The 144,179-nt window shown below is 38.3% G+C and overlaps 8 protein-coding genes across 16 annotated transcripts in view; 3 read left to right on the plus strand and 5 right to left on the minus strand.

The window, feature by feature from the left end:
- Nucleotides 1-858, plus strand: part of LOC113644783 (opsin-5-like) — a 6,069-nt gene extending 5,211 nt beyond the window's left edge. The window contains exon 4 of the mRNA XM_027149889.2: nt 1-858. This exon is cut by the window's left edge and continues 901 nt beyond it. The gene's annotated coding sequence lies outside the window, so the exon portion shown is untranslated.
- A 1,966-nt stretch (nt 859-2,824) lies between these two features.
- mmut (methylmalonyl CoA mutase) lies at nt 2,825-21,704 on the minus strand. Its single transcript, XM_027149764.2, has 13 exons — nt 21,552-21,704; nt 20,523-20,962; nt 18,743-19,110; nt 18,303-18,460; nt 13,856-14,027; nt 12,348-12,596; nt 11,354-11,465; nt 8,671-8,786; nt 6,920-7,035; nt 5,900-6,031; nt 5,435-5,582; nt 3,963-4,130; nt 2,825-2,982 (listed from the first exon to the last, which is right to left on the minus strand). The coding sequence occupies exons 2-13, from the start codon at nt 20,932-20,934 to the stop codon at nt 2,854-2,856; spliced, it is 2,280 nt and encodes a 759-aa protein (XP_027005565.2). The 5' UTR covers nt 20,935-20,962; nt 21,552-21,704; the 3' UTR covers nt 2,825-2,853.
- A 1,590-nt stretch (nt 21,705-23,294) lies between these two features.
- fkbp1b (FKBP prolyl isomerase 1B) lies at nt 23,295-33,693 on the minus strand. Of its 2 annotated transcripts, XM_027148834.2 has the most exons (4): nt 33,537-33,693; nt 30,214-30,261; nt 24,081-24,193; nt 23,295-23,993 (listed from the first exon to the last, which is right to left on the minus strand). In XM_027148834.2, exons 1-4 carry the CDS (start codon nt 33,571-33,573, stop codon nt 23,865-23,867), a joined length of 327 nt encoding a protein of 108 aa, XP_027004635.1. In that variant the 5' UTR covers nt 33,574-33,693; the 3' UTR covers nt 23,295-23,864. The 2 variants fall into 2 exon arrangements, with proteins under 2 accessions (XP_027004635.1, XP_027004636.1); XM_027148835.2 differs by lacking the exon at nt 30,214-30,261 and having other exon boundaries at nt 33,537-33,691.
- A 994-nt stretch (nt 33,694-34,687) lies between these two features.
- On the plus strand, nt 34,688-42,955 carry LOC113644363 (WD repeat and coiled coil containing). 2 transcript variants are annotated; one of them, XM_027149141.2, is made up of 4 exons: nt 34,688-34,790; nt 35,256-37,120; nt 41,020-41,140; nt 42,437-42,955. In XM_027149141.2, exons 2-4 carry the CDS (start codon nt 35,267-35,269, stop codon nt 42,607-42,609), a joined length of 2,148 nt encoding a protein of 715 aa, XP_027004942.1. In that variant the 5' UTR covers nt 34,688-34,790; nt 35,256-35,266; the 3' UTR covers nt 42,610-42,955. The 2 variants fall into 2 exon arrangements, with proteins under 2 accessions (XP_027004942.1, XP_027004943.1); XM_027149142.2 differs by having other exon boundaries at nt 41,026-41,140.
- Nucleotides 42,956-43,192: 237 nt separating this feature from the next.
- mfsd2b (major facilitator superfamily domain containing 2B) lies at nt 43,193-62,736 on the minus strand. Its single transcript, XM_027149143.2, has 16 exons — nt 62,620-62,736; nt 62,208-62,316; nt 61,730-61,837; nt 56,650-56,775; nt 56,277-56,401; nt 53,285-53,408; nt 51,120-51,198; nt 50,460-50,638; nt 47,954-48,044; nt 46,919-47,040; nt 46,553-46,636; nt 45,939-46,022; nt 45,024-45,133; nt 43,964-44,107; nt 43,627-43,803; nt 43,193-43,538 (listed from the first exon to the last, which is right to left on the minus strand). Exons 3-16 carry the CDS (start codon nt 61,817-61,819, stop codon nt 43,487-43,489), a joined length of 1,587 nt encoding a protein of 528 aa, XP_027004944.2. The 5' UTR covers nt 61,820-61,837; nt 62,208-62,316; nt 62,620-62,736; the 3' UTR covers nt 43,193-43,486.
- Nucleotides 62,737-62,937: 201 nt separating this feature from the next.
- Nucleotides 62,938-67,054, minus strand: ubxn2a (UBX domain protein 2A). 2 transcript variants are annotated; one of them, XM_027149148.2, is made up of 7 exons: nt 66,907-67,054; nt 66,092-66,154; nt 65,849-65,937; nt 65,597-65,706; nt 65,340-65,477; nt 64,043-64,204; nt 62,938-63,802 (listed from the first exon to the last, which is right to left on the minus strand). In XM_027149148.2, exons 2-7 carry the CDS (start codon nt 66,099-66,101, stop codon nt 63,619-63,621), a joined length of 693 nt encoding a protein of 230 aa, XP_027004949.1. In that variant the 5' UTR covers nt 66,102-66,154; nt 66,907-67,054; the 3' UTR covers nt 62,938-63,618. The 2 variants fall into 2 exon arrangements, with proteins under 2 accessions (XP_027004949.1, XP_027004945.1); XM_027149144.2 differs by having other exon boundaries at nt 65,849-65,979.
- A 2,178-nt stretch (nt 67,055-69,232) lies between these two features.
- atad2b (ATPase family AAA domain containing 2B) lies at nt 69,233-126,809 on the plus strand. 5 transcript variants are annotated; one of them, XM_027149135.2, is made up of 29 exons: nt 69,233-69,487; nt 70,905-71,062; nt 71,527-71,558; nt 71,717-71,864; nt 72,566-72,662; nt 72,796-72,934; nt 73,611-73,757; nt 73,857-73,932; nt 74,189-74,290; nt 74,385-74,496; nt 74,875-74,990; nt 75,090-75,264; nt 75,476-75,564; nt 75,655-75,814; nt 75,979-76,069; nt 76,254-76,565; nt 77,399-77,543; nt 79,130-79,316; nt 81,058-81,243; nt 89,571-89,706; nt 91,821-92,014; nt 92,179-92,338; nt 95,315-95,437; nt 96,283-96,405; nt 103,568-103,645; nt 111,729-112,307; nt 112,930-113,060; nt 120,531-120,659; nt 123,377-126,809. In XM_027149135.2, exons 1-29 carry the CDS (start codon nt 69,380-69,382, stop codon nt 123,416-123,418), a joined length of 4,275 nt encoding a protein of 1,424 aa, XP_027004936.2. In that variant the 5' UTR covers nt 69,233-69,379; the 3' UTR covers nt 123,419-126,809. The 5 variants fall into 5 exon arrangements, with proteins under 5 accessions (XP_027004936.2, XP_027004937.2, XP_027004938.2 ...); XM_027149136.2 differs by having other exon boundaries at nt 70,908-71,062; XM_027149137.2 differs by lacking the exon at nt 103,568-103,645 and having other exon boundaries at nt 96,283-96,420.
- Nucleotides 126,810-127,063: 254 nt separating this feature from the next.
- Nucleotides 127,064-144,179, minus strand: part of LOC113644362 (kelch-like protein 29) — a 177,633-nt gene continuing 160,517 nt past the window's right edge. For both annotated transcript variants that reach the window (XM_027149140.2, XM_047801872.1), the window contains 3 exons: nt 132,998-133,191; nt 129,055-129,199; nt 127,064-128,170 (listed from right to left, as the gene is read on the minus strand). In XM_027149140.2, coding sequence (XP_027004941.1) covers nt 127,987-128,170; nt 129,055-129,199; nt 132,998-133,191 — 523 coding nt within the window. In that variant the 3' untranslated portion in view covers nt 127,064-127,986. The remainder of the gene's footprint in view (nt 128,171-129,054; nt 129,200-132,997; nt 133,192-144,179) is intronic.

Genomic DNA, 144,179 nt, shown 5'->3' on the forward strand with positions numbered 1-144,179 from the left:
ATGTTATAAATGTGAGTACATGTTGTACTTTGACCAAACACTACTTGGATTCATGTCATTTTGTAATTCTTTTAACATGGTTTACTTTGACAGAGCAGGAAATAAGCTGTAATTCAACACATAAGTATATGTAGAAAGATACGTACACGTATATGCACATAAGTATATGTAAAAACATACATACATGCATAATTGTTGCTTGCAGTTATTGTGTTTACAATGTGAAAAGTCTTTAGCTTACCTGTTAAGCGAATGCGTCCACTTTGTTATTGTCAGTATGCTCACCAATTTAATTTCATTAAATTGGATTGTTATGCAGGTTACATAAAACATTTACTAATCTCTAATCTATAACAAAACAGCAAAATTAGCTAGACATACAATATATATAAAATGTGTTCTTAGCATTGTATTAAATTGTTTTTACATTGTTAGTGCTGTGTGAAAATGATACAAAAGGAAATATTTTCAGGTCAAAAAATTATTCCTGGCTTTAGCATACTTTGTTGGAACAGTTTTTGCAAGATATTGAACATATTCTGCTTGATGCATCATCAGGAATGCTATTTGATAGACAGTAATTAAAGTGGTCTAAATAACAGGCTACATAAAATAACCACTGTGAATTATAAAAGAATTAGATTTCAGAATTAAATTGAAGTTCATCCCTTTCTATAACAGCCATACAAATTGCTTGGATAATAATGAATAAATTGACTATCCCCCTCCAGTGATGCAATAATTGCGAAATTATTATTGATTGCAGCAAACAATGCTAAAGGAGGGCAGCACAGTGTTCCTCCATTCTGTGTAAATACATCATTTAGATATACAATTAGCTTTCTTTGTTCTTTGTTGTCTCTTGTTTCTTTCTTTTTATTTTATTCTATTGTAAATGAAAGCTGTGGGTAAAATGTATGCATTAGATGAAAAGTGGAAATATGAAAATTATTTACAGCACATTATGTATAATCCCACCTTCCATTCTAGCAGCTGATGACATTTCTGGCATCACCACAAGCTACTGCAGACATTATTTGACCAGTTATTTATGTATGTTAGATAAGCCCATGCAATGGCATTGTATAAACTCAAAGTGCTTTTTTAAAACTGCTAATTACTGTACAAGCATAAACGCCAGTCATGAACTATTCAGTACCCTTCACAGCAAACTGCTGTAAACACCTTGTTCTTAACACCTGCTGTCCACATAATTGGTTCATCTTTGAAATTTAACCACTCTTAAGGTTAAAGCAATCTAATCACTCTGAAGGTTAGATCAATCTAATCACTCTGAAGGTAAAAGCAATTTTCTAGCATTCGTTTACCAGCATAAAGAAAAGAATGACAATCAAACAGCCCTATTGACTGTTTCTCATGCAGCAACATGCCACTTCTTCCTCCCATATACTAAGCGTAATAATTACTGTTTCTGGGACCTTTATCTACTCAACAGACATTCTACAAATGTTAAATGTAACTACAGATGGATCAATAGTAAGAGAAATCCGGATAAAAGGTATTCAATGTATTGATTTTTTCCACATGGAATTAAGATTAGAGGCAAGACCCAAGCCCTTTTAGGTGGCTTAAAATCTTATAATGTGTATCGTCAGCATCTTGGACTGGAAGGACCCAATTACCAAATGTTAACAGAAAGTTCTGCTCAGGAATACTGCTCTCTCTTTCTTCAATCAGTCCTTCATTTCCACCCATTTCCTCAGTGTTATGTAGCAATTTGGAAAAATAAGGCTGGCTGGCTTCACATGCCTTAGTGAAAGCATGTGTTAACCTTTGACCTTGCTGGTCGCTAGCTGTATTGTGACGGCGGAGAGCTACGTGTTTGGTGGAAATTGGCCATATGTGACAAAATTGGGGAGAAAATTGAGAGAAAATGAATGGCAGAAAAAAGGGAGAAAATGAGACGGCATATAATCTATTCAGTGGGTTCAGCTCGAGTGCAGTAAGTCATTAAAAAGGGGACCTATTACATACTAAGAAATGCTCAAATGCATAAAAACATTTTTAAGATTCTTCTTTTCGCTCAAGATGTTGCTGCTAATAGCAATTATTATGAAAGCATTTGTGCTCGGTTGAAAGAGAATGTCAAACAGAAGCATTTTCAGTACTTTCATAATTTGACACTGAAAAAAAAAAAAGAACATACAGAAGTTAGGAAAGGAAGCAGTCATGAAGTTTGATTGCACTTCTCAAAGTGAACCCTTTAGTTCCACTCTTCAGTTTATTACTGAGTTTATAAAAGGGAAGTCAGATCGCTATCTATCGCTATCCAAGAGATCTTTATGTGCACATCATTTTCATTTACAGGCAGAGGCAGGACAAACTCAGCAGTATCCATAAGGCACTGTTGGAAAACCAAACTCACTGAACATAGAAAGCAAAGTAACACTTGAAAGCTTCATTATTATACAGAACTATTTAATATATCCTTTTATAAATATAGCCATTTAACAAGGATAGTGATGAAATAGTACAATTCAGTGCCAACTGAATGCATTCAATTAATCTTGGACATACTACAGAAGTCATAAATGAGGTTTATGAGCAAATTGAAAAAAAAAAAAACATAAATCAATCAAAAGCAATGTGACCTAAGCATTAACCTCCACCATAAATCATGAAGCGGCACAGTTGAATGAATGGTGGCTTTTATGATCGCTTCCTAATGATTATTCTAAAGATAGAATCCAGGACATTTTAAATAATCACACTACTAGTGGAGATATATTTTTACTGTAATCTCTCAAGTAAAGTAAAACTGGAACATGAAACAGTGACAGAATAATGGAATCAAACACCATCATAAGTGCACAGGGTTTTATTCAGCTTCAGTTACATAGCTTGGCGATTATTCTCCAGACTCTTCTCTATGCTGTCGATGACCTCCACTGCGGCTTGTGGGATTCTGGTCCCGGGACCAAAAATACAGCAAACACCACTCGAGTATAGAAACTCGTAGTCCTGCATAGGATGCAAATATGGAGTTATTCGTTTAAAATTAAACAGGATTAATTCTAAGTATTCAATTCCTACAGACACAGTAGAAGACGTTATGGAACTGTACTTCTGTATAATACTTGTTCTGCCATGTCAGTTTACCCTGGAACTATATGTATAAAGAATAGTAAAACAATGCATGACTTCACACTGAAAATCTTTCAATAAAACTTATAAACTTATCCATATTAAGGTACTTTAAAACATATAATCGGATGTTTAAAGAAACAGTAAGAACTATGATACGTAAAGTTTAAGACTTATTTAATCACACCACAGGCGTTGTTTGCTGTGATAATCAAGGTCATTTATAAACAAAAAGCTGAGCAATTATTAGCTAACATTTGTCTTCCGTCACAGACTGGTTTATTTATATAGTTATAAAGGTCATGAACATAATGCTTACTAATTAGCTATGGAGCACTAGAAAAAGCACCATAAATCTCATATACAGTGGAATTCAAAGTCAATAAGAATTGTTTTTCCAAGTTCTTGGATAAAAAGGCACTCTGTTTGCATCAATGTCATCTGCCTCAGTTACAACTTAGCTTGAGTAGGTACAACTTATTATTTAAATATAAAACATGACTTGTATCGCAAATATCTATTACTGCTGAACAAGACTGATTTAGTATTTATCACTAAGACTCCAAGATAACTTAAACAAACGTTTCTCAAGAACTATATGTTTCTATTGTTGTCTTTAGATTTATTCCATGTGTATCAAAATGCTAGCTAATATAGCTAGATTAGCTATCCTGTATAAACTGGGACAACATACACAAATGACTGTTTACTGTTCCTGCTTAGCACCTTGATATAAGCTATTTGCAGTCAGATTTCATTTATTTACAGTTACTCTCCAACTAGAACTGAATTATTATAATAGGGGCAGTAATAATACATCATTTTGGTAGTAGTTTATACATACAGACATGTTTTACCTGTGGGGGAATGACTCCACCGCAAATGACCAGGATATCCGGTCGGTTTAGACCGCGCAGCTCCTTAATAAGCTCGGGAACTAGGGTCTTGTGTCCGGCTGCCAGCGTGCTGATACCGACACAATGAACGTCTGCATCGACAGCCTGCTGAGCCACCTCTTGTGGTGTCTGTCATAGTGAAAGTGACAGAAGACAGTGAGGCAGGACACAGAGATTTTGAGTGACCTTTATACACCCACGGACAGGATGAGCAAATGAAGCTCAATCTCTGATGGTGCAGATGTTAAGAAAGCGACACACACACTCAGAGACACACACACACACACACCCACACACACAGAGACTCACACAGCGACACACACAGCGACACACACACACAGGGACACACACACACACACAGGGACACACACAGAGACACACACAGAGACACACACACACACACACACAGCGACACACACACACACAGCGACACACACACACACAGCGACTCACTAGTGAATATAAAAGGTCTGTTTTCAGCAGTGATCACTTTAGCCCAAATTGAATCAGCCATTAAAGGCTGTCTGAATGCAGCAGAGAGTTTGCTATAGAGTTTTAAAATCTTGCAATTCAGTTATGGTTTACATGATTATTGTATTTGGTGAAGCTTTGGACATTAATCAGGCCTGTCCAAGTCCACATATCAGACTCCACTGCTCTAGATAATGCAGCATTCAGCCTTTATGGCAAGCTACGTTTAAATATTTATTAAACCTCACGTAACAAAAGCAGCAGTTTATGAAGAACAGCCTACTTTATTACATGGCCTGGTGAATTTATTGTTGAACACAGATGTATCAAATCTACATCTATATATATATATATATATATATATATATATATATATATATATATATATATATATATATATATATATATATATATATATATCTCAAACAATTCTATATACATTACTGCTAAACGCTAGAATAGTATTATTAACATGACTTTATGTTAGCTGTTAACATTTATTTAACACAAGGACTATCTGAACATGGCTGAAAAAATAGAATTAATTCCTGGGGGAAAGTGCCAGATTATGAGACACACACAGCACACAAATCCACAGTCTTTATACTAATACTTATCACCAGGAAGATTGATCAATATTACATCACTGAGTCTGTTTATTTCTCTTTTTTTGCAATATATTAACCAGCCATTCTTAATGTTTACAAATGGAGTTCTTCTTTTTTTTTTTTTAACCTTTACACAGGACCCCATTGGGAAACACATCCAACATATCAAAAATCTGTGCATAGGGCTGTCACAAAGCTTAAAGATCACAGTCTTAGAAATCACCTTAAAAATAAAGATTTATCTTTGATTATTATTATATATAAAAATAATAATCAGCAATTAAACTGAAGAATTGTCATTTACAGTAGATCAACCTAGAAATCTTTTACAGATTTTGCAGATTTGTGGCTCACCTGAAAAAGTGGTCCGATGTCCACATCAAAGCCCAAATCGGCAAATCCCGTGGCGATGACCTTTGCACCTCTGTCATGTCCATCCTGTCCCATTTTGGCAACCAGCAGACGTGGATTTCTGCCTTCATGCTTCTTGAACTGCACGACCCTGAAACATAAAACACAAGAGGATGAAAGACAGCACTCTCTCTCTCTCTCTCTCACACACACACACACACACAAACACACACACACACACACACACACACACACACACACATTCTGGGAGAGGATTAGGAAAAGATTTTTTTTTTTTTTTTTTTACTCAAGTGGTCAAGCAGTGCATTTATAGCCCAAAAAAAACAACAATGGTAAAACCCATTAGGCCTGAGATTAAGAACACTTTAAAGCTGCCTGATGGTTCAGTTCTGAGGGATGAAAGAGTAGAGAATTACATGAATATAATGAAAATCTTCAGCATCTTACCGTCTGTGTACGTTGGTGATCTCCTCATGCTCACCGAACTCGCTGCGGTACGCTCCACTCACCATGCGTGTGCTGGCCTTGTGCTCCCCGAAAACGGCTTTCATGGCATCCGTGATCTCACCCACAGAACACCTGAATGAAAAAACAAACCACTTCATCTGTGTGTAATCACAGTCAATCAGAAAGCTACAATACATTTAGTAGACTATGGTGTGCTACCTAATAACCCCAGCATTACATCTTAAAAGTTGACCTCAACATATTTATTACACAGCTTTGAAGAAAAAAAAAGCTATGTAGGATCTTCTACAACATCTTCTAGGACATTCTACCAATAAAAAAAAAGTAATCTTAAATAATCTTTAATCCAATCTGCTAGTGAAACTGGGAAGCCTTTTGAGATAACTGATTTAACATCCACTTTAAACTCTCCAAGTCAGAGAGCTAACTATTCTAACATGACAGTTCTCAGGCTGTTCTTTACCTCCTCTAATAATCTGTGTGTTTAGATAAAAGTTTAAAGCCACTTGTACACTCAGCTCAAAGTTAAAAAAAAAATGAACACAGTACAACATGTAGTGAAATGATTTTTCGACTGTCTGTTTGAAAAAAAAAAACCAACACTAGAAATAAACAATACTTAGGAAGTAAGAACAAACACTTATACTATGTGTAAAAACTATGCAAATTAGCTGCTTATTTATTGTTTGTAAATTCACTCGCATTTAGATCAGCTCAACATTAACTTCACTTTTTTTTTTAATAAACAAAAATCCCCTTTTTTAGGTTTAATTTACTACTATCTCCTATTTATTGTTACTTTTACCTCACATAAGTATGCAAAATTGTATATTTGTAAGTAATTAAAAAAAAAAGTAAAACATTTCAAAAGCTTAAAATCCTTAGAGTTTAGTCCAGTATGTAAAACACTCTTTAGTGGTCTATTGTAAAAGGTCTTTATTATAAACACGGCTGCCCTACAGCATCACTTGAAGAGCTTATTTAAAGAGCCTGACCCACCTTGCCCTAGCAGCCTCCACAGCCAGATGCAGAAGATTTCCCTCCCTGGTTTGAGCACATTGCTTTATAGCAGCTAGGCACCTTTCTGCCACCTCGCCATCTCGGCTCTCCCTCACCTTTAAAAGAAGCACATAGCATTTCGTGTCAATGTAGTTATAACATATAACCCTGCTCCCGCTGGGCCTGCTAGCATTTAACTAGCCCTCGAGCAACAAATCTTAGAGAATCACAAAGAATATGTCAAATCTAATAGAAGACGTCGTAAAGTCGTCCATTCCAAACTTGCCAATCCATGATCCATCTCCATGAAGCTTGCTTTGTGCACAGAAACACTGTCATGCTGGATCATGTTTGTGCATCTTAGTTCAATTGAAGTGAAATCTTAATGTTATATCATACAAAGACATCCTATATAAAATGTGTGCTTCCAAAAGTGTATAAACAGTAAGGGGGAAAAACATATGGAATACATAGAAGTGATGCACAGGAGGTGTCCACATACATTTGACCATGTACTGAGTCTCGTCCTTCTGGCTTTATTTTTTGAAACATTTGAAACAATCTAAAGGCCAACAAGTAATGCAATTTTAAAGGTTTTTTTTGGACACGTACGAAGTGAAATGTTTCTTTGAGTTTCTTTGTATTTGGTACGTTCTTTTTTTTTCTTTTTTTTTGCTTTACTGACTCCAAAAATCTTTATGATCCATTTCAGAACAAATGAATCCTGTGTCGTCTAAACACATGCTTCTGTCAAAGAGACCGGACTTGAGGAAAATCTGACTTTTTGTACACATCATTTAAATATGGTTCATTTCAATACATACTCAACTGATTAATAGCTTACAATTAAAAATGGATCTAGTAATAGTGCAGAATCTTATTAAATATTCTGCATTAACTTTATTTGTTGAAATTTGTCAAAACTCCAAAACGTTCAGATTATTTTCAATTTTTAAATGGAAAAAGATCTCCAGACTTTTAGTGTGTTTTAATGAAACAAGCCTACAACGGACAACAAGGCTATTCAATATCATTTCAGGAAAATTTGTTGCATGCAAGAAGGTAGATTTATTGTTTTTACTCGCCACAATCGCTTCAGTCACCTCAGGCTTGCTCATTGGGAATTAATTCAAAAATGTAATAAGTTTTGTAAAACTTTTGTATAATATTAATCTTTGTATAATATTAAACTTATGTTCTGCAAAGCTGCTTTGAGACAATGTCCATTGTTAAAAGTGCTAAACAAATAAATTTGAATTGAATTGAAAACTGTACTCAGTATAAGACAAAAGTTTATTAAATTATTAAGTAATTAAATGGTTAAACTACACTTTTTCACACAGGGCCATGTGGGTTTGGATTTTGTTTTCCCTTAATAATAAAAACCTTCATTTAAAAACTGCATGTTGTGTTTACTTGTGTTACTTTGACTAATATTTATTAAAAAAAAATCAGGAAGGGGCAAATACTTTTTTACACCACTGTATACACACACAAATTGCATTATGCTCAGTCACATGCCTCACACACAAAATGTGCAGAACATAATGACTGTCTATGTTAAAATGAAGTCTAATTTTCTCTAATGTCAGGCTGTTTTGTAAAAGCACCTTTAATGGCTTCAGAGTGAACTGTAATCAAACACCATTACAGATACATCATAATGGTTATTTATAGCTGCTCCTTTCAGAGTTTTTAGTCCTTTAGTACACATTCTTTATATTCATAATGCCCAAAGAAAGTGAACTAACCTTCTGGAGTTTCTCAATCTGTTTTTGCCGCACAACAGTGTTATCGATGGCCAGAACCTCCACTGTCTCTTCGTTCTCCAGACGATATTTGTTGACCCCCACGATGACCTCAGAGCCTGCATGAGGAATAAACAAGGAGTTTAGCTATACATCACATTACACCAAAAAAAATAAATAATAAATACAGAAATATAGCAACTGAGTGTTTAGGATCCTTATCTGTAGATCTGACCTACAGCACAAAGCATTAAAAACACTCTAGCGTGTTTTGGAGACTTCCCAAAAATCTTAAAGTCTTAAAGTCCTAAGAAAAGAACAGCCAGTAAATTCAGGCATGACAGTGCTGAAAATGTGGGTCCAGGATGTTTATCACAACAACAGCACCACAGAGTGCTGTATACTTCTACGTTAATTCAAGTCAATTTGCTTGTATAGCAGTTTTAACAGAGGACATTGTCTCAAAGCAGCTTGACAGAATATAAAATGTTGATGTTCTACCTAGTGGTTAAGGTGTTGGATTACCGATTGGAAGGTTGTTGTGTGAACCCCAGGTCTACCAATCTCCTACTGTTGGGCCCCTGAGCAAGACTCTTAACCCTCAATCGCTCGGTTTTATAAAATGATATCAAATGGTCGTCTGCCAAATGTCGTAAATGTAAATTAAAAAATGTAACAAAAATTTCAAGGTTTAATATTAATAAGCACTAATGAGCAAGTTTGATGCGACAAGGCAGATTTTTTTATCTATGTAATCTACATTTATCCACATACCTTTAACATAAACTGTACATAAGCATCAGAGTCTCCTCAGTTTTTTAATACATATTTGTTAAGACCAGTAAAAAAACAGCATGTAAATGGAGCTTTATACTGGCTTTGGATCACTAATTCACCAGCCAGTGTATGTGTTACACACTGTGGATACTCAATACTAAATTTACCAAAGAATCAAGAATATGATTGTATATAAAGAATAGAAATGGGCTACTGCTTTATTACACCCAATTTTATTATTTAGAAAAGCAAAATGTGTGAAAAAGAGTGAAATAGTGATTTGTGATCTGTTATGACACTGAAGAGGCGTCTCAGGGTCAGCAACAGGTGATTACAGGGTTTTTCCTACATTGAAAATTTTTTGGCGCCCGCCAAAACGCTTTTTTGTCCAGCCAAAGCCTGATTTGATCTGTAATATATTTTCGTGAGTGAAGCAGGCTACTGACGGAGTGACGGAGAGAACGAGCACCAGCGAAGACCAATTTTGACCAATTACCAAGCTGGCCGTGTGGTGGAAGGAAAAGAGCAATCGGGTTGGTACAATAATAAACAGACAACCAATAACAATACAACAAAATAGTCCAACACTTCATGCTTGTTTCATTTACTGTGCTGTACAATGTTAAACACATTTATTTACAGTAATGTACTGTAATAGTGGTGCTAAAGAAACACACACGCTCGTCTACAAACAAAATTGAAACCAAAATCCTAGCTACGCTATACTTCTCTCGCAAACTTAAGAACAGGGGATGGCACCCACTCCTGACCCAAGTGATTATTTATGATTGAAATTAATATGGAAATTAGAACATGAGTGATACAACCATCCTTGCACCGACTGCTTCATACTCCATGTAGAAATCATCACAGGCCTCAGGTAGTGAACTGAACCCTTGCTGCGCTCACAGACCCACTGCCCAGGGGTAACACAAACCACTTGTCAAAATGATTATTATCAAACTGAAACACCTTAGAGAATGTGTGAACATGAAAGCAGGAAGCACATGAGGTCCTGAAAAACCCTGACAGATACAGAGTTTGGAGATCAAGGGCTGGACAGGACCAAATAGGGCTTCACCTAAAATCTTGTTGGATATACAGAAATATCTGCAATTTGCAATAAGCAGCAGTTGGTAGCAACTGGCAGCCATTGGTTTGTAATGATTTAAACAGAGTTTAAGGGTCCTTGCATTAAAATCGTTATTAAAGGAGCGAACTGATGAACATTTTTCCTGAGAGTAGTTATTTATTTATTTATTTATTTATTTATTGTTTCCTGAGATAATTCTTCTTCAGATTATGTGTCCTGTTATTACTCATGATAACTGAATAGACCTGGAAGGTTTATTAATAAATGCAGGTTGATTATTAAACATTAACCATAATTATTATAATTATTAATAATAATGTTTTTTTTTCTCTGCGTTCCCAAAGAACTATTAGCTCCTTACTACACTGCCATTACATTAAAACAGCACAAAGGGTCTCGAATTGTGCAGTTCAGCTGCTGTGCCCCTTTGTGCTATAATGTAAACACTAATCATTCTTGAAATCCTGAGAAGAGCATCTTATTACACATCTTATTAAACTCAGTAGTGCTTTTCAAGCTAATACAGATGGGGGGGAAAAACATGATTTTACGATCTGGCATAAACGGAGTATAAGAATCACAGCCTATGCACATAATGTGAAAATTAGCTTAAAGAAACATGTAGCAGCAAGAAAATTAAAATATACAGTAAATAGTGCATGTAAACCTCTAAAACCTGTGCTTTCTAATATGCAGCATAAAGAATGCACTTTTCCCTTCCATTTAGCTACTCTAAAATAAAAAATGATGATGTTTCTGCTCTCATTCAACGCTTTTACATAAATAATCGAACTCCCCCCTTGTGTATGTTTTTACCTGAATCGATACGAGCTTGTCTGCGTGCAGCACACTCCTCGATTCGGAGCTTCGGGATTCCCTCGGCCACTGCTCGAGCCATTCCTCCCATATCTTCAATTTCACTGATGAACTGAGCAAAGAGAAAAAACAAGCCAAAGATTGTACAGACTGCACAGCATTGTTTTAGTCTCTTGCTCAGACAACAAAAACCAAAACCTGAAACTCATTGTGCCAAACTGCATCCATTTTCTTTTACCGCAACATCTACCGTATTTATTGTGCCTCATATTGCATTTCATCCAATATGTAAACCCAGTAAGCAGGTAAGAAATAAAGAACATTAAAATGTTCACTTGCTTTGTCTGCAATAATACAAAATAACATTACTTAATACAAAAGTTAACTCCAAAAAGATTGACCCCCTTAAGTTAATGCGTAAATATTACTTTAGTAGGTAAACATAAGATGCAACGATTTAAAGTTCCACTCAACCAGTTGGAGATAATAGTTACCTTTCCTCTAACAAAAAGAAATCTCACACAAGCTTCTTTGTCCCCAAATTAACACAGAAGTGGTTGTAGGGTGCCAAAATGAATGCTTTCACCAACCGACTTGGCTTCGAGATGTTTACCCTGGTGAAAACCTGTAGCATGAATTTAAAAGCACATTCCACACCTACAAATATAATAGAGGTTGAATTGTACTCCAAGATCTTTAGGCATGGCCAGGAAAAGTCATGCTGTTATCTTCCCTAGATACTTCACCAAATATAAATGATAGGAGCATCACTCACATTGAAAGCATTAATTTATGGAAGAAAACAATCACAATTAAAGGGCTATGTGATCTTGTAAGGAGAAAAAAAAAAGCATCCCTACATGCCTATGCTGAAGATATCTGCCTCTACATGTGTTATTCATTTATGGGTGCCAATAATTTTGGAGTTGACTGCACATTATCATACTTTGTAACAGTGTTAAAAGTGCTTCTGAGTCTTTTCTTTCTTTCTAACCTTGAGAGCTGAATTGTACATGTCATTTGTAAGTGTCTCCATCATGTAGGAGCCTCCCCAGGGGTCAGCCACTTTCGGGATGCCGGACTCCTCCTGGATGATGATCTGGGTGTTGCGGGCGATACGAGCGCTCTTCACCGTGGGCAATCCCAGCGCCTCATCAAAAGAGTTAGTGTGCAGAGATTGTGTACCTCCAAACACTGCAGCCATGGCCTCAATCACTGTACGGATCACGTTGTTGTAGGGGTCCTTAAGAGACATCACATTAAACAGTGGAACTTTAGCTTTGGTCTGTGAGACTGAGACAAGACTGAGCTCCTGACCTTTGGGCATTCATTTCTTAATTTTATATAGATAGAAGCCTTTATATGTCAATTATATATTACAGCACAGTGAAATTCTTTCTTCGCATATCCTAACTTTGGATGTTGGTGTCTGAGCACAGGGTCAGACATGATACAGCACTCTAGAGCAGGGAGGGTTAAGGGCCTTCCTCAAGGGCCCAACAGTGGCAGCTTGGCAGTGCTGAGGCTTGAACCCTGATTCTCCGATCACCAACTCAGAACCTTAAACGCTTGAGCCACCACACGACTATTAGGAATTAGAAAGTGTGCTGTGAATACAAATCGATAAGGCACTAGCTATGGTGTTGCTTATGTTATCTTGGAAGACCCATCTATCCATGTTTTGTACCATGTACCTACACAGTGTCAAGGGAAACCTGGAGTCGATCCCAGGGGACTCTGGGCACAAGGCGGAAGACATGCCAATTCATCACAGGGCACACACACACACGCACACACACACACACACACACAAACTACAGATGATTTAGAGATGCCGATCAACCTACAATGCCTGTCTTTGAAGATGGGGAGGAAACCGTAGGTACCAAGAGGAAACCTCTGAAACATAGCATGAACACGGGGCAAATGCAGGAATCAAAACCCCAAACCAGGCAGTTTGAGGCAAATTTGCTAAAGACAAAGTCACCATCCCTCAGCCAGAGGGATATTCAGTGCTGTTTATTTTGACCAAACTGAAGTGCATTGAGTTAATAGGTCTGTCAGAAGAAATGACACAGTTTAAACATTATACTTTTAGAACTTTCATAACATCTATGGGCAAAAACACATTCTAATGATCAAGATCTTTTGACTCCAGTGTTTGGGAATCTCTACTATTGATGTTAAACCCTATGTAGGGAGCATATAGAGTATAGTTACTCTGGGAAGTTATGGGAAGTTATTAGAGATTGCAGCTTTAACAGAAATAAATATTACTGTATGAAGAACAAAAAAAACTTGGACATAGATTATGAAGTGGATTTCAGGTAACATGACAAATGTAGACTGTAACGTAACAACAGTAACAGGAGAACATTGCTGTGATTGATCACAAGCTTTGGCTGTATTTATCTAAAGTATGACGTCGCCTCTTCTGTGGCAATCACACTAGGAATAAAATGGACATGACAAAGGAATTAAACAGCTTTTCTGGTTACAGACCTGCTCAGTCAGAGACCATCCTGATGTCTGACAGTGAGTCCTTAAAAGCAGAGACTTCGAGTTCTTAGGCTGGAACTTTTCTTTAATCAGCGTAGCCCAGAGGCGACGTGCAGCTCTCATCTTGGCGATCTCCATGTAAAAGTTCATACCGATACCCCAGAAGAAAGACAACCTGGGAGACACAGAAAATGGGGTCAAAACACTTGCTGAATATCATTAGAGAAATTGGGATCTAAGCTTAGATTAGAAACTGAGTAAGGTTACATATTTTCAAATCTTTAAAATCTGTATTCATGTATGAAAAAATAGCTAACATATATATGATTTTAAAGGTGTACAATTCTAATAAAATAATCATCCTACAAAGTCTGTAGTGCCAAGACAGTTAAAAGTCTGTAGTGCCATCTGGTGGTGCCAGTGCTGCCTTACAGAACTGTGAAATCTGCTTCAAATGAATTCTGTTTTATAGAATATGTACATTTTATCAAAGCAGCTTTACAGAAATATATAAATTTATTATGTGAACTGATCAATTTATCTATAATGAGCATGCAATAGGTGACTGTGGCAAGAAAAAGCTCCCTCAGACGATATGAGGAAGAAACCTCGAGAGGATTCAGAAAGAAACCGACAGCGTCGTTATCAATCATTTACCTTCTATTATTGTGACACTATACGCTCAAAAAGTGTGCTTATGTAACCAGGAAATTCATTCAGGTCAAAGCATGAAGTGTATTTTGATGTTGCAGCACAAATCAGTGGACAACGAACACCACACATAAAGGGGACAACATAAAAGCCACCCGATAATATAAAGTGAAATCTTTTATTTATGTTGTGGTTGCTCAAATGATGATGATAAAACACACACACACAGACACACACAGACACACACAGACACACACAGACAAACATACAGACACACACAGACAGACAGACACAGACACACAGAGACAGACAGACAGACACACACAGACAGACAGACACAGACAGACAGACAGACACACAGACAGACAGACATACAGACACACAGACAGACATACAGACACACACACACAGACAGACAGACATACAGACACACACACACAGACAGACAGACAGACACACACAGACAGACAGACAGACATACAGACACACACACACAGACAGACAGACATACAGACACACACACACAGACAGACAGACAGACAGACATACAGACACACACACACAGACAGACAAACATACAGACACACACACACAGACAGACAGACAGACAGACAGACAGACAGACATACAGACACACACACACAGACAGACAGACATACAGACACACACACACAGACAGACAGACATACAGACACACACACAGACAGACAGACACACAGACAGACAGACAGACAGACATACAGACACACACAGACAGACAGACAGACATACATACAGACACACACACACAGACAGACAGACAGACAGACATACAGACACACACAGAGACAGACATACAGACACACACACACAGAGACAGACATACAGACACACACACAGACAGACAGACATACAGACACACACACACAGACAGACAGACAGACATACAGACACACACACACAGACAGACAGACAGACATACAGACACACACACACAGACAGACAGACATACAGACACACACACACAGACATACAGACATACAGACACACACAGACACACACAGACAGACAGACATACAGACACACACAGACAGACAGACATACAGACACACAGACAGACACACACAGACAGACAGACATACAGACACACACACACAGACAGACAGACAGACACACACAGACAGACAGACATACAGACACACACACACAGACAGACAGACATACAGACACACACACACAGACAGACAGACAGACATACAGACACACACACACAGACAGACAGACATACAGACACACACACACAGACAGACACACAGACAGACAGACAGACAGACATACAGACACACACACAGACAGACAGACATACAGACACACACACACAGACAGACAGACATACAGACACACACACAGACAGACAGACACACAGACAGACAGACAGACAGACATACAGACACACACAGACAGACAGACAGACAGACATACAGACACACACAGAGACAGACATACAGACACACACACACAGAGACAGACATACAGACACACACACACAGACAGACAGACATACAGACACACACACAGACAGACAGACAGACAGACAGACAGACATACAGACACACACACAGACAGACAGACAGACATACAGACACACACAGAGACAGACATACAGACACACACACACAGAGACAGACATACAGACACACACACACACAGACAGGCAGACATACAGACACACACAGAGACAGACATACAGACACACACACACAGAGACAGACATACAGACACACACACACAGAGACAGACATACAGACACACACACACAGAGACAGACATACAGACACACACACAGAGACAGACATACAGACACACACACACAGACAGACAGACAGACATACAGACATACAGACACACACAGACAGACATACAGACATACAGACACACACAGACAGACATACAGACATACACACACAGACAGACAGACAGACATACAGACACACACAGACAGACATACAGACATACAGACACACACAGACAGACATACAGACATACACACACACACAGACAGACATACAGATACACACAGACAGACAGACATACAGATACACACAGACAGACAGACAGACATACAGACACACACAGACAGACATACAGACATACAGACACACACAGACATACAGACACACACAGACAGACATACAGACATACAGACACACACAGACAGACATACAGACATACAGACACACACAGACAGACATACAGACACACACATGCACAGACAGATAGACAGAAACACAAACCCACAGACACACACAGACAGACACACATAAACCCACAGACACACACAAACACACAGACACACACACACACACAGACAGAGACACACACATGTACAGACAGACAGACACACAAACCCACAAACACACACAAACCCACAGACACACACAAACCCACAGACACACACAAACCCACAGACACACAGACACACACAAACCCACAGACACACACAAACCCACAGACACACACAAACAGACAGACACACAGACACACACAAACCCACAGACACACACAAACCCACAGACACACACAAACAGACAGACACACACAAACAGACAGACACACACAAACCCACAGACACACACAAACTCACAGACACACACAAACAGACAGACACACAGACACACACAAACAGACAGACACACAGACACACACAAACAAACAGACACACAGACACACACACACAGACAGACACACAGACACACACAAACAGACAGACACACAGACACACACACAGACAGACACACACAGACAGACATACAGACATACACAGACAGACACACACAGACAGATAGACAGACACACACAAACACACAGACACACACAAACAGACAGAGACAGAGACACACACATGCACAGACAGACAGACACACAAACCCACAGACACACACAAACCCACAGACACACACAAACCCACAGACACACACAAACCCACAGACACACACAAACAGACAGACACACACAAACCCACAGACACACACAAACAGACAGACACACAGACACACACAAACAGACAGACACACAGACACACACACAGACACACACACAGACAGACACACAGACAGACACACAGACAGACACACAGACAGACACAGAGACAGACACAGAGACAGACAGACACACAAACCCACAGACACACACAGACAGACATACAGACACACACAGACAGACACACACAGACAGACAGACACACACACACACAGACACACACATGCACAGATAGATAGTCAGACACACAAACCCACAGACACTCACAAACCCACAGACACACACAAACAGACAGACACACACACACAGACAGACACACACACACACAGACACACACATGCACAGACAGATAGACAGACACACACAAACACACAGACACACAGACAGAGACACACACATGCACAGACAGACAGACACACAAACCCACAGACACACACAAACCCACATACACACACACACACACAGACAGACAGACACACAGACAGAGACACAGACATGCACAGACAGACAGACACACAAACCCACAGACACACAGACAGAGACACAGACAGAGACACACACATGCACAGACAGACAGACACACACATGCACAGACACACACAAACAGACAGACACACAAACCCACAGACACACACAAACACACAGACACATCATGAATATCCAGTACAAGTTCTGCTTAAATATGAAATGAAACTATTCGAATGCTTTGAAAGATGCAGTGTGTGAAAGAGAATTTTTAACACAACACGTCAGATGCACTGAGCCAAAAGTGACAGCTGACCTGGGTGCAAATTCATCGATGGTGAGACCTGCCTTCAAACCAGTTCTGCAGTACTCCAGCCCATTAGCAATGGTGTAGGCCAGCTCCAGGACAGCATCAGCCCCAGCCTCTTGTAAATGATAGCCACTGATTGAGATGGAGTTAAACTTGGGCATGTTCTGACACCGAGGAAAAAGCCATAAATGTCAGTATCATCTAATCATGTAACATGAACTATTATTATTTCTTTTTTACTATAAATGTATTACTTATTACAATAAATATTATGTTTCTAAATTATGCTTCAGATGTTTAGAGGTAAATTTGATTTATATGTATATATAGTAATATATATGAATTTTGAGCTTCTTAGCCTTTTTCTACGAGTAATTAATGTGAAATGATCACTTTTCTGGATCTATAAAGAGATTCTGTCGAATAATTAAAGGTGATCGACATACCTTTGAAGTGTAGGCAAATATGTCTGCGATGGCGTGCATGGAGGGCTCCGGCGGAAAGATGTACGTATTTCGGACCATGAACTCTTTGAGGATGTCGTTCTGGATGGTGCCGGTGAGTTTGGCTTTGTCTACTCCTTGCTCCTCTCCCGTCACTACGAACATGGCCAGGATGGGAATCACTGCGCCGTTCATGGTCATGGACACGGACATCTTCTCCAGAGGAATTCCGTCAAACAGCATCTTCATGTCCTCTACTGTGTCGATGGCTACGCCGGCCATGCCCACGTCTCCGTGCACTCTGGGATTGTCTGAATCGTAGCCTCTGTGCGTGGGGAGGTCAAAGGCTACAGACAGGCCTTGCTGTCCCGCTGCGAGAAAGGGGCAGAGTGTAGACAGACCAGAAAATCTATTTAATGAATGATGGTTCCACAGGGTCAAATACATATATATACAGTATATCACTACATCTGTAGCGAACTAAATAGGAGCACGATCCTAATAAAGCAGGTATTGTATAATTAGTACTAAAGCGTGTCAGAATGAAAACCTACTTTTTTTTATTTTGCATTGTTTGTTGCAAACGAGTGTCACAAACGTGTGTTGTTTTTTTCTCCATCTCCATTTCATTTAATGTGAGTGTTTAAGTGATGCTGAAGACTCACATTAAAAATGTGAAAACACAAAAAAATTATTTTCTCTGTCTGTCTTTTTCTCTAATTTATCTCACACATCGAATGTTTTCTTCGGACTATCTCTTTTACTTCAGGTTAAAAGTATCTGCATGTATCCTCACCTTAAAAACAATGCACCTCAAAGCAATGTTAAAGAGATTTTAAACTGAGTACTTCATTCAATTCTAGAATAATTTCAATCATTTTGCTTCCATGTTTTAGTGTTTTTCACGTAATCGCATGGTCACTTGAGCCCTGAATGATGCTAGTCCTGGATCTCCTGCATGCATTCTGTACTGATTTATTCAAAATCATGTTTAAATATCTAATCATTTTTAATGCTGGAAAAGAGAAGCCTCTTGCATCCATGTCTTGTACAGTAAACTGGCCACAAAGTTTCACCATATGTTAAGCTGCAGTCTGTTTGGTCACACACACGTCTGTGCACTTGTTCCAGATTTTAACAAACGTTTTGTTACCGTTCACTTGTCAAGGAAAGTTAATCACACTACATCACATCTTTATAAATTAGTCCAGAGATTTAACTGAAACATTAGAGGGTAAGCGAGTTAGTCTTTGTGTGTCTGCTACAAAACAAATCTGCAGATGTTTGTATGCACGGCCTGGCAGGAGGACATCTTATTTTAACATGAAAAAGTCCCAGACTCTACAGTGACCCTCAAATTCTGACTTGTGAGATTGCTGTGTAAATGTGAACAGATTTGACCATATTAACAAAAGCTCTAAAGTAACAATACTTGATGCACAATACTGTTATTTGCACTTCCATGCACTCTCACACTTTATGTACATAACTGATCTGTTACATATTCTATATTCATATGTAATACTCATTCTGTCTATATTGTATCACATCGTCTGTATTATCTTGTCTGTTTTTGTCTTGTATAGTCCAAGCTAAATGTATAGTTTAGTTTTATTTACGTCTGTACTTTTGAGAGTCACCAACAGCTGAAACTAAATCCCTTGTGTGTGTAAATGCACTTGTCCAATAAACCTGATTCTCATTAAAGTGCACAGAGGTTTGTTAATAAAGTAGCAGATGAGGGTTACCGAATCAGAAAAACTTTATAAACAGAAATTTCTACCTTTGATATTGTCCCTGTAAAACTTGTTGCTCTCCTCCACTGTGCTGAAGCCAGCATACTGTCTAATAGTCCATGGTCTGTATGTGTACATGGTAGGGTAAGGCCCCCTGGAGAAGGGAAATACACCCGGAAGCTCATCTGGAACGGTCGCCGTGTCAGCCGGAGTATACACAGGTTTGATGGAGATGCCCTCCGGAGTGTGCCAGATCAAATCTTCTGGGTTTTTCCCTTTCAGCTGTTTCTTAGCCAGAGAGGCCCAAGCCTCATGAAGCTCCACATCACCTTTGTGTGATGTGGATGTGTGAAAGAGCCTGGAGTGGCACGGATGATCCAGCACCGCAGGCGCAGAGCCGCACACGGCCAGCAGACGCTTAGCCGCCAGAGAGGCGCATGTTTTTCCTGCAGTCAGCATGCTGTGTGCTTAGTCACGCATGACACACCTGAGGATGACAGTGAAAGTGGTCCAACTATTAGTTAAATGTCTATATTTAATACAGATGTGGTGTTTTTAAGTCAGTTTAGTTTCAGTGAAGTGTTGAGAACCAGTTAGATGTAAAAGACTGAACTGACTTAAAGGTGCTGACATTGTTTCAGGCATAACGAAAGGTAATAATCACGTAGATTTTAGAACTGCACACACAGGTGAACACCAAATGCATACAATGACCGAATCTAACACATCTGTCCAGCTCATAAACAGATGTTCTGCCAGATGTGTGCAGCATACAGATGTAATTAAGGTAGAATAAAAAAAGAAGAGGCACAAAGCTAAGCACTGGTCATGATGCAGGTCACACACTGGTGTGTTGTTATGATTACACAGTAGTGAGATGTTTTATTACGTTTATATATAGAACACAGCTGATTCGGGTGATACAGGTAGAAGCTCACACACCACTAATCACCACTCATCATGACAATATTGTATACATTATACCTCTTATACACAGTGCTGACTGATTAACAGAAAACAGACTACAGTGTTTAAAAAAGCAGGTAATAATAAGACGAATAATTATGTTAGCTGACCTTGTGTACGTATGTTGTGTTCCAAGCAGATAGGCGGTAGCTAAGTCGTTCAGCCAATCAAATTTAACAACAACTCATCACGGACCAATCAGAAACGTCACAACGAAACGGCCCACTATTGATTCGCCCAATCACAGACGATTTTCAACGACACTCACCCGGGTGTGCAACATAAATTGATACCCGCGAATTTGGTGCTGCTTAATATACGTTCCGGTATAATTAGTTCCGTAGGTTCGCACAGAGCCACAAGATGGCGTTTTATAGCACAGAGGAGACAAACGGGGTCTAATGTGTACCGTTGGTTTATTGTGACACACACACACACACACACACACACACACACACACACACACACACACACACACACACACACACACACACACACACACACACACACACATAGTGTTGTAATGTAACGGAGTACAAATTTCACGTATCTGTACTTTACTTCGCTATTTAAATTTATGTCAACTTTCACTTTTACTCCACTACGTTTCCTACTTTTACTCCGTTATATTTCCCCTAAGCATCTTCGTTACTCGTTACTGCAAAATAAAATCAGAAGAAATGTGTGCAACTGCAATAAGGGAGGTTTGGCGAATCACTGCTCCTATAGAGTGTCACTGCACGTCCGCACGCTCTACGGAGAAGCACAGGTACGAGCAGCGTGCACGCGCAGTCAGAGCTGGAGGCATTTGTCTATAACGTTAGTAGGCGGAAAGCCGCAAAGACGGCAACCAAAAGCAGTGAAATGTCACTATTCTTATTAGAGGTGATAGCAAAAACAAAATATTAATGCAAACAATCCATTCAATACTAAATAAAAATAACATTTATTGATTTGGTTTTTGTCTTGTGAATATTTTTATATTAGTGACTGCATTCAGTGGACACACTGTTTATAGAGAATGCACACATACATGAACTGATTTGATTCAAGACTGGCATCATTACATCATGCATAACATTTTGGTGTCCACTTTTGCCATTTTAAATAATACCATAACTTTTGGCTTACTATGTAGTCATATAATATATAATATAAAAGGGGCGGTTTTAGGGGATAAAACCCCTAATGATGAAACCCTAGAACCGCCCCTGCTCTTATGCCTACCGAAAATCACTGAAATTTTACTTTTTACTTTTACTTCAAATACTTAAGCACATTAAATATCAGAAAATGACTTTTGATACTTAAGTACAGTAAATATCAGATACTTTAAGACTTTTACTTGAGTAATATTCTGAAAGGTGACTTTTACTTCTACCAAAGTCTTTTTCTAGTATGATACTTGTACTTTTACTCAAGTATTGCTTTCTAATACTTTATACAACACTGCACACACATACATACACACAAACAGACACACACACATACTGTACACACACATACATACACACAAACAGACACACACACATACTGTACACACACACACACACACACACACACACACACACACACACACACACACACACACACACACACACACACACACACACACACATAAACCCTAATATGAAACCCTAATATTGTTGAGACATATCATGAACCTGATGAACTTAAAGGAAACTCACATGTAGAACTTGGACAGATGCAACACAGACAGTAACCTGAGCTCAGGATCAAACCTGAGACCCTGGAGCTGTTAGCAGACAAGCTCTAGCAGTCTCATTACACAAAATGTAACAAGAAGTTTTAAAAATTACACGATTAAGGGGAAAAAAGACTTGCTTCAAAGATTTCCAAATATTATTATATTTATTAAGATTCATTTGATAAAATATTCAGAGAAGCCAAAGCACTCCATGGTACAGTGTTCAGTTTGTTCCAGGCATAGGCAAGGGTGTGTGAACTCCTATTATTCTTGCAGCGAGGGATACATATCAAATATTACTAAGTACAGAAACGTGTTTATTGTTTCATATGCATTTAGCTGGACATAGTTATATCAAAAAGTGGCAATGCAGACTGTGGTTTTTAATGCCCCTTAATATACAGAAGAGCAGAGCTTTCACTTCTATTACACTATTCCATTCTTCCACTTTAAATACAGTAAGGCAGAAGTTTCGAGTCAAATCAAAACATTATGCCGATTTAATAACTCTATGAAAATGTATATGACATTGCTTATAAGCAAACTAGATTTGTAGTGTTGCACATGTTTAAAAGGAGCTAGGTCAAATATGCAGCACATCGCAGACGACGAAGACGAGAATATTCCGAGTGTGTAGTTTGAGACCCTAAATTCACAGGAAGCATTTCCATGGTGGGGCAGATTGTTAGAGTTTCTTCCTTCTGAAGAGGAGGATTTACTCCAGCTTGAGCAGCTCCACATCAAATATGAGTGTGGCATTAGGAGGGATGACCCCAGGGTGCCCTGTGGCTCCATATGCCATATCTGGAGTGCAGGTGATCTTCGCCCGCTGGCCTAGGCTCATCTGTGAACGAGGTCAGAGGTCAATACAGAACGTCGAACGTCATTTATTTGGAACACCAAAGTAATGAGTAAAGATATTTTGCATTACCTGTGCAACACCTTCCTCCCAGCCTTTGATGACTTCCTGTCGGCCGATTTTAAATTTAAAGGGCTTGTTTCTGTCTCGCGAGGAGTCAAACTTTTTACCGTTCTGTAGCATTCCTGCAGATATGCAATAGAATAATTAGTGATAAATTTCACACATCACAAAATACAATGTCAATAGCATTCTATGTATTATTTACATTAAAAAAATGATCAAAATAAGGTTATTTGTAAAAACACAGTAGAAAAAAATTAATCTCTGAGAGTCTTATAAACAAAGTTGGGGATTTCACAAAAAACAGAACGGCACTAGTGAACTTTTAGGTTTCCTATTATGATAGCAAATATTTCCTTTAGGATTACATGAAACTACGGTTATTCATCATCGTTTGCTTAATGCACATTTGTCCTTAAAGCTATTCCTCTAGACGTTTCTCTGTAACCTTGAGACAAACACAGGGCACAGAAGCACAGTGTATGAAAAGAGCTGCGTCTTTTGTTCCCTTAAGAGTCTTACTCGAGAACAATGCTCATTTCCTCATATAGCCAAAATCCATTCATTTTTAGAGGTAAAATAAGAAACACATTTCACCACAGAATACTGCTTTTCCCAGTTGCTTTTACCCCCTATGTAAAGTGCATGAAACAAACTGACTAAAGATAACATGCCCTAAGCATGTCAGAAAATGACTAAAACACAAAGAATGAGCCAAAAACACCCGGCTGGCACAAAGAGACTACAGTAACATTGTCTGCTTATCTAAACCTCTAGTGGATTTCCATCTCTCATGATCCAAATGAAAAGAAAAAAGGATTGTAGAATGTGAAACCATGGCCTAATTCCGGAGATTATTTTTATTGGTTTTATGTGGGCCAGCTTGTCCCGGCATCTATATCACAAGGAACAGAACAGAGAGGATGAAAAGTTCACACAAAATACTGTAGACACATTCAGATCTTGGGTTTCTGCTTGGTTTGGGTAAGTAGCAGAATAACAGAGAACATGGAGGGAGGAAACCACCAAAATCACCCTAGCTGAGGATTAAACTATACCCAGAGGAAAACCCTACATTATCAATGCTATTTTGTGTATTTGTCTTGTAGTGTTTCGCATTGTCATTGGCAGCCTGGTGAAACCTTTCAATTGGTAATCCAACACCTTAACCACTATGCTACAACATCCCTTATATATATATATACACACAGTACTGTGCAAAAGTTTTATGCAGGTGTGAAAAAATGCTGTAAACAAAGAATGCTTTCAGAAATATAGATAATGAGTGTTTATTTCTGTCAATTTACAAAATGCAAAGTGAGCAAACAAAAGAAAAATCTAAATCAAATCAATATTTGGTGTTACTACCTTTTGCCTTCAAACCAGCATGAAGTGATGGCACGGCCCCCACAGAGCCCTGATCTCAACATCATCCAGTGTGTCTGGGATTACATGAAGAGACAGAAGGATGTGAGAAAGCCGACATCCACAGAAGATCTGTGGTTAGTTGTCCAAGATGTTTGGAACAACCTACTAGCCGAGTTCCTTCAAAAACTGTGTGCATGTGTACCTAGAAGAATTGCTGCTGTTTTAAAGACAAAGGGTGGTCACAGCAAATATTGAGTTGATTTAGATTTCTCTTTTGTTCATTCACTGCATTTTGTTATAATAAATGTTTAACACTTCCATTTTTGAAAGCATTCTTTATTCACAGCATTTATGCACACCTGTCTAAAACCTTTGCACAGTACTGTATATATATGGTTGTGTATATATATATATATATATATATATATATATATATATATATATATATATATATATATACGTATATACGTATATATGGTTAATATATATGGTTGAGATGGCAATAAAAGTTCCTTGACTTGACACAGGAACAACATGCAAACCCCAATTGCACAGGTCTGAAAATCCTTTAAAAAAGATTCATGAAAGAAATTTGCAACATGCAGAAACTCAACAAACCTTAAAACTACAACCGTTAAAATGTGGCTTTTTCATTTTTATTCAGAGAGACTGCATACAAGAAGAAGCCTCCAAACCCACGCTAATGCATAGTGATGGATCATTAATGTTTGACTGGCACTCAGAGGATTTCACACCCCAAAATATTAGACAAATGGCTACTCTGTCTTTGTAGAGAGGGGGATAATGGTGGCAATTTGAACCATGTAAGTACTCTGCATAGGGCTTTGGAGTGGCTGAGAAATAGACACATTGGATAACACAGTAAAGAGCTCCTGTAATATGACTAAATTGCAGCGAACCCAAATTGTTCTGCTGTTCTGCAGAAACTTAGTGAAGCGCCTTGTACAGTACTGCTTCTACTCTTTCACTCTATACTTAGAAAGATCTAGTGCTTCTAGGAAGACCACTTTGCCAAGATAGCTTCATACAGTCTGAGCAACTGAATAAGTCAGCAGCTGATTATAATGCGTGATAACCATCTGTTCATCTCTCATTAAAATAAATGACGCTACAATATCGTCCTCTCGAGCTGAAGCGGCAAGATACGGCTGATCCTCAAAGGCTACTTGAGAACCACGTACAGGTTTAGTTACTAAAATCTTCATCACACATGAGACAGCTTTGTGACCCAAAGCTACTCCTATTCCTACAACCAAAATGCGCACTTTAAAGCTCCCAGGCGTGGTCTTTTCTTACTGTAGAAAACGTGTGGCCTCTCTTTACGCTACACCTCCAGAGCCACTTGAGCTTTGAGAGATAGCACTGTGGCGCTATTTTTACTCCTGTTTACAGTATCTGTCCAGCAGAGCCAGCAGCCGGTCTCCACAAACCATGAAACCAGATCAGCACACAAGCTGTAAGACTAAATATACGACTAAAACTGACCAAAAATCAGTCAAGAGCAAAGCCTGAATGTACCTGTAAAAATAAAATGCAAAAATCAAGTGTAATTATATTAGGACTGTGAAGAGAATGACAATATACTCACAGATAAAAAAAAAAAAGATAGAAGAAAATGTATAAAATCAGGGAAGAAAATTATATAAAATTTAATTATACAGGAAACATAGGCTTGTCTACTCGCTGTAATTACCGGTGATGTATTTGGTTCCTACAGCACTAACAAAGTTCCCTTAGAATACAAGATATCCAGACACAGAGACATCATGCAAATAAAAAGGCTGCATGGAGTCTGTGCATTCTTAGTAATAATAATAGAGCTGACAGGCCCACAAGAGCGCTGATGATTTCCTGAGCTCCCAAAATAAAGCACAGCAAGTCTGGGCTAATTGATTTGTTCTGCCTGGCCTGGTTAGGGAACTGGAGACGTGCACTGGGGCTGTCAAGGCCAAGGACGAAATTAGGAAGTGGCTAAAGATAAAAAATAAAAAAAAAACATCCTGCTTTACTTGGCTCAAAAATGCCTGGGGTGAAAAGTTTAGAGCGCTAAAAAGCAAATTTACAGCTTTGATATTTCTTTGTGAATCTTGCCAACATCTCCCAAGATGCATAGCATGAAGTTTGTGGACCGTAGCATTTTTAAACCACAAACTCATAATCACATACTCATCAGAGATGAACCTCTCTATGTTGGGGTTCAGGGAACATAAACGAGACACTCCCTAAGAATTCTGTACTAACTCTCCATTAAATGAATGCACTCTTTTTGTTCAGGAGTAGATATTATGTATTATTTCAGAATATGCAAAAGATTTTCAGAGAAACTAAAGGGCAGGTTTCCTTTAATATATCCTGGGGTTCAAATTAATAATGATGACAGCATGGTGCAGGAGTATCAGAGAGAGATTTCAGTCTGGTTTCAGTCTTAGTCCTCACCCAATAGGGTCACAGCTACAGTGCAGACCTCCACATGGCGATATAGAACTGCATGACTGCATCACCAAGGCATGCCACAGTGATGTATATAAATGCAGACGGGGTCACTTTCTGACTGATGCTGGTTGCAAAATGCAGGCGATGATAGAAAAGGAAAGTAGCTTTGTTGCAAATAACTAAGGCTATAAACTGAAAGTTGTCTCTGCAGCTAAATTCTGGCTAAAACAAAAAAAATAATAATAAAATTGTATTTTTGGACCTGAAAACATTAATCTATTGCCCCAAACAATACAAAATGTTTAACTGTAAAAATGGCTGCATGATAAAATACCAGTATAGAGAGATATATACATAGTTTTTGTAACGAGTCTGTCTGTGTTTTCCCTTGTGTCTGTCTGTTGTCATTCCCTGATGTTAATTGTTGTCATTCCCTGATGTTAATTGTTGTCATTCCCTGATGTTAATTGTTGTCATTCCCTGATGTTAATTGTTGTCGTCGTCCCCACCTATTTGTTACCACGGACATTTAATTGCATTCAATCTCTTCCCCAGGTGTTTTGTCTTAGTCCTTGTCTGTCTCCATCTTGTGATTGGTTCTCATTCACTATATGTACTCTGTTTTTGTTCACTTCCCGGTGGTGAGTCGTTGTTTAGTATGGTCTCGGTCTCGCCTGCTTGTTCATTGTTTGTTTCCTGTTTTTGCATATTAAAATAGTAACTGCACATGGATCCGCATTCGCCTGTGTCAATCCGTGACAGTTTTCATGGTCTTACTTATCTAGTTATTTATTTACTAGCAGTTCCTCTTAGTCAATGTGTTGATGTCTTTCAATGGAATTGTAATCATTTTTGTTGTAAGAGTAGCCAGATATTAATAACTTTAAATCTTTACTTATGATTTTGATATGTGCAAAAGAGAAATATATATTTCTGTTCTGGAAAACCTTTAGTGTTCATGATTAATGTAGGAGAAATCAGTCAGTATGAAGAGTTTTTCCCAGTCCAGCAGACATACAGTATCATGTAGTCAATGTTTGTTGCTAGAGTTTCTTGTCCATCATTTGTTGCCAATTTCTGTGGCTGTAATACGAGTAAAACAATAAAAGTAAGTAAGCCTCCTTTTGTGTCTCAACTGAAAAGTGTTCGCAAACAGAGAACAGACTCTGAGTGGGAGGGATGGCATACGCTCTCGTCTCTCAATCACAGTGACACTAGCCATGGGGGTTTATAAGCTCATACCCAGAAGAAGGGGGTGAAGGGGGTGGGTAGCAAATTCATCTAAGTGTGTTAAAGTCACACCTCCGTACCAAAAAGATGTGAATGGAGGAAGCACATGACAGCTTTCGCCTTCCTGGTTTATTAGCTGCCCTATGATTGTGAGGCCTAACTGGTGGGTGAGAATTGGGCAAGTTTAGTTTATAAGAAAGCAAAAAACAGGAACAGGACTGGTCAGAAAACTGACAGGGTGGACTAGCTAAAATAAAAACCCTTGGTGAGATCCCTCATGAGCATAAATCCATTCCAGAATGTAACACTTTTCTTAGTCACTGTATAATCCATAATGTTTTTGTCATCGTTATTCATCGTTCATTATTATTCTAATAGTTGCAGTTGTGTCAAAATTGAAGTGTTCATGTACGTGATCATCGGTAACAGTTAAGATTCTGTACTAGTGATTGTGAGGTGTGACTACAGATCTCAGGACTGTCAAAAGTCAGTATCTATCTAACCTCAAGACCTTTTGTACCCCCAAGACCTGTTGTACCTCAAGACCTCTTGTATAGCAAAGACTTGGTGTAGCTCAAAAACTCTTCTACATCCAAGACCTCTTGTACCCCAAGACCTGTTGTATCATCGTTCTGTTTTCATTACTTCAGGAAAAATGCACCATAAAACTGTTCAAATCTCAACACATTTGAAGCTTCTGAACAATACAGCATCTGCTCTGCATGAAATTGTATTCAGGATACAATATGTTTATATTGTGCGTTAAACGTGCCTGCCATTTTATACTTTCTCATGGTTCATGAAAGGATTAATCTTTCAGTACAAATTAATTACTGACCAGATTGTTTGCTTGGAGGAAAAAAAACAATAGCGACTGAGGAAAAGCTTGGTAGAGTGTGATAACAAAATAACTGCAGCTTATTGCAGAGTTATCAAACAAATGCATTTAGACACACAAGGGGAGAAAGACGCTAAGCAAACTGAGCTAAAAAGTTATCAACATCCTGTTTCCTGTCTGTGTAACCTGGGTGTCCAGGAGTTAAGACTCACAGAAACATGGAAATTCCAAAAGCAATGGGGAAAAAATTACCTATATAATGCACTACACATGTCTGTCCCTTCTTTGGAAAGGTTCTCCCTGTAGAGAAAAGGAAAAGTGAATAAAAGTGTGAGTAAACTGCACAGGTAATTAATGACATATTAACATTACAGTCTTATGTTTCCTGTGGATAGGTTCATCGAAACAAAGGCCATATCAACAGCATAGCACAGTACAGTAACGATACATATTACAGTCTGGACATGTAAACGTAAGTATGCATGCATATTGCTGGTAAATATCAAATGTACTGCCACCTGGTTACTCTGTGGGACTGAGAGGCATTCATGCTGCATGACTGCAGGCTTCAGGGAGGAGGGGGCAGGATTTGTGAGATAAGATTTCAGTCCAGAGCATGCTGAAGCAACCAGCTTGATAGTAAATGAGATATTACCAGCTTGAGATTGTCCTCCATGACGTCCCATGATTCTTTTATACCACTTTGCTATTTTCCTATTAACGTCATGCGCATTACAATTTAACTACTAGAAATGTTCACATTCTTGGCACAGGGATATACATTTTTTTCCAGGCCAACAAACACACACAGTATCAAGTAGCCAGTGCTTGTTGGCAGAGTTCTTTGCCCATCAATTCCTGTGACTGGACAACTTCCACCAGATGCAATAAAAGAAAGCCTCTTAAGTGGAACAACTGAAAACCGTTCACAAAAAAGCTCAAACTCTGAGTGGGAGGGATGGCATACGCTCTCGTCTCTCAATCACAGTGACACAAGCCATGGGTGTCTATGAGCTCATGCATGTGGAAGGTGGGTTGCACGTTCCTCTGAGTGTGTTGATGTGGCTGGAGGAAGCACATTAAAGCTTTCAACCTCCTGGAAGGGAAATAGAATTTTTTTATGTTCTTGGCCCAGTGATATGATGAAATAAAGTTTATTTTTTATCTAATACTAAAAGTGCCAATCTTAATTGTTTTTAAAAGCAATTCTCTCTTCTTCACCCAACCAAATTATTAGAAGTCACATATCCAAAAAGTATAATGTTGTATTATATGATTATCATCAGATTTTCAATAGGGTTTTCAATATCATCATACAATAGGGTTTTCATACCCCTTTACTTTCTACTCATTTATTACATGACAGCTTTCCTTCATAAGGAATCACATCTATGTTTTTTATCTACAGAAGAGACTCCATAATAAAGAAAAAACTATTACATTCACATAAGAATTCAGACCCATTCCTATGACACTTGAAATTGAGCACAGATGCTTTCAGATTTTGTTCATCATCCTTGAAATACATATAGAACATATAAAGTTATAAAAGCTAAATAAAAGCTAACTAAAGAAACACATCTGACAGTGCATGTCAGAACAAAAAACTAAACTAATTCAATATTCGTAGCAACGTAAAACGTAAAAAAGCAAAATAATTATCTGTAGCTTTGGTGGTCTGGAAGAACAAAGTGAGTCCGTCATTCCAAAGTTAAAGATACCTTGAAACTTAAAGGAAGAGGAAGGACGCTTTGTTCAGGTAGGTGACCAAGAACCTGAAGGTGACTTTGATGCATCACCAGAGGTCCTGTGTGGAGATGAGAAAATCTGCCAGAAGGACAATCATCTCTGGCGTCTCTGACCAGACAGCAGTGGTTCCTCATTAAAAGGCACAGAATGTCACACTTTAACTTTACCAAAAGTGACTTAAAATACTCTCAGACCATAAGAAACAAGACTGAGCAGCCTGACTGACTAGCAAGGAGACTAAGGAAGAGCCAGCCAATTCCATTTTTGCACTGAAGTGTAGTGGTAGCTCCATATCCAAACTGACTGAGCTTCACATGTTCTGTAAAAAAGAATCGGGAAAAGATTCCCATATCTAGGTTTAACATTGTACCTAATAAGTCTGTAAATACTGCCGAAGTACTACATATTGGGAAAAAGGTAATAAAATAAGGACTATTTTCTATATACATTGTATACAATGTACGCTGACAAATTTGAGGGAGTCAACTCAAACCGATTCAGTGTTTCATGGACATTGGGGTAGAATATTTCATGGTAGAGTTGGAGACAATTGCTGTGTAAAATGTTGGTCCAGGATCTCTTTTTATCAGTGTGTATGTTAATAACAAGTAATTGTGTTTTTTTTTTTTTATTTTGTGTGCAATTTCAATATCCAAGCTCTGTCAGCTGATACCTGGTGCTGATGAACTACTGACATGATTGAAAAATTCTGCAAAACTTTGTTTCGGACAAATGTTGGAAAAATCAAGGTCGTGATAATGGTGTGATTTAAGTGAAAGTGAACGCTGGGCAAACTTTGACTATGTGCTACAGCACGTGTCAGCAAACATCACATACATTCACAACTCACAACAACTTAAAAAACAGCTCATTCTGACTGCCTACCAAGTTGGTCAAATTGGTAGACTACATTTACCAGACGGTAGATTATTTAACTGGCTCTGCTGACCTTCTGCCAGCTTGTAGCTAGTGAGACCGAACTGAGTTTCAGTGGATAATATAAGTCCTCCTGGGTTAAACTGGACATCTAAGATGAGCTTAAATTGTGGGAGAAAAACTGTTCAGGACAGAAGGTACTCCACGATCAGGCTTGTGAAATTGTGCCGCAGTGTCAGGTATCAGTTCAGAATATTGCTAGTGTCAAATTATAGTGATGTAACTGAGAGCAACAAGTGTTCGATTTGGAAAGGGAGCAGTGTGAAAAGGATCTGTTACATTCGTGCGTTAGATTCAGACACACTGTAAAAAAAAACAAATAAGTAAGTAAGTAAATAAATAAACCTCATCCGTTACAGTCAGACTCTTGTGTAACTGCATGGCTGAGGATTATCCTGCTCTCTAGCTCTCAGACCAGCAGGAGCCATAAAATGTCATTACATTACAACAGCATCATGTTTCTGCTTCAGTTATCTACCCATTATAATCCTTACAATCAAGCCAATTCAGTGAGAAACGGAAAAACGTTAGTAGATAAGAGAAGAGGAATTGCAGCAGTCTTTGGTTTCTATTTATTGTTGGTGTGCCTTGTGTTAATTCTCTGGCTAGACTGAGCAAAGCCACTGTCCTGCCCTGTAACCCAATCCATGCTGTTATAAGACTCATCATTCATTCATTCATTCAGTCATTCAGGCGTTAAAGCTTAGATTTAACTGTAAGTGATCTATAGAATAAAGAAGAGAGAGAGCACTAATGTAATGTGTGTTAGGCTGTTACTGTAGGGAGCTGTAGGGGATCAGGGGGAAGGCTGTGTGCTGTGTGCTGTGCTCGCTGCAGGGCGTCCAAAATAGATCCAAAATAACGGATGTGATTATTATAAAGTCACTTACCGTCGCCTGGAGATATCGTCTCAACTTCTACACCCATGTCGATATGCCGTGCCTGTCTGACGGTAAATGACCAGCAGAGAAGAACAGATATGCTGCTGACTGCTGGCTGCTGGTGGCTGTGATGATGAGGGACACAGTGTGGAGCTGCACTCCGACCACTAGGGGGCAGCACCGCGGTGAAAAAGCAGCCTGCGCCCCTCTCCTGATACTACTACTACTACTAATAATAATAACAATAATAATAACAATAATAATAATAATAATAATAATAATAATAATAAAACTATTATTATTATTATTGTTGTTATTATTATTAGTATTATTATTACTACTACTACTACTACTACTACTACTACTACTAATAATAATAATAATAATAATAATAATAATAACAACGATAATAGTAATAATAATGACTATTATCGTTGTTATTATTATTATTATTATTATTATTATTATTATTATTATTATTATTATTATTATTATTATTATTCAAATCAAAATCAAATCAAATTTTATTTGTCACATACACATACAGTGAAATGCTTTTTCACCTGTCCGGTATAAGAATAAAGAATATAAACAATTATAAAAAAGCAAAAAATAAAATGAGAATAAAATAATAAGAAAGTATAAACTATATAAAAAACTATGTAAGAAAACTATATAAAATATGAAATATATTGAGAATATGAAGAAATAATGTATATACATTACATAAATATACATATACATAAATGTGTATGATTTTTAAAGATTGTCCTTAAAGTGACCAGGTGCAGTATGGTGTGTAAATAGTGTATAAAGTGGCACTGTGCTGTGCAAGTCCAGAGTTATTATTATTGTTGTTGTTGTTGTTGTTGTTGTTGTTGTTATGCAATCATATTATTATTATTATGTAATTATAGTATTATTATTATTATTATTATTATTATTATTATTATTATTATAAGAAGAAAATGAAGAAGAAGAAGAAGAAGAAGAAGAAGAAGAAGAAGAGTAGTTGTAGTATAATTAGATCTGAAACTGAAATTTCTGTCATCAGATGAACCTTGTAACAAAACAAAAGTAAAGGTATAGACATTAAGCAGCTTGTTACACAGTAAAATGTAAACAGTCGATCATGTGGAAAAAACTCAAATACCCACAATGCTTTGCTCTTACGTTTTTCCGTTTGTCCAACCCATTAAATATGTCCGAGTGGAGACATAACCCAAACAAAAAACCGGTGGTTTTTAAGTCAACAACAAGATGGTATGTTTTAATTCTATCATACACAGCCGCTGTTTTATAACTTGTATATTGTATGTATAATGTTAGAATTTGAATGAACATTAACTTCTAATAGCGTAGTTGTTTGCACACGTGTTTGTCATCAAGGCAACAGAGTAAACACGTGTTTTGTTTTTGTTGCTGTGCAAATTTACAGCAGTTTAAAGCCTACAATTAGAAAAACACAAAAATGATCCATTTACAATAGTGTAATCTTCCTCCAAACTAGTCATCTTCAGGGGTCATGTCAGATTAATCAGGTCCTCCTTGAGCAGGATTATAGGGATTTCACAAGACTAGGGCAAGAGGCTTTAAGTGAGTTTACACCAAGCACAACCTTGCTGAGACCTCATTCAGTACTATCTTGAATAAGTAGACATTTTGACACATCTGAACCTTTTGTTTATCATAATTGATTATAATTTTCAAAATCTGTTCATCTGACAGACCAAACAAACATGGAATTAGGGAAAGCTAAACTTCTGAGGACTGGACTCAATACTTTGCACCAAGCCATTCATCCAGTCCATGGGATAGCTTGGACAGATGGGAGACAGGTTTGCCTCACTTCACTCTACTATGTTGCTGGTGAGCCTAAATTTGGTGACACTAATGTAATTGGACAATTTGAACATGTCTTTGGACTTATCTGGGGACCTCTGTGTTGTTCGGGCACTCCAGCTCTGCTCGCAGTGCAGCACAAGAAGCATGTGACTGTGTGGCAGCTTCAGCTGAGTGCCCTCGAGCAGAACAAGCTGCTGTGCACACAGACATGTGAAATGAGTGAACCTTTCCCGCTGCTGTCTCAGGGCTGTGTGTGGCACCCTAGGCAAGACATCCTGGCTGTTTTGACCAAGCGGGATGCCTCTGTTTTGTTCTCTGTGAGAGTAGATAATCGCCGCGTGAAGGCAGACATCCACGGCAGTGGTCTGATCCACTGTGCATGCTGGACTAAAGACGGAACTAGGCTGGTGGTTGCCATTGGCAGCGCTCTTCACTCCTATATATGGAATGACATCCAGAAAAGTCTGGTTGCATGTACGTTTTGCCCTGTTTTTGATGTTGGCGGCTGTATCTGTGCCATTGAGTCTACTGATGATGCCCAAGTGGCTGTAACAACAGAACTGCCTCTAGATAAAATCTGTGGGCTTAATGCAGGTATTGCCTTTGACTTGTCAAATGAATCAAAGCCATTGTCTACTCATCAGCCTTCTGCTGTTATGTCGGAGGAAGATGTTTGCTCAGAATCCAGGAGAAAGTCTTTTGACTCAGACCGTTCGCTACCTTTAGCGTTCATTTCATCCTGTGGCCCCACTGACCTTACGCACATTCTGTCAAAACACAGAAAGTCAGACCCTAGTCCTTTGATTCACTTGAGGCGGCGAGATCATTTGACAGGATCAGGTCAAGACTCATCACATTTGATTTTAGTCAGGTACGAGCGAAAGGTTACGACCACCAGGAAAGTAAGCATTCCTGGCATTCTGGTCCCTGATATCATGGCCTTTGACCCACAAGGAAACACAGTTGCAGTTGCATCCAATACCTGCAACATGGTGTTGGTCTATTCTATCATGGCATCCTCCATGCCCAATGTTCAACAGATACACCTACAGAAGAATGAAAAACCTAAAGGCTTATGCTTTCTTAGCAGCAAGCAGATCCTAGTCATGCTCGGCCGACAGAGGAGCAGTGACCCAGCTTTCCTTCCGTCTTACAACACAGACAAGTACGTCGTCAGGCTCGTTGTCCGGGAGCTGGTGTTTGATGAGGACACAGCGTCCCCTGTTGTCCAGAAGCCCGAGTCTCCAAGTGACCTCCAGGAGCTTAGGCGTCATTCGGAAGCCTACGCTAAAGATTTTGCTTTGAAGGACCTTGTTCTTCCAGGAGGATCTGTAATCCTGTCATCAAATGTCAGGAAGAAGCTAATTGAGGAAGTGTCTAGTTCAGATGTGAGCTCAACTGACTTCTCAGACAGAGCCACTTCCAGCACGTCCTCCATCACTGTGGAAAACTACGATATGGATCATCTCAATCGCATGCCCACGCTAGCAACAGCCACTCGACCGTCTTCCCCTCGATACACAGCATCAGAAAAACTGCTGTCGGATTCTCCTCTGCTGAAGAACAGCTGTCATGGAAAAGAGAACAACTCCGAGCAACTCGCACACAACATGGAGAGGATATTTGGCCGATTTGCAGAGGTGCAGCAGTGCCTCTCAGAAATAAAAGACTTCACCCAGAATGGAAAAAAGCTCATGAGCAGCTACCCACCAGTTCGTGAACCACAGTATGTCCATGTCACGTGTCAGGTATGTGTCACTTCCATAACATTTATGTCTTATTTAACAATAACAATGTTGCTGTTTTTGTGTTCAGCTAAGAAAGCTTTATCGTGTGCATATGAACATTTATACATCAGGCTGAAAAGTTCACAGACTTGTCTCCTGAATATGACTTTTTGTCATTTTTCAGGGGCTTGAATATATTTTAGAAACAAAACATTTTGACTGTCACTTCCACAGATTGGTGCTCTGTGAATATGCATTACCAATTAAAATATCTGAAGATGTTTATTGAGGCATTTCACCTATTTGTGTGGTACGAAGTAGCTTACTAAACGAACAAGCCACCTTTCTACTGTACCTGTTACTGTGTTACGTGAATTAAAATGTAGAATTATAGATTTCGTCTTGGTGCTTAGTTTGTGTCATAACGTCTTCAGATATCATGAGATATTTTGGTCATATCATCCAAGCTTGCCTGAAAATGTTCTCGAACCCAAATAAGCCATATCAGAGGAGTTACTGCTCAGCTCCTGAAATGTTTCAGTTTTCCAGGTTATTGATATCAAAGCAATCAATTCAAACAACAGTTTTATATTTACACACTGTTAGAGTGGCCTTGCACTTCTTTCTGTGTCTAGATTCAAGTTATATTGATTCGAATACGTTGACGTTTAGAGGACTATTCAGAAACGCATTATAGATCGAATTAATCTGATCTAAGCTGTCAGTTTATTAGGAACCACAATCTCTAATTAGGATCTAATTACAAGCCAAGAATCAGTACTAATACAGGTTTATGTAGTAAGAGATGTACCAGCTCCCGTGACCTTCAGTCACTGAGTCTGATTCCTCTTAAGGTTTCTTCCTCTTCCATCTAACAGAGTTTTTCCTTGCATTGTCGCCTCAGTTTTCCTCATTAGGGATAAATATAAATGCATTTAAATATAAGTCTAATATTAATCTTGAACTTTTTTTTACTTATACTGTTCTTTAAAGCTGCTTTGAGACAACGTCCAATGTTAAAAGCGCTATACAAATAAAAGTGAATTGAATCGAACGTTATATTACAGTACAATGATAAATGCCAACTTGAAGGATTTAGGGACGTGAACTAAAGATAATTAAGGGTTAAAAATATTAAGAAGAGGTTCAGCAGCTGTATGTAACACTTGTTTCAGTACTTCAGTTGGAATGGGATCTAACACACATGTGGTTGATGTAGCTAGAGTAATAAGTTTATCTAGCTCCTCATGTCCTGTACAAAGCACTGTAGTTGTGAGTGTAGAGCTGACACTGGGTCACAAGATGCTGTCAACTATTTTGTTCCTGATACTTTCACAGGGCTCTCAAGTGTCACGCATTGAGAGTGACAGTCACGCATTTGGGTCTTTTATCACGCTCTCCCACCACACATCGTATTTCTCACGCAGAAAAACTTTTTGACTATTTATCATATATTTAATAAGCCGCAGTGCTCAAAATGTATCAGTCCGCACCGCTGTCTCTATGGAACCGGGCAGGAACCAAGCGCATCTCAGTTCTTATTCGAGCCTGACACTTATGAGCCAATCAAAAAATAAGAGGCTACACAATAGCCAATCAGAAAATAGCACTATTGTATATGGGTAAGATTTAAAGCAACAAATAATGAAAAATAAAAAACATTCATTAGAGAGGATATTTTCGATGGTCGGTTTGAACAAAACCTCAGCGCGAAACAGCTTGTCTCTGTACGGGACATTGTCCTCAATCATGACCCTAAAAATGGCTGGGCTTGAGCTGAACTGTTTTATATGGGAGCAACATTACAAATGTCAAAGGAGTCCAAAAAGGCAACAAACACTTACAATAAACACCAGTCTCTCTCTCTCTCTCTCTCTCTCTCTCTCTCTCTCTCTCTCTCTCTCTCTCTCTCTCTCTCTCTCTAAATAAAAACCTGGGATAGTGTTGGCTAATTTCTCTGAGTTTGCTCAGGTGATCATCTCTAGCAGCTTTTAGAACCTGTGTATAGCTGGACATACTGTCCGTGTATGCAATTTTAAAAACCTTCAATTTTCTTATTCTTCACTTTCGCTCGAGGTTACGGGTTGTTCTCTTGAAGGTGTGAATATGATTATTATACCACAGTGGCGTATGGAGCGGCACGGTGTCTAACGTGCTAGTGAAGATAGTCATAATGGCTGTTAGACATTTCATCTAGATTGTTTGCGTTTAAGGGTATAGTAAGAAGTCTGTCTTTAGTGGTCGGAATAATAGTTCACCCGAGTCGATAATGTGGTGAGACACGATTCATCTCTTCTACAGGTAGTGTGTACAGTATGAGGTAATGGTCTGTGATCACTTGAGGTATGATCTCTATATCCCTGACATCTACTGTCTGATATTATTATATTACATTGTACTTTCTGAAATTAAAAAAAAATAAACTAAAGCTTTATGGAAAACAAACAAACAAAAAAGAAGTAATTATCTTTAACTAATTATTGTGGTTAACACTTTCCAGTAAAAATGCAAGGTAATGTGTGTTAATGTGAACAACACACACTAATTTGATTATTGTAATAGTATTTCGGTCATGTTTAACATTGTATAAATAGCATATCTAACGTATCTTGTCTCAGTCGGTTATGGCTATATACACAACATACAACACATAACATAACATACAACACATAACACATAACATACAACACATAACACACAACATACAACACATAACACATAACACATAACATACAACACATAACACACAACATACAACACATAACACACAACATACAACACATAACATAACATACAACACATAACACATAACATACAACACATAACACACAACATACAACACATAACACACAACATACAACACATAACACACAACATACAACACATAACATAACATACAACACATAACACATAACATACAACACATAACACATAACATACAACACATAACACACAACATACAACACATAACACACAACATACAACACATAACATAACATACAACACATAACACACAACATACAACACATAACACACAACATACAACACATAACACACAACATACAACACATAACATAACACATAACATACAACACATAACATAACATACAACACATAACATAACATACAACACATAACACACAACTATAATCATTTAAATATATAGTTTTGAATGTAAAAAAGCAAGAAGAAACCAGAGAACTTTGAGGAAACCCATACGAACATTGTGGAGAACATGCACAGGAACTCAGCAAGTTCAATAAGCAGAGCTCAGGAGTGATACGAGACAGATTGGTGACAGGCGATGCAGCAAACATGTCCTTTGTTAAACATATAAAACTTACTGTTTTTTAAACTTACTAACTTACTGCACACCAATAAATAAAATATCACACGTGTTCTACTGTGTGAGTCTTTAGTCAGGTTACTCTTACAAACATGAACTGTGTATATATATATATATATTAGTTCAAATACCAGGCTTTTAATTGGTCCGTTAAGATGAGATATTTTTATTGGCTACAGAAACAACAAATTGTAATTTAAAAAATAATGAAATAAATTACTTAGCTTAACTTATAACTAAGTACAAGTCAAATTACAGACTTAAAAATATACTCATAAAAGTACAAATACCCCAAAAATGTACTTAATTACAGTAACGTGAGTAGTTGTAATTCCTTACCTCCACCACTGACAACGAATTCTAGTAAGGTCAAGCTGGATTATTTTGCTTTATATCACCTTATGCATAGTAATAATGTAAATAAAGCTAGCTCACCATTCTTAGGCACTGTGTATAATACTCAGTAGTATAACAGGACAAATATATGGCCTCTTTACTCTCAGCCTCTGTCTATAACTTGTACACAGGCAACATAAAGAAATCAACAGTGAAGCATTTTTCTGCCCCTTGCCAGATGCAGCTGTCGGAGAACGTGTACACAGATGAAAGGAGACCGGTGCTGTTATGTGAAGGAAGACTCTGTCTCCGAGTCCTGCAGGAGCTCTTCAACCTGACTGTTATGGAGATGATGCATGGTATGTTCTTGTAATCTCAGATACCAAGCCCTGAACTCTACTATGCATTCTATAAAATAAAGCCAATAAATATCAGATAACTGCCAATTATTTACTTAGACCGCTTACATTCATTCATTCATTTTCTACCGCTTTATCCGAGCTTCTCTGGTCACGGGGAGCCTGTGCCTATCTCAGGCGTCATCGGGCATCAAGGCAGGATACACCCTGGATGGAGTGCCAACCCATCTCAGGGCACACACACTTTCATTCACTCACACACTCACACACTACGGACAATTTTTCAGAGACGCCAATCAACCTACCATGCATGTCTTTGGACCTGGGGATGCAACCGGAGTACCCGGAGGAAACCCCCGAGGCACGGGGAGAACATGCAAACTCCACACACACAAGGCGGAGGCGGGAATCGAACCCCCAACCCTGGAGGTGTGAGGCGAACGTGCTAACCACTAAGCCACCGTGCCTCCTTAGAACGCTTACATGAGTTGAAAATCATAAATATATGTACACTTCACTTTGAAATACAAGTACAGAGAAATATTATACAGGTAAATATTATACTCTATTGTCTCTTGTATACAGTTTTTACAACTACAGTACAGTAGCATTGCAGTCTCACAGCTCTGGGGTCCTGGGTGCAATCCTGAACTGGGGTTTCTATCTCTGTGGAGTTTCTCTGGGTTCTTGGGTTTCCTCCTACTGGCCAAAAAACTTAGGTCGGTGTGTTGGCTAATGTAAATTGGCAAATGGGTGTATGTATAGTAAGTGTGAGCGAGAGTGGACGAGTGTGAATGTGAGTGTGTGTATGAGATGTGAGTGTGTGTATATGCATGAGCTTGTGTGTGTGAATTGTGCCTTGAGGGGACTTGCATCCTATCCAGAGTAAACTCTCCTGTCGTGCACTCTGTTAGTGGGATAGGTTCTGACCAGGATACAGCAAACACTGAGTGTCAGAGAGTCAGTAAGTTTTCAGGTACTTAATTGGCTGTGACAAAAATAGATAACAGATTATGGGCTTTGAGCAGATTTAAGGTTCAAGTCCAGTTATAGCCTCCCTTGTGAAGTGTACACTTCGTAGGCCATCCTGTCCATCTGACCCGTGTCTGCAGTTTATAGGGTAGAGTTAGTAGATTATTGTTATAGTAGAGAATTATTACATTGTTAAATTGTTTTTTGTTTGTTTGTTTGTTTTTGTTTATCTGTGTGTTCTGTACAAACATTTGTGAAAAAGTGGCTCATTTAGAATATTTTGGTGAAATATTTTTATGACCCGCTGTGTCTGTATTTATTCAGGGCCACTGTGGATTGTCTTGGTGGCCGACGCAGACGGATTTGTACCACTCACCTTCAAACACCAGGAGGAGCTCATGATACGGAGTGCGAAGAGGAAGTTTTCCTTCAAGTCTGCCAGCGCCAGTGGGAGTAATGATCAACCTCTTGAAAAATCAGCAAATATAGAACAGTGATTTCGTGCGCTGTAGCCTTTCCGGTCCACACACTCCCCAAGCCATCACAATGAAAAGACAATGCCTCATAATGAGTGTTTACAGGCCACTAGTGGCTTTGTTCTAGATAAATGAAGACCAACTCTATTTTTATACATCATAGTGCCTGCTTTTATGTTCTAATATTTATTGTTGGTGTAAAGAAATGTCATGCATCTTGGGACAAAATGGATTGTTAACAAAAAACGTTGTTTTGAATTATAATGATTTATCCACGTAGTACATCAGTTGTAATGAGTTAGATGTATGTAATAAGAGCTGTTTGTTTGCCCCTCAATATAAATATATCTTCTCAAGTGAGACAAGATGTAATGAGTGTGTATTGTGTCAAAGAATATCTTTTACTGTAACTTTGGAAATGTATAATAGTCAGGTTACAATTAAAGTTAATGTAAAAGTTTACATTTAATATTACAAACTCCAGATATGTCCTGTAAACTTTGACCAGTTTCTGACAAAAGAAATGAAAATGAAATATAAGGTATTTTTTAATTAGACTATTTATTATTTATTCACTTATTTGAACTTGAGGTATATTGAACTAATAAAGTGTTTTATAATATAGCGTTAAGTCATGTAACAGCACCAATATATTGCTTTCAATGAAATTCAATTCAAATAATTAAATCATTTCCATTTGTAACAAAAAGGAAGAAAAAATACATACATACATACATTCATAATATAAATTAGGTAGATATTGAATACAATGCAATACAGATGATATCATAAAATAAAATGAAATGTTAACTTTACTATATTTAACACAGTGTAATGTACACTAACACATCTCATCCCAAGGCCAAGCTGGAATCTGAATCTGTGATGTGTAAAGGATCTATACACTGTTCAAGTCTTCTCTGAGGCAGCTGCAATTTACAGTCTGGTTTCTAAAAAAGACAAAAAGCGAAGTTAGTTGGAGCAGTTAGATTGATGGGGTCATTAAAAAAGGATAAAACTATGAGATGTGGAAGTTACCTTAGATCCTCCAGAGCCAGTTTGTTTCTCTGTCTCACGTCTTCGTTGATGGGGTATAGCAGGAGGATGACGAGGCCTGTGATGATAAAGGCCACGGGGGCAATGCCAATCAGGAGTTTCAGAGTGTACACTACTGCTTTGGGTTGCATACATGCTCCTGTGTTATAGCCTGCAAATCTATAGCATGGACAAAACAATAATTACTAAACGGAACAAATAAGAGAAAGACGTTAGGACTAAAATTCTACTCTAATGGATACAGCCACTTATTATAAAACTATTGCATAATTACAGAGGAGACAAAGATAAATTATATGTGTGCCTTGATGAAACTCACTCTAAACAGAGAGTGGACACTCCCAGAGAGATCCCTGCCGCAAACTTGGTGAAGAAAACATAGAAGGAGTAGAAGATCGCCTCGTGGCCCTTCGAGTTGCGGTTTGCCAGTCTGAAGTCATCCAGGACGTCTGGCAGCATTGACCTGAACACAAACCCTGGTCCATCATTTCACAAGTAAGACATGCAGTGTCATCAGTAAAGCTCATTTCTTTTAATAAGGGATCTTTAAAAAAGATAAACATACATTGCTGGATGTTTTTTTAAGAGAACTCATCAGGCAAAAGAGAAACACTTGAACCAAAAATAAAAATGTTCCAAACGTAGCCAGTGATTAAGTTGACTGTAAAGTAATTAGGTATAGACGATGGAGTAGCGGTAGCAGCGATGTATTAGATCGATCGTAAACAATAGGGGTTTCTTTTTGCTGTATTTTTCATTCATGCACATGACATACAGCCATCGTGCTGCACTCACTATACATGATACACTATACAGTCTATAACATGGATGCACACAATGAACACTTATTCATTTCGCTGCAAGTTGTACACTGTATACAGCTGTATAGAACAAATAAAATCCTGAATATCAATTCTACTGTATCATTATTTATTTAATACAGCTCCTATGGGCAGTCAGAAAAATATAACTAACTTGGATTTGATTTTCTGAATTTAAACTGTCCCTTATGGACAAAAAACTAAAAATGAATATATGTCTGTCTGTCTGTCTGTCTGTCTGTCTGTCTTATATGGTGGCCTAGTGGTTAAGGTGTTGGACTACTGATCTGAAAGTCATGAGTTCAAATCCCAGGGCCACCAAGCTGCCACTGCTGGGCCCCTGAGCATGGCCCTTAACTCTAAATTGCTTGTTTGTGTGTATGAGATAAATGTAAGTGACTCTGGATAAAGGTGTTTGCCATAAATGGAAATAAAATGGAATGTCTGTCAATAGCCAAACAGGAAAAATGCTGTCTATCTATCTGATAAATAGCCTAATAATCTGTCTATCAAATAGTGCCTAGCCCAATAGTCTGTCTGTTGAAAAGAACTACTCACCAGGGTAAAAGTAGCGAGGCAGCTACACTCAGTCCAGAAGACACAGCTACCACATAAGCCACTATCAGGTTTGGAACGAATGCCAGCATCACAGTGAAGGGAATAATCCACTGCACACAAACACCATCAAACTGAATCACACTATATGATACACATTTGGTTAAAATACTACAGTAACTGTACTCTGTATCTTTACTTAGTTACAAAGTTATAATCACAGGATAAAATAAAATAAATAAATAAATAAGACTCAGCCATCAAAGCTAAATTTAAGTTTCTTGTTAAACAGCTATGACTGGCTACCTAGCAGACTAGCTAGCTAGTTGTATTTTAATTTAAGTCCAGTCTCTCTGGATATTTTCGACCACTGAATATACATGTAACAAAATCCCACAGTTACACCATTGTGAATGAATGTGTATTATTTAATAGCAGTGCAGATTTAACCCTTGCATGGTGTTCGTATTTTTGTTACACAGCCAGTGTTCGTGGGTCTGCTGGACACACTGCATTTTGGGGTTTTTAATTTAACACAATCCAAAATTTTATGTTAAAATACTCTACAGATGTTTACTTCATTCCAATTACAAGCAATATAAACAGCATATATGATTAATATTTGCCCTTTACCTTTATTACATCACATTTTTTAATTAAAGTGCTACTCGTTTTTTGTTGTTTTTTAATAAACTGTAATAAAATAAAAAATAAAAAAAAAACCTCAAATTTAATCAAGTTATGAGTGGGGAAAAAATCAACAAATTTACAAGGAAGCAGAGTTTTTCAAAACATTGATGTTTATGAATATGGGTCCCATAGACCCGAACACCATACAAGGGTTAATATATAATGTAGTATGTGTTGATAAAAGATGTATTGTCCATAGGTTAAAGGAGGTGAAAGAGTAAGAGTTACCGTAATTCCACAGAACGCTGCTGTCTTCTTGCCAAACCTCTGTAGGAACCACTGCCAGAACGGGATGCTCAAGGCTGCAGACATCTGTATGTGGGGAAAAGAGATTTCTTAAAACAATATATAAGAGCTGTTTGGAGTGAAGAACATGAAAGATAAAGCAACAAAACTCACACAACTGCAAAGAAAAGGGTACCTCGATTGTGAGAAAGTTTATTATCTAGTTTCTAATTTTTTTTACAAGATAATTAAAATTCGATTATTTGATTTGTTTTTAGACTTTATTCAAGCTTGAAATTTTCTTATTCTCTTGCCATTCATTTTGCTTCTTTGTAAAATAAATAAATGCTCAAAATTTGAAAGAGTATCTGACAATAGAACAACAATCAATAAGTCTAGAAACAGGTTTAATATAATCACATGATATTTAGTCATGATATCACATTATTTAGAACAATGACATAATAATGCAGATTTATATTAATTTGTTCATATTTATAAGATATTTAGACTTTGCTAAGATATTATTTTTGCTGTGAAAATATCCGATGTCAATTATACTTAATAGTTATCATTTTTAAACGTTTTTGGCATGAATGGGTGTCCTGTGAACTCACCAGTATTGTTAGAACCATATTTTGGAAGTGGTCCCGAAGATCCACTGCGTATGTGCAGAACAGCACAAAGTTGCTCTGGATCAGCTTCAGAATAACAACAGTCAACAACATAAATAAAAACACAACTTAGTTTTGTTCTACCTAAATGATTTGAAATCTGCGCTAGCGGTTGCTGTGTGATGAAGCTAATCTGCTGGAGCTATGATTTCATTTACTGCAATATTTCAGCCATGAGAAGAATGTATGAAGGAAGAGTACTAGAGGGTATAATACAGCATGTCTCAGGGCAACTCTGCAAAGATATCATCCCCAGTTACTCACCCTCTCTCTTAAGTAATGAAGAAATATTAAATGTAAGCTCTTTACCTGTATGGCTACAGATATGAAGAGGAAAGCTGCTGTGAGGGAGAGATATGGCCCATGTCTCATCACCAGCACAAAGCCCTTATGAAAGGGAATTGGTTTCTCTGTCTTTAGTGCATAAGGATCTAAAATGATAAATAGTAAAAAATTAAAAAAAAACCTAAGCCATACAAACATGATCATGAATGATACATTATACAGCCAAATGTTTGTATACACTTAACCATCAGATCCATATCCTGTTCTAGGAAATCTTTGGTGCTTGGATGTACAGGCAATTTGACATCTACAGCAACCTCACTAAACTATAGGTTTCTATTAATCGCATACTTATGCACTATTCTATGCCAGTTTTATAGTATAAATAGTGTGAGTCATGGGTCCACACTGGAAATTCAAAAAGTACCAAGATGATGCACTTATTCAACCAAAAACAATGAGTGCTATTCACCGTATTTTGCTAAAGATAACAGTGTCACTTTAATTGTATCTGACATGATTTGCCTTCATCTGGGAAATGGCTTATATTCCTGTTTAGTTAAAAACAAATCATTATACCTTAGTTTTTCACATGAGATGATACTAATAGTTTAAGTGCATAGGGTGTAGTTGTCATGGATGGCTTGGATTATTCCAGATATTCCATCACAGATTTGTTTATGTCTTGTTCTATGTGTCTTTGTTTTTGTTTTTTGTGTGTTTCCCCTCGCCTGATCCTTATCCTGATCCTTATCCTGATCCTTATGATATGTTTTTCTAATTAACTCCACCATTTATACCAGTTGTCTTGCGTGTATTGTTTTGCCGATTCCTTGTATTTTTGTGCCTCTTTTGTTCCTGGTATCCTGTTTTTGTATAGTTGTTGCTTAGTAGAATCATAGAGAACTTGGTGTTGTACAGTATAAGAAGAAAAAAAAAACCTATTGCAATAATAAACATTTATCATCTTTAAACAGTCTACCAGTAGTGCATGGTAGCACTGACAACACCTCAATACAATATAATAAAGTGGTCAAATATATGTAACTCCACACTCACCATCTCTCTCTTTAACTCCCAGAAACATCACAACCATACAGATAAGAAAGAGTGCCCCGATCACCCCGGCAGCAATCATGTAGACTTCTTTCTGCAAAAACACAAACAAATAAATGGTACTTTCTGTCATCTTCTGTCAACTTACAGTAACAGTGGATCAGGTGTTATTATAATTAAGAGGTGGAAATACACCCTGAATGGGACACAAACACTTTCCCTTACTCATTCACAACCAGCAGGTCACCTACGAGCATGTTTTGGGGTGTGAGGAAACCGCAGAAACCCAGAGAAAACCCATTTGGACACATTAAAAACATGCAAAACTCCAAACAGATAGTAACCTGAGCTCATGGTTGAACTAGGGATGTTGAAGTTCTGAGGAGACAAAGTGCCACAATGGCACTTCCAAAATACTTTAAGTTAAAGCTAAGGAATAAATGCTAAAATGCTAAACTAAAACTTCTTTTTAACACAAGGCATTTCTTCCCCCCAGATCTTGAAATATCAAAGGAAACACTCATTGGTATTGGCTCAAGTGGTTAAGGCCTTGGGTTGTTGATCAGAAGATCAGGGTTCAATCCCCAGCACTGCCAAGCTGAGCAAGGCCTCTAACCCTCTCTACTCCTGGGGTTCCGTGTCATCGCTGACCATATGCTCTGGATATATATTAGAATTTCACTGTGCTTTAATGTATATGTGACAATAATAAAGTTTTCTTCATAGAAAGTTTTATCATAGTGCATTAGTGCATAATAGTTATGTTAATTTTGTAACGTTTTGTTAATCTTCTACTGAAAAGGCATTTGTCAAGGCAAAATGTGTTCATTCAGCTAACACACATACAGTATGCAGAACAGCAGACTGCAAGTGTTTTTTTTTTTTTAATGACCCAGTAGGTAGAAGAAAAAGAAAATGGTGTTAAATGCAGCAATAGTTAAACATCTAATATGCATTTTGCTGAGTAATTTTTCCTGCTAAATATTTATTGTAAATCTAATCATTTCTCAATAATATGCATTACTCTGAGGTTTTTATTCAGTGCTTTTGAAAATGAATAATTCTATTAAATCCTGTTCTGAAGGAGATGCGAATTAAGACAAATTCTAGACATGACAGCATGATGTATGGCCTGGTAAAATAAGCAGTAACACCAAAAATGAAAAAAAAAAGTCTTCCATTTAAACAGGAACTGTTCTGTGCTAAACAAATCTATCTAACTTGTTTGCTCTTTTTCCAGGCACAGCAGCAAAGCACTTCATTACCAATCCAGATCAAACAGTGGCCAGATTTGGAGGAGTTTGGAAGACGCACCCAAACAGCACACCACCCTCAGCCTGAGGAATGTGGCACAGCTAACCACTTTGGCAACATTTTCGAATACAAAAATTTCACCCAGACCTCTTTGAATAGCTGTGGCTCCTCGTGATGATGCATGATGGGTTTTATCCCTAAAACCAGAAGCGGTTTGTTGGTCCACACTCACTTCCGTATGACTGACTCTGTCTATGGAAGTGGGTGACATTCTGCTGTAAATATACATCAGCCACTAACACACTCATGCTTGTTTGCTCTGGGGTCACTGGTGAGCCTCGTGTTTACAGCTGCAAGCCTCTAATAGAGTGTAGGTATATGACTAGACAGTGAGCCCTTGACAGTCATAGAATGTATATCCACCCTAAGCATCCTGAGGTTAATTAGCATTAGTCATCTTCCATAGAGTTCAAGATTTTGTAATGAAAGTATGAGATTTTTAGTTAAAATAGTCATGTTGGCCAATTTTCTTTTTCTTTTTTTTTTTTTTACATTTTCCTACATGACCCACAATGCAGTCTGACTTTATGTAAGTAAAGACACCAATGGCAGCAGTGCTTTAATCCTTCAATCTGTCCATCTGTCCATCTCTCCATCTGTCCATCCATCCATCCATCCATCCATCCATCCATCCATCCATTTTCTGTGCCGCTTATCCTTCACAGGGTCATAGGGAGTCTTTGTGTGCCCTGTGATGGGTTGGCACCCATCACGCATGCTCATACTCTATGGACAATTTAAAGATAATAATCCATCTTCAACATATGTTTTTGGAATGGTGATGAAACTTGAGCACCTGGAGGAAACCTCTAAAGCAAAAGGAGACCATGTAAACTCCCATGCACGCATGAGGTAGAGGAGATGCAAGGCAACCATGCTAACCATTACACATCATGCCCCCCCCCCCCCCCATTGGTTTACTCTTCTACACTTCTTGTGGTGTCTACTGAACATCACGGGAAAACAGGATGATAACATCAACACGGCAGACAGCTACTGTATTATTATCATGTAAAATTATCACACAAAAAAACATACATACATACATACATTCATCCATCCAGCTACATTAAACTGTTAAAAAGCTACATAAGTAAAAGTAGAATAATCTGTAAATATAAAAAATACTGTATATATGATATATTGTATATTCCCATAAGAGTGTATTTAATGTTGCTGTGTCTATTTTACATACTGCATGTGACAAGTCCTGGGACAGCACCAGACTTCGAATGACTTCCGTTCCACTGCTGTTTCCCAGAAGACCAGCTGACAGGTTGTTATGAGGGCAGTGCTTTAGGGTATGTGCACTCGCTACAATCTGGCCCTGGATGGCTGCACCGACCAGCGTCCCCAACACCTCCATTGTCATACCTGCAGCAGGGACACACAGGGATTAATCCTCTACTGTGAATTGTATTGTGCTGCCACACAGAAAAGGGTGGAAAGCTAATGATCAAGTTATCTTCATCTGTTATGGTTAATTTTTTTGCATTGCATTGTATTTGGATTTGACTGTTATTTATAAGATCTCTTGTGTACAACATGTGCAAAATGATTTTATGGTACATCATACAGATAACGTATTGAGACCAGAGTATTTTAACTCAGTTGTTAGTGACTATAATGTAGCATTAGTAACTATCCTTACAAAAATTATAAACCGGCATGTGAAACTTTTTTTTAAATGTTAAACTTTCTTATATTTAATATAAGATCATATCATAGCTGTCATTATACTTTCAAAGAAAGTTTTTTTGGGTATTTTGTTACTGTTGCATTGACCATCAGATATTCTGATAATGACATGTAAACTTCATCAAAAATAACTTGTGTTGTTAAATGATAGACTTACGATATGCTGTAGCCGAGTCTCTTTCCTGCTGGTCTGTGCTCAGAAACATGGTCAGTGCTGAGTAAGGCACATGGAAACACTACACAAAAAAAGAGAAACCAACAGAGAGAAATTATTTATTACTGAGCCATACTGGATCAGAAAAGAAAAGGATCTTAAAGAATTTACAGTGAGCATGCATTTTATGGTCAAAGGGTAGATCACTATGGAAAACGAATAGATAAGAACAGTAGAAGAATGAAATATAAGATAAATGTCGTTTCTAATAGTAATAATAACAGTAAAACATATGACTTAACGAGCATACGGTTTAATTATAGAAAGCTAAGCTCTGTTAGACGAAGGCAAGTTAAAAAAAAAAAGAAAAGAAAAGAGAGAACATAAATGTCATTAAACATTAACTATTCAAATACTGGCCATGGATCAACATTAAATTTTTAATGTGATCTAAAAACCCTTTTTTGTTGTTTTATTGTTGATTTTTCTTGAATGACATTTGAAAAAGCCCAAAGGTAGAGAAATTTCAACATGGCCTGTGAACTAGTGATAAAGAAAATAGTGGTAAAGACTAGACTGTGTTTTCTTACAGAGTTCAGTTGAAAGAGCTGTACCTGTTAATTCATTAATTTTGCTGTTACATCATAAGTCTGAAAACTCAACATTTATAAATTATCTTAACTTATATCTTATACCATATTTGTAATGAGTTTTTCCCCCAAGCCATCAGAGTCATCAGTTCCCAGAGACTGACAACAAAAGCTCGTAAACAATTTCATTTTTTTAATGCTGCTACAAATTGCCGTCCTTGATGTTTACACCTGTAGCATCTTTACCTGCACTTTACTCAGCTGCAAAACAGTATATTGTTTTTGTGCTGCTCTGTGTACAACATTTGCAGACATGCACATTACGTAGAACAGTGAAAAGTGTTAATGTACTCTCTCTTTGTGTGTGTGTGTGTGTGTGTGTGTGTGTGTGTGTGTGTGTGTGTGTGTGTGTGTGTGTGTGTGTGTGTGTGTGTGTGTGTGTGTGTGTGTGTGTGTGTGCATCTCTTATGCTTTGTAATTTGCATTAAAAAAATCAAGTCAGCACTGTGGTGCACCAGTGGACCAAACATCTACTAAAATAAACCTCTCTAAAGACCCAGCCCAGCCCAGCCTTTGTTCTATTACAGAAACCAATGTCATTTGGCTAGGAAACAACAAGGTTTTTCATTTACAATGCTAATTTGGACACATTTGGAGCTGTTGTTTGGTTCAAAAGCAAACAGTCTGATTAAAAATAATGGAGTAATTAAAGGTGGGTGTGTTACAAAGACTGGGTTCACTGCCAGTGATAGTGGACACACCTGCTGGTTCTCAGCCTTGCACTTAAAGACAATGGAACATGCTAAAAGAGGAAACCAGCGTTTACCCTCTCTGGTGGTTTTTGGCTCCCCCTACCATGTACTTATCAAGGAGTTAAAATGACTTGTCATTATAGCGTGGGTTTGTGGAGCGGCTTCCCCATGTCAGTATATGCTGGTGTAATTGACTGAAAGCAAATTTGGCAAAGGACACAAACAAAAAAATTACAAAAATAAAAACTACTAACATCAAAGTGACGGACTTAGACAGCAGCAAACCCACTCTATATAAGTTCTAGTTTCATTATGGGTAGATTTGTGACGACCTATGGATTTTTATTTCTCATTTGTAAAAAAACATTTCCTAAATAAATTTCCACCAATCATTATGTGTTCAAATATTTGGTGTCTAAAGTTGCTTTTATCACCAGAGCTAAAGGTGAAGCTTTATTCATAAAATTCAGAGTGAACTGTATTTTCATCCATATAATCTGTGTGTAATACTACTACTACTACTACTACTACTACTACTACTACTACTAATAATAATAATAATAATAATAATAATAATAATAATAATAATAATGCCCAATATGACAAAGAATATGTAACTCTCCATCAACATTGTGCTTTACTTTCAGGTATCAGTAGCATCTCTGTTTGAAATGTCCGGCCATTCTTTGCCAAACAAAGACAGAAAAAGTTCTATAATTATGTGTAATCATAATATTAATTGTGCAATATAATAATATTCATTGTGGGATGCTGTGAGATATTAACTGCAGTGTGATTCTAACTCACATCAGAAGACAAAACTTACTGTGATGAGAGTTTGGTAGAGGCAGTAGAAGCCCAGATACCAGATGTACCTTTGGTTGGTGAAAGGAGGAACAAACCACAAGTAGAAGTAGGACACTATGGTAAATGGTGTGCAGGCCACCATCCTAAGGAAAAAAAGAAACATTATTAAAGAATCCAGAAACAAGTTATGCTTAATTTTGCAAAATGGCTTTAGAAATGATTAAATATAAATATCATATCTGAGTTCTATAAAGCAATAGGAACATTCATTCATTCATTCATTCATTCATTCATTTTCTACCGCTTATCCTATTTAACTTCTTGGGTCACGGGGAGCCTGTACCAATCTCAGAAGTCATCGGGCATAAAGGCAGGATACACCCTAGACGGAGTGCCAACCCATTGCAGGGCACATACACTCTCTCATTCACTCATGCAATCACACACTATGGACAATTTTCCAGGGATGCCAATCAACCTACCATGCATGTGGACCGGTGCAGGAAACCGGAGTACCCGGAGGAAACCCCTGAGGCACGGGGAGAACATGCAAACTCCACACACACAAGGCGGAGGTGCAAAAGGAACATAAAATCTAAATATTTGTCTAAATAAATCTAATCGTTTTGGTTATTGCAGATGTCCTGTACACTAGCGACATTGCAAATAAGTCATTTGTCATGAATGCTGATCTGTTTATACATGCAAGAAATGTAGTTTGTGTGGTGTTTGTTCAGATTCTTCTGTACACTATAGTAATCCTGTAAGCCACAGCATCTTAGCCACATGTGCATTTGTTCAGCACTGTAATCATTTTGGCCAAAATGGATTCGGCTGCATTTCAGTCTTTTCATATCTTACTGAAAAACAGAAGGCTCAATCATCTCAGCACAATATCGAAAGTAAGCAACTCAATGATGTTTGTGCTTTTTTCATATCCACATAATATGGAAAGCCTTTCACAGGAACCGATGCCTTTATGATCCCTGGTAATGAAATACACTTTACCTCAGTAGAGTTCATTGACCTCTTCCACACATACAGGTTATTTATTGATAAACTGTAGGCAAACAGCTATAGCTAAAAATAGAAAGACAGGGACAATGAAATGTGTCCAATGTGGCTGAAGAATGGCCAATTCTAGCTCAGTCCAGACCTCTGATTTGCAGTGTGAGCTAACACTCTTACTCACCCGTGATTGTTTTTCCCATAAAGGACCAACAGTACAGAGTCAGGGAGGGGAATTGGGGAGTGGGGGGTTGGATGACTGGATGGTTCTGAATGTTGTGCAAAGATGGCTAATGATGAGTTGGCCTAGAAATGTCCACTCTAAGTGAAAAGACACACCTACATTGGCAGGATCACTGACCCACAAACACCCACACCACTCAAACACACATAGGTATCTGCAAGCACAGCTAGAGTATGTTTCTAGAAATCAGTGGGTCTGCCATACTGTCTGATCATACTGGATTTCTTTTGGGTGAGAGGGTGGGTAGTAGCTAATGTTGTCATTTTTAATGAAAGACCTGCTGTGTAATTAAAAACGCTTGTTAAACTTGTTAAAGTTTTAAGAACATCGTGAAGTATGAGATGAGATGATAGACATCTGTAATAAAAGAGCTGTCTAGACATAGCCCATATTAAAACATATCTGTTTTCACTGAGGATTGATCAAGATTTCAAAGAAACCATCATGCTTACTGTGAGATAACATAGCCTGTAATGAAAGAACGAGCTCAGTTTCATTTCCCAGGCTGAAAGTTGTAGTTTGATGTTCAGTTGAGTTTAATTTAAAGTTTCCTTGCACTGCAGACATGTAGGATTTTTGTTTCATCTTATTCCCACCCACTGAACAATTCTGCCTGATCCTGCCTATTGCATTTATTTCTATTTCAACCCACTGAGCATATTTTCAGCAATATATAAATTATATTCTAAACTACAGCAACACTGACCATTGGTTAAAACAGACCCTGAAGGCAAATAAATATATGCAGTCATGTTACACAGCCCCTCATGAGCGTGTACCACACTTAATACGCTCTCATGTTAACGCATGGCGTTTCTCATTTCATATGTGTCTACCCATTACCACCCTCATAGACTAAATACAGACTGCTTCAAAAATTTTTCTCTCTTGGGCTCCCAGTCCCAATGCACACCACCTGGGACTTACAAGTGTATTTATCTGATTACTCTGTGCCTTAGAGAAGGATCCCTACAGAATCTGTAGTGTTAAACAAAGCATTTAAGAGTGAAATGTCCGAAGGCTTATCTGCTCAGGGGGTCTGAGGTCCCAGTTGGGCAAGGCTGTCACATTCCACCAATGGACAAAACTTCCTTTCAGACACTTTGATGCCATCTTAGTTATATGGAAGTGATATGGGAACTTCCTTACAGGAATAGCAATTGGGACCAAGAGATCAGTGTCAAATAATGAACCAGCCGGGGAATCCTACATAGAGTATGATTCTCGAAAATAAAAGACACTACATGAGCAAAAGTATGTGAACACCAGATTTTCACACCCATATGTGTTTGTCGGACAGTCGCCTTTTTGCTCTTATAACAGCCTCCACATTTAATGTTGGAGTATGGCTTTGGGAATTTTTTCCTGATTCATCCACAAAAGCTTTAGTGAGTTCAGGCAATGAGGATGGGTGAAAATGCTTAATGCAATGTCAGCATTGCAGTTCATCCCAGAAGCATTCAGTGGGGTTGAGGTCAGGATACTGTCCAGGCCTTTTGAGGTCTTCCACACCAACCATGTGTTCTTGGAGCTAACTTTGTGCACAGGGACATTGTCATGCTGGAACACAGCCTTAGATTCAGTGAAGGAAAATCTTAATGCTACAGCAATCATAGAAGTTATTGTCAACTGTGTGCTTCCAACAGTTTAGGAAAGAGCCACAAATGGATGTAATATTCAGGTGCCTGTATATGTTTGACTATATAGTGTATACTCTGCTAGTGTATATGCTGATCTTGTTGGAGAATCTTTTACTTACCATGGCATGAGTCGGCCAATTTTTGTCCATTTGCTTTTAGTGATGAAGAATCCCACAACAGGATCAGTAACTGCACCCCAAGCTTTACCAATGAACAGCACCAGGGAGGCCTGAAATGGGTTTATCTGAGGAAAAGAAGAACACACACGTAAATGCCACTTATTTCTAAGTTCATGAGGCAACAGGAACATTTGGGGGGTCAGAACATCAGAGTCTTAAAAATCTGAGCAGTAACCGAGCTGTTCCAGATATTTTTAGATTTTACATGATAGAAACTTTAATCAAATCTGTTGCATTAGTGATAAGATCATTTGTTAGAGTCACTTCCTTTCTATAATGGTGGAACACATTAATACATTCATGTACACGTTACCTGTGCAACGTCTAGCAGAAATATCTGTAAGAAAAAAGCAGTTGCACTTCCTGCAACTTGATTAGGTGCTCCTCCAATAGCGAAACACAGTTTGCTGCAGACGGACAGCTTCTGTTCCAGATGAGTCTGTAAACACACAAACAGCAAGGCCATAAAATCATTTATTCATAAATGCACAAATATTAATGTTGCAGCATGTAAACTTTATGGATTTGTTTGCTGGATCAGGATCATACCGGATGAGATATATTTTCAAGTCTTATTGGTTTTTAAAGTTGCATAAACATGTCAAATATAAAATAACATATTTACAGTACTTAGTTATGCTTGGCAAAAACTGGAAAAAGAGCATCCTGAGAGAGAGAGAGAGAGAGAGAGAGAGAGAGAGAGAGAGAGAGAGAGAGAGAGAGAGAGAGAGAGAGAGAGAGTAGATAGATAGATAGATAGATAGATAGATAGATAGATAGATAGATAGATAGATAGATAGATAGATAGATAGACAGACAGACAGACAGCAGACAGACAGACAGACAGACAGACAGACAGACAGATAGATAGATAGATAGATAGATAGATAGATAGATAGATAGATAGATAGATAGATAGATAGATAGATAGATAGATAGATAGTAAGTAGACTTTGTGGACACCTCACTTCTGTGTCCATATGTAACCACTTCTCCAAACTGTTGCCACAAATTTGACAGCACACAATTGTATAGAATGTCTTTGTACTCAGTAACATGAAAGTCTCCCTTCAACAGAACTAAGAGACCTAAACCTTTTCAAGCATGACAGTGCCACTGTGCAAAGGACGAGGCCCATGAAGACATGGTTTGCCAAAAACAGAAGAACCTCACAGAACCTTGACCTCAACCCCACTGAACATCTTTGGGATAAAATACAACACAGACTGTTTCCCACACTTCCTCACCTGACATCAGTGCCTGATCTCACTAACGCTCTTGTAGCTGAATGAACACAAAATCCTAAAGCCATGCTAAAAATCGAGTTGAAAACCTTAAGAAGAGTAGATATAGATGTGATGGCCTGCTGTCCACAAACATTTAGCCATAAAAAAGATCTATTTGTTATAATAACACTGGAACTTTCAGAATTAAAAGACAGTCCTGTAGCTGCAGAATAGGCTTCAGTTGTTTTTAATAAACTTCCACAGGTTATAATTGCATTCACATGTAGGAATGATAAAACAGTCTGCTGATATCAGAGCCCCATCTGTTTTATATTCTACAGTCTGATCTCTAAGTTGCCAGTGTGTGATTACTGAACTTATTTGTTGAACTAGTCTTTATAGTGGCTTAATCTCTGGTTAAAAGGTCAACGACCTCTGAAACTCATTACCGAAGCTCTTGGGTGATACGTATAACATATGGCTCTCTAATGTGGTCACTACACACACAATCCCACTACTCACATTTTTCCAGTGCATGGCTGGGATGGGCTTTTCATCAGCCAAAAACGTTTATACTAGCAAGAGTTTAAAATACCTGTCAATCAAAGAGTGTCACTTCCCTCAGTACAAAGCGCCTGGGGTTTGACTGTGTGTGGGTGTGTGGGTGTGTGTTGCTGTGTGTAAGTGGTTTTTCTCACTGGCATTCATTCTTACACCTTGTCTCTGAATGTCTTCGGATGGGAAAAAAAAGTGTGTTTATAAGGGTGGATATGTGTACGTGACTATTGGATGTGATCTCTGGTAACACACTAAAGTACCATTGGTTTGGTGTTAACCACAGCTGGGAGAACCTTATATTTATTACTGTCTCCTTCTGATCCTGTAGACAGTCAGACAGCACATGAGAGAGCTGAAAATACTCCAGCAGCCAAGGACATCCTACACCCTGTATTTGCACGTTTCACCCAACTCCTTCATCTACTCGGTCGAAGCCGCTTTTTGGCTGTCGCCATGCACGCTTTCTCTCTCCAGGGCTGTGCCTGAAACAGGCAACAACAAAACAACCACAGAGGCCAAAGCCAACAGGCCTTCAAAAGATACTATAATTAACTGGTTGATATTTTCACGTTTCCTCTCTAGTTTTCTACATCTTGAAAAAGCGAATGTCTTTAAGAAGCACAATTACCAGGAAGTTGCTATGTAATTATTCAAAAGTAAGGCGAGTCTGACAAGAAAATCAAATCAAGAATAAAATCAAGTGACTTTAAACTTTAAGCTATTTCCTGAGTCCAGACCTTACATCTCTACTTTTATTGTATAACACGAAGCTGTGAAGAAACCCTGATACTAAACTTCATTTTTACTCTCTGATACTTCCGGTATTTTGAATAAATAAGAAGCGACACTAGTTTATAGAGCTTAGTAATTAATCCATTTCATAGGGGCAAAATTATATTTAAATAATACGACGTGTGGAACGTTCACTTTAAACCAAAAAAGCTGCTTTCTACAGCATAGAGCAAACATTAAACTTTCTCACAGACATAAACAGGAAATTATTCTGTTTAGGCTCAACATATCTGATTACCTCATAGATAGTACACACTACAATCATGGGTACAGGAGAAAAGGGAAAGCCAAGCAGATTTTTAGTTAAACAAGTTAAAAATGTTGAAAAAGAAAGAAAGAAATAAGGCACATAGCACTATTAAAACCTCAAGTATGATTTGTAAGAAGGTATTGATTATTATTATTATTATTATTATTATTATTATTATTATTATTAATAATAATAATAATAATAATAATAATAATAATAATAATAATAATAATATGACTCTGTAGTGCTGACTGCAATAAAATCACACGTTTTTCTTGTGATTTGTTCAGTGTAATATGTTAAGCAGTCCTTTTTCCATAATAGCATTCATCACTTTAAGATTGGCAGCTTATTCTGCTTTTTTAACATAACCAGCTGTGATTTCAGTCCCAAATCCAAGAGAAAGTAAAAAAAAAGGTGGTGTGGGAGTTGTTGTTTTTAGCTGTATGTAAGTTGGAGCAGGAACTAACATTTCTCACAGATGTTCCACAGCATTAAATGTAAATGGTTAAAAAAAACTTTAACGAATTGGTAATAACTGGCACAGTGGTATAAGAAAAAAGGTAGATGTTTATTTTCCTGTCACAGCATACCTATCTTATTTCATTCCTTATGTAATTCATCTACCATCAGCACTTTTATTTCTTTATTTGTTGGCTTGCCAGTTGCTTAATATTGGCATGCTGCTAGTCACATAACTGGTTGCACCACAGGCGACATGGCTTGTCATGAAAACATCTGTTGACTATAGAGGGATATGTCAGCTGTTTGGTTTGACAGCACTACATAACACTTTAGATCTCCTTGTATACTCAAACAGTTTAATATATTCATTTGCCTTGCTGTACAGTAGGTTTAATCTGTAAACAGAAAACCAGTTCTAAGAAATCAATTTAATTACACAAAATCCATTTTGCCCTTTGCTCTGCACCCCCTAGCTGAGTTCTAAGCAGATTGTGTGTGGCACACAGACTGGGATGACATAATACAAGGGTGAAGGATTTATAACTGCTGGGATTTAGTAATGTTATTTTTTTTCTTCAGTGTACAAGCAGATTGAATTTTCCATGAGTTATCACAGAACGCCCTTGATGGCACACTGAATTAGTGCACAACTGTTTTGATTTTTTTTTCTGAATTAGATACATGTTTTTTGTGCTGATATTCAATACTGAAAGACGTAGCACTGGTGCATGCAAAAACATTCTCTGGATATAATTATTTATGTGTGTTTTATCATGCAAATAACTTTATTCTTTAGAACACCAACCTGAAGTACATGAGGGAAGTCAGGAGAACAGAACACGATTGATTTGACAATATTGCAGTTCAGTAAAGCATCACTTACAGCCCTGTTCACACATTGCCTTTTACACCAGTCCCAGAGATTTACACTTTCAGCATAATTCAATTTCTCACTTGTATCCTCTATCATGGATGTCTGCTTTTGGTCTATATTTAAACACAAAGGATATCTGTGTCTCATGTGACAAGAGCTGTGAGAACAAGAGATGCATTAGTGCTTTTTCTCCCATATATTATTGACACACACCACACACAACTAGCATTTCACTGTGGCTACTCAATAAGATGGCCACTCAAAGGGACAGTAGCATAGAAATGTTGACTGCTATTTCACTTGGCAGCTTATTTAGCATCACACGGTTTAGCGGTTTTACTCCACATCTGACGCTGGGAGATCTTGCTGGTGCAATACGGTTATGCGTTGCCTTTACTTCTAAAATAACATAAACGGTTCATTTGGACGTAAATTACTATGTTGTATTTTTAGAGATTACTGCTGTTACTTGCCATTTGAGCAGTTCCCATGGTGGAAACAGTTTTTTTATTGCCTAAGAGGAGAGATTTTGATCTGATAACACTTGCAATTTAGAAATTTGACAGTCTATGGATTTCTGTGGTCAAATAGATGTTAGAATGTAGCTAGCATTCAGGATAAATATGTGCCTTCCACCCTCTGAACTGGAGACTGAAAACTGAGCAATTCAATAGATATAGTGCGAGCCTATATTATTTGCTGGAATGAACGTATAGCATAGCAGACAGAATACACATTTTTGTTTAGTGGTAGTTTTTAGAAGCTAAACTTTCAGGCTATTAATTAGCACCTGACTGGTATAATCATGACGCTGAACATGGCAAACATGCAGTTTGCACATGGTTGAGATTGCTGACTTAACTCATACTTTGTAATACACTTGGAGATATTCTTTTAAACTAGATAGCACTTGCTTAAGAATGTCATTCATATTTTTTGTTTAACCACAAAGCATCTCGTTCCAGCTTGAGGCCATGCTGTGCTGAAAACGCATCAATAAGCACTGCAAGCATTCCCTTCACTCATTAAAACGTATCATTCACCAAGCCATCAAAATCCACCTGAGAATCATAACATAAGAAAAATCATATCTTTAGAATCTCGAGCTTATTTCCTGTCTTGAACTCAGAGGACACTGAATGATATCACAGTTTTTAATTAGAAAAAGTAACAAATCGACTTTATCTAAAATTGAATCAGCTCATCTTCAGTTTTAACAGAATCCTACCTGTGCTGAGACCTTGGTGAAAACAGGCTTGAGATTCTTCATCACTGATTTGTCACCTGAGCTGGCTGGTGTCTTCCTCCCTTTAGTCATGACTATGAGAGTGACAGGCTGAGAGACAACAAAGTGTCATTGGTTGTGTTTACATTTTGCTCCCGTGGCCAGAAAACCAAAAACATATTCACACTCACTGAACATTGCATAATAGTAATAAATTCCCTCATGTAGTCTATCTCAACATTTAAACCATAGATTTTACAGTTTTAAAACTCAGGACTTTTTGCATATTTCAGAAATCAGCAAACAGCAAGCGAATACATGCGTAGAGTACCAAGGTAATTCTAAGTGCCAAGGTCATTGTTAGTTAAAAATCATTACACTTACGTATCATTTGTTACCTAATTAACTATCAATTTCAGTACATACTTAATTAAAATTAAAAAGTTGCCCAGTAGAGTCACAGATTTATTCTGCCTCTCACCTGATTGATGGAGTGACTTCATTCCACAGAGAGATGAGGAGACTGACCGAGAGGCTCGGAAAGCTGGAGCAACTGACTGATGAAAGCTCTGAGAGAAAAGCACGCCTCCCTGTGGACACACACACACACACACACACACACACACACACACACACACACACACACACACACACACACACACACACACACACACACACTTCATAGGAATGTGAAACAGGTTTATGAGTATTTGCCATTTTTGCCATCACCTAGCCTTTCTTTCTCTCCAATATCTACAATATATAATTATACAATATATAATATATCACATGATTATAGGTACACTGCCTGTACTTTATTCCTGTTATACATTCTATTTGTTTGCCTTAGCTTATGTTTTATGCTGTAAATCTTTATAAAAATGGGCACTAACCTGATTTTTGCTGATAGATATATTTGAAAGACTGGCTTGACTGTCTTGACTTTCAAAACATAATAGAATTTTTATTTTTTTTAAAGAGAGACAGCAGTTGGTTGTCAATGACAAAGGCCATTATTTACCATCTTTAAGGAATCATTTAACACTGCAGCTGATCATTATGTTAAATGTACCAAATTATTCCAGCTTATTTATATATACACGTATATATGCTATAGAAATAATATAAAATAGAGAATCTGAGGGTGCTTTTGTCCGTGTTTGTAAAAAAAAAAAATACTTATATGAAAATAATGCACTACAGAAAACAGGTAGGGCTCATTCATTTATTGGATTTATTGCAAGCAATGCTCCAGTACAAAAGAACTTCTCACTCTGTTTAAAGTGCATGTACATGTCATCCACTTGCAAATAAATTCTGCCTTAAATTTCATAACAGCAAACCAGCAAATATTTTAACACACAAAAATAGTACCATCGTTGCGGTAAGACGGACCTCAGTCAAGTCTGTAATAGACACAGAGAAGTGCATTCAGTACATATTTTAATTAATCACAGCACAGTCAAAGTCAAATACTTATTGAATATTGATATTGAAGACGTGGCATGTGTGTACTGCATTGCATCAGAAGTGATCAAGGCATCCAACAAGGGAAGAACAAAGAATAACTGTCTGTTATTTCAAACTGTACCTATATAAATTCCATATTTATTGTTATACTATGTGCAGCATTTACACATGACTATAAGACTATTAAATACATAATTATTGCACTCTGATTGAAGATGACAAGGTGACAGTGAGGAGATTTCTTCTTTTATTCTTCACGGTGGCGTTCGTAGTTTTCAAAATGAAATTAATGCAAAGAGGTCTGCAGTTGTATAGACTCTGAAGCAGCTTTGTAAAGATTAAATACTGCAAGCTTATGTGTTCTAAAAATGTTCATAAAATGGTTCTCTATACTTTAAGGTGACCGGTTAAGGTGACTTCGATCATGAGTGACCAAAAGGTGCTTGTGTGCTGAGAGGCCGCTGGACGATGACGGCATTTGTCAGATCGGCCTCCTCCAGGCTCAGATTCTCCTGCGTGAGCTCCCGAAAAGGTAGAGATGTGGTCAAGATGAACGGTGAGCTGGTTGTCTGGGCTTTCTCTACAAAGCCTTGAACATCACAGATTCTGCAACGATACGAATAACTTACTTAAACGTACTTCAACCCACCATCATAACAAAGATTAAAATCAACTACCACAAAGTCCATGAGCTGGTTCATTTACAAGAGAGATAATGTTTCATTTGAAGATGATGCTTAAATTACATAATCATGTTTATCGCTATGATGTAGGAGCAATTTTGTGTATAATTCTTACAGCATGTGATTATCAACACATTGCCTGTTCTGTGTAAGTTACACTCACCGATGAGACAGGTTAAACCTCTGCACTAGCCGCCGGCCATCTGCTAGCCAGATCTGGAGACAAGTGATGGGCAAAGCTTCATCCAGCTCCACTGGGGGGACTGGGGGGCCAGAGCAGTCTTCATGGATTGAACGAGACCTGACCACAACCCTAGGTGCCACGCTAGCCGACAGGAACATGTACAGAATTAATAATTACAATATAAAATTATTTTCCAAGACTTTGAGCATCAGGCAAACATCTGAAACAGACCACATTATGATAAGATAAGGAGAGTAGAATGAGGAAGCCATCTAGTGGATCTCTTAGAGGATTTCTACTGCACTACTGCACTAATAATGTTGAAATGTGTTTCATTTTTCAAATGTAATATTATTAAAACTCATTCATTTCAATTTAAATTGAATACATAAACATGTTTTAAATGATCTCAGCAGAAACAATATTTCTCCAATACATAGGAAGAGATCCCAAATTTAATTGAATCTGTTTTTGTTCACTTCCTTTAGATATTTGGAATAAGTAAAAATCCGGTTATTTCTGAAAAATACATTAAATAAAACAAGTCAAAACATCCAGAAATGAATACAAAATAGTGAGTGGTGAGGCGCATGAGAGACTCCAGGTTGAAACTCACCAAGACACTTACAATTAAACATGGCAGTTTCCCAGTGCACTGTCCTTGGTGTCCTTGATATATTTGTTACAGAATAGTTATCTAGTAGAAGATTCTATAATCAGATTTTGTGCTTTTCATTTGCTGTTGCACTTTTTATATATTATTTTTATTGACATTACTAGAAAATAATGTCTTGTTAAATTCTTCTCTCCAGAAATTCCTTTTCTTTTACTGTTTTGTCATCAATTTGCCATTTGAATTTACCAAGACTTTTGACTTTTACTGAGTTTTGTGTCATGAAATGCAAGCAATGTGCATTTTTTTCTATGAGTAGTGTCAATGCTCCTGAAAGTTGCATAATATACACATAACTTTACTAAATAAATTGAGAAATGAGGCCCATTTTTGGACTCACATCACCAAGAGCAAACCAACCCATTGGTATCTTGTCCTATGTGAGACATTTTAAACTAATGGGATTGTCAAACATCTCAATGTAGATTAAGTGAGTTTTTGGGTCTGGAGTGAAAACATGGCTTATATAATTATTTTCATAATTTACTTCATAATTCATGCATTTTAAGTTCTGTATTTCTCTCTTCTTTTATTAGGTCAAAGTGACAAGTCACATTCCTATTCTCGCAATCGATAGAACTATTTATAAGGCTTTTCTTTTACCTGCCTAGTCTGTAGCCTCTGCCACTAAAAGGCAGGAAGGTCTTCTTCTTTGGGACATACATTTCATCCTTCATGTCCTCAACGCTGACTTCCAGCTCTTCCTCATCAGCTCTTCCCTCCAGTTCCAATGGTAACACCCTGCAAACAAATGTTCTTACTGAGAAAACAGTGGAAGAAACTTTATCATGCCCATGCAGTCCTTGCAGTGTGCTCGGATACATTTATAATAATCCCATACTTCAGTGACAATACCTTACCCTCGTTTAAGAGCTTCAAGGAACTCCTGATTCTCCTCTGCAGTGTAGCTGCGCAAATCCTCATCATTCAGTGTAAAACCATCTTTCCAGAGTCTAACCACAATCTCCACCTGCATTAACAAAGCAGCTGAGCAGCGCAACCTTAAAATGCAGACACTGGGCTATGGGTGCATTCGCTGTAACAAACGCATTCATTTAGAATGTGGCTTCGTGTTTGTGACAAGTTAGCCTGAGAATTAGACATCACTTTACCTTCTTGTCACATGTGGGTACACTGCTGAGCTTCTCCACCTCATCAAGAAGGTCCTCCACAGAAAAACTTGACCTTATGGGGGTCTCTTCTTCATCATCGGGATCATTTTGCGCAGCATCACACATGAGAGCTCATTACATAATAATGGTATTGAGGGTACAATGATGAAGAACATCTTAGATCAACATTAAAACATTTGGATGCCATTTTAATATCTGGAAATCAAGCATAGTAATGCTCACCATGCGCCATTTTTGACACCTTCCCTTGAATCAGTGTCTTTCATAACGTCTTCGCTCTTCCATCTTAGAATATAAAGAGAAAGAATAATGCTGGTAAGGACATTATTTACATTTACATTATTTACTGTAGAGTGTCACCCAAATGAGGATGGGTTCCCTTCTGAGCCTGGTTCCTCTCAAGGTTTCTTCCTCATATCATCTCAGGGAGTTTTTCCTTGCCACCGTCACCCCCGGGTTGCTCATTAGGGATAGGGATAGATATATGGTATTTTAAATTATAAGTTAATAAGTTTAAATTAACTTTAAACTTTAATTGTATAAATTAATTAATTATTATTATTATTATTTTCTTTTTTCTCTCTTTTCTGTTTCCATACTTCTATAAAGCTGCTTTGAGACATCTACACCCCATCCACCCTTCCTTACACCCATCCACTCCATCCAACCCTACACCCATCCACCCGCATAACAATCAAGGCGAAATGACGTAAAAATGCAACAAGCTAAAAGCATAAACAGTGTTCACTATATGGAACTCCAATTAAAAAACATGACATCTGTCCTGAGACAAATTACCTAAAGAGGTAACGTGTGTGTGTGTGTGTGTGTGTGTGTGTGTGTGTGTGTGTGTGTGTGTGTGTGTGTGTGTGTGTGTGTGAGAGAGAGAGAGAGAGAGAGAGAGAGAGAGAGAGAGAGAGAGAGAGAGAGAGAGACGTGAGCATTATTGATCGTAATTCAGACACAGATCCGTTATAAACGATCGCACCCAAATCCGATAACAAAAATATTCCGATAAAGCGTTAAAGTATCGTTACCAATCTGCCATTCCATACGAGCAACACAGATAGATCCTGGGCTTTAAAGCTTCCTTCAATAACACACACATACACACACACACGCAGGAAGACGCAGCAGCCATTAATGTGACGTAATACCGCGCGCGCGCTGCCTCGGTATGACGTAACGATTATAAACTACAACAGTGCACGAGGGTTTTATAAATCCATCAAAATAGACAGATTTTTAATAACTGTGTTAAGGTTAGCTTACTAATGATGAAAGAACGACCAATATTTCTTTAAAATCATACTGTGTTTTTGTATTTTTTTAACCAGCATAAAAAAAAGTGTTACTGGAGATAAATGTGTGAATAAAGCTAGTGGGAATCCGTCAGTGTTTTTTTTTTATCTCTAAAGTCATAGTGCATCCCAAACATCAATACCCATTATTAGCAAACTATGTGCTTGGCTGAGGCTGTTGGTCTGTGATGATGTGTAATTGAAGACTTCTGATTACAGATGACACTACAGTCACCGGTCTCATCCAGGAGATGAGTCTGCATACAGACGAGAGGTTGAGCAGCTGGCTGTCTGGTGCAGTCACAACTCAAAACCTGGAGCTGAACATGCTCAAAACTGTGGAGATAATAGTAGACTTCAGGAGAATCTACCCTGCCCTCCCCACACTTACCATCATGAACAGCACTGTTTCTGCAAGTTCCTGGGAACCACCATCTCCCAGGTCCCGAAGTGGGACTTTAAATTGACTCCATTGTGAAAAAAAAAAGCCCAGCAAAGGTTATACTTCCTTCACCAACTAAAAAAGTTGAACCTTCCACAGGCACAGATGATACAGTTTTACTCAGCTGTTATTGAGTCGGTTCTGGGCTCTTTGAACTGTCAGGACAGCAGAAAAAAACAATGATGTTCACTTGCCCAACCTGCAGGACTTGTACAACTCTAGAGTGAAGAAACGGGCAGGTAACATCATTACAGCCCCCTTACTGGCCATAAGCAGTTTGCACTTCTCCCTCCAGGAAGATGCTACAGATCTCTGTGCACTAGACCATCTAGGCACAAAAACAGTTATTTCCCCCTTGCCATATCCGTCTTACACAGCTAATACAGGGATTATTACCTGTGTTCTTTAATTCATCCTGAAATTCATTCTCCATCTCTAATTACTGCCTCTTTCCCAATACCATGTAAATATGTAAATCATTACTATTTAAATGTTTACTGTCCTCAAGCCTCGGATAAGCGGTAGAAAATGAGTGAGAGAGAGTGTCCTCATGACAGATATGTATATGTATGTGTGTGTGTGTGTATATATATATATATATATATATATATATATATATATATATATATATATATATATATATATATATATATATATGTATATATATGTGTGTGTGTGTGTATGTATGTATATATATATGTGTATGTATGTATATGTATGTAGCATGAGCACTTTAAAAACACAACAAATTCCTTGTGTCTGCGCACACTTGGCGAATAAAGCTGATTCTGATTCTAATTCTAATTTAAGCAATGTACCAAAATTGTAAAAGTGGATCCACTTCATCTATAGATATATTTCCTTCTTCAAATTTACAGCATTTCAAATAGTATTTATATTATTTTGAATAATATAGGTTTGCAGAAAACTGGAATCGACTGCTGACACTATATGTTATTCACACATAGTTATCCAGCCATCCACTTTCGGTACCACTTATACCACATGGTGATAGGCAACAGCCTGGGTTTGGTATCAACCAATTTTGGGCTGAATCGCAACACACTCACACATTACATACAGGTGAAATATCTCGGACTGGTGGAGGAATCCAGAGTATTTGGAGGAAACCTGGGAAACATGGGGAGAACATAACTGGAACATGAGGGGAACATGAGAACATGGGGAGAACATGGGGACTGGAACATGAGGGCAACATGAGAACATGGGGAGAACATGGGGACTGGAACATGAGGGCAACATGAGAACATGAGCATAACATGAAACTCTGCACATGCTGAAATAGGAAATCAAAGCATAACAATGGTGTTAAAAGTCAAATGTGCAAAACTAACTTCTACCAAGACTGTAAATGTTAAATATTCTATTTTTCTAATACCTAAAATTAATGTTTTGCCAATAATCTACTGTACACATGGATTCTTTGGTCTAAAAGGGTTATCCATACAATCATTAAAGAATAAAACGAATAATTATAATATAAGTGTATATTCGGTTGGTAAAATAACACAAAAATATGACAATACAACGAGCGATATAATTATTTATTGAAACATAAATTTGTGTCTCAGATGTAATTTTGTTGGTCCAGGCGGAAGTGGCGTGCTGGCGGCTTTCTCCAGCCAACAGCAGAGGGAGAGAGTGAGAGAGAGCGAAATGGCGCCTCTGTATTCTAGCTGAGAGACAGTCAATGCAGAAGGAACTGACAGAACCGAGAGCAAATAATACGGTGAAGATAAAAAAAACATGGTGAACACAAGAAAAGGCACGCAGCTCCAGCCATGCAGCCCTGTCATCTCCGGGCGGACGAGGTCGTCTCTTAGGAACAACCCAAACTTGGAAGAACACAACCATGTAAGAGCCGGCTCGCTTTTCCTCACTGCCCGGCTGGTTAAGCCAGTTTGCTTATATGCTATGCTATGCTATGCTAAGCTAAGCTAAGCTAAGCTAAGCTACCAGTTTGGCCTGAAGATTGATGTCCCTCATTGATAGCCAGCTAGCTTACCTCTTTTGTTCACGAATACCGTGAACGAGTGACACAGTTTATTAAAAAACATTCTATATTTGTGAGCGACGGGACATGTTTTATTGTCGCTGGACATTTTTACCAGTTAGAAATTTTTTTTCTACCATAGCTTGCTAGCTTACTAGTTTATTGTCACTCAGTGAACCCAAGTTCTCCCTTTGTGTTGCTGTTGTTCCTGAGAGGAACTAACGTTAGCTAGCGGCGCTAGTTAGCAAGTGGAGCTTTTTTATTATTATTAGCACGGATTAAGGCACCTGACAGCACACGGATAAACAACACGTTTTGTCCGTCTGCCGTTCAGTTTGTGTTCGCTGTTATTCTGAAGTACTTATCGGAACAATTTCACACAACCAACGGTGGAAGGTGAAGCAGAGTGAAAACAGACCCCTGCTGGTTTAAAGCGGACACTGTCCTTTATTTAGGAAGTGAACTTCGGCAAGTTGAGAGGCGTTACAGGCGTTAGTGCTGCTCTGCTGTGGACTTTGAGCATGAAGCGCTCTGTTATGTTTTGGACGATGATTAGCAGTTTGAGTGGCTTCTGAGTGACCTCTGTATAAATATTGCCTTATATTAAGAAGAGTATTTGTAGCAGCCAGTGAATGTATACAAACACCCCCCCCCTCTCTCTGTGTCTTTTTTTTATTCTTGATTTTGTGCTGTTTAAGTTAAAATTGATCAATGTGGTGAAAATACCGGGTCTTGACACTTTGCATTGTTGCTATGCAATAGAGAGCACACAAGAGCGCATGCGCAGGGAAAGCTGGCAGTGCTGCATATAAACAAACAAAGCATTTACTGTGTTAATTAACTTAACATTTGTTAGACTGTTTGTTAAGGGATGGCAGGTGGAATTCCCGTGTTTTTGCGTTACGTTACTCTGCTAAAACATTTCACGTGTGATCCCCCCCCCCCCCTCAGTTTTCTTTTCTAATACTCATGCTACTGAGCTTCCCAAATTCACAGGGCTGAAATTCACCTAAATGAGACTGCAGCATTATTTTATCCTTTCTGATTGTCTTATTTGTTTTTTGTTTTTTTTATATTCGGTCTGTTTTTCTGTGAATAATGTGAGTTATTTAGCGATACTGAAGAGGAAGTTCATTGTGACTTAAGTCATGACAATACTGATATCTTTTAGAATTTGATACATTAACTGTCTCAAAAGTAGTTAGTCATGGAAGTTCACATGACAGATAATGTGAAAAAAATCAGTTTTTGTCATTTATCATATTTTTACCTTTTCAGAAGGACTCCATCAGTAATATCAGCTCTGGTAGCCCTCGCTTGTCCCCTCCGTCTAAGCGAAAACGCAGACACACGACGCCTAGCTCCAGTGACACTTCCCCAAGTCCCCAGAGCAAAGCACAGAGAGTGACATGGAGCACATCCAAACACTGTACCAGGTGAGACTTTAAACCATAAGGTATATCAAATAGGCTGCAACTCTATCAACAGTTACTGGATATAATGACCAGTGAAACCAGCAGGACTACATTGTTTAATAAGATTCTTCTAATACGCTTAATTTCTGTAGTAACAGTCTGTGCACTAGAACTTGTTTGGCGGATGATATACATTATCGTTTTATTTATCGTTCAACAAACCACACCACACTGTCGTGAGATCTTGTTCTTTAATAGCACACAGAGTTGTGTGTTTTTTTTTTTTTTGTTTTTATTCCTAACTGGTTAATTCACTAAAACCTGAATGAGTAGGAATTTAGAGTACAACAGTGATCTGTGTGCAAGGAATCACCAGAAATTTTCTTTATTTTTTGGAACATTTGCCAAAGTGAAATACTACAGTTTCACCGTTACAGTATTTCACCGTTTAAATTGCATGAACATGGTTTGTTGATGTGTTTCAGGTTATCCACTGGTGCTTTGCAAAATGGACACGGTAAGACTAATTTTTTTGTCCTGTTTTATTGCACTGTATGTGCTTTAGTTAATCAGGTGAATTCACACACAAGTCTGATTTACTGTGTTTTATTGTTTCTCATTAATATTTTGCATGTGTGATGCACAATGAATGCAGTTTTGTCAAATGCTTTGTAGGTCGAAGAACCCTGCGGGTAGATGACAGCACAGATGGGGATGATGCTCGCTTGAATGGCCATGTTGAGCTGAAGAGGAGCTGTCGCTCTAGGAAGAGCCGCTTTCAGCACCTCAACCAGAGCCTGCTGTTTGACCAACTGGTCAACAGGTAACGCTAGTTTGAGAGTCTAGTTAACTTGTAGTTTGCATCTATGGTGTGCATGTGTACATATATGTAGAGCTGTTTACAATACATTTTTTCCCCCTTTGTTTCTTTTATTTATTTATTAAGTACAATAAATAAGCTTTAAAAAAAGCTTTAAAATACATGGTTTTAAATAAGTTTAAGTATAGCTCATCAAATAATTCAGTTTGAGTGAAGAGCTTTTTTCAGATCAAAATGTAAATGTGTAACAACGAACGGCAGGCGTTCATGATTGTGGCTAAAATGAGCCTTTGTTTTATCAGTATTTCTCAGATGTCACGATTATTGATTACGTTTATTCAGTGACTCATGTGGAATCACTGAATAAGTACGGACATGTAAAAAAAACATAAAGGTGATAATAATTACAGGCCCAGTCTGTTGTTATGGTTGAGTTAGTATACTGCTTGTTTGGAAAGACAGATGGCTAGTCTCTATTGGAGATCTACTGGAGTTGGAATTGATGCATGAGCTTTTTGGACAGTAATTGGCAAAGCTTGTGCACTAGTACCAGATATCTCTAGGTAGAGAAAGATGCCTGTTATACAATTTCTTTTACTTTGTTTGTAGACCTGTTTAAATCAAACATGCTCTGTATACTGTTTGAGTTGTTTGCGTGTTTGAGTTGATCGACCATCATGACTGCTTCTTTTCCACTATGGCAGTACGGCAGAGGCGGTGCTTCAGGAAATGGACAACATCAGTAACATACGGCAGAATCGGGAAGTGGAGCGGCTCCGGATGTGGACAGACACAGAACTGGTGAGTGCTAGCACCAAGCAAGGTCCATAATTTATCTCATATTGTAAGGTTTCTTAGGGTAAAATGTGGTGGTTGCACATCTGTGACGTGGACAGTCAAGATGGTTATATTTGAGTTTGACATTTGTTGATAGGAAAACATGGACATGTATTCACGTGTGAAAAGGCGGAAATCGATGAGGAGGAATACTTTTGCAATGCAGACACACCATAAAGTCATCAGCAAATCTGAAGCTCCAGAAGAAGAAGGAAGGGAGGAAGAAGAAACTGATGGTATGCTAGCCTTTGATCTTTATTTTCTAAGTGCCATAAATGTTATTTTATCATCCCTGTACATTAAACCATCTAAATCTAACTGACCTCAAACCAAGACAAGTATCTGCTAGTGTTTCCCACTGACTAACATCATACAAATTACAAGCCTCATCCATGAAACATTCATTTGGGGGGGGGGGGGGGGGGATCTTAAAGGAGAGGGAAGAGAGAGGGAAGAGACTCTCCCAGTTTTAGGTCTTTTTTCTTTGTCTACTTTATTTTTTCTGTCCATAGTAAGTCCATATGTGTAAAGTGAAGTTTCTGGTTCATGACTGGACATTGGTATATTGCACCAAAGGTTTCAATAGTAGTACTATGTTATACTTTGAAATAATGACTGCTGCACTCCGTTAGCTATGTAAACAAGACATTGACTATTAAGAAAAAATTCTGTTGATGAAGTTTCATATGAAGCATAGATGCAGAACTCACCTTAACAGTGACCAGTTATTGCAAATTCTACAAATTCCTAATTTAACACTTTTAATGTTTAAGTATCTGTTTGAATCTTTTTCCTCATTCATTTAGTCACTGTGGCAATTTCCATGTAATATTTTGTTTCTAATATATATATATGCTTTATGTTTTTATATTTTTAACAAATGAACACTTATAAGGATCTGATATTTTGCAGAATCCCATGAGGAGGGAGATGATGATGAAAGGGAAGATGATGAAGACGATGAAGGAGATGAAGCAGAGGAAGCAGGAGAGGAGAATGATAGACCTTACAACCTCAGGCAGCGTAAAACTGTGCAGCGTTATGAGGCACCACCCATCGGTACTCATCTTTTTTTTTTCCCCCACTAAATATATTTTGGTGAATCACACTATATTGTAATAAGTTTCATTATTCCTAATCACGTGTTTCCATCTGTAGTGCCAGTGAACAGAAAACAAAGCAAGACCACGGTGTTTGATACACACAGATCCCCTGCAAGGAGAAGCCATATCAGGTGTGTGACCTCCTCATTTGTCAGCTTTCTGTACTTTATCTTGCTTTTTGCCACTCACTGTAGTGACTCTGCCATTATGATAGTAAACACATTCAGTGTTAATGAGAAGAGATATGTACAGTCTAATATAACCCTCTTTATTTCTGCATGCTAGAGTTCCTAATAATAATTTGCTTTTTAATCATGTTTACCGGTTATTATTATTTTTTTAAATCATTGGTTTACATTTTAATATAACAGTTTTTTTCCCCTTCAGAATAAAGAAGCATGCCATCCACAGCAGTGATACAACATCTTCATCGGACGAGGAACGTTTTGAACGGAGAAAAAGTAAAAGCATGACGCGTGCTCGGAACAGGTGACTTTAAACTATTTAGACCTTAACTGCTATTTTTTCCCCCTTGTAACGCCATACAAGTCTCTAACAGAATTTTTTTTTTTTTTTGTGGCAGATGTCTACCAATGAATTTGCGAGCAGAGGACCTGGCTAGTGGTGTGCTTCGTGATCGGGCAAAAGTTGGTGCTAGTTTAGCTGATGTGGACCCCATGAATCTGGATACCTCTGTGAGTATTTGTCATTTCAATACAAAGTCTTTTAACAGAGCAAACTGAGCACTTACAGTTAAAAATACTGTAGCATATTTAGTGGGAGAAAAAAAGGCCATTTTTCACTAGCTATAGTTTTTGAAACATGAATCCAGATATTTATTTCACGGCACCTCTATTAATTTTAGTTGAATACTCTTACGATAGAATGAAATAAATTCAAACAATTTACTATCATTAATGAAATAATAAATTGACAATACGTATTGTAGGATAGGATTTATGCATTTGGCTAAACTTTAGGCTGTGTGTATAAATAAGGTTTTGCTGCTGAAACTCTCCACTTTGCTTGGATTACCTTTGTTAATTACTATATCTTTGTTCATTACAACATAGGTGAAATTTGACAGTGTAGGAGGTCTTACCTCTCACATTAAGTCTCTCAAGGAGATGGTGGTCTTTCCTCTTCTCTACCCTGAAGTGTTTGAGAAGTTTAAGATCCAGCCTCCAAGGTAAGACTGAGAATGTGTTTTCATGTGTTTATACCTGTATTAAAACAGACTCCCAGATGTCCTCTGCCCACGTCAACTTGTTTTCCTTTGCTGCTCTAGGGGTTGCCTGTTCTATGGGCCTCCAGGGACAGGGAAGACTTTGGTGGCTCGGGCACTGGCTAACGAGTGCAGTCAGGGTGACAAGAAAGTTTCCTTCTTTATGCGAAAGGGAGCTGACTGCCTCAGCAAGTGGGTGGGAGAATCAGAACGACAGCTCCGCCTTCTCTTTGACCAGGTTACCCCTTTCAGCTTGTTTTGTTACTTAAAAGCAAATCTCAATCAAATATCATCAAATATCTTTGCATGTGTTGTTTGGGTGGGAGAGAGAAAACTGTATGAGCAGCAAAAAATAATGACTCCTAGACAGAAGTGTTCGTTGTTGTTTGTTATCTAGACAGAATTATTTGTGGTATCATTTTGGTAATCTTCTCTACATCTACTTGTAGGCATACCTCATGAGACCATCTATCATCTTTTTCGATGAGATTGATGGCCTTGCACCTGTTCGTTCTAGCAGACAGGATCAGATTCACAGGTAATTTTGTTAATCTAAATCACTATTTATCAGACTCTCAAGTTAGCATGTTCTGAATTTTTCCTCTTTAACATTATGCAATAATTTTAGCTCCATAGTTTCCACGTTGCTGGCTTTAATGGATGGTTTGGACAGTCGAGGGGAGATAGTGATCATTGGTGCTACAAACAGACTTGACTCTATCGACCCTGCACTCAGGAGGCCTGGTCGTTTTGACCGGGAATTTCTGTTCAACCTGCCAGATAAACAGGTGAATAAATTATTCTAGTGTAACTGCTTCATACAGCCTGGACTCAGCATGTTACTAGAGTCTCTAAAGGTCACTGTCTAAAGGTTTTATAATATTTCTACTGTATCATGTTCTGGAATCCTTTATTTTCTATTCAGACACTAACTGTGTGTTTTCATCTTTAGGCTCGAAAGCACATTTTAGAAATTCACACCAGGGACTGGAACCCAAAGCTGTCAGATTCCTTTATGGATGAGTTGGCAGAAAAATGTGTCGGTAAGATACACACTCGTTAGCCTTTTAAAGATAAATATCCCAGCTACTGTATAAGGGTTTTATCTACAGTTTTATCTTCTGGTTATTTCTTCACTTATTTAGTGTACGTGTTGGTCAATCTAACCTATGTAAAAATATATTGAATGCTTTTGAGTTAGCAGTCTGTGATGGCTTATCTCACCAGGTTACTGTGGTGCCGACATCAAAGCACTTTGCACTGAGGCTTCACTGGCAGCATTGCGGCGGCGATATCCTCAAATATACAGCAGCAGTCAGCGCTACAAACTGGACGTGGGCTCTATTGTTTTGGGGCCACAGGACTTTCGCCATGCTCTGCGCTCTATTGTTCCAGCTGCTCAGAGAGCTCTCGCGCCACCAGGCCGGGCTTTGTCCTGCACACTGCAGCCTCTGCTGGAGAGATCACTGACCCACACACTCAACTGCCTGTTCCGAGTTTTCCCCCATGCAGAGCTCCCACACAGGGAACAAACACATGGTACTGAGTGGATAACTGCATGGGACAGTGCTGTTTTACATTTTTTGAAATTGTGCTATTAAATTGAATATTGTAATCTATAATATAATTTTTTAAGCCTACAATTTACTATAATTGATTTATTATTATTATTATTGGTCAGCATTAATCATCGGTTTTGTAAACACCCCCCCACCAATATATATATATATATATATATATATATATATAATTATTTCTTATAAAGATCTGTCAGAGTGATGAAATTTTTAAATGTCTTAATGCTAGGCTCAGGTATTATTTATGTATATAAATAATAAATAAATAACTATGTAAATATCATACAGCATACAATGCCTTATTGGTACAGCAGTCTATCTCTGTCCACTGAAAATTAATTTCCTCTAACTTAAGTCCTATGCATTAGTCAGCTTCAGTAGATTAGACCGAGCGTAATTTAATTTCTGCACCGTATTTCTGCAGGGAACACATCTCTCGCTTTTTTAATGACTTCCAATTGGAAGGACTGCTTTCTGTCCATTCGTAATAACTCAAAAACTCACTTAGAGCTCTAATTAGTCAGAGCTGTTTCTCTAAACCTATTATTTCGATACATAAATGTACATTTATAGGGGGAACTTATACATAGGCCGAAGGAAACTAATGAACACGACATACATTGATTAAAAAAAAAAAAAAGTTTTACAGTATTTTTTTTCCACTTTTTTTTCTCTCAGCAGATTTGTGCTTCAGGACTTTTAATGGTGAAAATTGATCTCTAAACAGGAGCTCCAGGGGTTCTAGCATCCGAAGCATTAGAACGTATTTTCTGAACGCCTTTTGTCTTTGCACAGACTCTGACAATCAGCTGCTGGAGGACGACTCTTATAGCGAGGGCGAAGATGGAGCTGGTGCTCAGTCCATTTATGATGTTCAGCCAGGATCCCCAAAGAAATCACACTCCTCCATAGTACACAAACCTTTTCTTCATTTTACTACGTAAGATATGCCCTTAATTTAAGTGCTTGGCTAGAAATGGCTACAGCTCTGTGTTGTAACTTGAATGACTGAGAGTATACAGATTTCTTCTTTAACTGATAACCTGCTTTTTTTCAGTGCTCCTTGTATGAATAGAAAGGGGAGAACATATTTTTAAATTAAAGTAACAAATGCCTAAAAAACAAACAACTATATTCCTTAAAATTTAAAATTCAATAGGATCTTTACAAGTTTAACTAAATGTATTTTATACATTTGGTAGTAAAAAAAAGTAATTCTAAAAGTAAGTCCAAAAACACCGGCAACACACAAGTCTGTTTGTCTGATTGTTCTGATCGAAAGCATAGTTACCGGCATTATAATGATGACATTAATTTCTGAGGACATGTTTATTTAATAGAAATCTTTTATAGTTAATCTTATTCGAAAGCGCACAGTAAACACAGAGCTGCAATATTTTCTAGCTTCACAAAGAGACCAGTAATTTGTGCAGCTCTTTGTTGGCCTGCTCTTTGAGTAACAGTTTAATACAGTCACTTTGGTTTACAAGGCAGAGAGCAGATGTTCTTTCATTGTCATTTATATTAATTTGCTTTGCAGCCAGCATTTTGTTTGTTATATCCAGTTATGTAAGCAATATTTCAGTCATTAACTTACATACACTGCAATTTATTTGTTTTAATAAGATTTTCTCAGTACATATAAACCGCCTTGTCATTTTATTAAATCTGAAAATGTTCCCTTAATCTCATTCAGTTTTTTTTTAAAGAAACTGGAAGGTTTTTATGTTCTCTTCTCTAGCATGTCTTTTGCTTGCATTTTTTTTTATTTTTTTAATTTTTTGATAAAGTCTTATAAAGTCCATGAGAAACTTCTGGCGGTCAAGTGGCAGGACCCCAGCACTCTCTCTGCCACAGCCCGGGGTCGATTCCCGAGCAGGTAGCTAAGCCAGCCACTGAAGAGCTAGATCTCAGTGACGGTCCCAAGATAAAATGGGAATGTTGTGTCAAGAAGGCCATCTAGTGTAAAATTGTGCCAAATCAAACATGCAGACCAGATGATCCTCTGTGGTGACCCCAAACAGGGAGCAGTCGAAAGAACTTCCCGTCAAGCATTTTTATGCATGTAATGTAAAGAGCTTTGCATCTGATCTAAAATGTGACCAGTGCTGTACTGCTCTTTATTGGAAATATATTATCTTTCTTTTTGTCCTATGGGCTACATATTGTATTGAACTGTCTGCTCCTGCATGGATAAGAGTAATAAATAGCCACATGCGTGAGCATTTTAGCCCTTGCACACCACAGTAGTGCTGCTGTACATGAAGATAAAGCCAGGCCTGGCTTCTCTTTTTCAGCATAATGATTTCTCACTGATACGTGGATGTAGGTCATAATAAATACCTGAATATACTGGGTGTTGGAACACCAGTGCACTACTGCTTGTGTGCGCACTGTTGCATAAGAGGATGGTGGCCTTGGCTGAGAACAAATAGAAGTGATTTTTAGAAAAAACAACCTAAATAATTGCTTATAATTGCTGTCATGAAGTAAACTGTGTGTATTGTTACTTTTCTTGTGAATCAGGTCCGCCTATCAGCAGCCAACCTCATATCGACCACGGCTTTTGCTAACAGGGCCTCAGGGATCGGGTCAAAGCACACACCTGGCCCCTGCTCTGCTGTATCACCTCAACAAGTTCACTGTGCACCGCCTCGACCTGCCCACTCTCTACTCTGTCAGTGCCAAGACCCCAGAGGAGTCCTGCGCTCAGGTTAGCACACACACACACACACGCGCGCTTTCTGCTGTGTTTCAGCCAGTTTTGTTAAAATGTATCCTGCACACAGCAGATTTAGTTTGGGGCTCAAATGGGTAGATCCTGGATCATGTCTAAGATACAAATGTGTATCTTTTTATTTTTAATTTTTAATGTAAATAGGTTGGACCCATGGTTTAAAAGCTGTTATGCATCATTATTATTTTATACGAATTTTACTGTGTCTGTCAAGTTAGTCATAACTACAGTATTTTCTGCACTATAAAGCGCCTCGGATTATATGGCGCAGCCTCTATTACGGGGTCTATTTCTGTACTTAACCCATACATAAGGCACACCGTATTATAAGCCGCATGCTAAAACATACGGTCTACAAAAAAGGTAACCGAAGCAAAACAGTGAGTTTAGTTGAACTTTATTCTACTATTTAACAACACGCACATTATTTTTTAATCAATCTTCTCCCACAAATCCATCAAAGTCCTCATCTACTGTGTCTCTTAACTTGACACCGTTCATTTCCTTGCTTCCTCCACTTCCGAACCATAGATTCATTGATGTTGAATTCTTTCAGCTGCTCTATTTCCATTTACAACCGTGTAACTGATAGCCTGTAGTTTGAATTGTGCCTCGTAAGCAAGTCTCTTCACTGGTGCCATTTTCGGGGACCTTAGACAAACCAAAGTTGTCTTCTTCTGATTTTTATAAGCGGATGGCAAAGAAGGAAGAAACAAACGCACGCTCGCTCACTCACTCATGCCCGTTCCCCCAACCTGTGCTTTTGATTTGAAGATTACATTTTATGCAAATTCAAACCATGGATTCGTGTTTGCTGTCATAAAAATGGCATTGTGTATTTACTGTCCATTACCGTTTGATGGAATCTATTAGAGATTCCTAATACCACTGTGTGACAAAAAGGAGTCTGGAGACAAGACTGGATCTTTATTTATTGAGCACTCCGAGTAGATCAATACAGCCTTGTAGTCAGTCAAGAGGCTGTGTAGAGGGGAGGAGGGAGGGTGAATGTCTACATTAAGGACACACACAAACACAGAGTGACTTTTTTTAAATAAACATAACTGCTTTAAATTGTAACTTATGATAGAATTACATTCCTATCGAGAATCTGAGTCATTTTGACTAATATACATAGTTGGTGTGATGGGATATGGTACAACTGTGTGATTTAGTATTGTGAAACTACAGTAGTTTTATTACAATAATAAATACACGACATTTGCTTGCCTTGTTCATTGAAAACACTACACTGCAGGAGAGGGAACTGCACTGAAGGAAAGAAGGTTTTGATATGTGCACATGTTTTTAGATTTTACCGATACAGTGACATCTACACAACTCATTAATTTATGGCTCAGGTAGAAGTTCCAGTGTAACATGATGTTGAAATAACGCATGGGGAGCTAATCAAGTGACTTAATAGAGGCGTAGAGAAATGAACTGCATGATAAAAAGAAACGTTTCAAATGTAGAATTTTGTGTTTGTGTAGTCAACAAAGAGTCCGCAAGATACGAGCCGTATCTCGAGGTGTATTGGATGAGCTGTACTTTTCTGTTCCCACATACACACTGTATTAAATCAGTTAAATCATTACTCTGTTAGTACTGAAGATATAAACCAAAAGTTATGAAAAGCTGAACAACCCTAGCAGGACTTTGGAGGTTTTCGGTTGTGTTTTTTCGTTACTGAAAATGTGTGTGTCTTTGGTTCTAGGTGTTTCGGGAAGCACAGCGGAGCTTGCCAAGTGTGATCTACATGCCACATGTCAGTGATTGGTGGGAAGCCATAAGTGACACGGTGAAAAGTACCTTCCTCACACTGCTGCAAGATGTTCCCTCCTTCAACCCACTCCTCATCCTTGCAACGGCTGAGATCAGCTACCAGCAGCTCCCTGAAGAGGTGAGGACGCCTTATTTTTCTTTTTGAACCTGCCTCGTTGCTCCTCTTTCTGGACGATACTTTTCTGTGTACTGTTTTGCCATCGTTATTAGATCATTTTACGTATAGACGTTTTTGAGGGTAAAACGTATTGTACACTGAGCTCTGGACACTCTGTTCTAATCGTTGGTGTGGTTTTCTTTTAAGATGGTTTTATTTAACACACTAAAAAAATGACCATGCTTTTTTTTTTTTTTTTAATACTTGAGAGAACATTCGTTTATGGTGTTATGTGCTTATGTGCTTTTTTTTTAATGAATTCATTAAGTATGAGTCTTGAATCTTAAAGTGTTGCTATCACAGAGCCCCTGAGTGATTTTGATGCAGTACTGTTACCACGTGCTCCATCACTTTCAGTCCCTTTATTCCGCTGCACGACTCTGGTGGCTGGTGCACTTTGAACAGAGCAGTAAAAAATAAAACAGCTAAACAGTCTAAAGTAGTTTAGCTGTTTTAGACTAAAGTAGTTTAGTCTAAAACAGCTAAACTACTTTAGACTGTTTGTGACACTGCCAAACTTTGTGCTTCTTCACTGCTGAAGTATGATATTAAGTATGATAAACGTGGACTACTTTTGATCCAACTGCTTTATCATTTTAATAGCAGTTGAATCAGCCTTTTCAGATATTTGATGAATGCTCTCTTCGAGTTACGTAGAAACAGAAGCTGTGCTAATGAAACAAAGGCAGGTGGATTTATTTTCTGTTGATTAAATAGAAGAACAGGGAGTTGCAGTTTGGTTGATCTATAATACTTCCAGTTAGGCGAATGAAAGTGTGAATTTTACTCATCCCAGCTAATATCCACTCCCTCAACACCCCCCAAAATTAACCCAATTTACCCAACCCTACAGTACAGGGGTTCTTGTACAACTAAAGGCTGATATTCAGTTGGAAATGTTTTGGAAATGGAAATGTTTTGGAAATGGAAATGTTCAACCAAAAGATTTTAATGAACTAAGCTCTGTGTTTTGTAAAACTTTCCCCCAGGTAGACCTGTCGTCGTCCTCGCGCCCATTCCCCTCGTGCCTCACACGTCTGCCCAGAGAGCGTTCTCTTTAAGTTAATAGTTCTCGTTCCTCTTCCTCACACACTGACACACTTTCTTGACACTATATCCTATCTTACTTTTTGATTTTCCCCATTGCCTTGGTTTTAGTCTGTTTTTCTTTTCTTGTATCCGTCATTTCTATTGTACCATCAAAGACCACGAGCAATTCAGACAACTCACCGGTTTGAAGGAAACAGAGGAGAGAGATACATGGTGAACTTTCTAACAGTAAAAAAGTAGCCTCCCTGATTATGTCAGTGGGGAGCTGCTGTGGCAGAGACATGATTTGTACCTCACAGAGAGCCTTTAAGGTCCCTGTGAAGTCCATACTGCAAGCCCAGGTGACCTAGAGAGTGTTGCTGTGGATTGTGATTGCATTGATCAAGGTTTGTTAAAGGAAGCAATGCTCAACAGGAGGGGACAATAATGCTACTAGAGAACCCACTGCTAATTTTATTGACAGAAACTGCTTGTTTATTCAAGCCGCATTCATTAAAGTCTGCTTTTCTCCCCAGAGGAGACAATGTTTTTATGAGATAGTAGATTATCTAGTAGTCGCCCAGTAACACTGGACTCCGTGTTAACACTGGATTCAGTGATTTAATCAGACTACCACTTTGTCACCATCAGAAGTCTAATGGAATAGATGTTTTTTTAAACATATCACAGAAATTCACAGCCTCTGATTATAAATTTTAGTTGATAAGTTTACCATTTGCGCTGAAGCCTACGTTATTGTAACCTAATATCTGTACTGACAGCATTTTACTTATAGGTTAATACATTTTATTCGGAGTCTGTGATTTTCCTTAAATAAGCTTTATTCATTTTTATTTGTATAATGCTTCTGCAATCGATATCAAATTGGATGTAGGTGTAAGCAAATTTGTTTGCAGCTCTAGATCAATGATTAAAAAAAAGTCAAAATGTTTGACAAGAATGAGAAATCTTCTGAATAACGCAGAAAAATAAAACCTTTTATTCACCGTTTGTACATTTAGGTTTACTAACAAAGTATCGAGAAAACCGGTGGCAGAAAAAGGTTTAAACTTTAAATAGTTTTTCATAGAAATGTTTATACTGCCTTACTGTCTAAAGCTTAACTTTTATCACCTAAGTCTCAACAGGAAAAAAAAAAAATATTACGACTGCTGTCTGTTTAATGCCTCTTTCGTGAGCACTGCAGTGGCAGTGAACTTTCTAGTGCTGAAGTTTGATCGTTTAAATTAAGTCAGTCCATGCTTGTTAAAGCGCTTTCAGAGAATCTTCAATGGATCTTTAGACTGACTTGCTGTGGTGTGAAAGCCCTATCTTAATCTGGGTGAGGCTGCACCCCCTCACATACACTTCAGCATGGCATAACTTCCACTCAGAAGCAGGAGGGCTGGTGGGTTGGAGATGTTTTGAGACTGTGACGGTCTGTTGTAGGTATTGCATCAGTAGGGAATCATAACAGCTGTTGGAGCTTTTAAAGGGGGTGGTGAGCTTTTAGATTTCTAAGAGATCTATTAGTTCATGGAGCACAAAGATTGCCACGGTTTTAGTTTGCAGGGTCACTTGGCTTCTGGCATAAACAGCATGACAGCTGTCCTCTCTGCAGTGATACACCTCAGGGGTGAGTACTCATTCTGCCTTAGACAGAAATAATAAAAACCTCTGCTCTGTTAGCTCTTCCTGTTTCCTGTGTTGGAGTGAAGAACTAAGTGCCAGTCATGTGCCTTATGTCTACATCTGTAATGAAAGTAGGTAGCAACAATGCAACTAGGGTACAGACTCAGTGAACACTTTATTAGGAACACTACAGCACTGGCTGGAACCTCCATTTGATCTCATAACAGCCTCAAATCTTCATGCCATGGACTCAACACGATGTTGGAAAATCTCCTGATATTCCAGTCCATGGTGAGATGACTGGTTCACACAAGTTTTTACCACATCACAAACGTGTTCTGGTGGATTTATGAAAACAGTTTAAGATGTCTTTTGCTTTGTTACATTATCATCCTGGATTAGTCATTCCTCCTCTTCTTCCTCTTTCGGCTTTTCCCTTCAGGGGTCGCCACAGCGAATCATCTCTCTCCACCTATCCCTACCTTCTGCATCCTCAACACTTGCACCCACTAGCTTCATATCCTCATTAATTACATCCATATAACTCCTCTTTGGCCTTCCTCTTTGCCTCCTGCCTGGCAGCTTTATGTCCAACATTCTCCTACCAATATACTCACTCTCCCTCCTCTGAACATGTCCAAACCATCTTAATCTGGCCTCCCTAACTTTGTCTCCCAAACGTCCAACATGAGCTGTTCCTCTGATGTTCCCGTTCCTAATCCTATCCAATCTTGTCACTCCCAAAGAGAACCTCAACATCTTCAGCTCGGCTACCTCTAGCTCTGACTCCTGTCTCTTCTTCAGTGACACTGTTAAATTGTGGCCAAGAATGGAGGCACGTACTGTAGTCAGCAACAATACTTAAACAGGCTATTGCATTCATGTCTACATTTACAACATTTGGCAGATGCTCTTATCCAGAACGACTTACATGCATCTCATATATAAAAGTTAGCAGTTGAGTCTTGCTCAAGGGCCCAGCAGTGGTTCCTGTCAGTAGTCCAGCATCCTAACCACTGAGCTACTACTCCCCAATCTACCCCCTGACTACCTCTCGCACATGTATTGATTGATTGGTATTAACAAGCCCAAAGTATACCAAGAAAACCTTGTCCACACTATTACACCACCTCCACCGGCCTGTCTCCTTGTACCAGTCAGGCCTTTCTCTGTTTAACTCTTTCTTCAACAAGGTGTTTCCGTCAGCAGAAGTGCAGAAATATATTTTGCATGAACATGTCAGGAGATGAGCAGTTATAAAAATACACAAATTAGCTCGCCTGGAACCAACAATCATGCCACGGTCCACATCACTGGGATTTTGCTGCTGGCCCAAATCTGCTGCCATATGTTTGGCTGATTAGATGAATGAGTAGGTGTTCCTAATAAAGTGCTTTGTGTGTGAGAGTGAAAGTGTCTCAGACGGAGCATAATTGTTTCCAAAAGTGTTGCACAAATGCAGAAAACCCCCTTTATTCCTTTGTTTTTATTAGGATAAGTAGACTTATTGCAGTATCTCGCCTGTTTTGCTATTGGCAAATTTTAGTTCATTAAGTGTTTCTTTAAGTTTTAATCCCTTTAGTACTTGTGAAGTCTGAAATTTGCAACTGATTCTGCTGGTTGTTTCTCTGACTGTGTTTGCCTTTCAGCAGACGCAGGCATGTTATTTATTTATTATTATTATTTTACTTCATTACTTTTAGGATTTTTTTTGTTGCTGATTTGGTCTTTTGGTCAATTCCCACTCATCAGTCATCTCTCGCTTATCAGACAACATCTACCAACCAGATATGTTTTTCCTAGACTGGTCTGTTCTGTAAGTTTATTGTACTGTGTTTTTGGTTAGTAAGTGTCTGTAGCGAGAGAGATTTATCTGCTGTATAGAAGTCTTTCATGCAGAGTTTACGCTATTAAGGGGAATAAAAAGTGAGACAAACCTACCACGAGTGCAAAAGATAAAGTCAACCTATCTAAATAATTTCAATATTTTGTGGGGTTGAAAGTACAGAAAACAAATATGTACGAAGAAAGATGTCTAGTTATTTTTTCTGAAGGACAAAATTTATAGTGTTCTTGTTTGTAAAGGTGTTGGCAAAAAATGCCTGGCCTGTTCTCACACACACACAGTTCCTACTTTGTGACGAAACAAAAGATGTCCACTCCAATTCACTGAAACAAGTGTAGCGAGTGGGGCTTGGGCTAGAGACTGAGAATACGCCTGACTTGGAGAGACAAAATATATTTCATGAAGCCTCTCATTTATAGTTGCCTGGTCTTACCTGATAGTTAAGACAGCAAGCACTGTTGGTTAGCAGGCTGAGTGAAATAAATATATTTTAGCAATAAATTCCAAAATGGGAATGCAGTCAACTGGCTGTAATGTTGAGCTCATGGAAATTGAAGGTTTTCTGAAAAACCATTCACAGCTCTTCTTTGGCACTGGCACACATGCCTGTCTGTCAAGCCAGACCTGAAGCATCATCTTTTTTATCATTGTCTGGTACACGTGTCTCTCCACTAAATCTGCCAAATGGATAGATATTTCTAAAAAGATTCTAGTGATGATCTTTTCTGTGTTCCCGTATCTGCAGGGGTTGACTTAATGCAGTACAGAACATGCCGCATCAGCAGACGCCATATATAGTTTTGGGGCATGGGGCAAATGAGTTTATTTTACATGGGAATGTAAAAAAGAACAATGCCAGTCATGCTGTGGGGATAATGGAGTATCAGTCTCTGTAGTGAAACGCTGTTGTGATGGTGATGAAATTTCAGGGAATGGGGCTTAGCAATACAAAAGATGATATGAGCGTTGCACTTCATTTTCCTTTCTAGGTTTTCTGTGTTTTAAAGGCAGGGTCTCCGATTTTTGAAAGCCAATGTTGACATATAAAATCACCAAAACAAACACACCCCTAACCCAAATGGTATTGATACCATTTGTATTGATTTGTACCCGTGTATTGATAGCTCCGCCCAAACATACATACGCAACCCAGGCAACTAATGGAAAGAAATGTGTCTTTATCATAGCTGAAGGGAAGAGCAATACGATTGCAGATAAACAAACAAGCAAAAATGACACACAAGCATAATCATGCCAAGGACAGCATATATTAGTTCTGTGTAACAAAGCAAAACCAACGTTACTCACCTATCGAGAAGGAAAAAAGAAGGAAAAACTCTCCACCACATATTGACAAGCCCCGCCCCTTTCTGCTAATTGGTTACATGTTGGTTTTGAATTTTGTTTTGGATTTTTTTTTATTATTCGGCCCAACTCAGTTTTCTGAAGCATTTCTTAAAAATCGGAGACCCTGCCTTTAACTGTCCAACTGATTGTATACTTCTTTTGCCTCCCTACCTGACCGTGTAGCATTATATATTTTTTATTGTATTTTTTAACAATTATTATTGTTTCTATAGTAACAGCTCATGCACAAGGAGTTAAATAGTCCACATTTATAATTCTAATAATGAGCAGTTTATATGATGATCCTATGTGGAAAAGTGTTTGTTTAGAAACGCTACACTTTATTAACTTAAATGAACTTATATTAACTTTGAGAGAGTAACGAAAAGGCTGGGAGAGAACGACTGGTTTATCGTTGCTATAACAGTAATACTATAAACAGAAACTAACTTGTCATTCACTAATCAATTAAAATTTGTAATCATTGGCAACTCACTGTGGTAGAACTCATAATAGGCCATTCCATTGTTACCATTATTCCTTATATAAATATTTTGAAATCATCAACTTTACACTGTTTATTTTTTTTATCATCATTGCAATGGTACTTTGTTGGCAATTAAAATTAATTGAATGTATGTCAGATATCATGACCAGCCAGGTGAAAATTACTGCCTCCGTACAAGCCTGAGCGCTGTCTGTATCCGATAGCAGCCGAGTCTCAGGAGAAATGCCTTGGTCTCTGCCAGATGTGAGCATGTGGTATTTAGGATTTATGTGATATTTAGAGTTCATTACACCCAGATTATTACCACTAGCCAACAGTATTCACCCTAGATACTCTCTAGAAGGGACAGTCAGGACACCAGTGAAGCAGCCCTCTTTCTCACATGGGCAGCCAAGGACAGATCTGTACAGTGGACTTTATTGACTGAATTAATACCATGTAACCAGCAATAACTGTGAAATGGGACTCGAGTCATAAAAGAAATGTTTCCTTCATGACCAAGCAGAATCTACCAGCGTCTGTGTGTCATTTTTACTGTCCCTTGCCCTTTACTTTTATAGGTGTTTTTGCTGATCTTTGCATTTTCTCATTCTCCAGGCCCATCCTTCCTTTTTTTTTTTTTTTTAGCTTATTGTACGTAAATCCTCTTTGTCACTGTTCTGCATTAAGACTCATAAACTCTCAGATTTCACAATGATACTTCGTTGAAAGCAAAACATCCAAGCATCAACCTCAATCACAGCGAAGTCGGGAAAATGTACAGTACATTAATGTCGTTCTCAGTCATGCAGCACTTTATGCAGGTCGATATATCGTGTATAAATGATATCCTTTTCACTGCTCTACTATATATGTAAGGCTTTGACTGTAAATGTATGAAAACGATTCTGTATTTACTTCTCAGTGTTATTAACATTATTATTGATACAACTATTTTTGTCACTTTTGTAATTATCTCTTTATATAATATGTTGATGTTGCCACGAATATAGCCACTGCTGCTGAAATGGAATGAATGCACTATACATTTTACCCATCATTAGTATTTGCTACCACAAAATTAACAGAAAGTACCGAATGCACATGTGATTGAAAACAAAAGGGGGGATTTCAGACTTTGGCACAATACCGTATACGGCCCAAAATGAGAGAACTTCTAAGCACCAGCTACTCCGATACAAGCCTTAAAGTCAAATCACACTTGTTTAAAGGATTTTATACACATGTGACACAGCACACGTCCACTTGAGTTTTGCTATCGAACAGTCTCCAGAAATACAGCAGGTTTACAGAAAATCCTTTTTTTCCTATGAGCTGAGCAGAATGCTGCTTTTCACTAATGGAGAGAGAGGAAATGACACTTCAACTACAAGGAAAATTATGGTGCAAAATTATGTGTATTATAAAAGGGAAAATATGATTGTGCAGGTGTTTTAAAGTTTCTTTAGATTGTTGTTGTTTTTCCTTCATCTTATATCCAGTGCATTTTATGATTCTCCAAAGCTTTCTTCATCCATTTTCAGACAGAGGCAGAACTGTCTTGTCTGCATATTACATTCATGAATGCAGACGTTTGACTATTTCTTTTTGAGTGATGTCAGTTTTACTGGTGTGGTGACAAGTGTAAAGAGGATATTTTACTCATGTTTCTGATTTTACTTATTGCTACATATCCAGCCTGCATGCTGGGATCCAACAAGCTTAGTGCACTTCTTAACTCTGTCCTTAAGGTGGCAACATTTCAATTTCCAACCTAAATTATTGTTTAATTTTTGTTCGGTTGTTATTAATCATTCGTGCATCTCATGAAAACCTTGGGGAAAGTGTTCAGTAATCAGAATGACTGCTTTTACTGATTAGGCATTGTATAGTTGTATAAAACCACCTGAGAACAGCTGTATTAAAAGATTGGGTTTGTGTGTGTAGGTAAAATGTATCTTCAATCGCTCCTATGGTGAGGTGGTGTGTTTAACTTCACCTGGGGAGGAGGACCGCAGAAAGTTCTTCACTGGGCTCATATTGGTGCAAGCAGCCAGGCCACCACTCTGCCAGAGGAAAAAAGGTACGGCACTGGCGTATGCGTATCTAAGCATATACATGTTTACAGATTTCTTTAAAGGTGCCCTTCCACACAAAACCGTTTTTACTTGTATTTTTTGATATGTGTTAGGTCCATATGTGTTTGTGTTGTGTCGGGAATGTGAAAATGAACTGCTACCTCAGCTGTCAGTTCTAGCCACTGAAAAGAAATAAGCGGAGAAATCAGGTCAATTAGAAAACCTTAGCTACAAATTGGCTGATTGCATTTATGACCAGGTTGATTGCAATATAAAAGGATTTCTCATCACACACATGCACACACACACATGCGCACACACACACACACACACACACACACACTGCCCCTCCAGCTGGGACTCTAGTGACTGGAACTGGTGAGGAACACCGAGGTGTTTGTGTGAGAGAAGAGCGTTGAATGTGGGAATGTTCTGTAGTTAATGTTATGAATTTAGGCAGGCTTTCGACCCAAAATAATGTCAGTTTTACTACTTCATTGTTTTGTTCATTATTATTCACACCTTATTATAAGTAAAAAGAGTCGCTTATTAAATTCACACTTCACAACTAACACCTGGACCACAACATTGGGTATGTGTTTATTCAAGGTGAGATGCCGAAGTAAACTTCTGGGCTCTGTGCGCTGCATTCAGGAAAAAAGTATACAGACAACGTGGAAAAGTGAAACAAAAACACAAATAAAACCAGTCAATTCTGAAAGCTTGACTGCATGTGTAGCAGCTTAACAAGAAGTTGAGTATTAAAATTAAAATAAAGTATGGGCTATGATTTCTATTAAACAAAAAAAAATCATAGCCCACTACCCAGTCTCTAGATCAATACATTTATTTGTGTAAGATGAACCAGCACAAAAGTCATGTTTTAACAGTGTGGGAAAGAAATAAGCCCCTGTCCTCAACTCATATTCAAGTTCAAACTCCAAAAGTTTTGTAAAATACACTAATAAGTGAACCTTATATTTGCTTTATATATTCCAAAGAGATCTAAAGTTTGCAGGAACAGGAAGAGCGGTGAAAGATTCCCTAAAGACTTTTATCTTGTTTTGGGAGTACCTTTGGCTTCCAGACAAGTTAAGATGTTCACTTTCAGGGAGTGGTGGATCAAAACCTTACAGCGTACCTCCATGTATTTTTACACCAGCACTAATACGTAAACGTGGTTGATTGGACACACACTCAAACATTCAGCAAGCTCTTTTACTATAATTTGTATAATGAAAAATGTGGGCTTTACAATGGTAATGTAAGCATGAAGACTCACTGATGTAAAACCCCTACTTCAATTAGCCCCCATTTAGCTAAGCTTAGAGAGACACTGCAGCTTTAGTAATAATTTCACATACAGTCAGCATGGCTTGCTATCTAGATTCTCAACACAAATCACAGACTAGTGAGCAGGCTTCAGAGAACTTGCGATGCTCAAGGCCTCCTGCTAGCGGTTTCCTCTGGCTACAAGAAGATTCCCAAGTTGAGAATCAGCAGTTTTTCCTTTAACTTATGTCCCTGTCTCTGTGCAAAGTCATCTAATTTCGGAATTCAAAGCTTGAAATCAGTTTCCATCCACACCTATAGGGATACTGGTTTGGTTTTAGCTATTACAATCACAATGTTCTCAGTTTTTGCTATAGTTTCCCCTAGAAATACAGTGTGATTAGCACAACTATTCTACCTGCTTTCGTGAAGTTTCTATCCTCTGGCAAAATACGTACTGGAGATGCTGAGTATCTAAAATTCTGAGATTTGCAGTTTGTTGCATCAGCAGTTAGTGGTCTTAGGTGATATGCTGGAAATATTGTACATTACTGATACGACCTACTGTACTGATAATAAAGTGCGAAAATACGTACTATAAGAAATATGTCGGCCTCTGATAAGTGAAATGAACAGAATCAGATTATATCATATCCTGGTTAGCATCATGGAAATTCTAACTATGAAGATTTCAGTACTTTTTGTGCAATTCGGTAATTACAATTCAGATCAGACAAGTGAGTTCAGATCTAGTCACAAAGATGTAGAGTTTCCTAGCATCTAGTATTCGGATACATTTAGGATTCAAACACCTGATTTTTCTGAATGCATTTGTGTTTGCTTTCAGAGTGTGATCTCGAGGTGCTGCCTCTGGCGGAAGACCCTGGCCCTCGGCAGCTCTCTCCGGAGGAGCAGAAGCGGCTTGAGGAGCAGGAGGAGAACACCCTGCGCGAGCTCCGCCTCTTTCTCAGGGACGTCACCAGGCGGCTGGCCACTGACAAGCGCTTCCACATCTTTAGCAAGCCTGTAGATATCGAAGAGGTGAGCTTTGTGAAGCTGCTCAGCTAAGATGCTACATATACTGTAGTTTTTCATTGTCTAAGCATTTACTCTTGTAGTGTTTATTGAAAATCTAGCACGATATCCAGGATTTCACTGGCAGGCACCTTAAAGCCTCCCTTTTATTTTTCTGTGCACTTTTCTAGGTATCAGATTATCTTGAGGTCATCAGAGAGCCTATGGACTTGTCCACTATCATGACAAAGATTGACACGTACAAGTACACAATCGCAAAAGACTTTCTGAAGGACGTTGACCTCATTTGCAGTAATGCGTTGGAGTACAATCCAGACAAAGATCCAGGAGGTAAGGGTAAAAAGTGGATATGTAGTGAAGTACCAAAAAAAAAAAAATACATTTTAGGGACAAATGAATGGAATTAACTATTTATGAAGTGATTTAATTTTAAACATAAATATTTAAAAAAAAAGTAACGAGTGGAGCTACAGCAACTGTACAGTTCAGTCAAAATGATCATCTATATTTTTTTTGTGTGGAGAGCATGTAGCTTTGGGGAAAATAATAGTAAGATCTGTGTAACCTAAGCTTTAAAGTAAATCTTTAGGATTAGCCAGTTATAGTATTTTTTTCCTATTAAATTAAATCCATGAATCCATCAATTTTTAATTATATTTAATGAATAAAAATATGCAGCAATCTTGTAAAGTCCTCAAATGCTAAAGCAAAATGCTTTAAAACGTTTTTTTTTCTATTCATTGTCTCTTGTTTTAGCAATAGTTAAATATGCTTTATTGTTCTGTAACTAATGCATTACTGCTCATGTGCTGGTTCTTACCAATTAAGACGTTCTCTATTATTTAATACCAAGCTCATAAATGTTTTTATATGAAATATATATCCAGTGTACACACACCCTATGTCACCATATGAATAATTTACATTGTTTGGAAGGCAGTGAATATTACAATTGCTGGTTCACAGCTTAAACACAATTGTTCTTAAACAGACTCAACTAGTTTTAATTGTAACCATGCAAAATGTTCTGTTTTGTATGGCGTTAAATATTTGTTTTATTGCTGACGTCTCCTTCCAGGAGTAATTGCTGGCAGACTAAAGGTTCTTTTGGTGAATGCAGACTAATCATGAATAAATCATGCGTCTCCATTTAGCAGGACATCATGGGCCATTTGTTTACATGCAGTGTCCACAAAGTAGCAAGGAAAAGGACAATGGTAAATGCAAATTGCTGCTTTAATGTTGGGGCCACAAAGTCTCACAGTGCATTTGTACCAAGGAGATGGAACGAAGGCGCTGTTATATCATTTGTCAGCATTACTTTTCGGTTCAGTGATGAGTCTTAAACCAAAGTGCTCCTGTCTTCTATGTCCAGACAAACACTCTAGTACACTCAAACGTTCAGTTATTTTATCATGTACTTTACTCTTAGTGCTGGCTCTGCCATTAATTTCAAGTATTTTTAGACTTTTTAAAACCCAATGGGCAATGAAATGGAAAGTCTACAAAGGACAAAGTTAAGATTTTGTGAAGTTTAGATAATTTAAATAACCAGATTGCATCAGGACATCATTTATAATTGAATACCTGTTTAAGATTCGAGCGCACCAATATTTGAATTCTTAATCACTTTGGAATTGGAGGAGAATTGGATCTATGTGAGTTTCAGTATAATATCTATACGTATATATACTATATATATCTCTATACTGACATTCAGGCTTTTATTTTCATGTCGTCATTATATTCTTCTTTCGGCTTTTCCCTTCAGGGGTCGCCACAGCGAATCATCTCTCTCCACCTATCCCTATCTTCTGCATCCTCAACACTTGCACCCACTAGCTTCATATCCTCATTAATTACATCCATATAACTCCTCTTTGGCCTTCCTCTTTGCCTCCTGCCTGGCAGCTCCATGTCTAACATTCTCCTACCAATATACTCACTCTCCCTCCTCTGAACATGTCCAAACCATCTTAATCTGGCCTCCCTAACTTTGTCCACCAAACGTCCAACAAAGGGCTTTTCCTCTGATGTACCCGTTCCTAATCCTGTCCAATCATGTCATGTCGTCACTATATTACATCTACAAAAATAGATATGCTTACCACTGACAGCAACAAAGTTTCCTTTGCAAAAGAAAGATTTAAATGTTAATTGTGCCATATTAAATATTTGTTATTTTTCTCCACTCTATATTAAACAAGTTGCTTTCTTACTCCCTGCCTTTTCAGGAAGTGTCATCATAATTCTCCCTGGCATTCATACTGTTTGCCTTACAGTGTGCTCTAATTATCTCAGTTAAATTCTCTTAATTCAAATTGTATTTAATCTTATGTTATAGATCATTTCTTATGTTTTTATAAAATGACAGGTTAGGCAAGTTGTGGTTTTATAAACCTATATACATTTTTCACTCTTTTGATAATTGACATTAATCAATTATCAAAAGAGCATTTTCGCAAAAATACGTTGTTGAATGGCCGGACTGGCTTGAGCTGACAGAAAGGCTACAGTAACTCGGATAACCTCTCTATACAATTGGAGCAAGAAGAAGCGCATCTCAGAATGCACAACATGTCAAACAATGAAGCAGATGGACTACAGCAGCAGATTAGTGCTGCAGACTCACCAAATCTGGACAGTTGGAAACTGAAGAATGTTGTATGGTCTTGTAAACTTCATGGTCTGATGAATGTCCAATTCTGCTGAGGCACACAGATAAGGTCACAATTTGTGCCACCAAAAGCATGAATCTATGAGCCCAACCTGCCTTTTGTTAACTGGTGGAGGTGGGGTAATAGTGTGAGGAATGTTTTTTTTTTTTTTTTAGCACACTTTGCACATGTTGGGCCACAATTTACCCACTTTTTTAAAGACTACATCCAGCATGCTAATGCACCATGTCAAGCAAAAGACATTGAGTGTGACAATAAGTTCAGTGTTGTTCAGTGGCCTGACGACGACTAAGAAAATATGGTAACCTTATTGTTCCTTTCCTCAGGCTATGTTTAATAAGATCTTAAAGTTTAGTTGAAAAGTTAGTATTGGCTAACACAAGTGAAGCCGTTTGGAACAAAAACCATTTTCAAGAGTTTAAATCTACACTGAAATGAAGACATTTCATTACCAGTGAGCCAGAGTCTCATTCAGAGTACTCACAGTTTAAGGCTTAAACTAGATTACAAGAATTGCTCGAGAAAGATGGTACAAACCTCAATGTTTTACAGACATGCCAGCGATTCCATTCGAATGGTTATGTTTGTGTTTAAGGACTAATGGCAAGTTGAATTTTTTTCTCCACAGATAAGATTATTCGGCACAGGGCTTGCAGTCTGAAAGACGCAGCTCACGCAATGATTGCTTCAGAGCTGGACCCAGAGTTCGATCGCATGTGTGAGGAGATTAAAGAGTCTCGAAGGAAAAGAGGTGAGTTGCCAAGCTATATTACAAATTCGTCTGATTGCGCAGTCTCAGATGTTAATTTTTCGTCTAAGTGTCTCGCAGTAGCCCGTATTTTACTGAAGTTGTTTCACCCTGCAGTTCATCAAGATTAGTCCACTTCTGTTACAAAGCGATTCTTCCTGAATTTTCTGAGATTGTTTAAACAATGTCATTGCAAGAAGTTTGTAGATTGTACAATTATTTTTGTTGCGGTGTGTCAAGATGTGATCGGTCATTGCGTTAGCCAAAGGCAGCTGCCTCTTCTTTCGAGCTCATTCATCACAAGGTGAGAAAACATTTAGGAAATTTGCTGTACACCTTGAGGGTCTGATAATCCAAGGTAATTGTAAGGTCTTCCCTATAATCATGCAGCGTCTTCTCACTCTTAATTCTGACTGCAAACCAAAACGCTTACCTAATAGTCTCCTTTAGGCCTCTTCAATTTCTTTTCATTTGCACTCTGAATGATTTTTTGCTGGCTGTAGAGTGAATTGTTCATGAACAGTGTTGGTGAATATTTTATGTGCTGCACTGGAGATGTTCAAGGTATCGGTTTTGTAGAATGAAGGTGGTGCTTCTCATTTGCATTTGCAGTCTATTAATTTTGTGCTAGTAGAGCCCTAGGTAAGTAGAGTCCTTTCTATCAGCAAGAAGCATTAAGGCTTGAAGAGTCCAGAAAGGACACGTCGTCTTCGCTTCTTCCTGTCCTTTTATCTTATGCCAATACTTTATGTACTCACTAATGTGTAAACAAGCTTGCAGCTTGCAGCCATTCTGTTCTCTTTGTCTGGACTTTCTGTAGTAAATGCTGCTCTTTGACCCCCCCCCAGAGTTCCAGATGCCACAGCAGCTAGCTGCCACTCCAACATCTGTATCAGGCAGGAGGCCGGTCGGTGGAAACGAGGCCTCTGGCAGCACTTCTCAAACTGATCTGGTGGAAAAGCAACACAACAGTGAGTACATGCTAGGTATTGTAGCCTATAAAGTTCATTTTCAACTTTAGATTTAGAGATGTGATCAAACGCTAAGATGCTAAAACTTTTGCTACTGCTACTCACCATTCTCAGTGACCTGTGATGTAATATTATACTCTGAAAGAATACTTATACTTTAATTAGTTAATTAATTAATTACTTTGAGTGTCAGAGACATGAGACAAAATAAGTTACCTCATTACATGTGTAAAATTCATTGGTTTAGGTCAATCGGAACAGACAGTTATGGCTTTAAATCTTTAATCCGGCCAAATAAAAGAAAATTAAACTGAAACTTTATTTTCTGTAATGCATTTAACAGTATTTTCATATAGAGATTGTTAGAAGTAATGTATTATGTTCCTATCCTAATTAGCATGACACGTTTTCTCGGGACGCATCGCTAGGCCTGATGATCTTCGTGATTTAAGACAATGAGACCATGTTTTTGGACTTGTGCCATAAGCCATCTGTATGGCACCACTCTTGGAGCCCTGGTGCTGAGAGCTAATCAGTCCTTATAGAATGTCCCCTCCAGACAAAAAAATGTGTCCATAAAAGTGCACAGCTGCTCAGAGCAGGAGTGCACGGCCTCCTCATTACACACGCTCACCATCTCCCCTGTGGAGCAGAGTGGCACACTGGCCGTTTCCACACAGCCAGGACAGAGCTATCCTGAGGCATGAGGGGACTTGCAGGATGACACCACAGCAACAAGGGTGTAAGAAGTAAGCTTGGTATGCATTTGATTTAGGAGGAGTAATCAGAATAAAGATTCGGTTTGAGTTTAGGCATCGCTGCATGACTCTAGCTGATTAATGGAAGGCTTAGAGATCTTTTTGTTTTGTGAAAAGGCTCATACAACAAGAGCAGACTGAACTGTAATACTGTGGGAAATGGATTTGCATTGTTGTTGTTGGGTAACTTAACTGTTCTTTCATTTCTCAGCCAATAGGGGCTCATTAGATTGAGAAGAAGATTTCAGATATTGTAATTGGGTAGTGCCAGATGGGCTTCAGGGCATCCATTAATAATTTTGCAGTTGCAGTGAACCTCAGGAAAACCCGAAGACCTAGTGGTGCTATATCTCAAAGTAAAACATATGGCATCCATCTTTTTTTGTTCCTTGCCATTTTTATAGTTTAGCTTTATTTTGCAGTAATTGTCAGGGGCAAACAAATGTGTTGTCCAGACTTCTGGTATAATCACTTTCCAATTTGGCAGTGAAAGAATAAAGCGCTCTTTCCCAGTGCAAAAAAAAAGAAGCAAAAAAACAAAACAAAATGGAGCAACAGATCATTGTGATTAAGCTGGTTGCCCAGTACACACCTGTGTGAATTGTTCACACCTGCATCAAGTTTTTAATAGATTCAGACCTCACTGGACTAGACATTTCATCAAAATATCATCTGCTGTTCACAATGACTGCCCAGCAGTCTGTGCATACTAGTTCGTTCTTGTCCTTGATGTTTTTCTGTCTACACTTGATTATACCAACCAATTTTTCAGCCATGGCTGTCGTCCTCTCTGGGTCACACAGCAGTTTTTGTGAAAAAGAATTATTAATCAATAGAAAGTGTGTATGACCATCTATTGAATGCACATAATGACAAATCCCTGCTATAATTTTTTATGTATTTTGTTTCAATAAAGTAGTGCAGCTGTTGAAATCGGTGTTCATGATGAATTAGGAAATTTTGCCTGCGTGATGTCGCAACGAAGAGACGTTATTCACAAGAACGAGGAGAAGAGAATCTTAATGATTAAGTCCACAAGCTGCAGTAGAGCAGAGCAGATCAGAGGAGGCAAGTTGGGCAATAGTGTTCAGAAAATGTATCTGTGGTGTTGTACATTTGACAGCCGATCGTTCATTTATTTTTGATGTCTGTGAAACCGCTGTGGGCTCAGGAGCTAACGGAATAGATTTGTTTTCTGTTATCTGTGACCCAGAACCTGTGTTGTCTTGATATATTGGAAGAAGTTACACATTGTGCTTTCGTGTATTGATTCACAGGTTCAAGTAATAAAGCACTGTTAATTCCAGGTTAAGACTACACTGGATAGACTCTATTATTACTTGTCACTTGTGCTTGGGGTTTCTTTCTGGTGAATGGCATGACTATGTACTGGTATGTTTCTTTGACTGCCACAAGGTGGCGTATGTCCATCTGCAGAGTGTAATTTAGTAGCCCTCATGCTGAGCGTGGATGTATACCAGTCCATCTCGTTCCTGGGGAAAAAAGGGTTGCATCCCTGAGCCATGAGAGAATGACTGCTAGCTGTAATAAATAATACAGGATTGGATGTGAAACTTTTTCTCTGAGCCTCTCTAATACATCTTTTGAGAGAAAAGATTATGAAATGTCCAACTGCAACTAGGTCCAGCTGCTTTGTTTTGGACACTGAATCATACAGTGATGTGAAAAATACATTTTCTAGTTTAGGATTCTTTGCGATTTAAGACAGCTGTAAATATTTGGCACATCACTCTGTAATTTGTGCATGCCACCTTTTTATTGCCCATTTTGTACTTTTCTGTGTTAGACAAAATGAGAAATTTTATTTTCTTATTACTAAAAGAAGGGTGTGTGTGTTTATTTAGTTAGTTGTTTATTCTTTTTTTTCTTTTTTTTTTCTTTTTTAAATATATGCACCATAATATTGTTCCCTAAATGAATAATTACTGTATATGTTGCATGAAACTCAACCCATCGAAACTGGATTTAATAGGATTTTGTGTGTGTGTTGTTTTTTCCTCCGGCATAAAACAAATGGCAGTATGTTTTTAATAAAGGAGTGCCCTCTTTGTAATGATAGATTATTACAGTTTTCATTTTTCATGACCACTGATATTGCATATATTTGGCCTCACGCATCGGTTGCCGTTTTGTCCTCTATAACGTAGACTGAACGCATCTCGGCTTATTCGCTTCTCTCGGTAGCTAATTATATGCTGACTATAAGAGACTTAACATTAGTATTATTGATATCATGGATTTTTCTTATACAGTAATTCTCATCAGTTATTCATCCTAATGCATCAGTTATGCATCAATTATTCTCTTAATGCTCTCTCTGTCTTTGTCATAACTTGCCATAACTGTCTGTAGTCAGTCAGGCGCAGCAAACACCAAGCTCATTATCACAGAGTTATTTCATCACTTTTTTCTGATCTAGTGCTTTTGTAAATATTCAGTTTAGATCTGGAGTCGCATGTCGTACGGTTTATGAATGTTTTTATAGCATCGTTGCAGTTTTTCGCGCTTTACATGTGGTGGTAATTGTAAACAATCAATAACACGATTTGTTTTTTTTGTTTTTTTAAGATAAAACATTTCTATAATTCTGATGTAATGGATTTTATCAATCAAATGAGACTTAAACACAAAAATAAGGAGGGAACAAAAAAGGAACAGTGAAGAAAAATGAATCCACCAGACCCCAGGATGTCTCTGCATTATGTTTTTGAGTTGTTTGTAGGTCCAGCTGAGATTCTCATCAGTCTGGTGTTACTAGAACGAGTGGTTGAATGTTAGGTTTTAAATGTTTAAGCAGAAGACGATCTAACGAGATTTTCTCAGTTGCACCAAATAGTCCCAAGGTCAAATATTTGAAATGGTTATAGTAAAAAACTATAGCTTCTTTCCTTTCCAGAGATGTTATAAATGTTCAGGAACCCAGGGGCATTTCCTGGCTAAGATTTTTCCCTCTTCAGGCCAACAGTCAGAAGGAAATTCTTGTTAATGCAATATCTCAAAAGTAAGTGTTGTTTTATTATGTGGACTTGGAGTTTCACCGTTTTCTAACTTTAAACATGTGTTGAGTGTTTGTTTGGAAAATATTGTCTGAGGCTCTTTAGTGATGCATTTGAGTAGATACTTGATGTGCGATTGTGCACCGCTGTGCTGTTGTTGTGGAGCCGTGGCCAAGGTGGTCTGGTATACAGACTGACCAGCTTTGTCAGTGTACCTAAGAAATATAAATCAAAACCTTGATGTATGACTTCATCTTGTGCTAGTGCTGGTAATTGGTGACGGTAATGATACCGGAATGGTAATAGAATGGCTGGTAATCGATGCATGTAAACAGCACGTACTGAACTTAGATTTTGTCTGGCACCTTTTGATTTGCAGCGATAACAAATGGATTGTAGGGATACACACTTATTTGTCATATTCAAACAAATACAACCGATCGCCTCATTTTAGACTGCCTCGGTAGACTGGATCATTTTTGCATTTGTGGTGATCAATGTTTCATTTCCTGCCCTAAAAAGTCTTTTATTATTTTTTTTTTATAAAGGTGAAAGCAATTGTAAATTATCTTATAATACCAATGCCTGTTTAAAATACACCAGTTATGTACAGTATTTCCGGATGTGTTGATGCTGAATTGTTCTGAGCTAGGATTCAAGTCAACGATTTAAAAGTTTTAAAATGCCATTTCATAACTAATAAGCTTTCTCCAAATGGGCCGTATCAAAACACTGTAGGTTCATTATGCTGCATCTTTTCCCTCCAAGTCTGTAAATGACAGCAGCTGAGATTTAGGGTGGGGGGGAAAAAATGGAAAATCGAGAAAAATATCTGTCCATTATGGATATTACAACTGGGCTTTGAGCTGCTCTCTGCCTACAGTGTGGTGATGTGATCGATGCATTCAGCTTCAGATAAAGTAAAGGAGTAATAAGAGTAAAGTTTTTAGACAATTCCACTTCACTCGAGCCATATGGCCAGACAAGCCAAGATGGATAAAGCACAGCACACAGTGAGACCTGAGCTGTAAAGCTCTCGTCAAATCCCCATTTGTTCCAGGATATTAAACTCGATGCTTCCTACCCATGCCTCCTGCTAACATACGCTCTTTCTTTTCTCTGTCACCCCCCTTTTGCTTTTCTCCCTAACTCTAAATGTTCCCTGCAAGTCTTTGAAAATGATAGAAGCTCAGATTTTATTTACATTTTAACTAAGATTTAAAAAAAAAAAAATTTGGGATAAAAATTTTGGAACTAAATTTGCTTGTACATTTTCCCTGGTAATTTAATATCTTTGCCAGATGTTTAAAGGTTTTTCCATTAAGGCTCACGTGCTATTTTTAATAGGTTTTTCATCCCAAAGGCTGAGACTTTCAGTGATGGCTTCAGTATTCTGTAATGCTGAGATTTAAAAGTTTAGCCTTTTAAAAGTTTCCCACCTATATTAGCAACGTTCTCCTTCTGAGCCGCACACATTTATTTAATGGGCTTTTAGTGGGTTTCTCATTTCCACTTAGTGCCTTGTGCTTGTTACTCCTCGTGATTATTTGTTGCATCAGGTAGTGGTGTGTGTTGGTCTATGGTTATTGCTGGTGTAGTTCGTTGTTAAACGTGCTACTTTATTTCATCTAGGTTGCGGAGGTACTCAAAGTTTTCTCTAGTCGATCATTCGTTATTTTCCAGCATGCAGTCCAAACAGCTGCCCTAAACTTTGTTTTAATTAAGGGTTTGACTTAGGAATATTTTGTGATTCCTGACTCTGATCAGACTCTGAAATGTTTGACCACTGGGGCAGGTAAAGTATGCACCTCCGGTTTGGATTCACCAGCTGGGTCGTAATTATTCCCGACAAACTCCTGATCCAAATTCGAGACAGAGCTCACACAATTTTCAATTTGACCACCCTGTGTATATTTGTATTTCCTGCCTTTTCTTTCTCCCTCATGCCTTCCTTCTGGATAGTAAATGACTCACAGGTGCATCATATTGCCTGTCCCTCTCTGTCTGTCGCTCTCTCCCTGGGTTTTAGGTAATCACAATCCCAGCTTGGTGTTAATCCAAATTTCATGGCCTCCTAATGGTCTCCATTAAAAAGTATACTCTGTAGACAGCATGCCTCATCTGTCATGTCATTCAGCACAAACGCTAGTGTGAAACGCACAGCAGTTGGCAGTGAAAGTCTCTGAGCCAGCCAAGTGATTGCAATATATCTGATATAAGAGCAGTGCTCCATCTCCCTTTTGCCAAAGAGCCTTCATCCCGCCGTTGTCCACCCTTAACTGGACATCTGACTTTGGTGAAAGTGACTTATTTTCTTATCATTTAACATTAAAAACTGAAGGCAGGGAATTAGCAAATCAGTGATTGCTTTAATTGAATAAAAGATTTAATCCTGCAACCATGACATACATTTTTTTTCAGGACCAAATAGAAATATTACATTTCCTGTAACAGCCAATACAGCTATCTACTGATGCTTGTGCATACACACCAGTGTTGTTCCTGGAATCCTCAACAGCACATCCTTCTCAGGTTGATCAGATCCCAGCCACTGAAGAATAGCTGAATGCTTTGGGGATCCTTGAAAAAAATCAAATATAAATGGGAGCAGTTTCATTTCGCAAGAAAGAATTTTCAGGTGCATTATTAATTGGTTTGTATTTTAGATTCTTGCCAAATAAGATTTGTCATTTTCAGTCAGCCAATTAACCACAAAAACCTTATTTTTCACATCTTAGTGACTGATACTAATAATTATTTAAAATTATTATAGATGATTATTATAGATGATTAGAAATATTGCCATAGTCATCTTATAAATTGTGTGTGTGTGCATGCGTGCACTTTCATCCAATGGAGGAACGCTTGTTTGCAGTAGAAAATAATACTTGATTAACCAACATTAAACACGGCCTCCTCCCTTTTACTAGCGGTTGACCAAATATCCGTTCATTAACTTTTACACATATCTGAATAATAACATCAGACCGAAGGCTCGTTCCTAATTAAAATACTGTTTAATCCCTAATCAGTACAGTTGCTATTTTTGGTAGTACTTTATCTAGCAAGACATACCCTTTTGAGCTCTTTGAACAACAATTCTGATACACTGGCTATTAAAATTTAGCAACATGCATTAAAAAAATCTTTAAGCTCAAAGCATGTTTCTTTACTAACAGCTAATTGGCAAAGGGATCTTTGGCTTACAAACAAACATTTGCGAATCCCTTTGCTAAAGCCCTGATTCCTTTTAAGAGTGCCTTTCAGCAGCGTAATGTTCATTTCTCCAGTCGTACTTGCTGGCTGACTCCCTACACACCCACACAAATAAATACACTCACAGTTTGAATGCCCTGCTGATTTTTTTTTTCTTCTTCTTCTTTTGAGCTTGTGGAACAGAAGTAGCACAGATACTGGTGAGATGCATTACCTCTGGGCATGCTAATGTACGCCTCGCTGCAGGAGGTGAGTGCAGCTTTTGACTGATTCGCTTCATTTCCAGAGGCATGGACTGAATCATCTATCGATCGAGATGCCTCATTAAGTGCCACTGCTATGTGATGCAGGGCAGAGTGACAAACAGTGTCCTCACTCAGGGATGACCTTTTCCCCACCCCACCCCCCCCACCCCCTCTTATTTTCCACTTTTTTCCCCTTTGTCTTTTTCCTTTGCCAAAATACTCTCATGGGCATGTTGTTGGAATTAATTTTTTCACCTTGGTGTTATTTGTCCAAATACTGGATTATAAAATGGTTCTTTTGATATTAAAGTTTTTTTGTAGTTTGCTCATATGAGCATAAAAAGTTTAGCCCATACTTTATACTATGTGTGCATTTATAATCATACAGAAACATTAGATGGCACTTAACTCAGCTATCACACTGTCTGAACTTTGCCGTTTTTGTGGAAAATTGTTAAATTCAATTTTGAAGATTTGCTATAATACAAGATCTTGCAAGCCACTGTGCTGGTTAAAACTAACCCAATCTGGTGACCCATCCATTAGCTGTAAGGTCTGCTTTTTCTCCTTCACTAAAATGTTCATAGTGTTAGCATCGGGCCAGCTGTTGGTCCTGTCGTTGCAGTTGCCATTAGGTGCAATAGTAACTCTCCTGAAGCTCGCTCCACGCATTTATGGTGTGTGTGTGTGGGTGTGTGTGTGTGTGTGTGTGTGTGTGTGTGTGTATATGTATATATATATATGTGTGTATATATATATATATATATATATATATATATATATATATATGTGTGTATATATATATATATATAGATATATATATATATATATATATATATATATATATATATATATATATATATATATATACTTAATAATAGATAGATAGATAGATAGATAGATAGATAGATAGCGACACTTTATTAGTAACATAAATGAAAGACTAAAATATTAGCACCACCATTATTTTTGGCAGCAGGTACTTCATTAATAATATCAGTGCACCGTTGGGCTTACCCACTGACCTTACCTCTGTGACCTAGTCAGAGAGGTCACAGTGTGATCAAGAGTGTCATTAATCTGGGATCCTGCTGATGCCGAGTAATACAGAGGAGCCTGTAGGAACATGTTGAGCAGAATTGTCTGTTTGAATATGTCGAGCAAAATGGCCAAATGATGCAGTGGCTGAGAAAATGCAGAGTGCATAAGGGGGAATGTGAAGAGAATATATTATATATATAAAAAATACATTGAAAATTTGCTCTCATTGTTCCCTGACATTGCAGAAACTCTGTAGATTACATTGAGGGAGTTTTGCCAAACTGTACTTTATGTAGGACTAGGGTTCTAGGAAAAGAGCATTGGAAAGTAATCTAGACCTTTTCTGTCTTAACGAAGGTGCCATTGTACAGAAGTCTAAGCTCATGTGGAATGTAGAGCTTTTCTTCCTGTGCCAGACCTCCTTCGATCCAGCCAGTACATTTAAAGCATATGAGCCTCACCCTGCTGTCTCTTTCTCACCCTCAAACACTTAATAACATTCACAGCATGTCACACCTACTGCTATGTGGACTTTTAAATTAGGCCTGGTATTAATGCGATTGCTGTGACTCCAACAGATTTTATCAGCTTGATGATAAAGTGCTGTGTAATGGACTTGTCTGAACTGGGTGACTTAAGGTGTGGTTAGACTCCTGTCAGAAGTTTGAGCATTGAATGCTAAAACCAAAACCTATCTGAACACTAGCCCAATTTCTGGGAGCTGTTGGGCTTGGGGGATTGGGGAGCCAAAGCCTTTGACCCATTATTTGTGTGTTTAGTTCTTCAGTGTGGTAACATTTCAGTCCAACAGTTTTATAGGTTTTTGGGTTGTCTTTTCTAAAGAAGAATTTTAAAGGCAGGTGGGAAAGACTCACTAGGATGGGTGCCTCGTGCCGGCAGATTTCACATCCAGGCTATTTGTGTAATTGAATCAGCAAACAAAAACTTTATAATACGTAGAAATTCTATAGCAGCTCATTCAGATTTCCGTCACCTGACTGCACGGTGATTACTGCTGCCAATGCCAAGACCACCAGTGTTAACTTTGTTGCTTGCAATGAAGATGAGTTAGTTGGTGCTAACAATAGCAAGAAGTCAGAACTATCGGCCTTCGTTTCTCCAAAGCATCTACTGATTACATTCTCACGTTTTTCATCAGGCTCAGCTTGCTTGCGTCGCTATATTCACATGCAGTACAGTTTGTTACAGTCTCGAAATACATTTCTAGGGACCAGAATGTTGAAAAGAAAATAAGTTGGTATGTTGTGCCACAGAGTAGCTACATATCAAACGTTGGGTTTTGATTCAGTCCGTCGCTGCCACTTATTTTCCACTTATTTACATATTCGTTTTCTGGGTTGACATCAGAGTTGCAGGAACTTTTACTTAGCTAGTGAGCTAGCTCACACATTCATGATAACGATTAAACATGATTAAAGAATCTCAAGCCAAATGGCTTTATTGATATAAATGCCAGTCTGGTAGGATTTACTTATGTCCTTGTCTATCTATGGGTTATTAATTCAAGTTTATTTAAAGTGTACTAAATTCACTCCATCTAATTGCCTTAAGTCATTTATTATTTGTGGTTTTGCTGGTGTCCTTGAGATATGCATGTATATGTGTGGAGAATACTGGGTCTCTGAGCAGTAATGGGATGTAGCTGGATGTAGAGAATTAATATCCAGCATGCAGCGGGAGGGACAGAACTGCACAGCTTCAAAGCTATTTCCAGGCATTATCTTCTGGAAGCATCACACTTTTAGCCAAAATGTGCTAATAATAATTTCCACAAAATGTTTTCCCACTGTTTAATAAGTTTAAGTGCTGAAGCATTTTGGCAGGTACTGAATGGGAGGGGAGGGGGGGGTCAGGGCTAAATATTTCTGGTGCCGCATAAAATATTCATGCAGTGGCTCTTTTAATTATTACAAAGTGCTGTGCTATTCCAGGCAAAGGATTCAGATACACAGAGACTTGCACGCCAACTTTTACATCAACTGTCAGAGGCTGTGTTCTTGTGGTCTTAACAATTACATGCATTATTTAAGAGTGGGAGACAACTCATTTTCTTACACAACACTGGACTCAATTCTTCTTTCTTCTCTGGTAATGGCAGCAGAGACTGGGGCTTCCTCGTCACCTTACGTGTCACCAAAATGACCGACAGTGATGGTGTGTGTTTCTGTTCCTTTTAACAAATGTAAAGTTTTGTTGCAGATTGCTATTCATGTATTCAGTCTTTAGACTACTGTACGTACGCATTCAGCACTAGTACAAATACGCCTTAATAACGAGCTGACTTGTTTATTCCAGCCTTCTTATGGAACCACTTCACGTCCTCCAAGAGCTCAAGTTTATGGAAATACAAAACATACAAATATTTTCATTTCCTCTGGAATAGCAGGGAAGCTTGCCCTATATACACTCTGCCAAAGCCAGACATGACTAATTGCTGTGTTTAGGAAGGTGACATTTTTATAAATGAAGCTTCAGTTCGAAGAAGCAAAATGCATACTGTTCGTTACAAATGGCTGTATACGAAAACTGAAGGGATTTTATTCAAGTAACATCCAACCATTGCTATTAACCTATGAACACATGCTATTACACAGTGTGTGCATGCATGCATCCTTGATTTCACCTATTAATCTCATGTTCTTTCTGTATTCTGTTGATTGCTCTCTGTGCCTTTGAAAATAGCAGAAAAGTCATCAACACTGTTGCTCATTATATTTACAGTCTAAAGTCTGTAGAATGTCTAAACAACCCACCCACCCTTTCCCCATGCCCTTAAACCACACACACAGACACACCACACACAGACACACCACACACACACACACACACACACACACACACACACACAACTTTGAACTGAGCTTCCTTCAATTATACCTCTTCCGCAGAGATTCACAAACACTGATCTACAGGATTTACTGTTTTTCAAGCTCACAAACCATTTGGTAAACATTCATCTCAATGCTGTACGCTCACCTGGTAACTTTATTAGGAATGTCTGTACAGTGTATAAAGTCATGCAGATATAGGACAAGAGCCTCAGTGTATGTTATCAGATTTTAAACAAGGGAAAACATTGTGATCTCGCTGACGTAAACTGTGGCATGGCGCTTGGTGCCAGACACTCTTGTTTGAGCTCTGCTTATCTCCTGAGATTTTACAGCTGTCACTAGAGTTTACATTGAATAGTGTGGGGAACAACATCCTGTGAGTGGTTGTTCTGCAGGTGGAAATGCCTTGTTGATGAGAAAGATCAAAGGAGAATAGCCAGACTGGGTCGAGCTGACTCTTCAGCAGGAAAGTGAGCAGAAAAGCATCTCAGGAGAAAACTTCCAAGATTTTTCCATTCATCCCTAAATCCCTTGTTGGGCCTTTTATGTGTATGCTGAAAGTCTAAATAATGCAGTTGGCAATTTATTAGTTATCTCTCTGTAATACCACTCAATAGCAGGTTTGCTCTGTCTTTTTTTTTCTTTTTCTTTATTAATATTTCTCTTGATTTTTACACATGCAGTAGAATGCTGAGGCATGTAAACAGATGTTGATTCATTGATCTGTTCTGTACGTCATGACACATATTAAGGTCTTTAACATCCTGAAATCTGTTCTACTTTGCTTTTTTCTAGTACATAGTTTCTTAATCGCAGCCGCCCTTCTGCTCACATTTGAAGGATATACTATGGTGCCAGATGACTCTGCCAGATGTTGTGCAGACATTTGGACAGTTTTTTCTCTTTTTCCCCTATTTTTTTCTCAATTTTTGTCTCTAAATGAAATGACCTTTAACTACTGTTTATCGGATGTACGTGCACGTACACTCGCGCGCGCACGCACACACACACACACACACACACACACACACACACACACACACACACACACACACACACATACACACACACACACACGCATCATGGTAATCCTGGTAGACATACTGTATAGAGCACAATGCTCCATATTACATGAAAATATTCTGGATGTTACTTGAATAGAACAGAAGCCGCAGCAACATGTAGCGTCGTTTGCATACTCTCCTAGCTATTTCATAGGTATCTCATGTACATACGGAGGATTAAACATGACCCCCACTAGATGGCACATCAGAGCCAAAACCTCCCTGTGTATCCAGCTTCCAAGAAGAACTGTAAAATGTTTGAATGGTTTCATGCACAGTAATGTTGACCAGTCCTGGTTAAAAGATCGTTTATAACTTTCCATCTTTTGTTGTGACTTGTCATGTGCTACATTGCAAAACAGTCCTTTAGTATGTTTGGAATCTACACAAGCTCAAGCATTAACCAGTCTTCCTACTACAGTCAGTGTTAGTACTCGACAATGATAAATAATAATGCATAAGTAAAAAAAACTGAGACTAAGCGCTTCTTTGTTTGGTGTAAGTAGTCTTTTTATTGTTCATTACCTTAACTTAGTTCAGCGTCTCAGGATAGTGAATGAATGAATAGCTGGATAGAATTCAACTCCCACTATTTCACAATATCATCTTTATAGTCAGAGCAAAGTTTCTAATATTATCTTGTAAACTAAAAGAACTAAACAAAGCAGAGAATGTAAGATTTTACCCACTTTTTGTAATCAACCAACACCTAGTTTGGGAGCCCCCCAGGCTCATAGCTTACATTTTTTTGAAGATGCTGGGATTTTTATATTGTGGTTGTATTTGACTGGGTTTTATGTTCCAGCCATAGTGAAGCATAATACTACGGTAATGATATAAGTCATGTATTTTATTTATTAGTTGTGAATTACATTGTAAATAAACCAGACGTAACAGTTTGTTTTTACCGTGAAATATCATTCGATGCCAAAATGGCCTCAGCGTTCCTTTGCACTGAAAATTTCATTAAACTCGTGTGTGTTACATGGCTTCCTAGTTGCAACATTTATTTCCCTTAACACATTCAAAGCCTTTCATAAATCGTTCTTTACTCGAGCGTCAATATCCTGTTTGTCCTGCTTTTTGTTTGAATATGATTTTAGCACTGATATAATCTCCCATTTATTTGTACCCCAATAAAGAGTTTTCTTCGAGGTTTCCCCTCGGTGTTGCATTTCCCAGTTGTTTTACTGCTTTGCTCTCAAGCATGCTCATTCTTGTGGTTGAATGCACACAAAATGGCTCTGCTTTTGTAGTATTAATTGCACCTTATTAGTGAATGATTTGCTGCAGAGTGGTCTTTGAAGCCAGTTACCTTCATTGTTGCCATGTCTCTAAAATGTCACATCAGATTATGCATGTGTGGTCACCTAACCTCTGCAACAAAGAAGCGAATAGCCTAATTTAATTGCTGCCTTTCTGTCTCACAGTCGCCTGGTTCAGCTTCAGTTCAGTCTTTTCTTGTTTGCTTCATTTGAAGTCCATCTCCATTCATGGTCATTTATCAGGCAGTTACGTTAGAGATTATTATGCTTGCATCAGTGGATGTACTAGAAATGCTGATGTGTAGTGTACATATTGGTATTGGCTGCATGAATCATTAATGTAGTTAATGCCTAGTTTCATCCGAGACAGACTGATGCACTCCGAAGCAATTCACTGCATGTTATGGGGCTAAAATGGCTTTGCCCTTTACAAAAGTCGGCCTAATGTCATTGTTGATGGAAATATCAACCTTTTTGTGAGACCGTGTCTTGCAACAATTAAATGGGTCAGATATTCCATTGTAAACTTAGGCTGATTTTTATCTGGAGGAATTGCACCCACATTATGAAGTGCCCTGACTGCCTGAAGGAGTGCCTCTGATGCTCCTTTAACAATGTTGATATGCAGGATCGCTGGCACTTGTATGATGCAGTCCTTTGGAGTCGTTGATGTATTTATGTCCTTGGGTAACTAACACGTCTGGTGCAATACCAACATAAGTAACCTTGAATCCTTGTGTGAAACTAAAACTAAGCAAACTAGTGTTGTGTCTGAAATCACATACTAATGTACTGTTTTAGACTCGACTGCATTGCATCTAATCCCCAGAAGGATATATGAACAATTCTGCTTGTGTTGACCCTGCATTTGCTGTATTTGATATAAATCTTTTGGTCAAAACTTGTTTTGGCACAGTTATGGATTTACAGATGGGCAAAATTTGTTTTTGTTTGTTTGCATATCTATCTATCTATCTATCTATCTATCTATCTATCTATCTATCTATCTATCTATCTATCTATCTATCTATCTATCTATCTATCTATCTATCTATCTATCTATCTATCTATCTATCTATCTATCTATCTATCTATCTATCTATCTATCTATCTATCTATCTATTACTTCTTGCTCTACTTTCCCACATTTATTGACACCTGTTGTTATTCACATCTTCCGAAGGGCCAAATATCTCTCTTCACCATCAGCTTTCTTTTTCCTTCAACTTCCCTTCACATGTCTTTTATTACATTTGATGGGATAATTTAGTGCTTCACATTCAACCTTTCAGAAAGAACAGATGTAAAAAAAAAAATTAAAAATGAGGGGGCAGAAATTGTGGAATAAAACGAAACATGATCTGTCTTTATATGGAGTGCAGAGTGCTTTCAGTTACTCAAAGTCCACTAGGAAATGCTGGTGGCACAAAGAGGCAAATTAGCAGAGTCTTTGTGGGTGCTGATTTATGGAGTACATCTGGGCTTGTCTTCCAGTGTTTTCAATTAGAATTTGAAACTGCCTCCTGTGGTAAGCAGTGCATTTCCACCAGATCCCTCTACTCTGACCAATTACACAGCAGACAGGTGGTTCTAACATATTGGTCCCTTCCCTCACAGCTCATTTTTCTCCCTTGTGTTTTGGAACACAGAGTGCAAGCTCTCCAGTGCTGACTAACTCTATTTTCCCCAAATCCCGATTATGAAATTGATACCAGACTAGAGTGACTAGTCAATCATCCCTAATTAGTGGCTTAATATGGCTTTCAGTCTCTTGAATGAACAGCACATTTACTGTGTGGTAGAGAGTGCAATTTGTTAAGATAATCAAGCATGTCTTGGACTGAAAATCTTCTGCTTGTCCACAGGTAGCATAAAGCGCAAGGCTCGACGCCGGTCAATTTGGGAGCGGGGCATCATCAGGAAAAAAAAGAGCAGCAAGAAGGAGGAAGTAGAAGATGATGATGAGCCAGAGGAAGAGGACGGTGCTGATGACTCGACCATTGCTGGCCAGGGTAATGGTAGTCCGGCTCAGGATGAGTCGTCCTGTGACGCCATGGAACCACAAATGGATAAAGCACTTCCCCAACCCAACGGATATTCTCTGAGCACTGAAGAGGAGAACTCCAGTGAAGCCACTGCAACTCAAGAGCCTCAAGGCCAAGATAAGGCCAATACACCAACCTTTAAGAACCCACCTTCTGTAGAGGTGAAAGAGGCATTAGTGCACTCCGAGCCCCAAGTGTGTGTAAATGGAGACGAGTCAATGGACAGTATAGACAGTGAAGCCAATGAAACGGAATCAGGGACTAGCAACAAGGTGGTCACAGCTTCTTTCAGAGGAGGGGAACAGACCGGATTGGAAGATGTGTCACAAGAATGCAAGGCAAATGAATGCACACCAGTTGAAGATGGAGCTGATAGTGATGGAGTTTATGAAAAAGAAGGTACTGTGCTCTCAGGTAGTGAGAATGTATGCAGTATATTCAAGCATCAAATCAAGTGCCTCTTTCTCCTACCACTCCTCGTTTCTTTCAAGTATACTTACAAGCAAAAGTGTCACAAGTAGAGGGTTGTAGAATGTAGACAAAGAACAAATTGCTTTTGCATCGAGAGAAAACGTTTTGTCATAAAATATTTACGAGTGAACATTTTATATATGACGTGAATGCTCAGAAGAAATGACTAAAAGCTGCCTTGTGCAATGTGTACCATTAGAACTTTATACCTAGAAACAAAAAGACAGATAGATAGCAAGTTATTTATTTATTTATTTATTTATTTATTTGCCTACCTACCTGCTTATCTAAAGTGCACTCATTCAGCAGAGCAGAAACACCATGTTTCTGTTAAAGTTAACAGCTTTAATCACGGTTTTCTTCTGGCAGCTGACACATTATTGTTGCTGGAGCTTTGTCTGCTCAGGGTTACACCGTTAAAGCAAATCCTTATGGACATGTCCTCTGTTATATTAACCTAAGGATATTTCGTCCTTGTCAGTGCAGGTTAGGTACCACATGTATCTTTGTGAATATTGGTGTAAGGTTTTATCTGTTTTCCTTTTTGTAGGTATCCTGAAAGAGAAGGAGTGTAGAAGAAGCCAATCAGAAAAGAAGAAGGAAGTTCTAGCAGAGAGGCCAGAAGACCCCCCACAGCCTCCGCCTCCACCTGCTTTAGTAGTAGACCATCATCGACTCCAGGTAAAACAACTAACGATGACATGAAAAACACTAGAAATATCCCAAAACTTTGAAATATGTTGGTACTTACAGTGATGGGTAACTGAAACTGGCTTTAATTTGTTGATCTTACAACACTTATCTATCTATCTATCTATCTATCTATCTATCTATCTATCTATCTATCTATCTATCTATCTATCTATCTATCTATCTATCTATCTATCTATCTATCTATCTATCTATCTATCTATCTATCTATCTATCTATCTATCTATCTAAAACATACATGGACTGTAATACTTGAAATATAACCAAGACTTTAACCATTGACACAACTTTGATTTGATGACTTATACTATCAGTGTTACATCACGTTGGTTACATCCCTGCAGTTCTGGTTGATAATCATGTTTCTGACAGAACTTGGTTTTCGCCCAGTGAATTAACTGGGGTTGGAAATGGAACCTCCTGCCTCTTTACACTTAACCCGTGTAGTCATGCTTCAGAGAATTTTATTGAATTCATTACAAATGTCAAGACAGGTAGATTTGCTGGATCTATATCTATTCAAATTTTATGGTTAGACCACAAATACTGGTGTTAATCTTTAATGGTAATCGTAGGTGCAGTGTTGCTTTTATTACACATATCTGTTATTATTCACTGCTGTCACGTTAATCTCCTTAAACGATCTCATTAAATATATCGAGCTGAAGATGTATATATTCAGTAGTTGGACATCTGTATCTCCAGCTTGTATGGATACCGTGTGCTAATTTCTGAAATGGTGAAAACCAGCCGTCATTACAGTAATCATTTTAGCGGAAACACTCATCAGCGCTGACGTAGTGTCATCATTTCCTCTTTGCGTCATTTTTTATCGTTTCCGCTCACAAGCACTGTCTGCTTTTATATTGTGCCATTATAACGTGCCAAGTCTTCCACTATGCAGTTCTGTTCACAACGTGCAGATTATTTTCATCATTGCTTTCCACTCAGTAATGTATACGGTAGGAGGTGGACCACGGAAATGTAAAGGACAGGGCACAACCTGTAATATTTAACACATGCTCTGTAAAATGCACACCGTGCTCTTTAGTCGCAGGGTAGCTAGTTGATTGGCAGTGAGAGAAGCATGTCTATTATAGTTTTAAATCCAGCAAGTGCAGTTACACAAGTGCCATTTGGAGTGACTACTTAAGTTCTGCTCAGATTATGTGTCAAAACAGTGCTATGAAACAAAGAGGAAAGTGAAGTCAGCCTCTGCACTGGTTATCACGTTCTTATTTTCATGCACAACCGCTCTGAGGGTTTCCGTCAGGACCGCCGCTTCTTGCATAGATTGATGGTCCACAGCACTGCTTCATGCACCTTTTGCCCAGTGAGCTATGAGTGCTGAGCGATGTGAAGGCTTTTGGCAGTGTTCGAGGAGTTTATTTATTTATTTATTAAGGGAAGAAAAAAAGCAGATATCTTTAAGAAACAGATCGTGAAGTGACGGGGCTGTGAATAATTGCTTTTTCGTTCCTGCCTTATGGAACAAATTGAATTTCCGGTGAAGTGGGATGAGAATTGCCGTTTAAACAGAATCTCCTACTGGTTGGGTTGGCAAACTGCCTGGCACATATTAAAATGGAAACCAATCTATTACCTTGCATTTAATTTATATTCATAAACCATTCCTACAGATTCATTACTATTAACATTTTTTTGCTAAATAATAATGGGGCAAGTGCTTGATGATCAAGACCTTATTTATTTATTTATTTATTTAAATGTATAGTAATACTAATAACTCTACATTTGCATATACTTTAGAAATGTCGCATAGATGTGCTGTTTTGCTCATTAGCTGAATACTGAAAATTTAGGTTGTTTTGCCCTTGATTTTTCTTTTTTTTTTAATAAACAAAATGACTCTTCTGAAATTTATCTGTACACGATATTACACCAGCACAATGCCAGTGTTTTTTACTAAATTATATTATTTTACCAGACCAGTCGAACATAATTAGTATGATTAATATAATTAATTAGTGTAAAATAAAATCCATCGCTTTGCATTAACTATAAACAATTGTATATTTAGCATCAGTTAACTGTTTTTGTCAACAATGAAAATGATAATCTTCAATAATTTAGTTTGTAACTGAAGAAAAGAAAGGGACAGAATATATATATATCTGGATAAATCCAGATGCACTGCAGCCCACCACTCTCTCTTAAGGTCATTAGTATCAGGATGTTTTCTCCACCAGTTTGTGAAAGGATTATGCAGATAATGTTATATATATATTTTTTACTGCACATTACTGCAAAATCTCCAGCATATCCATTGTCCACCATTGTCGACAAGCTGTTTCCTACTGTAACATTAATAATAATAATAATCTTAAATATTACGGCCTTCATCTTCTCCTTAATCCTGAAATGGAGGAAATGCTCAATTTCTTGTTTTTTAGCTGTCTTTTCTGGACAAGTGCATCATTTATCATGTTTTTTGGGTTAACTGAGGAAAGAAAAGATCAGAATCTCTCAGGCCTAAATGAGGGGATTTATTGAGATACATGCTGTAATGCTGCACTCTGTTAGAAAGCGACTGTTTTTGTTTATTTTACATAAAGGATTTGGGAATTAAGAGCAGAAAATCCTTATATAAGGCTTAGCAAGAATCGTATTGTTGACTTGTTTCAGTCCCTTTCTGTTTTTCTCATTAATAATGATGTAATGCTGAGGAATTTTGTTTCTCTTGTCTGAAGCGAATAGAAGCTTATATTGGCGGTTATGCTATAAAGTGCATTTTCGTCTCATACAAAAGAAAGTGCAGTATCCTTGGAGCAGTTGGTGGTGATTGGTGCAGCCACAAGAGGACAGGCTCTAATCCAGCTGCAGGCTCATTCCCTGCTTTTAACTGCTGGGATTTAAGCTCATGATCCCACAGGCACAGGTTCTTAATCACACAGTTACACAATTACAAAATGCGCTTTTTCACTGGACGGCCGTGTAGCGCGGGACAATAACAAATCAGTAACTCACAGTTGGTTGTCAAGTTATCATTCAAGTGTGAGAAACAGCAATTTAAAGCATTATTACTAAACAAAACACAAGCTAGATACTGGAAGGAATGGCACTGCAATCCTCACTGGTTATGTAGTAGCTGATTTAAGTAGCCATTTATTTATTTTGCTTAACTATTTAACTATGTTTTGACCTTTTAAGAACCGAATTCCAGTGTCCTAAAGTAGTGCCTTCCCCTCATTTTCTTTCCCTTATTCAGGGACCTAAGAACACTGAGCACAGGATCCCATTCACGGCAGTACAATAATTCATGATCTACCCAAGTGAAAGTTTAATACATGCATTGCAGCATAAACTGTGCAAAATGTCATAACTAAAATTAAGAAAGAAAAGTGCAGTTTGTACTCGGATTTATAAAATACATCTCTTTATTTGCTTTATAAGCCAACGTATGAGCACAACCTGGCTTATTCCAAGCTCTAATCATTTTACATAATCTCTGGAATGGAAAAATCTAAATTTTTTATTCTCAATTTTATTATTAGTTTTTATTCTCATAAAATTCAATTAGCACCTAAACCATCACCCTGTATCAGATGTTTCATGTACTGGCAAAACTACAAAATTTCGCCAGGCCAAAATAAATAAATGAACAAACTTAAATAATGATTAAATAAATGCATCCTCAGTATGAGTTTTCCTATCTAACATTTTTCAGTCATTTCAATGCAACTGTTGATTATTAGGTCGTTTATTGTATAGTAATGCTGGAACAAAATTCCTAAAAAAAATTAGTGTAAATGTCGTTCAAGTTTCGAATCCATTTCCTCTTTATCGGTTATATTATTATAAGTGATTTATTTCTTTACTGAATTAAAGCTGCTTCTTTTTCTTTTGTACATTAGATTGGTTCCACTGCGGTTATTTTAGACGAAGCATTCTTTAGTGCATTTTAATTCGTCTCCTCGCTTGAAATGCGAACAGCTGTACAGACTGTTGCATCACCTGTTCAATTTCTTCTGCTTTGTCTTTTAAAATCCTAGTTGGTAATTTATTCATTAATGCATCAAATCTACTTCAGCTCAGGAGATTAAAATGAAAAGTTCCTTATACATATTGCTCTGTCGGTGTAGACCTTTAACAGTCCATGACTTTCTTAGTCATTTTTCTTAGTCATGTTCGAATCTTTTTAACGTTGGTTGAATTCCATGCTCACTGCTATAAACCCAAGTGGCTACTTAATGCAGTTTGCCTTTAAGCACCAGCTCGGTTCAGCCGTATAGCCGTAGTTTTATTTTAAAAGACCCTGGTGTTTGTATAGTGTGATTTGTTCTATAGGCTTCTCCTGGACTGACCAGATAATTCTCTGTAGCAGAGGAAGATAACCTTCAAAATAAATTTTGAAAATAAATAAAGTGCATCAACAGATCTTTTAGAGCTGAGATTACTGTTGTGTTGTGGAGTAGGAGTGGGATCTGTTATCCATGATCACTTATCCATGGTCTTTTACAATAGCACAAAACACAGGAAGCTTTCCATACCTAATCTTTATAAATGACCAGATTGTGGAGCTAGATGTTTAGTTATCTTTCATGTATTTATGCATTGTTTTTAACAGTTTTTGTATATTTGCATAAACAATCTTTTCCGTAATAGCTTTTAACATTTCGAGTCTTTTAGTTCCGAATGTTGTCTTTAAATTCAGAAGGTGTTTTTCAGTGTTTGCTTTTTGTTCTTTTCAACAAGAAACAGGCTTTAATTTGTGAAGTGTGAATTTAACACGGCTGGATGTAAAATTGTGAAAGTCTGTCACACAGAAGTATTGTGTGTTCATGTGCTAGCCAAAACCTAATGCACTATATAGACACAGTGGTGCTCAGATGAATCTCTGTCCAGAAATAACAGTTAAAAATATAGAACTGCGAACAAAATGTAAAACATATTACTGGGTAATGATACATGTGCCACAATGAGGAAAAATTAGTGCGTGTTCTCTACTAAATTAGCAACATTAAATACCTAATAAATTAAATGATCAGCAAGGGAAAAACACTGTTTTATTGTCCTCTAGTTCAGAAGATTTATTTATATTTTTTTCTTGAAACAAACCATTAAAAAAATCCTATGTACCGTAGCTTTAATGTATTTGCCATGTATATTGTAGAAATGTCCATAAGTGATGCCTTTTATTTATTGTCCTGAAACCAAACTAATATTCCTACATTCGCTTTTCATCCGAATGTGTTTTTGTTCTTTTTGGCTAGACGGCTATCAGCAGCTGAGCCGATGTTCTCATAGTTAGCCCAAAGAACTTCTCTGTATGCGTTTGGATGAGCCGCTGATTGTCCACAGTATCACCATGATGAATGTGTCAACTGATAGGGCATCATAGGGAGCGGCATTTTAATTAAAGTCAGGGTGAAATGTAAACACCAGCATGCTGTAACTGTATGAATTGGATGGTAATTATGATTTGCTTTAATTAGCTGTCACTGTGATCTTAATTGCTTTGGAAGGCTGCTGACCCCCTGTCCTGACTCTCTGGTGGTCGGTTTCAGGTGGTACAGGCTTCATGTGTGGGCTTTACCTGTCTAGTTCTTTTACATTTCTTACATTATAATGCATGGAGAAACATTCTTTCATTTTAATGTGTGCTGTGTCAGTTACACAGTATATGGTTGAAATGACAATAAAAAGCTTCTTGACTTGACTCTTGACTCTCAGAACCTGCTGGTCTCCTTGGATTTTCCACACACAGCAGTTTGAACAGTTTACACAGCATAATACATGCATGTTTTATGTCTGCTGTTGTCACTTACCAACCTCCTGCTGATATTCTAATTGATATCATATTCTAATGGGTGTAAGGAGAACTTATTTGACTTTCTGTACAGTTCACACCCGTCTGCTTATTCTCTGATTCCTTCTTCAACATGGTGTTTCAGCCCGCAGACCGGATGTTTATTGTCTGTTTAACACCATGAAAGGAACCATTCTGTGTAAACCGTAGAGACTGTCGTGTGTGAAAGATACGACGAGCTCACTAGTATATGTACCATCTGGTTTTAACATATTTAACATCCATGCCATGTTAAAGTCAGAGAGAGATCACACATTTTTCCCATCCTAATGTTTGATGTAAATATTAACCGAAGCTCTTGAACTGCATCTGCATAATTTTATGTATTTTGCTGCTGCCACATGATTGGCTGTAGATAAGGGCATAAATGAGCAGGTTTAAGGGGTTCCATTTAAAGTGGATGGTGAGTGTTTTTATTGCTATTGTGGCATGATATTATTATTATTAATAATATTAATATTATTTTTGGTTTGTCCTATTCAGCAGTAGATTTTGTAGAATGTTTGTATTGCTAAAGCACATTGAGCTCATTAAGCACTATGGTCCTTTACAGGGTTTGCATTATGACATCGTTGAGCTGTGGACCTTTGGCGATTTAATGCATCAAATATGTAGCAAACATTTCAGGCTGTCAAAGATTTCATTGAATTTTTACTTTATATATATATATATACATTTTCTGATGACGAGTTATTAATATGAAAGGCTCATTTAAATGAATATCTTTTTCACCATCTTTTGGCTTCCCCCCCCATCTGCCTTTGATGCAGGATCTGCCACAGGGTGCAGTAAGTGTGCCTACAGGCTGCTCATGCATACGATTTTGAAGCCTAATATGAAATGGAAAGGTATAAGAGCTATAGGAAAAAGAATATTGTAAATCCACAGGAATACTGTGAATCTTTCAATCCTGGTCTGAAATCCTGGCTTTTCCGGTTGAAGATAGCGTAAGGCTTCCTTTTATCAGAATACGTTAAAAGAAATTGAGATAAGAGTTGAAGCCATTGCAGAGGATGCACAAATATATGCAAAATGTGATCTTTGAATGCATTGTCTTTCATCACCACAACCTGGTATTTGTACACTTCAGATAACTACAACCTTTAAAAGTGCCCTTGAAATCCAAATTGATGTTCTGTGCTTTCGGTACCTGCCTCTTCAATGTTATGGACACCAATATTTTACCGCATAAACATTTTTGCTGATATTCTTATTTAAATTTAATAGAATGTTACTTCTGTGAGATTTTCCAGTGACTGCAAATGCAGTTCTGTCCTTGTACATTGTCTTCTACATCAGTAAAAGTAAGTGAAAGGATCTCCCCAGTCTTTTCACAGCTTTCCATGTTTAGGTAAACTGCAAAGCTACGGTCTGATTTGTGTGGATTCGTGTGTCACGTGATGTGTATCGTACACATTTGGCTGTCAAATCAATCAAGCAGTTGAACATCATTCTGACTTAACATAAAGAATGAAGTATCAGCCAGAAAGCCATTTCATGGGACCTCTGGATGGGATATTGTGTATGTTATGACATGTAGCAAGTATTCCTAGCTTAATCCTGGTTGCTAAACGTTCCTGGGGTGTGTGTGTGTCGTTTTCTGTTTGCAGGCCCTGCTAGATCAAGTTGTGATGAAGAGTAAGGGCTACAGTGTGGATCAACTGGAAAGACTTTACTCAGTGCTCAGCCAATGTATCTACCAATTCCGCAGGGATTACGACAAGACCTGCCTGATCGAGGTGAGTAGCTCTCGGCATCTTCTACCCCAGTGACACTGTGACGTTATTCAGATGCTCCTGTTGTGGTAAAGCAGGTCAATTAATAATACATTTTCTCCTACTCAAGTTGTTCACTTACATTTACATTTATGGCATTTGAAGAGGCCATTTATCCAGAGAGAATTACATTTTATCTCATTTTTATACCACTGAGCAATTCAGTGTTGAGGGTCTTGCTCAGGGGACGAGCAGTGGTAGCTTGATAGACCTGGGATTCTAACTCACAACCTTCAGATCAATAGTCCAATGCCTTAACCACTAAGCTATCACTCCTACGCACCATCCATTGGTGTTCTTCTGTAGACATAATGCCATAACATAAGACCATAATCCTCTTCCTGACAAACATTGTTGAAGTCTGTTTGCTTTAACATACAGACCAGGTAAGCAGTGCTGACTTTCATGCTCATTAGGTTTACAGTAAGGTTTCCACCACTTTAGCAGTTATTCTGTTTAAATCACCTGAGAAACGAGTGCTGTAAGAGCAGGGCTTTCCCTTAGATAAAGGGGGACACACACAAGAACTGGCAGATATTGAAATTATACAGTTCTCCAGTCCTTCTAGCTGCATGGAATAACAGATGTTTAGTGTTTATGTATTTGACCAGATGTGGCTGGTTACTAAAACGTATATTCAAGGATCTAACAATGAGCAATTTTTTAATATGCATACTTTCACTAAATTAGGACAAAAACTAATTTAATATTAATAAACGATTAATAATAGACCATTGTAGTGCAGTCTAAAACATGTACCTGAGCAGGGGACATAAATGAGCTTAGGTCTCTGTCGACCTGCAAACCCCAGTGTGCCTCCACTCTCTTTCTGCTGGCCAGCAACCATTACCATTGTATTTGAGAACAGCAAACCTAATTTCCCCAGAGGATTGAGCACAGCTCACTGCTATCAACATGGTGCTCTAATTTCAACACTCAGCAGCTGTTCAGTGTGTCAGTATCCAGTCTGTGTGTATTCATCATTTGCTTACAGCTACACAGACATAATGAACTCATTTTAATTTCTTTCATTTTCTGACAAGTTGTTAGTTTTGAAATAGGACTGCAACAATGTGCTGCTGTAGTTTATTATTTATTATTATTTAGGCTTAGAAACGGGTGATGTAATCATGGCATGACAGTGTAGTGAACACCCACAAAGCCCTGAAAAATGCTAGTGATCTTATTTTTATTCTCTCAGCATATCTGTTTGTATTGTAATGACCGTACAGGACAAGCTACTGCATGACAACCGGTTACGGTCTCTGAGCGTAGAATGAAATGGCCAAATTACACATGCAATTTAGTTTAAAATAAAATAAATACAAAAGGCATTGTCTGTTGGAGAGGTACTAAAATATGCTACTTAGGCCATCCTTAAAAATATTCTTGTTTGCCGTAACCCGACCAACACTGTCAATTTAGGACGACTCAATGTATTTTTTTTTGCTTCCGACCGACTTGTCGGTTGTAAATTTGCGTTAAGACCGACCATTTTTTTTACTCTTCAAACAACTAATACAAAAGCAATAAAATAATATTAACGGGTTCGGGCGCCATAATACATCTAAAAAATTCATTAAAACAGCTCGACACCGCTTTAACTTGGCACGAAGTTCTGGAAAAACTGTCCAGCATCAAAATAAGGTTTGCAATGATGCGCCCGAAGGCACGTGTTGAAGACCCAGTCAGTGATGTCACGATATGCTAATTTGTTTAAAGTCATACCTACGTAATCACCATCACCAAAATGTAACTTTTTTTTTTTTTTTTTACATTGAAACTTGAAAAAAAATATACACCTACCTACCGAACCTTTTTTTTTTTTTTTTTTTTTTTTTTTTTTACTGTTACCGCAAACCAAAATATTTTTAAGGATGGCCTTACTGATCTCTCTAACACTATGAAGAAAAATATCTTTATGAACAGCTCAAGTCAGTCTTAGTCAAAGAATAATTTTAAACCCTCAGGAATCAGCAGGAATTCAGACATTTATGTTCAGCAAAAGTAAAGGGCTGGAAATAATTTGGCCTAACAATTGTATGATTCATTATGATTCGTTTTTGCTCCTGCTTCGGCTCTTTTTGCACTTGTGACTCACCGCCTGCTGCTGTGAACGGTCCCACGTGGATATCATAAAGACTCACACGTCCCAAAACTCGCCTTACTTCAGTGGATTGTCTCACCTGGATACTGTAGATGTGCACTTTGTGATAACTGCTGCTCCAATCTTAAAGCCTGTCCTGTGCTTATCCCAAGACCCTAGGGATCTAAATCTATATGAGGAGTTCTGTAGCCTGCGTTGTGAATAATGTCTGTTGTTAAAGGTGAAAGTGAATTGAATAGCAAGTCAAAGGAATCCAACATGGCCACCTATTATAGATATTGTCATAAATCATGTCAGTACACAGATATTATGGATATCCTCTTTTTTTATTATTAATTAATGAATGTTTAATAGATTAATAAATGTATTATATTATTGATGCATTTACTTATTTTCATTCTCTTGTTCATTAAACATATAACAATTTCTATCTTTAAACCCAACACTGCTGCATTGCTAGTAGTTTGGTAGATGAATACCCAGACAGGTAGATCTCACACTTATTATTCAGTAAAGTGAAGCTTCACTGTTATCTATTCCTGTGATTTTAATATCTCACGTTTCCAATTTTCAGGAGATGGAAAGGCAAGTCCGGCATTTCAATACATTCCTGTGATGAAACAAGTTGATGGTAATCAGAGACTCCTGTGATGCAAAAAGGAGACCAACTTCAAGAACCAAGCTGCTACAGTGAGCCAAGCAGGTTTGGTATTAAATGGAGTTAAAGGAGACTTGGAAAGACTTTCAGTGGCAACCTTGGTGCTATTGTCTCAGGTACCTGGACAGAACTAGTCTACAGAACCAAACACAAGTCAAGACTCGTATAGGTTTCAAATCATATATGCCAATTTCTAATGGGCGTTCTTGGTGCTACTAGGTGCTATTGTTTATCCATTTGCTGCTCCTTGAGTTTCTTTTAAAATAATGTGATGGGGGGGGATTCTAAACATATTTAAAGGAAAAAAAAAGGAAAAGATTGTGTGATGTCACTTAAACCCTTTGGTCTCAATTGACCAGGAAGAGACGGCACACACCACCACACAGGCACAGATTCTCACCAGCAGTTGTAAAAGCCCCCTTGGATTCGTTGTAATGCCGTGAGTTCATGACAGAATGTTATTGACTGTGGAAATGAATTACATTCTTCTATTTCTATGAACATCATCATACTGCATTGTGTCCCTGTGACCTCCAACCAGTGGGCATTTAAATGTATGCAGTGTGAAACTGCTGTGTGTTTTCTGACAGAATTGCAGCGTTTTTTACCCGATGATGGTGCTCTGGCCAGTGAAAAGCTGAAGCACCATCAAATAAAACCCCCCAAATAAATAGCTACTTTTATTACAGTGGAATTATCCGAACACCACGATGCAGTAAACCCAGTTTACAATTTTTTTTTTTTTGTACATTTTTAAAAACCGGTAACATATCTATCTAATACACCAGGAATATTTCCCAAAAGATAGGCTGCCTCTTAAAAGTTGATCTCTTCCTGGCCAATGAGCATTCAAATTTGATATTGTCATGGCCACATGTATTTCTGTCTTCTGGGGGAACAGATGGCTTGTCAACCCTTTTCGTGTAAGACTGTACAACAAATTGCTAATCTTTTGCTTTTTGTTTGCGCTAGTTTATTTATACCCTCAAGACAATTGTTCTGACACCAGTTGGTTATGCCATGACCTTAAGTTCTTTTGTATAATTTTCTTTATTACCTCTTAGTTTGAGTTACGTGAATGCTCCGATTATTTGTGTTCAATAATGAATGATGAACAAGGCAATTTTAGCCAGAGTGGTTTGTTCAGTATATTGGAGCATTACTATTGTGTTAATGAAATTTTTTTGAATTTTTTCTTTTCTTCTTCTTTTTTTCTTCTTGTCAATGGTTTAGTTGTATTAAAATCTTTAATTGGTAGCTACTTATTCTTTTAGTAGTTAGGTTCTAGTTGGGTTTTGGCCTAGTGTGCTTATTTGCGAGGCCTTTTCTCTGAAAGGATTGAACAACAACTTTCTTCAGTTTGCAGATAAATGTTTCTGAAGTTATGACTCATCTCAAGTTTATGAAATTATACATACAAATCTTTTAAAAACATGCAAAATGAGAAATTAACTCTGGACTACTACAGCGAGATGGAGAACCCTGGCTACCTCAGTTAAAGAAATTATTTAAAACAACATGTTTATCAAAGACATACAGTATTTGTCAACATCTGTAACATGGCTGCACATTTTCCCATTGAAGCCCAGGTACTGAGCAACACATCCTGTGGCTGTCGCAGTGATCCATCCTTTTGTTTGGTTTTTGGTTCCTAATCTTTTTTTGTTGTTGTTGTTGTTTGAGTTTTGCAGATGAGCCAACACAAAAACAGCACATTAATTTCAGCAAGATTTTGTATTATATGTTTTTGTCTGTTGTCCTATGGACCTTGGTGATGGCAGCCATATTGATTGTCTACTTCACTACAGTTTCTATTCATGTCTTGCATAATAGCAGCTTTTTTTTTTTTAGCTATTTATCTCGCGCTGTACCTGTTTATTTATTAACATAAGTATTGGTGTGATTGACTGTCTGTTCATATTTTTGTACACCATTGATTAAAAAGGGGGCAAATTGGAAATTTGTTACAGTTTTTGAAGTTGGAGCCATGTCATGATGTAGCACATTTTTGTAGCAGGGTTGCACAAATGGAGAGGTTTACTGGTCTCAGGTCTCTGCTATGTTCATGATCTATTTATTCCATTATGACGGTGGTGGTGGTGCTTTAGGCTTTGTGGTAAAGGGACTGTCGTACAGCTCGTGTTATTCGTGTTTATCACCTCTTACTTTGCATCTCCTGCACATGATCAGCTCGTTCTGTGTAATTCTGTATGTACTGTGACGCTGACCACATGGTCCGAGATCCTGATATTTTAGTCGGTTTCACAAATTCTGTAAAGATTGAAAGACTTGGAGGACATATAAATGTTACCCATGTTCACCTCCTTACATTTTGTCAGTTTTCTTTTCAGTATTTATGGTGCGATACTGTACTGGTCCTAAACGGTGCCCCTTGGCCAACAAACATGTATAATAAGTGAAATGGTACAGTTTAAATCAGATGGATTTTAAGAGAAACTGGGGAATTTAAAAAATGTATATAAAAAGTGATTAACAGAAGACCAACACTGATACAGTGATTTGGACATAGTTCAGGAAAAGCTCATATCATATAAAACCTCACTTTATCCTCTTGGTTTGGCTTGTGCTCCATATAACAGACTACATACAGTTAAAAAAGAAAAGCCCAACAAAAACATGGCACTCTTCTGAGTCTGTGATGTGATATGTGTGTTGGGTTTAAAGCATTAGTCAAAAACGGTGCTGGTGATAAACTAGTGCTTCGTGTCACTTTCACATGATGCTTAGTGTCGTCTAGTCACATCTCTGTTCAAAGAAACCTGTGCTGATGCTAGACCAAAACCTGGCCTACTACAATACTGCCTGAATGCTATACTGACACCTGACTGGAGCCTTAAACAAGTGGTACTGAGTGAATAGTCGTGTATCTGGTTCTGATCCTGCATCATCCCCTAAAGAAGAGCTACATACACAGCACTTATCTGTGTCTCAGCTCATGCTTCAAGTCGTCTCCTGTTGCAGTTTTCCTGATTAAAAAATCACAGTTGTTCAACATGCAGTTTGTTCACATGATTGCGAGGGTAGTTGAGGTATGCAGATTTATTTTTCCTTTTTTTTCCCCATTCTTAAATAAACCTCTTTCAGTGATATAACAATTGCCTCTAATATGTAGTCTGTTGTTTATTTATTGATCTAGTTTTGGGGGTTTGTATTTCTGCTATTGCCAGAGTCTTTCCCAAGCTGGTAAAAGACTCGTTTGAAACCTTGTTAATATCCAGCCAAGCATTCTTTTAGTGGAAATCCTATTGAAATGAATACATTTACTGTAATTTCTTAAACTGCTGTGATTATACTTGAATAAAAGGTGCAAATTGTACAGTTTGGTGAACGCCTTCATTTCTTTGTCATTGCTTCCTGATTACGTTACGGATCTCCTTACATTTCTTCTTGGTCGGAGGTGGGAAGATGTATCAGAGCTTAGTGATCAGTCATGTCAAGTATGTTTTACTATACTAGTATTATTGCCTTTTTTATATTTTCATATTTCTGAAAAACAATTGAACCTGACCGAGCGAACTAATAGAACAATGTTTGTTGATTTTTTAATACATTTCTTTTAATGTAAAAACAGGACACAATATATATATATTTTTTTTATCCATTTTATGTTTCATCATTAACATGTAAATGGTCTTTTGGGTACAGATTTACAGTCATTTTTCTTTTCACAACCTATCGAAGTGTCTTAAAACATTTATACAGAATTACCTTCAGTTTTAAAATATACATATTTCCTTCCCTATGATACAGGACTCTCAGCCCCCAACTCCTCCATCCACAGCCTGCTTCAGCTGGATTCAGGTTACAATGGAGGAACAAAATATACAGTGTCTTTGTCCAAATCGTATCAATAGATTGTGCTTTGGCTGTGTTCAGGAGAAAAACTCATTTTTACTGTTGGACACTTGGTGCCACCTTATACCCATGATTCTGTCTTGAGGAGATGTGAGCTTCACTGAAGTTACCCTCAAGCCAAACTATTACATTACCTTATCCTGATATATCCTGGAATCTCATCCTCAATTCCTCTGAATCGATGGAGTAACGCTCGTCCGGTGGACCTGATAAGCCAAGTAGCAGAACCGATGAAGCGCGACTGTTTCAGCATCTCTTCATAAGCTCCATTTTCTAGTTGAAAAAATGACTTGGGAAAAAAAAAAAAAACATCAAGGGAATATGAAAAAAAAAACAACAACAAAAAAGTCTTGTCAAAGTAAACAAGTTTTTGGAGTGAGTTAGTTGTAGTCAAAATGCTTGCTTATTACTCATATGGCACCGTAGCCGTGAATGAGGAACGTTCACTACTCTACACTTCCCTTCCAGACTGAGACATGTGGAGCTCCGCTACGTTCCACCCAGGACAGACGCTGGAGTTTGGGGAGTAGTGTTTCGATTCGGATCCCTGCAGTGCATTGAGGTGTGTGTGTGTGTGTGTGTGTGTGTGTGTGTGTGTGTGTGTGTGTGTGTGTGTGTGTGTGTGTGTGTATATACACGCCCCCTAGTTGTCAGCCACTCTGGATGTACTTCTTGATCACCACACAGCCGTGTCTGAAGAGCGGGCATGGCAGATTCTGCAGGAGAGTCCATGTGTTAGTGCAGGGGTCAAAGGTCTCCATGTTGCCTAGCGCTGGTCCCTCGCTGCTCACGATGCCTCCTGTGGTGTATATTTTCCCGTCCAGGACAACAGCGCTAAGTTTAAAAAAAAAAACAATGGGATTTTATTCAGTACTGTTTTAACTCCAGAGTCCAGTAGTGTGTTTAAGCTATAAATGTAGTGTCATTACTAACAAGAGTAATGTGAGACATGATAAGGAGACATAAGTTTGGACTCTGAAAGTGAAGAACCACACATGGGATTTGTAGGCTGTGGAACATATAAAGCATGTTTATAAAGCACAGAAATATTTGTGCATTTCGTTTTTTTTTTCTTTTTTGTCTCGTTTGTTTTTTTATTTCAGCAGAAGCTGCACACGACTTCAGCTCAAGTCCACTTTTATTTGTCTTCTGTTATTTTTATTCGGTCTTGTTGAACTTTGCTCTTTTTTTTAACATTTGTGTCTAATGTCTTTACAACTGAAATCAAATTGAATCAAAATGAATTTAGACTAATTAAAGTTATATTACCAGTGGATGTTGTATCCGATAAAACAACATAAAAATAAAGTTTAAAACGATAACTTGTATTTATCCCTAATGAGTAAGATGACGGTGATGAGGAAGAATCTCATGAGGAAGAATCCTTGAGAGGAAACAGGAATCCATCATCTGCGTGACACCAGATGCAAGGAATACATTTCTTTCTCTAACTGTACACTATATTGTGCCACTGTGTAACCTGCAGCTTATGAGTAGGAGCGTCGGCATCATTTCTGCGTTCATTACAGTTCTGACAAAGATAAAACCAGCTCTGGTGTGAGTTTGTCTAGCCTTGAATTAGTCAGAAACCACATAAAGCCCAGCTTATCATGTTGATTCGTGTGTGTGTGCACACAAGAATACACAATTCAACAACAACTGATAATTATCCAGATGAGAAATATGGGCTGTGGAAAACAAGACAAAGGCGAGCAGACCTGCAGAATTGCCTGGAATGGTTCATGTTGGGTCCAGCTTTGATGTTACCCTTGTCCGGGTCGTAGATGGTGGTGGCTCTGGCGTACGCTCCTCCCAGGATGAAGATGAAGCCGTTGAGGCTCACAGCAGGGGCGTACTTGTTATCTAAAGAAAGCCGAGAAAAGAGAACGGCGCGTAGAGAATTGATTACTTGGATGCAGTTGGTCATACACATGAGCTACAATGACATCGTTTTCTTTTCTTTTAATTAAAAAAAAAAAAAAAAAAAAATTGGTTACATTTATTTTGTATTTTTTTTGTCTTGTGTGATACTATTACTGTCTTCATCATTATTATTGTCATTATAATTATTATTATTTACATTAATATATTTTCCTCTTTGATTTATGTATGTGTGTATATATATATATATATATGTGTGTGTGTGTGTGTGTGTATATATATATATATATATATATATATATATATATATATATAAAATTATTTCTGTTGTACTTCCCTACATGCTCCTTCATTCATATATATCCTCTCCCACACCCAGTTACACTTACAGTTACACGCACACGCATTTTGTTCTGTTGGTCTTTGTATTTGTATTTTGCATCTAATTTCTCTTCTGTAAATATTGTAATTGTCTGCTTGCATGATAAAAAAAAAGAAGAATGAATAGAAATAACAGTAAAAGGATGTGATGTGTTGCATACAGTAACTGTTCTAAGATTGAGCTGTTCTGGAGTCTGAGGTGAATTTCTATCAAATGAAACTTATTATGCTTCCATGTTGTGTTCTCGCTGGATTTCAATGAATTGTCAGATAATTAATGAGCTGGATTACTGACTGCAGGACTTTGTTGTTTCTATCTGCAGTGCTGCTTTGTTCAGATGGCTGCATATTAGTATAGTGGGACAAAATTGATTTACACATAAAAGACAGATTTTTCTACAACAGGCCGATTCAACCTCTAATATCCTAACAATTCATGTCTATACATTTCTATACCCCCCTCCCATTTCCTCCCTCACACCCATTTCCTTTATTTTATTCCTTTCCATTTTCTCTTTATACCATCTTCTTATTGCTCTTTCTACAAAGGATGTGCAAACAGGTACTTCCTCAAAACAACTATTCAATCTATGATTTTTTTTCAAGCATACAGTGGCGAAAGTACAAAAAAAAAAGTTAATGCCTGGTCAGATGATTGACAGCCAAAAACATTTCCCCACAGAGTGAACAGAAGGTTTTCCAGAAGTAGAAGGTAGAACATGCGATCACTGAGCTTCGCCTTTCCGACAGCAAAATTGTCTCCCAAATGATTACAGCTGGGCCAATTTATCACACACATGAATAATTCACAGGACCATGGTCAAGTTTGTTTGTTTATTTATTTATTTATTTATTTATTTATTTATTTATTTATTTATTTGCCTCCTCCACCCACATCCAGTGCTTTAGAAGCCATGCACGGAAGGGATCTGTAAAGCTGCCACTGGGTTTAATAGTGGAAACATAAACGCGTCAGCTGGGCGCTGTGTTGCTCCGCCAGGCTTCCTCAGTGCTGGCTGCCAGCTGCATCTCATTAAAAGCCCTGCCACTCCTACATGAGTGACAGGGGACACAACACACACTCTGTGGCACTACACACACAGCACTGAGGAGCTGAAGTCACTGTAACTTGTCTCCTGTAACAGTTGTCATTCAGTGTCACGGCTGCATTGTGGGCAAAAGCGATGTTCCAGATGCAGGGACACACTTTCTGTTCTGTTCAGTTCTTCACTTTAAACCCAATGAATGCTGTTTTTGCCTCATTGCACACCTCACAATCTACAGCGTTATGTATGCCTCATTATCTCACATACAGGTATCTGCACTGTCATCCTGAGCACCCGGGGGAATATGAAATACTCTGTCCTTATCTCAAACCTCATAACCGGCTGCACCGTTTACGTGACCAACGCTTTTATAACCGGCTGTGATTCTATCGGCTGTGCTTGCTGCTGACGCTCGCCTCCGTGTACTCGAAGCCTGAAAGCCGCCGCACAAAGGGATTACGGCTGCTTCTTTCATGGCGAGATTCTGCCTCTGGCAAGACAACTTAAGGTCTTTCAAACAAGAGGACTGTCAACACCAGCACTAACATGGAACATGTCTTTCAACAGGAGATAAAGATAGAAGTTTATAGTTCACGCCACCAATTTGTGGAATTTGTCTACTGCCATTAAGTAAGTCTGCTCGCTGTGATGGGAAATGGACAACGGCAGAGGAGGCTATTAAATACAAAGCAATAGCAGGCTGTAAAATGACGATGGCAGGAAACTGACAGCTGTCGATTCTTGCAAATGAAAGATCCGAAGTGGAAGCTTTAGTGCATCCTATCTAACGTGTGCATCTGTTTTCTAGCACACTGAAAGGAAAAAAAAAGGTGTTTTCTCCTCATGGGTAATTTAGAGGTCTAGAGAATATTTTGATGCAGGGCAGCTACTGGAAGGCTGACATCCAGCGATGAGTCTGAGACGGAATGAAGATGCTGGAGTAGATGGCTACCTGAGTGGGCGTAACTCATCAAAATGTCTGGAGTGAGCCGCGTGAATGTTTGTCTCCCAGAAAAAGCACAGCAATTCAGCGAGATTGGAACAAGTGACTGTTTTCGACCAGTGCTCCTGTGCCAGGCTTCCAGTAGCACGTCTCCCCTGTGCTGCTCAACGTGGCCATAGATGACAGCTTGTCTGTCAGTGGGGTGCATGCCTGCTAAATTAGTGTTCGAGGAAACTGTTCACAGCGGGGCCATGTGTGTGCATATTGGTTTTTCTGTGTGTGTGACATTCTGTTTGTGCGTATCATTTGATTAGCGCATCTATGATTAAAAAAAATAATCATGTCAGGATTATGTGTCCCGGATTCTGGGAAAAAATCTATACAGTACATCTATGTGCTTGTGGTGGTGGAGCAGCCAGTGAATATGTGCATGCATTTGCCAGTTAAGGACTGTTGAGAAGCCAATTCACTCCTGCTGCTGCAGGGGTTGGAATAAAGATATATTGAAAATCTTCCACTGTCTCTGAGATGACTCCGGGCGCAACACTCGAAAATCTCTGCCTCTGCCGCCCTGCTTTCACACAATCCGGTTGTTAGGAAAAAGAGGAAGCAAGAGTGTGGGCGAGAGATGGAGCGATGGCTGAAAATCTGCAGGAACCACTAAAATCCCTCTATTACGCTCCTCTCTCTGGCTGCAACAGCCATGGACTCATTTTCACCAGACAAATCACTCACTCTGTCCAATCAGGCCAGCCTATAGCCATATGACAGACAACTCACTCTGAGCAAAAGAGAGAGAGAGAGAAAGAGAGAGCTAGAAATAGGTGACTGACGATGCCTGAACAACACTCCTACCCTCCACAGTCAAAACCCCTAACATTATCTCTCCTCACACCTGAGCCACATGTAATGTCCACTCAGCTTCTTAGTTGTGATAATGAAGCCCTGTCCCTTTACACTGAAACAGAAAGACAGAAAGGAACCATTTGCACAGCACTACTCCTACAGCCTCCTACACTCTCTTTACAAAGCTCTCAAAATGTTCTTCTGTGATATTCTGAATTTTCCGTAGCTCAACTTTAACAACAAACAAAGCCAACACCTTTCTTTTTATTTTTAGTAACGGTTGTGTTTGAGTTGCAGTGGATCAAAAGTGTTCCAACCCAGTGGAAACACAATGGGAATACACAATGGATGGGACTCGTAGCTGCACCTACCAGCATGTTGTTACCATGTGGGGGAAAAGCAGAGTACCCACAGGAAACCTCGAGAACAGGTGAAATTCTTCTCGGGCATTTTCATGATTTTCAAACGGCAAGACTAACCTGATGCACCTGAACCGAGCCATGCTGCCAGCAGTATAGAAAGCATTTCAATAGATCTCAAAGGTCAAGAACTTTGTCGTCTTACCAATCATCGGGGACTCGATGAAGCTCCAGGTGTTGGTTTGGGGTACGTAGGACTGTAAGACCCCGGCTGATCGCCCGGCCTCGTTCACTCCTCCGAATACGTAGATCTTTCCTCCGCAGACTGTAGCTGCTGCTGAATGCACTGGTTTGGGCAGTGGAGACACCGTCTCCCACTGGTTAGTGATGGTGTCATACCTAGAGAGGAAATCAAGGAAATGTTTGCTAGTTATTTCTAAAGCGAGCCCAGGCTATGTTATTTTAGGCCAAGGCTCAAGAAGCAATACTTTTCATCACATTGATCCCTAACATTAAGGAAATTAAGGTCAAGTGGTATCAATGGACCACAGTAAGAAAAGTTGCCTGACCCTGTTCAGCACTTAAACATTAAAAGTCAAGTTCCTCACAATTCCTGTTAAAAGCGAAATCTATGGGCAGCCCAGCACAGCACTCAGGGTCAAGGCTCATCCTGCCTGAGAGCACATCCATATGGATATTATTTTTTGCTGTATCTGCAATCAGGGCTTCTCTGCATCAGTGCTCGTAATGACTCGCGAAGACTGGAAATTACTCATACCTATAGTCATTAGTCTGTGGGACAAATGTCACTGAGATCATTTAATGCCATTATAAGCTTCCATATTGTTCAATCAGGTTTGCATACAGAATAAGAATGTATGTTCTTTTTGTAAGCCTATGAATAATGGCATACGTGTATTTATCCTTGCCTTAATTGCCTAAGATAAATCCACTTCCAGCAGAGTCATTTGTTCACTCCTTGTAATCTCGGTCCACTTACTACAGGTGAACAGCACGCTGAAGTTCCTGAGGCAGCAGTCCGAGGCTATCTGAGCTCATTCATCTGCACCTGAGGAGGTCGCACAAATGGCTCAGCCTGCATTTGGGAATAATGTGCCCTTTAACTGCTACTGAGAGGAATGTCAAATAAACTCCCAAGTTTTGCTTGGTTGTTAACAGGAGATTTGGCTGCACAGGCAGTGGTTTACATATTGAATAATGAACCAGATGAGCATCAGCTCCATTATGAGGCAAATGTAATCAATTACACAGCACACACTTATTAGTAAGTAACTTCACAAACGGTTGTGACAGTGTGGCATCTTAATGGACTCAGCATTAATAGAAATTTGCAGGTGAAGATAAATAGAAGAGGGCTATGAAACAGAATCGGAGCAGGAAGCGCCAGAAGCTAGGAGAATATTAACGAGCACATTTTTGTGTTTATGAACACATCAAGTCGAAATGTAATCACTTTATAATATGAAACCTCTGAAACAATAACGAGGAGTGATGCTGATTATGGTCTAACCCACTATCTGCCAGGGAATCATTCAAGAGCAGTAATCTAGTTTCTGATTCTGTCTTTTTTTCCTAAAAGCTTTCATGATTTAGGTTTTGTGCTTGGGACTGAAAGGTTGACAGATTAGGTCTTCTACTAGAGAGCCAGTGCCAAGACCCTTTACTTTTCAGTAGGTTAGATAAAAGCATCTGCCAAATAAAAGGAGCATTTTGTTTCCAAAATGAGTTAAATGGCAAATTCTCAGTTTGTGTTTTAAATGAACTTGAATTAAATGCCTGAGCCACCGCATAACCACAACATTATCACATGCCGCACATGATTTCTTTACAAAAAAAATGTTAAGAAAGAAAATGTATTGCTTTTTAAAAAAAAAAAAAAAAAAAAAAAAGGCAATATGATATTGGTGGAATCAATGCACTACCATCCAAAGGACTTGTGTAGCTAGCTTTTCCCATCAACAATAAACAATTTGAGGTGTAACTTTGTACAGGTAGGCTAAAGTGTGAAGGGGTCTGTAGATGATTTGAAGGTGGTTTAAGAGCAGACCTGAATGCACGGCATCAGAGATAGAAAGGTGTGGAAAATCAAAGAAACCTGGAGTGGGCGATTTGTTGCAAGTTGTTAACTTTATTCATTAAAGTAAGGAACAACTGTGCATAAGTATAGATCTGTCTATAAATGCAGACTTTATAAAAAGCAGCTGATTATTTTTTATAACAGCATTCCCCATCATTATCAGATATACTTTGTTCTGGAGTGAAACATCATTTCTGCACTTTACACCATACAATGAGACATTAATACTGAAATTGTTATGTTGATGACAGGAACTCCAGACTCCTGTGCAAATAAAAGAGAAAGAGTTTGTATGAAAGAAAGATATAAAGTAAAAGGGCAGGAAGAGTGAATCATATGATGGTATCAGAGTGTATGGTGATGTTATCCTTCAGGGAAGTACAATATTCTAGTCAAGGATGAAAGCTATGCTCTCTGATGGTATCATCATGGTCGTTCTGTAATTATGACAGCTATTGCAATGTGGTTCAGACCCCCTACCAGATTCTAATCTCCACTGAGACCCAATTTAATCACACTCGGGGAGCCGGAGGGAAGCGTGTGATTGGCCACGGTGGTAACCCATGGGGCATTGGGAGATGATGATGAGCTCATGCAGAGGAGAATAACACACTGCACTGAATACCTATAGCAAGTTAATTCCAGTGGCAATTCTTCAGTCATGGGATTTGTTGCCATTTGTGTTTGCATTGAATGGCCTGATGCTTCTGGAAAGCTGCACACATGTTCAGCAAATTACAAATGTCAGAAAATACCACTAGGTAAATGCCTGCTAGGTCTGATGTGGTTTCCGTCGGTGTTGGCCCCTAGGGAGGGTGTGACGTGGTCGTGGTACGCTGCATAGCGACTGCCTCTGTGATGGACTTATGTTCAGTATCTCAGAGGTAATAGAACATGTGATCCTGCTTGTTCTGCAGGGAAATGGAGCTCTGAGTCATTGAAATCTCATGGAGTGTGTGTGACTGCACTTCAGAGTTCCTCTCTGACCTTATCGCCACTTCCTGGGCCGCTGACATGCTGCGTTATCTCACCTAGCTCTCAGGTGCAGCCACACAACAGCCTATTGAGAGTGGAGAAGGTCACAGCGGGCACTCCACTCATGCCAAAGGCTCAACAAGCTAATAGTGTATTTTCATGCGCAGCGATGCCTGGAATCAATATGTTGATGGTGTGTGTGTGTGTGTGTGTGTGTGTATGTGTGTGTGAGATGGGGGCAGAGCCAGAGTCTGGCATGGTTTCTCTGCATAAATCTTTGGCTCGAGCTGCCAAGTCCACTCCATCAACACTACAAGCTGGTCAAAGACTCTCTAGTGTAAGCTTATGTTAGCTTGGCACACCCCAGGCATTGCAGGATGTGAGTGAGGTTTAGATAGAATCGTTCTGTGTATTTAAAATGCAAGATAATCTCTCCCTAAACTGACAAGGGAGAGTTTAGCGAGATAGAGAAAGTTTAGCAAGAATCTAGCTTGATGTTCATGTCTCAGATAGTTGTGCACCTTAGAGAGCTGATGGCCAGATCTAGACTGTCATCCTGCAGTTCCCTGCACAACTGACCTCTGAACCTCCCCACAGCTAAAAATTCAGCCTCACAAAAAAGTGAAGCACACAAACAAAAATCAGTGTCTGTGAAAGCAGTTCCTCTGTAGTCTACATGATGTCATCGCTGTATATATCCAGCATTGAGCAGGACGTCTTCAGTAGAATGACGATAAAATACTGAACTACGTATTATTATCCGGTGTGTGTTCTCAGTGTGAATCCCCTAATTGTTGCCACTTATAATAAAATTTAAAATAATCTTTTTAAATATTGTATTTCAGGAAGATAACTAGATAAAACAGTAGCTTCCTCTAAATGGTGTAAAAGTAAATCAGTGTCTCGATCTGTAAAGCTCTGAATCGGATTATTAGAAATACTGAAGCTGCCCTATTTTGGGTATTTTCTTCAGTATGGCCTCTTAAAGGTCCAGCAGCAGGATTCACAATCTCATAGTTCCTGGGTAGAGAACCAACCCAGCCAGTGAGGGGTTAACTCTCAGTGCTGGTCCCAAGCCCAAATAAAATGTGATGGTTGCCTCAGAAAAGGCATCCAGTCTTAAACCTGTACCAAAATCATACGTGTGGAACAGATGGTCCGATGTGGTGACAAAGAAGGAAGAAAGAAAGAAAGAAAGAAAGAAAGGACAACAACAACAACTTCAAGATGACCTCTTGGTATTTTCCATACTTTTCCATACAAATGGACCTAAATGAACAACGCATCAATATTTTACAAGTTGCTAAATTAGATAAAGATAAACATGAAGTAGACGATAAACGAGTTACACAATATTATTTCCTGTCTAGAAAAGGACCAGAGGGATCATCCCTAAATTTCCTTCCTCAGAGGGAGGAGCCAAGATGAGAGAGAGTGACGCAAGGACAGCAAACAAGTACGGGAGGAATCAATAGCAAATGGATCTGTCAAGTGAAACGTCCTTGTTTACTAAAAAGCCACTTCAAATCGACTTCGCTTATTGATCTTCAGTTGCGTAGCCATATTGTGAGTGGCCAGAACGGAGCCTCGTTCACTATGTGCAACAAGGTGTGATTGCAAACGGAATAAAATTCAATTAAAACTGTATTGTTTCTTTTAAAATGTGTTTTGTGTATCACTGTATGGTTTATTGGATTGTTGTGTTTCAGTGTGGAGGAGCATATATACAGTAGGCTTGTGTATTAATCTTATGCCTATTAGTGTTGGATCTATGAAGAGAGAGAGAGAAAAAAATAAAGTCGTCTTATTGTATGATGAAATTGGTCATTACTCTGCTATTAAAAAACTGCTCTCTTGGAATAGGTCTAGCTTAGCTGTGCCAATTTTCTCTTAATCTATGAGTAAGTGCATTGCTTGATAACCTCCAGTTTGAACAAAGGCTGTTACTAAGTGAAAAGCCTCAGTGGTGGGATGACACTGACACATCTTAATTATGACATGCTGCTTTCTGCCAAGCTAACAGCTTTATCACTGTCTAATAAAGCAATTCTTTCGAGTCTCAGCCAGGTATCTGCGGAATCAGAGGCTTGCTCGTTAGTGACATACACTGCTGTACATTCAGCTTTTTTCTATGAAATAATGAGTGCTAATTATATGAAATGTCTGCAGAGGAAATCTCATAGGTGAAGTCCAACCCACACACATTAATGTTCTTGTTATGTTAGATTGTGTTTGTGTTGCCGGAATAAATGTGTAACAGCATGCAATCCATGTTTTTCCAGGATTACAAAAAAAAAATGATTTAAGAATCAAATGATCATGGCTTCAGATGCTTCATAATAAAAAAAAAATAAAATAAATAAAAAATAATAATAATAATGATAATGATAATAATAATAATAATAAGCTTTATTTTCTATAGCACCTTTAAAAGAACATCTCAAAGCGCTCTATAAAAGCAACATAAAAACAACAAAAATACACACATAATATAAAGATTAAAATTAAAGCAACAAAAATAGACTATAAAATAAGGATTATGTAAAATTACAATTAGTCAAATTAAAAGCTACCCTACAAAAATAAGTTTTGAGCTGAGATTTAAAAGTGCCAAGAGATGTTGCTTGCCTTATCTCAGTTGGTAATGAATTACAGTTTTGGAGCGAGTGAAGAGAAGGCCCTATCACCCATCCATTTTAAACGAGTTAAAGGAACAGTTAAAAGACCAGTTTCAGAAGAATGAAGGTCGCGAGATGGAATATAAGCAATTAAAAGATCAGCCAAATATTGAGGAGCTAACATGAGTAAGGCCTTGTAGGTAAGCATCAGAATCTTAAAATCAACCCTAAACCTAACGGGGATCCAGCACAAGGACTCCAAAACGGGAGTAATGTGATCTTTTAACTTTGTTCTAGTAAGTATTCTCGCTGCCGAATTTTGCACTACCTGTATAATGGCTTGTGGATGGTTAGATTTATAATATAGATTTTTAGACTTTTCTGGTTTAGAAATATGAAAGTTGTAGTCTGGCTCTGTTAGGATAGAAAAAAAGAAATATGGTTACCCAAGTTATTTTATATGAAGATATTTGGAAATCAAAAAGCTTTCGAGATTTAGTTTAAAACAGTTGGTAGTAAACATGGATGGTCATTTGCTCTGTCAGTCAAATGCTCTCTGTCTGTGAACATTAGGTGGTTCTTGGACACCTTCATCACCTCCATTCATCAGCAGAAGTGAGTCCATCCACACGCCATTTGACTGTTTCAGAAACACAGGCTTGACCTCTGTCTAATCACTGTGTATGTTACTGGGTGTGTGTTTCTGTCTCCATGTGGGGTCACGCAATCCAGCAGCTAAACTATTACAGCTTGCATCCTTCAGCTCAGTCACCTTTACCTAATCTACTTCAGACAGTAGCTGTAAAAGCGATCCTCACAGATTTGTCAGATAATCTTGTGTATAAACTCATTTGTAATATGGTTTGCCACTTCAGCCTTTCATGAACTACCATCTCATACTCCATCACTGTGAAGGGCACCTTCAGCCTCCATCAGGAGAACTGCACGCAACTCGGTGCTCTGTCTTAATTGGATTTGTGCCTCACACACAAACAGTGACAGTACACGTCGACAGCCCAGTAGGTCATACACTAATTACTCAACTTCAGTCTGAGAAGGGCTACAGCCAGGAGGAACTGGACATGAGACTTTATCATCTGCCTGGCTCTTACTTTTTCTTCATGAACAGAATAAAGGAGCTGAATGAAGAGTGAGGGCCGTGTGAGTGTGGAGAGCGACATGTGAGGAATAGTGAGTAGAGGTGTATTATTAACATATTGGAGCCTCACTGCCACCCTGGCGGGCTTTTAAGAGATGTAGGTCAGCTATCTCGCAGCCTGGGGTCCTCCTGCTGAGACTCTTTCTATCTGCACTCGTTTCAGAAAGGCCATCTTGCTTTTTCGACATCTATCACAGGCAGGAGCTGATTATGAATCCTTACATATACCTAATATATAATTCCCTCCAAGCTTCTGTCTCTCCTTGTGTCTCTGCTTCTCTTTGTTTATCATAAGTCCCAGAGAGAAGAAAAAAGAAAGACAGAAAGAAAGAAATTAGATGCCTGGTGGTAAAGCCTAGAAATCTCCAGATGCATCAGCTAGTCATTTATCTGACTGATTTCAGGCAGCCTCCCTGCTACATCCATTACTGCCCCCACCTAATACCCTGCTCTGGCACTGCCAGGATATGTCCTGTCAGATCAGTAACACTGACATCAGAGCGAGCTTCACTTCTGTCAGTTTGGTCTTATGACCATTTTAATCGACTATTTTAAAAAGATACATAAATCACAGACATAAATAAAGGCAAAAGGCTTGCCAATGTTTGAAGGATGTAACATTCTGGTGAAAGAATTTTACCACAGAATGTATGTGGGTGGCCGGGGTGCCTCAGTGGTGAAAACATAAACGATAAAACTGAACAGACATTTGGCTGAACTGATGTTTAACTATAATCTGCAGACATTTTTCACTTTTAAAGCTGTGAGTATGAGCTTATTTTATAAAACAGGATCAAAGAACCAAATCAGCAAAAGTGTATAAGTCCAAGTCAGATGCTGCACATAAAAAATTGTGTTTGTTTTAATATTTTAGAAACTGCTGATCTGCTGGGATGTTCATACGCAAGAGATTACAAAGAATATTGCAAAAAACCCACAAATCATCCAGTAAGCTGCTGTTACGCAGGTGAAAATGCATTGTTGATGAGATGAGTCTGAGGTTTTAGCTGACAGGAGGGCTAAAGGTAGTGAGGAGAAAATTATCTCAGAATATGCAACGTTCCAAACCTTGGGACAGATGGGTACAATGAGAATACCTGTCTGGTATCATCTGGCAGACAACCTTATCCAACTTACATACTTCTTTATTTTATATTAACTGAGCAGATGAGGGTTACAGGCTTTGCTTAAGGGCAGGGGTGGTTCTAGGATTTCATCTTGAGGGGGCTTAGCCATCAGTGAGAATTTAAAAGTTTTATATTATATATTATATGACTACACTATAAGCCAAAAGTTATGGTATTATTAAATGGCAAAAGTGGACACCAAAATGTTATGCATGATGTAATGATGCCAGTCTTGAATCAAATCAGTTCATGTATGTGTGCATTCTGTACAAACAGTGTGTCCAATGAATGCAGTCATTGATATAAAAATATTCACAAGACAAAGACCAAATCAATAAATGTTATTTTTATTTAGTATTGATTTGATTGTTTGCATTAATATTTTGTTTGTGCTACAACTCTGGTAATAAGAATAGTGAAATTTCACTGCTTTTGGTTGCCGTCTTTGCGTCTTTCCACAGATTAACATTATAGATAAACGCCTCCAGCTCTGACTGTGCGTGCACGCTGTGCGCTTCTCTGGTCTAATAAAGCAGACAGCTGATGGGGCACTACTGACAGACTATAACGCACGCGCGTAAAAGCAAAGTAAAAAAATCGCTCTTGGATCAAACTGATAAATAGTTCTTTGTTCCCATCAATGTCCTGCATTTTAACGTAATTTTTATTGTTTATTTATGAAAATAAAAAAATTATACTTTTAGTTTTAGGGTGGCTGAGATCACTGACAGGGGGGCTGAAGTCACCCTAAGAAAGGTCTAGAACCGCCCCTGCTTAAGGGCTCAGGGGTAGAAGCTTGGCAGTGGTGTGTTTTGCACACACTGACCCTCTTATTCATTAGAATCCTGAACACTGTGCTACCATTCCCTTCAGGTTCATTGTGAAGATCTGCGTGATTTTATGCACTGAGATGTTGCCACATGATTAGCTGAGTGCTTAACTGTATAAACGAGCAGGTGTAAAGATTCCTATTAAAGTGACCAGTGAGTGACACCTTCAAGAATACTTCAACCTTTAATATTGAACAAACTGTCTGTCAATGCAGATTTGCCTGGAAAAAAAATCACATTTTTTTTGCATATAGTAAACTGATTCCTAGTGATCCCACTCAGATCCAGACACCGGTGATCTCTGTCCTGTTGCACAGATTAACGTTGTTAGTTCTGGAAGATGTTTAAGCCACTGTCATGCTGGATTTTCACCATGTTATTTTCCTTGCCAGTGATCCAACAACTCAAGCAATTACACGCAGTTTGATGGTATTTGGGAGAATGCAGGAGTAACTTCAGCGTGCTTTTTCTCAAACCCATGCATGCCAAGTAGAAGTAAGAAAAGACAGGGAGGCAGCGTCGCAGCTCCTCAAACTGACTAAACATCCAACCATGTGAGCCAGCAGAAGCAGAAGCTAATGCATCGTTTTTGGATGTTTGCTGTACTGACATATCAAAGGGTCAAAAAATGCTGAACCATAGATGCTGGAAAAAGTATATGCTGTGTCAGAATATCCGAAATACACCGTAGGACTTGTGTTTGGTGATGTTTAGCATACGCAAAGCACATTTTTACATTTTCTTTAGCTAGGGCCTGGAAGTCTTGAAGTTCAAATCCCATCATTGCCCAAGCTGCACTGTTAGGGCTCTGGAGAAATACTGAACTGCTGTGGAAAAGTGACTGCCATTCACAGCTATATCTCAGTAAGCTTCCCACCAGGTCTAAATATGCCTATCACTGGAAAGGATGAGAAAAATGGAGCCTTCTCCTCCCCAGGCTTGGTGGAATGAGTAAGATACAGCCAGCATCGAGAGATTGAGACAACAGTGAGACAGCTTTGCTCTTAGATCTGAATATACAGATGGCCTGGTGAGCAGAACAGACGAAAGGCTGAAGGGAAGATCTAAAATTAGTGAGGGCTTTCACCAAGGGTCCGTCTCTTCATCATTCCAATTTTCCCTGCTGGTGGGAATGTGGGTGGAGAGGCAGGCTATGGGGGTTAAACAGCAGGAGACAGAGGAGAAGCACAGCGGGTGATAGAATTTTGAAGCTTTGCTAATCCTACCAAGTGCTGGATTAGCACAGCATGGTGCACAGAAGATCGCTTCTTCATGATTGTAACAGTGTCCACAGAGTTGTGACAGCACTAACCCACCACTCCCATTCACCTCCACCCTCACAGCACACACACACACACACTAATGATGAAAATCGGCAGGGCTGGAAAAGGGGTTCTCTTTAGTGGTCCATTGTCTTCAGAAAAGCAATAGTGGAGTGATGAGATTTAAGACAGGATTGAGGTTTAAGTTTATTGTGACCATATTGCATTTGTGTGTCAGAAGATACCACCAGAATGTGTGTGTGTGTGTGTGTCAGATGGGACCACTGACAGGTTTGACAGCTTTTTTGGGTTAGAGGACAATGCACTTAGGATTAGTGTCAAAACATTTCTTCCTAGGGAAAGTAAACTCATGGCAGTGCAGATTCTGTTTCACTAAAGGAAACAAGGGGGAGGTGAGGGGCTCTCATTTTCCTGAAAGCACCATCTGAAACATCTGAACCCAGACCAGAGCAAACAGTCTCTTTGAAGCTTTCCTGTGCCCGGTGCTAATTAGTCACACTACACTTGTGTCTAATAGACTTTAGCTTCACTGTATATTTGAGACACAAGTTCAATGGAGCCATGCTCTGAGTAAAGGACACCCTGAGAGACAATTATAATACCTACCTGCTGGGATGGGTTTTCACCAAACATTCTTTAAGAGTTCTCCCTTGAGTGTTAAAACATTTCTCTCTCTCTCTCTCTCTCTCTCTCTCTCTCTCTCTCTCTCTCTCTCTCTCTCTCTCTCTCTCTCTCTCTCTCTCTCTCTCTCTCTTTTTTCTGGAGTCCTAAAAGTTCAGCTGCTGCAGGCATGTTTGAAACATTTCTGATAAAGTCAGCATATTTAAAGTAGGGTGAAACACTGTGGTGTTTGTCTTCCACAGCCAGAAAAACCCACAAGACATAAAAAAAAAAAAAGAAAACACATCAGCTCAATAGAAGGACAGTGAAGCGAAGGTTCAGAAACAAAAATAAGGCAGAAGATAAAACTGTTTTCTGGGACCAGTCCAGACAAAACAAAAAAAACAACAAAAAACAAACAAACTGAAAAACACAGTACACTTCCGACTCTAGTGTACACGCAGCTCAGTCTACAGGAAAGTCATTTTTTCAAGGATAAAAGAATAAAAGAAATGCATATCAATATTTAGAATTAATGTGATCTATTATCATTGTTTTTTATATTAAAATTCCTTATTCACTTTGAACCCGTTTCCTACATTACCCACAATGCAGTTTGACTACCTGCTGTTAGCTGTGCCAATGGGATTTAAGTTCATTCTCTGCTGTAAGAGACTGTTGAAGTGGCGCTTTAATA

This window comes from Tachysurus fulvidraco, chromosome 16, assembly GCF_022655615.1.
Source record: "Tachysurus fulvidraco isolate hzauxx_2018 chromosome 16, HZAU_PFXX_2.0, whole genome shotgun sequence".
Classification (NCBI taxonomy): domain Eukaryota; kingdom Metazoa; phylum Chordata; class Actinopteri; order Siluriformes; family Bagridae; genus Tachysurus; species Tachysurus fulvidraco.

Coding starts and splice junctions, on each gene's coding strand:
- mmut (XM_027149764.2), bottom strand. CDS start 20,934: ATGCTGACTGCAGGAAAAACATGCGCCTCTCTGGCGGCTAAGCGTCTG. Junction 14,028..18,302: donor ATCGATGAATTTGCACCCAG/GTCAGCTGTCAC, acceptor TGTGTCTCCCAG/GTTGTCTTTCTTCTGGGGTA. Junction 5,583..5,899: donor ATCACCAACGTACACAGACG/GTAAGATGCTGA, acceptor TTTATGTTTCAG/GGTCGTGCAGTTCAAGAAGC.
- LOC113644363 (XM_027149141.2), top strand. CDS start 35,267: ATGGAATTAGGGAAAGCTAAACTTCTGAGGACTGGACTCAATACTTTG. Junction 37,121..41,019: donor ATGTCCATGTCACGTGTCAG/GTATGTGTCACT, acceptor GCCCCTTGCCAG/ATGCAGCTGTCGGAGAACGT. Junction 41,141..42,436: donor TGTTATGGAGATGATGCATG/GTATGTTCTTGT, acceptor GTATTTATTCAG/GGCCACTGTGGATTGTCTTG.
- atad2b (XM_027149135.2), top strand. CDS start 69,380: ATGGTGAACACAAGAAAAGGCACGCAGCTCCAGCCATGCAGCCCTGTC. Junction 71,063..71,526: donor ACATCCAAACACTGTACCAG/GTGAGACTTTAA, acceptor GATGTGTTTCAG/GTTATCCACTGGTGCTTTGC. Junction 79,317..81,057: donor CAGAGGAGTCCTGCGCTCAG/GTTAGCACACAC, acceptor CTTTGGTTCTAG/GTGTTTCGGGAAGCACAGCG.
- mfsd2b (XM_027149143.2), bottom strand. CDS start 61,819: ATGACTAAAGGGAGGAAGACACCAGCCAGCTCAGGTGACAAATCAGTG. Junction 50,639..51,119: donor AGACTCGGCTACAGCATATC/GTAAGTCTATCA, acceptor TCCCTGCTGCAG/GTATGACAATGGAGGTGTTG. Junction 46,023..46,552: donor ATATGGTTCTAACAATACTG/GTGAGTTCACAG, acceptor CCCCACATACAG/ATGTCTGCAGCCTTGAGCAT.
- fkbp1b (XM_027148834.2), bottom strand. CDS start 33,573: ATGGGTGTAGAAGTTGAGACGATATCTCCAGGCGACG. Junction 24,194..30,213: donor ATGTGTAGTGCATTATATAG/GTAATTTTTTCC, acceptor GCATATCTGCAG/GAATGCTACAGAACGGTAAA. Junction 23,994..24,080: donor GGGAGGAAGGTGTTGCACAG/GTAATGCAAAAT, acceptor CCTCGTTCACAG/ATGAGCCTAGGCCAGCGGGC.
- ubxn2a (XM_027149144.2), bottom strand. Junction 64,205..65,339: donor AGAGGCTACAGACTAGGCAG/GTAAAAGAAAAG, acceptor CCTGTCGGCTAG/CGTGGCACCTAGGGTTGTGG. Junction 63,803..64,042: donor AGGTTTAACCTGTCTCATCG/GTGAGTGTAACT, acceptor GTATCGTTGCAG/AATCTGTGATGTTCAAGGCT.